We start from the raw sequence: 136,537 nt of genomic DNA on the forward strand, positions 1-136,537 counted from the left end.
GATATGTGCACGTCTATGCTGGGTGTCCTTCCCGATGCATCAGCCTTTATCCGAATGCGTGTGTGCACAGGCAGGCAAGTGGCTCCACTCCTGTGTGTCTACCTGCGGGCAGGGCATGCATACAGAGGGAAACTGAGTCAACTGCCACAGGCCAGGCCCAGCCCCCTTCTCCTCCCCATCCAGACCCAGTGCCCGGGGACCCCACTCCCGTCCTGGCACTCGCCCCACCACCCTCCACCTCCACCAGCTCACCTGGTTCAGGAGTGGACCTTCCATCTGAGTTAGAGGTATCCATCTATCTCTGAGGCTAAAGGTCATGGGCCAAAAGGGCCCCAGCTGGGGGGTGCCCCCCCTCCACGTTCTTGGGAAGATTCCACAGGGACCGTGCTGGGAGGGCACCCTCTTCAGCCCCACCCCGGTCTCTGCTGGGGTCCGGATTCATCTCTCACCCCCCCAGCTCCATCCCCGAGCCCCCACCTCTGAGATGCCCACCTGACCCGTGGGGACCACTGAGGACGGATGGGCCAGGCATCTGAGGGGAGCGGCCCTGGGGGAGGCGAAAGGGACAGTGACCGGTATGGGGAACAGGGTCTCCCCCACCTGACCCCGGCCTTTACCAGCTGGGGGCAGGGGAGTCCGGGCAGGGACTCCTGGGCTCCTGTCCTCCCCCGCCCCTCGCCCGGCGCTGGACAGATGAGGGAGCATCTAGCTTGGCCTCTGGGGACACAGTGTGTGCCCACGTGGCCCTGGCTGATGAGGTTCCCCCATAGACCAGGGGCAGCTCAGGCACGTCCTGCTGTTTCTGGGGGTGGCGCAGGGAGGGAGGAGTTGTCACCCCTGCAGCCACCTGGACTCCCTCCTGTGGTGCCTCCTTCTAGGCCTCACTTTCCCAAGCACACCTGTGGGCTCCACACCCCAGAGCTCCATGGCCAAGCAGCGGGGACTGGGGAAGACAGGGCAGGCTCCACTCAACCTCCAAGTAACAGGTGGAGGAGAGGAGGAGGGGACAGGGGACCGACACCATTCTTAGAGAAAGAGAGAGAGTCATTTCCATACTATCAGCTTCCTGGGACCACCATGACAAATGACTACAAACTTTGTAGCTGAAATGCCACGAATGTATTGCCTTACTATTCTCGAGGCCAGAGGTCCCTCTCGGAGGTCACCAGGCTAAAAAAGGTGTCCACAGGTGACAGTCCTTTCTGGAAGCTCGAGGGAAGGATCTGTTTCCTTACTCATTAAGATTGTTGGCAGATTTCGGCTCCTTATGGTTGTAGGACTCAGGTTCTGTTTCCTTGCGGACCGTCAGCTGAGGGCTGTGCCCAGCTCCTAGAAACACCCGCGTTTCTAGAAGCCCTCAGCTCATAGCCCCTTCCTCGGCTTCAAAGCCCCCACCCAGCAGGCCAAATCCCTGTCACCCTTCACCCTTCTTCTGTGTCACCTCTGTCCCAGCCAGGAAGGCTTCTCTGATTTTAAGGGCCCCCGTGGTTGGATTGAGCCCACCCAGGCGATCCGGGATCACCTCCTCCTCTCAAAACGCCTAATTTGGATCACAAGTACAGACTTCCTTCCGCCGTGAACAGGGAGGGGAGCACACCCAAGGTTCCAGGGATTAGGACGCGCACCGTTTGGGGGCTTTTCGGCTGCCACACACACATGGACACCATACAGGCAGACCGGGGTCCATGGCTAGCTCACAGGGCACCTCCATGCAAATTAGAACAAAGCACCCTGTCATTGCAGGATGCTTCAAAGTCGTCGCCATAGACCCGACCGAGAACGAGGCCCTTGACTGCCCTCTGCTGGAAGGTAGTCAAAATGAATGTCCAAATCCACCCAGTCTCTGAGGTGAAGGGAGCCCCTCAAAGATGGGGGGGAACCCCCTAGTGCAGAGAAAATCTGTGTCCTCGCCCAAAACAGACACACACAGACCAACTCAGATGCACGCCTACTCCCTCACATCCCACAGCGAAACCTGTTGCCATCTCCCACCAAACAGTTTTGTTCTGAGTCATGGGTGCGAGGGTTGAGTCCGGGGCTCAGTGAAGATTTCTCGCAGGGGACGGGGGGAGTCTGTGGACTTTGTGGGCAGCTGACCACAGTCACTAAGGGGCGGCACTGAGCGTTACAGAGGGCTGGTGGACGGGGGGCAACAGGAAGTGGCCACTGGAATGGCATACCACTGGGTACCCTCACAGCTGTAAACCCTCGGACGGGGGCTTGGACCCTGCGTGTAAACATTCACTGCACTAATATTTACTGAGTGTCAGCCCCGTGCCAGGCGCTGTTGTAAGGCAGGTGGGAGACAAGACAGATCAGAGCCCACCTTGCCCGTGGGCCCTTCGTAAGCCAAGGAACAGAGAAATATCCTCAAGACTGCCACGGCAGGCGACAAGAGGCTGGCTGTGACCATCCCACCCATCCCTGGACAGCATGGTCCACTGAGAACAATGCAGGGGTAAAGACTGTATAGAGTTCCCAGGCTGGCCCACAATGGTCTGTTCAACCCTTCAGGCAGGTGAAAGGTGGCAAGGTATGGAATGGGGGAGGGAAAGACGGCAGGAGGCAGGTGGATGAGGAAGAGAACCCCACAACAAAGACGTGCAAATGGCCCCCGACGGAGGAGGTCACTCTCCATAACTGGCCTGGAGGTTATAGTTTCTGCTTATAAGTTCTCCTCTTCGGAGAAGCAGAAACAACCATTAGGGTCAAAACTCTCTAAGTTGTAAGCTGGTAACTCACTACCCAGCCACTCACCAGCAAACGTGTATGGGACACTGAGAGGAAGACAAAACAAACAAACAAACAAAGCCACCACATTTGGCAGCCCCTCCTCCAAGATACGGATCCTGATTCTCTGCTTCCCGAAGCTGGGCTTGACCATGTGACCTGGTTTGGCCAATGAAATCTTAGGAAACACGCCACCAGGGGGCGCCTGAGAGGCGCTTGCGCGCGATGCTTGCACTCTGCTTTTCCTGTAAGCTCTGCAACCACCGCGAGCTCAGCTCAGGTCCTGAGTCAGGACCTGACTTCAGCTCAGGTCATGATCTCACAGTTGGTGAGTTCGAGACCCACAACGGGCTCTCTGCTGTCGGCACGGAGTAGCTTCAGATCCTCTGTCGCCCCTCTCTCTGCCCCTTCTCTGTTCATGCTCTCTCTCTCTCAAAAATGAATAAACGTTTAAAAAAAAATTATTATCTCGATTTTGCAGATGGGGAAACTGAGGAACAGGGAGATTTGACTCTGTTGCTAGTAAGGGGTGGAGCCAGGATTTGCATCCAGTTCTGACTCTGATTAATTGCTCCATTAGCCTGACACCTAGCCCTTCATTAATGATCTGTGTAATTCTGAGCAAGGTGCTACGGTCTTGTGATTATTTCCTCTCATATCAAATGAGAGAAGCAGAGTAAAATCAGAGGTTCTTAAGCGGGTTTGGGCAACCATGACACCATACAACTGTCCAAAAAATTATCTGGGTAAATATATTGGGAGGGAGGGGAGGGTATTGGGGGGGAGGGGGGACAGGCAGCGAGCAAGTCAGGTGGTCTGTAGGTTTGGTGAGATTCCCAAATGAGTCTTGATCCAGAAAAGATTAAGAAATACCAGACGATATGCCATGGAAGGCCCTTGCCAAGGCCAAGTTTCTATTCCAGCTGACCCCAAATGCTGCAATTACAGTTATGCAGAAGCCACACGAGCCTCCCAAGGATAGCCCTGGGTACAATTCAGTCCACATCACAGCAGCCCTGAATTGCAGCCAAGGTCAACATGACCCTGGTCTCAGTTCCAGGCTTGAGCAGAATGCATCTTTCTGACACACCCCACACCCCTGTCTTGGAACCTGACCAGTTCCAGGCTTTTCTCGCCTGTCGTGGAAGGTTGCTCTCCACCCCTGCCCCACCTGAGGTTCCGTTGCTACAGCTTTGAACGCCGAGCCCTGACTAGCCACGCCCTGAGAAAGCAGTTAATATTACAGGAACTGCCAGAAGAATCTACAGCAGATTTCTGTCTGAAGCAACCCTTGCCTCATTTTCCAGAAGTCTGGCTCATCACTGTAACGGTTTCTGAGCTGCATGTCTCCCCAGGGACGCGGTGCTGTCTTTCACAACTGCTCACCGCCAGCTCCCGCCGCCATCGGTTCTGTGCCCGCTCCTATCTCCCTCTGCCTCGACTTTCTGCAGCCAATCCTCATCTTTCTACCTTGACATCAAGCCCACTTGACATCAAAAGCACCTATAGCTGCTCACAGCCATGGCCTCGGGTGTCCTGGGTGAGATTCCTCCTCATACAACAGCCCAGTGCACTTTAAGCTGGTGATAAACTCTGCCGGGTTGTCCAAGAAGCATGCAAAGTGTTCCTCTGGGCAGTGGAATTTTTGTCAAGCCCCATCTTACGGAAGCTTGTCGCGGAGGCTCGGACAATATTAAAAAACCGTCAGGATGGCAGAATCTTAGGGAGAACACAGGGCCACGGGGTCCGTATGCAAAGATCACATGCGGGTGGTCCGGAGAAATCAAGAAAACAGGACTGTTTCCCCTACAGGGTTGGCCCCAGATAGGTGAGTGAGAGCAAGGGTTCAGCGGGCAGGAACTCAGGCCAAGAAGGAACCATGGGAACAGAGGCCCTGGGAATTTGCAGACATCTCGGGGAGGGCACTGGACTTCCCGCAGGTCGTGGGAGAGAGGCAGGCGCCAAATCTCCGAGGCCCGAGTGACCCCAGCTGACATCTGGATAACATCTGTTATACAAAAGAGCCCGTCCAAGCCAGAAAGCAGTAACCCATCAGAGCTTTCAAACACCCAGCAGAGTTGTTGTGTGTGTGTGTTTTTTTAATAGCTTTTAGAGAGATTCTTTCACAACAGCAAACTCACTAACAGGCACCCAGCTCAGCTGCGGTTCAGACACACCCTAGGACACACATGTCCACCACGCATAATAATAACCTAATATTTAATGCACGCTTAGTATGCGCCCGGCACTGTATTATCGCTTTAGACATATTAATTCACATAATTCTTATAAGAAAGTTTTGGGGTAAATGCTGTCATCATCCACATGCAAGCCAGAGGAAGCTGCTTCAACACCCTTCCGTGGGGAAAGGCCAAGCCCCTCCCACAACCCACAAGGCCCTGCAGGACCTGCCCCTGTCCCCTCCCTGCCCTCACCTCCTCCCTTTCTCCCCCTGGCTCATTCTGCTCTAGCCTTCCAGGCCTCCGCCCTGTTCCTCCAACAAGCCAAGCCTGATCCTGCCCCAGGACCTTTGCACAGGCTCTCTGCTCTGCAAGAGAGGCTCTTCCTCCACTGAAGCGACTACACAGCTCACTCCTCACCCCCAAGAACTCTATCCAAATATCACCTTCTCAGGAAGGCTTCTCAATCTAAAACTCCAAGCCTCTCCCCATGTACACACGCACAGCACTCACCACCATCCGGCACACCGTATACTGAATTCATTGTCTTTATTGTTGGCCTGGCCCACCAGAGCAGGGATCTGTGTCTGTTTTGCTCACGGCTATGACCTCCAGGGCCCGGAGTAGTGCCTAGCACACCGCAGGTGCTCAGTAAATATTTGAGAGATGAATGAATCCACAATGAAAAAGGGTATCAAGGCAGGAAGAATCTGGGCCATGGCCCAAGGCCCAGGGTGTCTAAGTAGCAGATGCCAGACTCCAACCCAGGCAGCCCAGCTCCTCAGTCTTATTAGCCCTAAACATGTCCGTCTACACCTCCCACAAACGCACACAACGGCTAGCACACGTGAACTCTCACAAACACACAAAACCCCGTGCAGCCAGGACCAGCCGCGCGGACTTAGCCACAGGCACATCCCTCACTCAGCCCCACACTCAGCCCCCGGGCTCCGGCCCGCACCTCCTCAGGCCCCCAAACCCCAACGCGGTCTAGGCCTTGGTCTTCACCCTGGGGTAACGTGAACTCATCCTCCTCTTGCGTCGGGCTGTTGAGGGCGTCGGCTCGTGGGCCGCTACAGCAATGGAGACGTTCACCTGCGGTCCACCTGGGGTCCGGGCTGATGATGGCCAGGTCCAGTGCCTCGCCCTGGGAACGGAAGGCCAGGGAGAGTTGCTGGTGTGGCCAAGGACGCGACCACGCGAACCCCCTCCCCATCTCCTGGGCCCTCTCAATCGGCAGCGTCCCCTAGGGTGCGTGGTGCAGGCTGTTCAGGACAGTCCCCGCCGTCCCCTTGACCCTACCCTCACCCAGGCCTGCACCGCAGCGCCGCCCCGCGCTTCTCCAGCTCCCAGGTCTGACACAGGTGGCCGCGCACGGTGGCACAGTTCAGGCTGCGGAAGAGCACAACCTCCCCTCCCCGCCCTCCGCCCTCTGCCTCCCATCCCCCTTGAGCCCCAGGGACCCTCAGGCTCCTCCCTCAGCCCGAGCCCCGCCCCCTCCTGGTTTCTGGCGCACCTCCAGCTTCCCGGGGGGGGGGGGGGGGGGGGGGTGACGCAGAGGCAGCGCCCTGGACCCCCACGTCTGGAGCGCACGCTTCCTAGGCCTCCTCCCAGGCCCCGCCTCCACGAGGGGCGCGCCGCTGCCCCCTCTGCCTCCACGGCCCCTCCCCACGCCAGCCCAGGCCCCGCCCTCTGGCCCCGCCCCCACCCCTCCGGCTGCCGACTGCGACGCACGTGGTGGCTCTCTACAGCGTGGCACGGGCTGGCGAAGACGCCGGGTTCCCCCCTCCATCACGGTCCCGGCAGCCCCCATGGGTCTCTTCTGCCCCTCGGCCGCCCCCCCCCGACCCTCCCGGACCCCGCCCCAGCCAAGTCCTGCCCCTCAGCGGGCCTCCCCAGAAGCTGTAAGCCCCCCAGCCCCGCCCGGGGCGCACGCATTGCGCCCACCGCTTGCGCGTGGTGCTGGCACCGGTCGGGTGGCTCCAGAAGAAATCGGCGGGCTGGCGCTGGACGAGGAATCCATGGAAGCGCACGTCGTGCAAGCCCGAGGGCACCTCCTTGGCCCGGCGACTGGAGGGCCCAGCGCATGACAAGGGCGCCCCGGTCTTACCTGCCAGCGCAGGTGCTCCTAGGCCTCCACGCGTGTGAGATGCCACCGAGGAAGAAGAGCAGGTGCGAGGCGCCGCGTCCCCGCCGCCCCCCCGCCCCCCGCACCCACTACGTGCCCCTGAGCCTCACTGGACTCTGAGGAGACAGAGGAGGCTTTGGGGTATGTGAGGCCCTCTGTTTCCCTTCCCAAGAGCCTGCTTTAAGCCGGAGTCAGTTTGGAGAGGAGCCCCAGGCTGCTGGGCTCAGATCCAGGCCCCCCAATCCCCTCTCTGACTTTTCAGAGAGCTTGTAGGGAGCCCGCACTGGTCCCCACTCCCCAGCACCAGGAACCCCTTGTTCCTTGCACAGACATGAGTTGAACTCTGTGTTTTAGACCTGGTGGGGGGAGGGGGAGGGGGGGAGAAGGCGTTCCTAACCTCTGCCCTCTTGAAGCTAACACTTCAAGGGGAGAAACGAGTGTGATGAACAAGTTAGAGCCCAAAAGTGCTGACATCCTGAGGTCTGTGCAATAAAGGAAATAAACAGGAAACAGTGAGAGAGAGACAGGCGGCTGTGGCTGGGATGGTCATCTTCTCTGCAGAGGTGACATTTGAGCTCAGATCTGAAGGGCGGTGGAGCTGGCCATTCAAACAGCTAGAGGAGAGCCCAGCAGTCGGGGGACACGGCAGGTGCATAGGCCCCTGGGGCTGGAACAGGCTTCTTCCATCAGTGGGCTTCGCTCTATGGCCTTCCTTTCTTTCTCTCCATTGATCTTCCCCTCAGCCTTAGAGATTCCCTATCCTGAACACCCTTCCCTTGCCCCACTTCTCCTCCATGATGGCCAAGGTTCTAGAAGGCTTGAGCTAACCTGAATTTCCACGAACGGAGCGCACGGAACGAGACATGCAATTGAGGGTTGCCATGGAAATAGGTCCACATCCACTTGTGGATGTTACGGATACTGTTCAGACTGCATCTGAACAATAGGAAGTTTGTATGGTCCTATTCAAGGGGGAGGTGATCAAAGACCCTTGGATATCTAAAATTCTTTTTCATGTTGTTTATTTTTGAGAGAAGCGGGGGAGAGAGAGAGAGGGAGAGAATATGAGTGGGGGAGGGGCAGAGAGAGGGAGACAGATCCAAAGCAGGCTCCAGGCTCTGAGCTGTCAGCACAGAGCCCGACATGGGGCTCAAACTCACAAACCTCGAGATCATGACCTGAGCTGAATTCAGACGCTTAACCGACTGAGCCACCCGGGCGCCCCTGAATTGTGCACGTTTAATGGGTGAACTGCATGGTATATGAACTGTATCCCAAAGCTGTGTGTGTGTGTGTGTGTGTGTGTGTGTGTGTGTGTGTGTGAGAGAGAGAGAGAGAGAGAGAGAGAGACAGAGAGAGAGAGAGAATGTCAGGACTGCTAGGTATTCATCCAGAGGACATAACTTTTCGCTCACACAGAAACCTGCACATAGATGTTTACAGTGATATATGTATAATTTCCAAAATGTGGAAAGAACTCAAATGTCCCTCAACAGACGGGCCGGTAGAAGGTGGTACATCCACATCCCAGAACACTCCCCAGCAGTAACAGGAAAGAAATACTGGCACACTGACATCGGGGGTCAGTCTGTTGTGCGTTCTGCCGAATGAAAGTTGCCACACTCCAAAGGCTCATACGGTAGGACTCCACTGACACTTTTCTTCTGGAAAAGACAAACTAGTGATTGGGAACACATCAGTGGTTGCCAGAGGCTGGGGAGGGGGGCACACGCCTATCCTGATTGAGGCTGTGTTGGTAGGGCGGTATGCATTTGTCAAATAGCATAGACTTGTACCCTAAAATGGGTAGATTTTACTGGGTGCAAATTACACCTGAATTGTTTTTTAAGGAAAGCAAAAGATCTGCAAGGAAAAGATACACCGTGCGGTAAAAATCAGAGCTGAATAGGAAAGAAGGGGCTATCCGTGCTCCCCAGATCCACTTGTGTCCTCCCATCCCCTCCTCCAGCCTTGAAGACCCTGCTCCCTTGACCGGCAAATGGCTGAGGAACCCCCCCCCCATCCTCACCCCGTTCACCTCCCTGGCCCTCCTGGTTGCTAAGTCCCAAGGGCAGGGGGTGCTGGTCAACGCTCCAACACTCTTCGCTGCTTGAGACCCAACAGCTGTCGCTTGGGTCCTTATGTCACATCACCAGTTTGCCCCTGCATCTCTGATGACTCAGCTCTGTCTCCTACCCAGATTTTCATCCTCCTCCCTGGGCTATCCCTTCTGTGGCGTCACGGGCAGCCAACGTGTGAACCACATCCACCTCCAGGTCTCTTTTGAGAACTCACCTCCTTGGATCTCTACCAGCTATTTCTACTAATATGACCTGGATCCAGTCCCGGCTCTTACTGTGCCTGCGGCTGGACGAACCCCTAGTCTGTTTCCCACGTGTCCTGTGCTCTGGGGTCTCAAGGTACCGCCTGGCAAGTCCTCCCTGGGATGTCCCTTGCTCAAGAACCTACCGTGGGATTAAAGATGTAAACTTGAGGGGCGCCTGGGTGGCTCAGTCGGTTAAGTGTCCAACTTCTGGTCTCGAAGTTCATGGATTCGAGCCCCACGTCAGGTTCTGCGCTGACACTGTGGAGCCTGCTTGGGGTTCTCTCTCTCCCTCTCTCTCCGTCCCTCCTCCACTCATGCTTCCTCTCGCTCTCAAAATAAATAAATAAACTTAAAAAAAAAAAAAAGCAAAGAGAGGGGCACCCATTTGGCTCCGTCGGTGAAGCTTGCAACTCTCGATCTTAGAGTTGTGAGTTCAAGCCCCGCATAGAGCTTACTTTAAATTGATTGATTGATTGATTGATTATTAACATAAATAAAAAAGAATTCTGCCTTTAATTCTCCTGGAACATGATCATTAATGTTAAAAAAAAAAAAAAAAAAAAGGAACATACCAGGCGCTGGCCAAGATGTGGAGAGACCGGAGCCCCGTGCTCGGCTGGTGAGACGGTGAATTAGAGCAGCTGCTGTGGAAAACCGTTCAGCAGCCCTTCAGAGAATCACACCGGAGCCACCATAGGGCCCATGAGTTCCACTGCTGGGTATCCATCTACCCAAAGGGGTTGAAAGCAGGGATCTCTGTACACGACAGGTGAGCGAACAGATACTTGTTCACGACAGCAGCGTTCACACCGGCCAAAAGGTCCATCGACGGATCCACGGACAGACACAGTGTGGTCCGTCCATCCAGCCTTAAAAATTGTCACGTGCTTATCCGTGCTACAACGTGGCTGAGCTTTGGAGACACGTAAAGTAAGAGAAGCCAGACATACAAGGACAGATACTGCACGATTCCTCCCTTACGTGAGGTCCCCAGAGGGGTCCCGTCCACAGAGACAGAGAGTAGTGCGAACCAGGGGTGGGGAGTGAGCGTTTCGGGGGGCACGGAGTCTCAGTTTGGGGAGATGAGTAAGTTCTGGAGATGGATGGGGCGGACGGCCGCACGACATTGTGAATTGCTTAATGCCACCGAGCTGTGCACTTAGGAACGGTTAAAATGTGGGGCACCTGGGGCGCTGGGGCGCTCAGTCAGTTAAGCGTCTGACTCTTGATAGGGGCTCGGGTTATGATCTCATGGTTCGTGAGTTCGAGCCCCTTGTGGGGCTCTGCACTGTCAGGGCGGATTCTCTCTTCCCCTCTGTCTCTGCCCCTCCCTCCCTCTCTCTTTCCCTCTCAAAAGTAAATAAACATTTTTTAAAATGTGGGGAGCCTGCGTGGCTCAGTCCGTTAAGCGTCTGACTCTTGATTTCGGCTCAGGTCTTGATCTCACGGTTCATGGGCTCGAGCCCCACGTCGGGCTCTGTGCTGACAGCACGGAGCCTGCTTGGGATCCTCTCTCTCCTTCTCTCTCTGCCCCTCCCGCAGTCATTCTCATTCTCTCTCCCTCTCTCTCTGCCTCAAAAATAAGTAAGCATTTTTTTTTTTTTAAAGAAAAGAAGGGTTAAAATGGTAAATTTCATGTTACCATTTTACCACAACTGGAAACAAAGCAGGAATCTGTCATTGTTCCCTCTTGCCGGCCTGACTGCAGCTACTGCACTCCTGAGCCGTCGGCTGCAGCCAGCCTGGCCTCCCCACCTCTGTCCTGCTGCGCCCTCCCCACTCCTCTCCTTCCTCCCAAACCCACCAGCCCCGCCCTGCAGACTCGGAGGGGGGCTTAGGCCTGGGGAGAACCAGGGCAGCGGTGGGGGCTCGTCAGGGACACAGGGGAGATAAGAGTGGCTCAGCCGCTCCCCAGGGCAGGCAGCCGAGGCAGGGAACCGTCCTCAGCAGTTTGGGAAGCTTCTCCCCGTGGTACCAGCAGGTGCAGCCAGAGGAGGAAGAGAAGAGAGAGTGGCCGGGGGCCGAGGTCAAGGTGTCCCGGAGACCACGTGTCTCCTCTTTCTCCATTTCGTCCCGGTTTCCCTGTCCCCCATTGGCAATACCAACTGACAGCAGTCGTGATAACAAGCACACAGCAGGAGAGGCCGGCCCAGCTCGCATCTGCCTCCACTTCCCTGGGCCTTGGTGGCCTGTGCCCATCAGGGACACGCGGGGCCGAGGCCTGAAGTGGCCAAGTCCCCAGGGTGCTCACAACCAGAGGCAGCGGGAGAGGCCAGAGTGGGTGGCCAGAGGAGGAGGAAGAGGAAAGATGGGTGGGTCTGACACGCTGGGGCAGGGCTGTGGCAGGAGGGGGCTGGGCAGAGAGGCCCGGCAGCTAGACGGAGGGGAAGCCAGGCTAGCACCACATGTTAGTTTCGGAAGAAGGGGGCCAATCTTCAGCTTCTCACTGTGACCCTGGACTTGGGCCCCAGGGGTGATCAGATGTTTCTCCCCTGAGCTAAACTCTGGGCTTCGTCCCAGGGGACTCCGTGAGCCTTCCCAGAAGACACGCCCCCTCCTTGAGAACCCCCCAGAGAGCGAGGGGAGGGACGTTTTCCAGTCCAGGAACCCCGCCCCCCCAAGCCCCCATCAGCCAGCCCGGGCTGACCCCCATCCAGCCTCATCCTGAGCTCCTAATTTGGCTGCCCAGAGTTTGCTACCCCACTGGGCCACCCCAGAGAGAGCCATGGTCCTGGGAAGAGGAGGAGGAGGAAACCTTTGAGGCTTGGCCAGGAGCCTCGGCCTGAAATTGCACCATTCGAGTTTCCCCTTAGGGTTAAGGCAGCGTTTCCTTTATCTGTTCCAGGAACCCCTAGCACCCCAAAAAGTGCTCCAGAGGGCAAGAAACGTCAAGGGGGCAGATGCATTCCAGAAAGCTGTGCAAAACACATGAACAAATGAAAACCTCTGGGAAGGCCTGCAAGGAACAACCCCATTTAGCTTTGCTTAATCCCTGGTTTGGCCGGGGTTCCACAGAGCATGCCCTGAACATCCAAGGCCCCAATTAAATGCCCACTGTGAGAGCCCAGAGGGGCCAGGGGGCAGTCAGGCTGCAGAGGGAGTGAGTCAGTTTGACTGCAGGGAGGGAGGGGACAAGGGGGACACAAGCCAGGCCTGAGGACCTTGCATGCCACCCTCAGAGACCAGAAATGTCCCCGAGGGCCTGGAAGGGGAACTCAGCCCTCACTGCCACCACCCTGCTCCTTGCTCTCTGACCAAAGCCCCGGTCCTCCACCGAAGACCTCAAACACCCCCCCCAGAGTCATGTCTCCTGCTCCTTCCCCCTGGCCACGACGGGAGCCACTGTGCCCATCAACAGAGCCACAGTGGAGACGTCACGGGCATTGTCGGCCCACAGTGTGGTTACACTATAAAGACCAATGACGGGAGTTAGCCTTTAGTGGACACGACGCTCTGTGGACGGTGATGGGCACGCCCATGCATCATTCCTGACACCAGGAGGGCAGACGGGTGGGGACTGGAATCACAGGTCACCACTTAGCAGTTGTACGGTCCTGGGACAGGGAGTTAAATTCTGCTGTCTTAGAGAGAGACGGTCTCTGCAAAAATTAAAATTAAAATTAAAAAAAGGCGGGGGGGGGAATAAAAGGCTTTTGCGAGTCAGGTAACAGTGGTGGGCTAGGAAGGACCAGGCTCATCCCAGCAGATGCCAGCAGGGACAGAAGACAACCCAGGATCGGGCCAGCCGCTGTCACCCAATCAATTCTGCCCCCCACCCCAGGGGACATTGGGCAATGTCTGGAGACGGTTTTGATTGGCAGGATTGGGGGTGCTGCTGGCATCTGGTGGGTAGAGGCCAGAGACACTGCTAAGCATCCTATAATGCACAGGAAAGCCCCCTACAACCAAGGCCTCTGCAGCTCACAGTGTGAGTAGTGCGAAGGGGGAGAGACCCCGGATCAGTCAGTCATCCCCCAAGCTGGAGTCGTCGGCCTCCTCCTCATCCTCATCACATTCACTCGCTTTCGAGTGCGCTCACAGGGTTTCAAGCCCTGTTCTAAGCGCTTTATACACATTGACCATTTCATTCTCATAACAACCCCTTTATAAGGTGAGCACTATTACTGTCCCTGTGTTCGGAGAGGTTAAGTAATTGTCCTAAGGTCACACAGCTTGTAAATGGCAAAGCCAGGTTCTTTCTTTTTTTTTTTTTAATTTTTTTAATGTTTATTTATTTCTGAGACAGAGAGAGAGACAGAGCATGAGTGGGGGAAGGGGCAGAGAGAGAGGGAGACACAGAATCCGAAGCAGGCTCCGGGCTCCGAGCTGTCAGCACAGAGCCCGACGCGGGGCTCAAACTCACAAACAGTGAGGTCATGACCTGAGCCGAAGTCGGCCGCTCAACCGACTGAGCCACCCAGGCGCCCCGGTAAAGCCAGGTTCTAACGCAGACTGCCTGCGTCCTGACCCTTCTCTCAGCTCACCTCCTGGGTGGGAATGGGGGACCCTGAATCCACTGCGATTATGGTTTCTCTCCCGCCCTCCCCCACCCATAGCTGAATGAGGGCTCGGAGCAAAGGTTAAGATGAGTTATTTATATCAAATTCTGTTTCTCCAATGCCTGAGCGTGGGCGACTCAGCTCCACGCACCTCCCTGAGCGGACGGGCTTGGGGGACGTTTTCTCCAGCCGTGGTGAGCTGAACACTGTCTGTTCTGGCTTCAGAGGTGAACCTGCTTGGCTACGGGGCCACTGGGGTCCGGGCAAACAAGAGCTGGCTGTTCCAGGAGCCAATTCAGAAATCAGAGGGCAGAGGGGCAGAAGACACATGCGACCCCCGCCATCATCGTCCTCCTGTCGCTAATAGTAACTCGTCCACACTGACAGCACTTCCTGTGGCCCAGGTCACGTCCTAAACCCTTTACATCCTTAACGCACTTAATCGTCCCAAGAGTCCTGTGCAACTGATACATTCGCCCCCATTTTGCAGACAGGGACACACGTTCGGAGGGAAAGGCCACCCGCCCTGGGCCAGGCAGTAGGGGGCGTAATTCTGAGCACCTGCTCCTTAACCCAGAGAGTCTCCACCTCCAAACTGTTTGCATTTGGGGCCAGATCATGTCTGTGATGGACAAGGTCCCGGGCACTGTAGGGCGCTTAGCACCCCCTTAGCCTCTACCCGCCAGATGCCTGTATCACCTCCCCCAGGCATGACAACCAAAAATGTCTCCAGACATTGCCAGATGTCCCCTGGGAGGGTTGGGGGGGGGGAGGGGCGGGAGGGACAAAGTGCCCCGGGCTGAAACCTCTGCCTTGACCCCACACTTTGGGATGGGGCAGGGGCTGATCGGCATGGAGAGGTCTGCTTGCTGCGGCCCCCAGAAGAATCTGGAGCCTGAAACCCACGCTAACAGTACGAATCAGTGTTATGGCAATGTGGTTCTGTGGCACCTACTGTGTGCCAAGTCAGGACTTGAACCCAGGTTTCAGAATCTACACTTCAGCACTGAGTGTGCCTGCCTGCCCAGTGGCCCCACCAGGGAGGCACAGGTGAGGCTGGAAGACAAGTGAAAAGGGAAAAGGAGGGGCGCCTGGGTGGCTCAGTCGGTTGAGCCTCCAACGTCGGCTCAGGTCATGATCTCGCGGTCCGGGGGTTCAAGCCCCACGTCGGGCTCTGTGCTGACAGCTCAGAGCCTGGAACCTGCTTCAGATTCTGCGTCTCCCCCTCTCTGACCCTCCCCCGTTCATGCTCTGTCTCTCTCTGTCTCAAAAATAAACATTTAGAAAAAAAAATTTTTTTAAAGGAAAGGGAAAAGGAAGCCTTAGATTGAGGAGTCTTGCACCCGAACAGGTCAGCAAGGTTTTATGAGGCACCTACTGTGTGCTACATGTCCTGGCCAAGAAGAGAGCAACAGAATTGGTCTTGAGCGGTTCCCCTGCCCGCCGAGACTCCACCTGCAACACCTCTCCCAGCCTCTCGTCCAACAGCCGGGAGCTAAGCACCTATTGAGGGCCAGTATTTGCATTCACACTCAACAGATGCACGAAACGAGGCTCAGAGAGGCCAAGCAACTTGCCAGGGACACACAGCAGGAGGCGGGAGGCTCCCGGCTTCATCTCTCCAGTCCCCCGTTAACCTGTTAACCTTCAGACCCTCCTGGGGATCATCGGCATTCTGTTCTTCAGATCCACAGTCCCGTTGACGCATCCCAGTAGTCGCAGGGTCTAAGGGCCAGAGAACACGTTTGCTTTCTAGAAGACGTCTCTCTGCTCCCTAGGGCTCAGGATGCAACCCTGGTGGGGCCCAGCAGAAGCCCAGGGACCAGGCGTCCCTTGGGGTCTTGGTGTCCCCTGGATGCCACCCCTTGGCCCATCCTCTGGAGCAGAAGCCTCACCCCCTGGGACTTCCCCCACATCTGCTTCTCTCTCCAGCTGGACCCCACCCATCCTAGGTGCCCCCGTCCCACCTGGCTCTCCCCAGCGGCTTCCTGACTCCCAGTTGACACTCGGGCCCCCTCTGCCAGACCTGGGCCGCCCTGGAGAAGGCGGGGTGCCATTCCATCTGGGCATGACTTCCCCTGGGGAATGGGAGATGATCCCCAATGCTAAGAGACAGCTTGTTCTAGAAGAAGAACCCATGAAGCCAACTTGGGCTTTGCCGAAGCCACATCCCCAGCCTGAGAGCCCCCTGCTCACTCACCACCCCCATCACATATACACGGACAAAATGTTAGGAGGTCACAACCCACTGGGGTTTCTCACATGAGGGTGAGGGGGGATTTTATTGATCCTCTGCCAGGCACCCCCGAGACCTCTGAGGTGGCCATGGCACCTGAAAGAGCAAAAGGCTGGAGGCCAGCCACTCACCTGGACGCGTCGGGGTGGGGCAGGACAAGAAAGGCGCCACATTTGAAGTCTATGTCACAAAGTGCCGGGCTGGAGGAAAAGTCGCTGGCCGTGTGCTCTGGGAGGGGCACAGGGGGACGGCTGAGGCTCGTCTGGCCCAGCAGCAAAAGGGAAACTGAGGCCAGCCCTCAGACCATCCCTCTGAGATCAAGAGTGATGTTCCCAACAGCAGGCCCCAAAGCTGGGGGGCGGGGGAGGGGGGGAATCGGAGACCCTTCTGTGCCCTGTGCTAGAATGGGGGCCAAGGGGTGGGGGCGGGAGGGAGGAATCCTCAGGGCCCTGGAGAGGGAGGGTGGGAGGCCCGCGTTGCATTTGCTGGGCGGGGGTTGGGTTTTTGTTTTACCTTTTCTCCCCAGTTTTATTGAAATATAATTGATGTACAACACCGTGTAAATTTAAGGCATACGATGTACGGATCCGGTGCACTTAAACGCGACAGTCCTGTTAGCACCCGCAGGCAGTTAGCATTTCTTTGAAGAATATAATACTGCGTTGTTAACTATAGTCACCACGCCGAACGTTAGATCCAAAGAACTGACTCTCTAACTGGATTTGGTGTCCTTTGACCAACATCTCCCCGTCGCCCCCACCCCACAACCCCTGGTAATCACTATTCTTTTTTTTTTTTTTTTTAAGTTCATTTATTTTGAGAGAGAGAGAGAGAGAGAGAGCGCACAGAGCCTGATGCGGGGCTCGAACCCCAGAATCAGGAGATCATGACCTGAGCCGAAATCAAGAGTCAGACGCTCGACCGACTAAGCCACCCAGGTGCCCCTGGTAACCACCATTCTTGTGTCTGCTTCTACGAGTTTGGTTTTTTTAGATTCCACACATAAGCGACCAGACACAGTGTCTTTCCCCCCTCTGCCCTGCCTCGCAGAGTTTGAGCAAATATTCACTCCAGACATGGGAGGAATCCCAGGGAAATACGGCATGGCCCTGAAACTCTCTTCCTCACCTCTCCCACTGCCTGACTCCTACTCATCCCTCCCATCTGCCATTAAACGTGGCTTCCCCCACCGCAGGGCGTCCTCCCTGACCCCCTAAGTGGGAGAGATGGGGGGGATGTCAATTTCACCTGACCTGGGGGAAGCGAGATTCATCTCAATATTTAAGGGGACACCAACTCCACAACTGGGAAAACGTCTAGCGGAGGGGCTAGAGATGGGGGCTCCAGCCCCTGGGAAAGGGGTCCCTCCACCCTCAGCGCAACGATCCCAGGGCCACCCTGCCTTCCCTCTGAATGGCTTATCTTGGTTGTTCTTTTCCGGTTCTACCACCGGGAGCTGAGCAACCCTTGAGCAAGTTACTCAGCCTTTCTGTGCCTCAGTTTTCAAATTTGGGACATGGGGATGATGACAGTGCCTACCTCACTGGGCTGATGTGAACTTAAAACAGGCCTCAAAGCAAGCGCTCCAGCATCGTGTCACAGCCTCATTTCCGATGTCCCCAGTCCCCCCGCACAGCGTCCCGATTCCGGCAGGCCCTCCTGTGGCAGTGCTGAGTACTGCACCCTTCCCGGCGCACTACAGCGCTCTGTATTCTAAAGGTTCTAAGTCAGGAAAAAAAAAAAAAATTGTTTTTTGAGTCAGTCCAAGCTGGTTTAAGTCAAAAGAGAATGTGCTTGGCCCTAGCAGCCTTTGCACTTGCTGTGTTTCCCTCCTAGGACGCCTTCAACCCCCTGAGCCTCCTTCTTAACATTCAAACCGCAAACGTCCATGCCACCTGCACCGGGAGCCTTTGGCTGGCTCCCTGTTTATTCTGATCCTGAGCAGTGCCTGAGTGCCAGACCCTGTTCTAGGCACTGGGGACACTGCTGTGGGCCACACAGACGAAATGCTCTTCCCTCAGAGCTGACATTCTGGTCAAGGAGAGAGAACCAATGACAATGTGTATTCCACAATGTCAGGCAGTGACTCTGGAGTAAACTAAACCAGGGAAGGGAAGAGAAGGTGTGGATGTAATCTTGAAGTGGGGGGGTGGGGGTGGGGGAGGAGCTGGCCTCACTAGCGGTGGGGGGGGGGGGGTGACATTTGAGCCGAAACTTCAAGAACAAGGTGGAGTGGCCACGGCACTATCAGGCAGAAGAGGCAGAATGGTGACCTCAGTGAGGGTGCCATGTTGTTTTTCCTGACCGTGTGTCCCCGGTACCTGGACCACCACCTGGCACAACATGGTGCTCAATGAGTGCTCAAAAGTCTGTTTCCCAGGATTCCCTGCAAAAGCCTGGGCAAGCCCATCCCCCAATCAATCCTTGAGACCAGGACATTGGGGGATGTGGGAGCGGCTTAGGGCCCAGTCACATGCCCTATCCAGACCCCACCCAGAGGGGAGAGGGAGAGACCCCAAGGGACATCTGGGGCTGCAGCTTGGTAGGGAGGAGGAACTAAGGCAAAAGAACCAGTTTCACCGAATCATTAGAAGAGGTTTATAGCTAGTAAGTGGCAGAGCCTGGGAGCTCCTGACTCAAAGCAGCCCTGAAATTCCCAGTGCTGTCTGGTGGCCACCCAGTCCAGACTGGGGACTGTGGCTCGGTGGCTGCAGCAGCCCGTGGGGCTGAAGGTGAGAGCTTTGCAGCATCAGAGCAAAGTGAGGAGGGCCAGGCGGCCACGTCTCTGATGGACAAAGGGGGAAATGGAAGGCAGCTCAGGGTGGGCTCCGGGGGGGGTCCTCCGATAGTGCAGGGGACTGAAGACCGAGACCCAAGCTGGCTTACTGGGACTGGTTCCTCGGCTGGGGGAGTGGGTAGCCAACCCAAGGGTGGCCTGTCCCTCTGGTCTGGCCAGGGGTGAGAATGGGGCAGAGGTGGAGCCAGCGGAGATCTCCAATCTCATAGGAGCTCCAGGAAGAGTCTGGTATTTATGGAGTACCTGCTGTATGCACGAGCCCTGACCTCACATCTCAAATTCAGGACAAAAGAAACAAATGTTGGCTGTTGAATGAATCCCTCTCCCAGCTGCCTGTAAGGTTGCCATTAGCCACCCGGTAGGGATCAGGAAACCAAGACTCAGAGAGGGCCAAGGGCAAGACCAGGCCAGGCCAGGCCAGGGTCTGCCTAGTTCCCTGGGGTCAGGCCTGGAAAATGCCTTGGAACTGAGAGGTTGGGGGTCACTGCCCTGCCGCGCGCCCCCCCCTCCCCCGCCCCACCGGCAGCACTAACCCCTGGCCAGGCACCCAAAGGCCTCTGGGGCAACCGGCCACGCCTTGCTGTGCATTTTCACTCCCGCCCTGACTGTACAGGTCAGCCCCATTCATGTGCTGGTTCCACATTGATGGAGAACTCACCCAGGGGTGAAAGCAACTCACTGGGGCCCTGCTCCCATCAAACTTTCACCCTCCCCGTCTCTGACCTCAGTTTTTTCTTCTGTGAAATGGAACCAGCCAGGCCCAGGGCAGGTCAAGCCCCTAGAGGGGAGCTCCGGGAGGGCAGGGGCGGGCTGACATTTATCCAGCCGCCCCGGGCACCGTGCCTGGCACACGGGTGGTGCCCAATAAATGCTTGTTTGAGCAGGACTAGCCCTCAATAAATAACAGCTGTTGTCGATGCTGGCGGTGCCGGCGACGGAGTGGGCTCTCCCCTCCCCCACCCCTCCACCCGGCTCCCCCCTCCCCTCGGCTCCCCATGCCTTCTCCGTACCCCCCACGCGACGGTGCCTCCTCCTCCATCCCCCACCTCCTCCCGCCTCTTTCCATTCAATCTCCCCTCCCCCCACCCCTTCTCCTCTCTCTCCTTTTCCCCTTACCCCTACCCAATTCTTCCTCCCTCCCCTCCCCCACCCCGCCTCTCTCCCCTCCCCCACCTGCCACCTTACTCTCCCCGCCCCCACCGCAGCCCCTCTCCCCGCCCGCCGTTTCCCACCCCGGCCCCCCCCCCCCCAGCCCCCAAGGCGGGGCCGGTCCGGGCGGGGCCGCCCGAGCTCCCGGGTCCCTGGCTCGGGTCCAGCCCGCGGCCCAGGCCGGGCGGCGGCGGCGGCGGGCGGGGTTCTGGCCTCGCGCGGTTTGGGGGTTTTTTATAACCCTGGCAGGCGGCTCAGGAAGTGCCTTCCCCGCGCCCCCTCCCCCGGCCACGCCGCCGCGCTCGCTCCCTCCCTTCCTGCGCAGGGCGGCGAGACGGCGGCGGAGACGGCGGACGGAGGCCCGGGCGGGCGGGCGGCCGCAGGTAAAGGCGCGGGCGGCGCGGCGGGGAGCGGGCTCCGCGGGCCCCGGCGGGCGCCCGGGGGGAGGGGGCCGGGGCGCGGCGGCGGGGGGGTGGGGGGGTGACCTTGCGCGTCCGCGTCGGGCGGGGACGGCTGCGGGCCCGGGCCGGTTGGACCGTCCAGCCTCGGGGCTTGTGTCGGCGTGCGGCGTCCCAAAGTGTGTGTGACCCCGAGGTCGTGCGGGCGCCTGTATGGGTTTGTTTGCTGGGTGTGTGTGTGTGTGTGTGTGTGGGCATCCACGTATGTGTGAATGCGGTGAGTGTGCATGCGCGTGTCTGCATGAAAATGCCTCGGAGTGTCTGGGTGTGTTTGAGTCTGCGTGTGACCCATCGTAAGGGGTGTTGTGCGTGTGCATAGGTGCGTGTGTAAGCCGTTGTGTGCACGTAGTTTCGTGTCTGCTGTGGATGTAAACGTCCAGTGAGTGTGCGCGTGTCTCCGTGCCGTCTCCGGGTGTGTCTGAGTGTAACAAGTGTGTAAGTGCCCGGATGGGAGTGCACTTGGGGTGAATGTCGTTCTGTGGGACTCTGTGAGTTTGTCCCTTGTCTGGCGTGAGTGCGTGAACGAGTGTGTACGTGTAGGTGTGCGTAGGCCCGAGTGTGCGTTCGTCTCCGGGCTGTCTTGCGTGTGTGAATGAGCGTGTGCGTGAGTGTGCCCATGGGTCCCGGGAGCGTGTGGCTGCGTGTCTTGTGTGTTCGCCTCCGGATGCGGGTTCTGAGGGCGCCGCTGTGTGTGGGGACGGGAGTCCTTTGTGGGTCCGCGTGTCCGGTTGCTGGTCCCCGGCTGCGCAGGTGTGGCCACCCTCGAGTGTGCGCGTCGCTCGCCAGTGTGTGTGTTTGTGTCTGGGTGTGGGAGCGGCACCTCCCACTTCCCTTGCGTCGGTCACCGAGGCCACAGCCGTCTGTCTCGAGCGCCTCCAGCCCCTCGGGCTCAGGGCCTTTAATTAGTGGCTGGGTGAGGGGCACCCGCCGGGGCGCCGGCCCCCTCCTCCCGCAGGCCGCGGGCGGGCCTTTGTCTGCTCTCCCGGCAGGGTCTGCCTCCCGCCCAGCCAGATGTGCAGCGCCCGGAGGAGGCCTCTGCCCGGGCGGCCTCGGCCTTGGCCCCCACGGAGTGGCCGGGTCTGCCCGGCGCGGCCCCCGGAGCTCTGGGTGCGGAGCGGCGGGTCCATCCCGCATCGCTGGGATGGGATGGGATGGAGCCTCCGCTGTCTCCCGGCCGCTTCCGCGCGGCCTTTCCTCCTCCGGCGCTGGCACCGGCCCGCGCTGGCCGCCTCCCTCCTGCCTTCTGGAAGGAGGGGCTGGGAGGAATGGCCAGGCCTGGGCACGCGCCCGTGTGCGTGCGCGCGCACACGGGTACACACACGGCCACACACGGGGTCACATGGGCACACACACCACCGCACACCAAGCCACATACGTACGTACAGTCCACTTACACGGTTACACACACACACACGCGCACACACACACACAGTCATGCACACATCACAGTGTAGATCCCCCGCTGCTGCCCCCAGCCAGGCACAGGCCCTGGAACGCCCTAACCTCTCCGGCACCGGCGTCATTCTCTCCCCCAGACCCACTGACCTGTTCCTGACACCCCCAGTGCCCCCGGGGCAGGTCACACCTCCCTACACCACCCTGCGGGCTGGGCCACTGGCCCGGATGCTCTGCCCTGCCCTGCCCTGGCAGACGCCTGTGAGCCCTCCCCGTCAGACCCCGCCCCTCCACACCCCCCATCCTCACCCATGGGTCCTTCCACACCGTCCCCCATGCCCCAGCAGAGCCAGAAGCTGAGGGAGGCTGTGAGGTCTTTGGGAGGAGGGGCCCAGCCCCAGAGGACAGCCGTGAGGACTTCAGGGATGGGCAGCAGGAGAGACTCAAAGGCACTGCAGCCAAGACCAGAGCCACAGAGCCGCTGCGGGAGAAGATTCCACAGCAGGCGTGGCGGTGCAGGAAAGGAGACGGACAGGATTGGGGGAGGGGGCTTCCAGCCTCACTTGCAATCAAAACGCTGCCACCTTGGCATGATGGGGGCAGGGGGGTGTGGGGGGGTTAAGACAGGAGGAGGTCAGGGCAACTCGACCCAGGAAGGGATTTAATCAGAGCTGGTTAGGGTCTCCAGGATGGACTAGGGGACAGAAAGCAAGAGGAGGTAGGGACAGGGGGGAGGAGGGAGCTTTGGTGGGGGACCAGGACCTGAAGGATGATCACATCCTCCCAGGGGAGGTTCACCAGGGTCAGGGAGAAGGGCAGAGTGTTGTCGGCCCCCCCTGAACTTCCCACCCAGCCCAGCGCCCCCCCCCTCACTGCCCCCTCCCTGTCCAGGCACCGAAGAAGAGGCACTGAGGCCCAGAGAGGCTCACGCACAGGTGTCTGATACCACGCCATCAACCGAAGCCCCCAAAAGGTAAAAACAAACGAACGAACAAGGGGTAATCACCTGCCCAGCCGAAGGGAGCAGGAGGGTCCCAGAGTATCTTGGCGTGAACTCCCCATTGCTGGAGGAGTACAAGCAAAAGCGGGTAATGTCACCTTCTAAGTCTGCATCTTGTTGATAAACCTGGCTCCCTCCCTCGCGTGCTGAACTGCCCTGTTTGGGGACCGACTCTCAGACTTGGCCAGGCTGCAAAGAAAACAAGACAGTGTGTGATTAAGGGGGAAACTGCAGAGAGGAGGAGGAGGAGGAGGGTGGAGGCGGGAGTGGGGAGGAGGGTTTGGCACAGGGTAGTGGCCCCTGGTGGTGTCTGTGTGCAGCAAGCTGGCCCAGGGCCGATGCCAGAGAAACTGAGACCTGCCGGGCAGGCCTAGAGCTTCCAGAAAGAAGAATCTGAAAGGCGAAGGAGCAGAACCAGGGGCCAGGCTGGAAATACAGGGTTAGAAGAGAGGTCACAGGAACAGAGGCCACCTGTAGCAGTACCCAGCCCTGCTGGTGGGGTGGAAAGTGCTACCCATGGCAGGGGATCTAATGGTAGGGCTGAGGTCGGACAGGATTAGTAGGGGGAGCCAAGCACTGGCCTCCGTTTTAATCTGGGCTGAAAATGCCCACTGACCTACACAGCCTTCAAGCGAGTCCCATGCCAGCCTCTCCTCACTGCCCTCCTGCACCCTCCCCTTCGGGCACTCTGCCCAGACACCCCAGCCGGGCTAGCCGTTGTGGTCCTGGGTCCACACCCAGCTCCTCCCTGCCTCAGGGCCTTTGCCCCTGCTATTCCTCCGTCTGGGGCGCCTTCTCCTGTCCCTTCACCGGATGAGTTTCTGCTCATCCTCCACACCCCTGCTTCTGAGCCTCCTCGTTCTTTCTCCTAGAGAACTTGTCACAATCTGAACTCTCCCCATTCGGTCACTCCCAGGAGACCGAGCCCCACGGTGGGCAAGGACAGCCTCCATATCATACGTAGTCCTTACCCAGGGAAGGAATCCTCAGGATTATTGTGGAAATGAAGTGAAATGGTGCAAAAACGTTCAGGCCAATAGCTGGCACCTCATAGATGCTCACAAAGTCGAAATCCCTGTGAATCCTAATAGTACAGGGAGGAAGAGGAGGGTGGGGACAGGGGGACTTCTGAATGAGAAGATGCCTTGGGCATCCTTGGGGCTGGGAGTGAGGGGCCCTGGCACTGGCTACACTGGGCAGTGGGACCAGGCACCCGCCCCCCCGACCCAACTCCTCCCTCCCAGGAGCCCAGTGATGCTGCCCAGGCTGTGAACAGGGGAGGCGGTGCTGTGGGGGCTGCCGGCAGCCGGGGCTGGAGAGAGACATGTGGACACGTGGCCTCTATGGCTCCCGCCTGCCATATCCTCCGCTGGGTCCTCACCCTGGGGCTGGGCCTCACATTCGAAGTCCTACATGCCTTCCGGTCTCAAGGTAGGGGTGGTCCAGGGGCGACAGTGGGGAGGGAAAAAGGAGCTGAGGAAGGGTCAGTGGGGCTGGGATGGCAGTCAATGCGGGGAAGGCCCTGTAGCCAAGCAGCCAAGACACGGGTCATTCCCAAGGCTCACCCCAAGCCTCTGACCCTCGCCCACAGATGAGTTCCTGTCCAGTCTGGAGAGCTATGAGATCGCATTCCCCACTCGAGTGGACCATAATGGGGCACTGCTGGCCTTCTCGCCCCCGCCCCCCCGGAGGCAGCGTCGGGGCACAGGGCCAGCCACAGAGTCCCGCCTCTTCTACAAGGTGGCTGCACCCAGCACCCACTTCCTGCTGAACCTGACCCGCAGCCCCCGCCTTCTAGCAGGGCACGTCTCCGTGGAGTACTGGACACGGGAGGGCCTGGCCTGGCAGAGGGCTGCCCGGCCCCACTGCCTCTACGCCGGCCACTTGCAGGGCCAGGCCGGCAGCTCCCGTGTGGCCATCAGCACCTGTGGGGGCCTGGTGAGCGGAGGGTTCTGGGAAGCAGGGAGAAATGCCCACAAGTTTGGGAGTTCAGAAAAACATTCCTACATAGAGGTCAGAGAAGGAATCACGGTGGATAGTTTGAAAGCATTTTGAGCTCATCAAAAGGATTAGTTATTTTTTTAGGACGCAGCCAAAGCCGAACTTAGAGGAGAATGTATAGCCTTAGGGGTCAAGCTGAAAATTAATAAACTGAACATCCACCTCAAGAAGCTGAAAAACGAGAAGCAACAGAACCCCAGTAAGATAGAAGGAATGAAATCATAAAGACAGAGATAGGGCCCCATGGGTCCTGGGAGCAAAATCTGATCCAAGCCCTCTGCCCACTCCCCAACCCCTAGCATGGCCTCATTGTGGCAGATGAAGAAGAATACTTGATCGAGCCCCTGCAAGTTGGGCCCAAAGGAACCCAGGGCCCAGAGGAGAGTGGCCCCCATGTGGTATACAAGCGCTCCTCTCTGCGTCACCCCCACCTGGACACAGCCTGTGGAGTGAGAGGTACACCTGTCTTTCTGGGGATGGGCAGAGGGGCTGCACATCTTTGCCTTAAGGCAGAGGTAGGTAGGAGTGTCTCTCCCTGCAGAAGGTCAGCAGGTAGCTACATGCGGGGAGAAATGGCAGACAGCCAGACCGCAGGACAGTAGGGCGGTGAAACAGCCCATCTATCACTGCCATAGTCTGATGGTCCAGCAGTGAGTGACACAGGCAGCTGGACAGCCAGACAGGTGCTCAGGTATAAAACCCTCCACCTCCAGGATTCCTGTGCAATCAGTTTAGCGGCCGGGTAGTTGCAGATACCTGAGCCATTGCACAGCAAAAACACCGTTCAGAAGGTCCGATGTACAGCCAGACTTTCAGGAGGGCAGTTCTAGATCAGAGGGTCAGGGAATGGGAAGGTAAGAGAGCTGGATGAGACAGATATCAACCAGGGCAATTGTACAGCTAGAAAAACAGGTTGACATTAAATGAGGTACACCACCTGACAGTCTGGGAGTAGGACGCTGTGGCAGACGTACAACCGCCGTCAGTTGTACAAACAGAAAAGCGGGTGGTTTCACAGCCGGGCGGCCCGTGAGACAGTGGCACTGGATCCGGTTGGGCAGTAAGACCATGGGGCAGTTGGGCTGTGCGATGATGAGAACGTGGCACGGTTGGAAGGTCACAAAGTCCTGCAAGCACACACACACACCCCCACACACACACACACACACGCACACACGTTTGGGCAACAGAATTGTCAGGAAGTCATACGGTCGTGCTGGCTGTTATGGGACAGCTGTTCGACCAGCCAGTTGGGCAGTGGGGCAGCCCCTTCCTTGTAGAACCAGACGTCTGCGCAACGGACGCACTGTAGAGCCAGACCTTGTGCAACCAGAACACCCAGTAGCCGAAGAATGAGGGGTCTGGCGGCCAGTTGGGCAGATGAGCCATCAGACAGGTGGCTGGACAGTAAGGGCAGGCAGCGGATTGACCAGAAGTTGTCCATCCAGACGAGAAACCGTGGAAGGGGCGGCCATGGTGGCTGCGCACCCTGAAGCCGCCACCTGCCAGGCCCCTGGGGAATGAAACAGAGCGTGGCCAGCCAGGCCTGAAGCGCTCGGTCAGCCGAGAGCGCTACGTGGAGACCCTGGTGGTGGCCGACAAGATGATGGTGGCCTACCACGGGCGCCGAGACGTGGAACAGTACGTGCTGGCCATCATGAACATTGTAAGTGCCTCCCCCTCCCTGGGCGTGGGGCCCTGAGACCTGGAGCCAGCCCCTGGGGGGGCAGGAAAAGGGGTCTCACCATTCCACCCACTAGCCCCGACCTGAGGCCAGGGAACCGGAATGGAGGGGGGCGGAGTGGGAAAGGAGGCCCACGCACGTGTGGCGAGGAATGGGGGGAAACAGCCGAGCTCTGCGGCCGGGAGCGTGGACTCGATAGCCTGCGGGCCGGGGCCGAAATCTCAACTCCGCTCCTTTTTAGCTTGGACAAGTTACTTCACTTCTGTGCCTTGGTTTACCCATCTGTAAAATGGGGCTGGTAATAGTACCTACTTCACGAGGCTAAGGTGCTCGCAGTGAATCGATAAACGTATTTAGAACAGCGCTTGGCACGCGGTAGGTGCTGTATAAGCGTCTCCTATACAAAATAAGGACACAGGGCGCCTGGGTGGCTCAGTCGGTTAAGCATCTGACCGGCTCAGGTCACGATCTCACAGTTGGTGAGTCTCAGCCCCACATAGGGTGAGCTCAAGCCGCGCTTTGGGTAAAACACGAGCCCCGCTTCTCTCTCTCCCCCTCTTCTGTCTCTCTCTTTCTCTCTCTCTCTCTCTGCCCCTCACCCACTTGCACCCTCTCTCTCAAAAGTAAAATAAAATAAGGACACGGCTTGCCCATACCTGTCGAGGTTAGCAACACACACACACGGGCCGCACCTGTACGCGTGCGGAACTCTCCTACAAGCACCTGCCTGTAACTCCGTACAGGTGACCTCACTGACCCACACTCAGATATACCCGCTGCCCATACCAGATCTCGGTCGGGCCCCCGGATCTCCCTGAGCCTCCGTTTCCGCCCTTGTAAAATACTGTTATAATGGCATCTACCACAGAGGGTGAGAGGCGGGGGCGGGGGGTGGGGGTGGGGAGAGAAGCCAGACGGAGCATTTGGCACGCGGTAAGAGCCTGACACGTGGCACTGTTGTTTCCCTGAAGCAAAAAGGGAGGAGAGAAGGTTCAGCAGACAGACAGAGGGCCCAGCGTGTTGACGCGACACCGTGTGTGATGCTGCCACGTTTTGCCCTCGCCCTGCCGCCCCCCCCCCCTTGGGCTGTCAAAGTTACCTAAAACCTGCCAGGGTTTCTGGAGGTTTCCATGTGGGACAGGCATGCCCCAGGCTCCAAGATCACTGCGCCGTGTGGCCCACTCACCCCTGGGCACTCCCTCCCCCTCCCTGGCCACTGTCTCCAACGCTTCCTGCCCCCTGCTTGTGGTGATGCTCAGATTGGTACCTTTAGACGGCGGTGGAATGAGGCCAGATGTGCAGGGCTGCTGCGGGGTGGGCAGGGATGAGCTGAATGGGGGTGGGTCAGGAAGAAATGTACTGATGAGCAACCTTGCTGTGTAGGCGGGCTTACCCAGACCCGAATCCCACCTGGGGCACCTGCCAGCTCTCTGCGTGTCAGTCTGCCCCTCTGTAAAACGGGAAGGAGCACAGTACCTACCCGTGCGAAGACGTACCCGGGAGGCTTAGCCTGACGCCCGGCTCACAGTGACAAAAGACAGCTACCGTCACTGTCTTGCCTTTTGTCTTCTGCTCTGAGCCCCTCTTAAGACTCGGTCTCTCTTGTTTCTTGGAGGTCAGGTTGCCAAACTTTTCCAGGACTCGAGTCTGGGAAACATCGTTAATATCCTGGTGACACGCCTCATCCTGCTCACGGAGGACCAGGTGCGCGGGCCCCGCACCCCCCCCACCCCTGCACACCAGCGCTGCCTGCCCTCCCAGCGCGGCTGGCGCCCATGCACCTCACTCTGTCTGCCCGCAGCCCACCCTGGAGATCACCCACCACGCCGGGAAGTCCCTGGACAGCTTCTGTAAGTGGCAGAAATCCATCGTGAACCGCAGCGGCCATGGCAACGCCATTCCGGAGAACGGTGTGGCCAACCATGACACAGCGGTGCTCATCACGCGGTGAGGGGGGCGGGGAGGGCTCCAGGACGTGGGCCGGGGGAGCAAGCGGTCCCGGGGACCGTCCAGGTCCAAGCAGGGGGCACGCCTGCCGGGAGATGGGAGAGGCTGGGAAGCTTCGGCCACTCCAGTGGGGCGCCAGGGGTGGGGAGGGGCTGCTGGGAGCCTGAGAGCAGGTGGGGGGAGGCGCAGGGCCAGTGGGCCAGGTGGGCACAGGTGCACCCATTCACTCGCCGTCTCATTCCTGCGGTCAGCCAGTCGCTCGTGCACCCCTGGCATCCCCAAGGTCGGCTGGGGGCAGAGCACAAGGCTCGGGGCGAGAGGCAGGCAGAAGTGAGCCGCCCCAGATGGTCATGGTGGCACCAGCAGGGCTCAGGGAGGCAGCCCAGCCCCTCACCGCCCCGCTCTCCCTCCACAGCCACGACATCTGCATCTACAAGAACAAACCGTGTGGCACGCTAGGTACTTATGCCCCCTGGGCTTGCAGGCGCCTGTGAAGGCAGGGGACCCGCTGACCCCGGCCCCGGTGGGGGGAGGGGGGAGGGGGCAGCCGGCAGGGTGGCCGGGCCTGTCACCGCAGCCTGAGCCCAGCCCCGCCCCGCGTGCCCATTGCGCAGGCCTGGCACCCGTGGGCGGGATGTGCGAGCGGGAGAGGAGCTGCAGTATCAACGAGGACATTGGCCTGGCCACGGCCTTCACCATCGCCCACGAGATCGGACACACGTGAGGCCGGGGGACGCGGCAGGGGGAGCACGGGGACTGCGGGGCGGGCTCCCGGGGCGCCCGCAGAGCCGACCCTGCTCTCCCCAGGTTTGGCATGAACCACGATGGCGTGGGGAACAGCTGCGGGGCCCGTGGCCAGGACCCAGCAAAGCTCATGGCCGCCCACATCACCATGAAGACCAACCCTTTCGTGTGGTCGTCCTGCAGCCGCGACTACATCACCAGCTTTCTGGAGTGAGGACGTGCCCGCCCGCCTGTCCATACTCAGGCTCGCGGGGGCGGGGGAAGGGTCTGGAAACCAGAGTGCCTGGGGGGGGGGGGGGGGGGGCGTTCCCTGCAGGGCTGCTCCCTGGGACCCGTGCCCCCAGCTGGGTGGGTTCCCTGAGCTCTTCGGCTGCAGCCCCCTAACATGACAGCTGCTTTCTTCTCACCACAGCTCAGGCCTGGGGCTGTGCCTGAACAACCGGCCCCCCAGACAGGACTTCGTGTACCCGACCGTAGCACCCGGCCAGGCCTACGATGCGGATGAACAGTGCCGCTTCCAACATGGAGTCAAATCGCGTCAGTGTAAATACGGGGTAGAGAGAGCCTTCCTGCTTTCCTTCCTGGGAGGGGAGGGGCCGCAGGGGGTGGGAGAGCCGGGAAGGGGGTGAGCCCCCTTGGGGGCTGGGGGAGAAGAGGTGCACGGGTGTGCGAAGGTCACATGCTCTCCAGCAATGACTGGGGTGGAGAATGGGATCTCCTGGTCCTCCAGACCCCCTGATTTTGGGGGGGCGGGGCCAGGGAGAGCCTGGGCATTACCTTCTGTCCAGCATATCAGGCCACCTGTGGCTTTAGCAGAACTAACGTCCCAAGCCCCCTCACTGGGCCATTTTTAACCAGACATCCAAACTGGGTGGAAATAGTTCCCTGGGGATGGACCATCTTCCCCACTTGGCAAAGAACCAGACAGAGCCTTCCAAGGACACCACCCTGTCTGCACTCCCCACATCCCCCCGCAGCAACTGGTTCACACGATCACCTGGCCCTGACCCTTGGCTGGACGAGCCTGAGCCTCCTGACCAACCCCCTCACTCTTTGTGAGGTTTAGATCGACTTCCAGAGCCCCGTCCTGTCATGGGCGAGCCAGCTGGGGGTCCCGCTCCCAGCTGCCCCCAAGAAACTGGAGGCCTGCTGGCTTCCTCAAGACTCCAGAGGTGAGAGTTGACATGGCCAAGCTAAGGCCATGTTCACTCAACACAAGAACAGGCAGCTGGTAAAGTGACTCTTGCCCACCCCCACCCCCACCCCCAACTTGGCTGTTAAGGACAGCAACCTTAATGAATTTCTAAAGAATCTGGAAGCTACCCTAGGGCATCTGCCTATCCCAGGTGTCCTAACAATGATGACAATGCCTGCCGCTTACTGAGCACTCGCTATGTGCTAAGCGTGTGATACGTATCATCTCATTGAAACTCTTGACGATCCCACGTGACAGATGAAGGGACTGAGGAGTAGGGAGGGTGCCTTGCCCAAAGTCACAGTTCGAGAACACGTCAGAGCCAGGATTCGAATCCAGGTCTCTCTGTGACTCCAAATGTCACAAGGAGGTAGGGGAGGGGAGGAGGTGCCAGAATATGGAGTGTGGATGGGTGCTGCCTGTATGTTGAATTGATTCTTCCTTTTATTTTTCCAAGGATCATCTTCCCGGCGCCCCTGGCAAAGGGGGAAAGTATTGACTACATGTAACTTGGCTAACGTGTAAAGGGCTGGGCCTCGAGCCTAGTCTAGAGATAGCTGTGGTCCTTGTTACACAACATCAGGGAATTTATGCAATCCCTTTCATATCTACCCTGCCACATGCCTCTCCCTTTTAGGTAGGCAAGGCCTCTGTTGTAGATGAGGAAACTGAGGCCCAAAGAGGGGCATGTGCTGCAAGTCGGGGCCGATCGGCTGTCTCCCAGAGTGCCCTCCCACCCCTAACCCCGCTCATGCATGTGCACCACAGCGCCTCCTTGTGGACAGGAGGAAAAGCAGGACTGGAACAGCCAGCTCTCTTTAAGAGGTGTCCCGAGGGGCCCTGGGGCATGTGATCTTTTTTTACAAATGGCCAGGAGGACGCAAGCCAAGTGAAGCCAGAAATCCAGGATGAGTTTTTAGCTGAGATGTGTGCCCTGAAGGGGCAGAAGGCAGGGACTCTGGAGGACGTTTGAGGGAGCAGATTTGAGAAAAACCTTCTGAACTTCTCATATGTGTGCAGGTGTCTCTCAGAGGCTGACCCAGACAAGGGACCCTGCTGTAGCCATTGATTGGTCCAATCCCAAACCTTCAAAACTTGAAAGTATTCGGTTCAGAGAGGAAATGACACATAATTAGTAAAAAGGAGACCAAAGGATCTCCACTTCTTGGGTGTTGGGAGGGAAGACCCTGGGAGGTGGGGCAGGACATAGGCTAGAGGGTCAGAGATTTGGCCACACTTGAACCCGTTGGGGTTTGTCCAAGGATATTAACCTAAAGTGTCAGAGTGACTTCCTGGGACTGGCCCAGCCCCAGCAGGACTCAGACAAGAAGGTGGGCAGATTTTTCAGTGAGGGAGGTACAGGAATGTCCCACCCAGATCCAGCCTGGCCTTTCCCCCTGCCCGCTCCCCCCCACCCCCCCCCCCCCGGCCTCCCACAGATTAAAAGCTTTGGGAGCTTCCCCAGGGTGGGTGGGGGCAACGAGGAGGACCACCAGCTGGAAAAACTCAGAAACGAGGCCTTTGACCTGAGCCGTCTCCCAGGCCTGAGTTTTCAGAATTGCTGTTTTCCCAGGGGCTGCTTCATCAACAGGTCCCAAGTTTCCTTCTGGAAACTCGGGAGGCACCAGGGTGAATGGATCACAGACCGGTCCATCAAAGGTCTGGGTTAGAACCCAGGCTGCCCCTCAGGGGCTGTGTGATCCCTAGCAAGTGACTTTACCTGTCTGAGCCTTGGTTTTCTCAGTGAAACAGGGGTAATAATGCGTAAGGGAGTTGATGGCACACACGGACGTTGGATAAGTGCGGCTCACGAGGCAGAGAGGAGGTCTCAGGCCATGCCCCACAGGAGGATTCAAGAAGGCTCCTTGAGACCCAGCAAAGGAGCGCCGGGGCCCCACTGCTAGGCGGCAGAGAGCGGGTCGCCGCCTGGCGGGCGGGCTGCCAGAGGGAGGAGGGCGGGGGGCGAGCCTGAGCGGGCGCCTTGGCCCGCAGGAGGTCTGCAGCGAGCTGTGGTGTCTGAGCAAGAGCAACCGGTGCATCACCAACAGCATTCCAGCCGCCGAGGGCACGCTGTGCCAGACGCACACCATCGACAAGGGGGTGAGCGCGGCCGAGGCCGCCCGCCGGCCCCGCCCCCTGCCCCGAGCCACGCCCGCCGCGCCGCAGTTCCAGTTTTCCTTCGCTCTGGCCCCGCCCACTGCCCGCAGGCCCCGCCCCGTCTCCCGCCGCTTGGGTCCCAAGCTAGTTTCACCTCCTGATGGTGGCCGTCTGCGTAGGCGACGCCCCTGCGCTGCCTGCGTCGGGGTCCTCAGACTTGCACCCTCCCCCTTCCGTCCCCGCCCAGGGGTGCTGAGACCCCCGGCTGGGGGGAGGGGTGGGGGAGGAAGGAGCGCCGGGATCCCGGGAGCCGGACTCACCCCCTCCGCCTCCCCCTCCTCTCCTCAGTGGTGCTACAAGAGAGTGTGCGTCCCCTTCGGGTCGCGGCCCGAGGGCGTGGACGGGGCTTGGGGCCCGTGGACCCCGTGGGGCGACTGCAGCCGGACGTGCGGCGGCGGCGTGTCCTCCTCCAGCCGTCACTGCGACAGCCCCAGGTCAGACCTTAGGACCTTTCGGAAAGGGAGATTGGGGCGGGCCCCGCCGTCTGTCTCCCCCCCGCCCGGTATCTCCCCTGTGCCCCTCCCCCTTCCAGGCCAACGATCGGGGGCAAGTACTGCCTGGGTGAGAGACGGCGGCACCGCTCCTGCAACACCGACGTGAGTTTCCCCAGGACCCCAGGCCGGGTATCCGCGGCCCTTCTTATGTTTGGAAAAGGGGCACGAATCAGCTTCGGACGAGCCTCAGCCGGGCACCTGCCGTCTCTTCGGGACCCTGCGGCGGCTAGCCGCGCCCTGTCCTGCCCTCCCTACACCTGCCCCTGGGCCCCGGCGCCCACCCGGCCCAGCACGCCCTGCAAGCGTCTAGCTCCTTCCATTTCTCAGCAGATGAGTCTCCCACCTTGAAGTTGCTTGACCCCCACAACCTCCACCAGCTATGGCGAGCCTCGCCCCCTCCCTTCAAAGCCCAAATTCCCCAAGCCAACCCACCCCTGTCACCAAACCCAGTGGCCACGCTGGGGTCCTCTGCTTGCACACCCTTCTAACCAGGTACCTCGGCCCCGGTCCAAAACTCCTGCCTTGCCCGCACCACCCGTGCCCTGTACCCCCAGCTTCTCGGGCTACACCTTCTGTCTCCTTTTCTCCACTGCTGCCCCTTTATTAAACGCTGGGGGGTCCCCATGGCTGGTTGGGGCTCCTGGCTGTAAATGAGGCTTATATGTACACACCCAGTAAGCACAGGACTCACTGCAGGGGCGGTGGGGGGAGAGGAGGGCTCAGAGGTCAGGGAAAGCTTTGCAGTGAGGGGTGGGTGGCCTTCCCAGCTCCACCTGGAGGGGCTCATGTCTCCAGGGAGTCCACATGCGCACGCACACACACACACACACACACACACACACACACACACACACCTCATAAAGAGTGCCCCTTGCTCCTTTCTAGGCCTGCTCTCTCAAGAAAGGCCTCATGGTCTGAAACCAGAAACCCAGCCATCATCCCCAGCTGGCCCCACGCTCTAATGAGTCACCTGCTCCATCTCAGACGTCCCCGTCCCTCCGGCTCCAGGCCTAGCCCAGGCCACTGACCAGTCTCACCTGGCCCTCCACAGCCTCCTCCCTGGCCTCTCTGCCTTCAGCCTCACCCCTCCAACCCATCCCTGCTCTGAGCATCAGGCCTCTGGCCTTGAGCCTGTGCCCTACCTGCATCCCCCCCTACAGCTGGCCTCCCTCCCTCTCTCCTCTCTCGCCCCCAGGACTGTCCCCCAGGCTCTCAGGACTTCAGGGAAATGCAGTGCTCTGAATTTGACAGTGTCCCCTTCCGTGGAAAATTCTACACATGGAAGACATACCGAGGAGGTGAGTGAGGACCTCAGGAGGCCGTGGGGAAGTGGAGGACAGCAGCAGGTGGATACAACATTGGGGCGGGGGGGGGGGGGCTGCCCAGAGCACCCCCTTCACCCAAGGGGCCCCAGAGCCCAGGATGTGGCTCAGCAGTTCCTCAGCTGGACGCAGGGAACCCCGACTGTCTGCCCAACCTGCCCGTCCTTGTCGGGTCTGGGGTCTGCCTTATGCCTCGCCGCCCCCAGGGAGCAAGCGGGGTGTCCCCCGTGGAGCTCCCCCAGGGAGCAAGCAGGTCAGGCCCTCGGGGTCTGACGGGGCTGTGCCCCCCCAGGGGGCGTGAAGGCCTGCTCACTCACGTGCCTGGCTGAAGGCTTCAACTTCTACACCGAGAGGGCGGCAGCCGTGGTGGACGGGACGCCCTGCCGCCCAGACACGGTGGACATTTGCGTCAGCGGCGAGTGCAAGGTGGAGGGGACTCCCAGAGGTGGAGAGAGGGCAAGGGAACGGAGGGGTGGAGGCAGGGAGGCAGGGCTCGCTGACACTCCCACCCCCCGCCCCACCCCCCTCCCCAGCACGTGGGCTGTGACCGGGTCCTGGGCTCCGACCTGAGGGAGGACAAGTGCAGGGTGTGTGGTGGTGACGGCAGTGCCTGTGAAACCATTGAGGGGGTCTTCAGCCCAGCTTCGCCTGCAGCCGGTGAGAGATCTCCGTTCCCTCTCCTTCTCCCCACTTGGCGACGGAGGGGGGCCAGGGGGGCAGCACAGGCCCGTCACAGCAGCCAGGGGCCCCGTGGGGACCCCAAAAAGTCCCGGGGGCAGAGCAATGCCTCAGATTAGGGTCGGGGACCAGCTTGGGCTCTGGTGCCTAAGCCTTGGCAGTTAACGTGAGGAGAAGGTCGGCGACCTAAACCTTTCTCCTCCCCCCACCCTGGGGGCCTGGCACCGGGTCTGGGGCAGCGGGGGGGTTGACCCCTCTCCATGGTCTGAGCCAGGGGGCTGAGGGACACCATGCTAGGGGAAAAGGCTAACTAGGGGAGGGACATCTGCAGGCTGTGGTGAACTTGACTATGCTTCCCCACGTTGGGCAGAAGAGAGACCCCAGGGAGGAGGTGGGGGGATGGGAGCAGGGACTTCTGGAAGCAAACACACAGTGAGGCCCAAGTGTAGGGTCCAGGGGACAGGGAGGGGCCCGGGACGTAGGTGGTGGCGCCCACTGCGAACCTAACTCCAGCTTTTAAAATCGCTGCTTCGCCATGTGGGTCGGGGCCTCCAAGGTGCCCCCTTCCCTGTGCCCACAGCCAGCCCTGCTGCATGCTTGAGGGGGAGGGGGTGGACCAGGCCACTGTGGTGGTCAGAGAGGCAGGAAAGTCTGGGTTCAAACCCCAGCCCAGCCAGTTCCTAGCGGTCAAACCTGGGTGCGTTGCCTAGCTTCTCCGAGCCTCTCAGTCTCGTCATCTGTAAAATGGGTGTGACAACACATCCGATTCACAGGCCCGGAGCCAGGGATGCTGTGGAAGGTCCCTGTGAGCACTTAGCGCAGTAGTGGTTAGCTGTTGTCATCAGGGGCCAGGAACGGGGGAGGTAGGCAGGTGTGGGGGAAGGGCCAAGTGGGCGACCTCTCAGCTCCACCCTGCAGGGTATGAGGAAGTCGTCTGGATCCCCAAAGGCTCCGTCCACATCTTCATCCAGGACCTGAACCTTTCCCTCAGTCACCTGGGTGAGCCGGAGGTGGAGGGACGTGGACTGGGGGGTCAGGAGGGGGTCAGCGTGGCTGGGGGTCTGACCCCTGTGCTGTCCCCCTAGCCCTGAAGGGAGACCAGGAGTCCCTGCTGCTGGAGGGGCTGCCCGGGACCCCCCAGCCGCACCGCCTGCCCCTGGCTGGGACCACCTTTCAGCTGCGACAGGGGCCAGATCAGACACAGAGCCTGGAAGCCCTGGGACCTATAAATGCGTCTCTCATCGTCATGGTAACGACAGTGGGAGCGAGGTGCAGGAAGACCTTGGCCTCCCTGTGGGGACTAGAGCTTGGCTTCCACGTGATGGCCCCCTCCCCCGCCTCAGGTGCTGGCCCGGACAGAGCTGGCTGCCCTCCGCTACCGTTTCAACGCGCCCATCGCCCGAGATGCACTGCCCCCCTACTCCTGGCACTATGCACCCTGGACCAAGTGCTCCGCCCAGTGTGCCGGCGGTGAGGTCGGGGTGGGCTCAGGGGCGGGCCCGGGTCACCTGGGCTGACCTTCTGGTCGTGGCAGGGCTGAGCGGGTCTCTCGCCCACCCCCAGGCAGCCAGGTGCAGGCCGTGGAGTGCCGCAATCAGCTGGACAGCTCGGCCGTGGCCCCCCACCACTGCAGCGCCCACAGCAAACTGCCCAAGAGGCAGCGCGCCTGCAACACAGAGCCCTGCCCACCCGAGTGAGTGCCTGCCAGGGCGCAGGGCGACAAGAGCGGGGCGGGCAGTGCTCCTCAGAGCAGAGGAGCGTGTGCTCTCAGGACTGGAGGGGGGTGGGGGTGGGGTCGGACCCCTGATGCCCCTTAGCCGGGTCCAGGTGATCACGTCCGCCGGGGTGCTGCACGTCCCCAGGCGCAGCGCGGGTACAGGGCGACGATCCCCCCAGCGCGGGATAATGTTGCAAGCAGCAGGCACCCCCCCCCCCCCCCACCGCCCCACCGCGGGCCAGTTTCCACAAAGATGCCGGTTATGGGGGAGGAGGGGGATAGGCCGGCACCCCGCCCTCGGGGAGCCCCGCCCCGCACACTCTCTCAGACCCGCCCCTCCCCACAGCTGGGTGGTGGGGAACTGGTCGCGCTGCAGCCGCAGCTGTGATGCGGGCGTGCGCAGCCGCTCCGTCGTGTGCCAGCGCCGCGTGTCGGCCGCCGAGGAGAAGGCGCTGGACGACAGCGCGTGCCCGCAGCCGCGCCCGCCAGTGCTGGAGGCCTGCCAGGGCCCCGCTTGCCCGCCGGAGTGGGCGGCCCTGGACTGGTCAGAGGTCAGCCGCCCCTTCCCGCTAGCTGCGCAGCGGGGGGTAGGGACCGGGGGGCCCACATCGGGGTGCCCACCGAGGCACCGCTGCGCGGTCACGAGCCCCTCCTGCTGGGCCCAGAGCGCCCCCTCCAGACCGGCCCGAGGTTAGCCGGACCCCTCCTCGCCTCCCTCCGCACGACCATCCTCCCCACCCCGGTGCGTGCGGGGACTGGAGCGCCCGTGAGCACGAAACCCCCTCTCCAACTGCAGTGCACCCCCAGCTGCGGGCCAGGCCTCCGCCACCGCGTCGTCCTTTGCAAGAGCTCGGACCACCGCGCCACGCTGCCCCCCGGGCACTGCCCGCCCGCGGCCAAGCCGCCGGCCACCATGCGCTGCAACTTGCGCCGCTGCCCCCCAGCTCGCTGGGTGGCGGGCGAGTGGGGCGAGGTAGGTCGGCGCCCTGGGGGGCGGGGGCGGGGGCCGCCCGGGGGCCCGGCCTGCCCAGGCTCAGCGGCGACTCCCCGCAGTGCTCCGCACAGTGCGGCCTCGGGCAGCAACAGAGGGCGGTGCGCTGCTCCAGCCACACGGGGCAGCCGTCACGCGAGTGCGCCGAGGCCCTGCGGCCCCCCGCCACGCAGCAGTGCGAAGCCAAGTGCGACAGCGCGCCCCCCGGGGACGGCCCCGAAGGTATGTGGGGCGGGAGGCCGAGGGGCGGCGGGAGGGCCCGGTGCGGAGGAAGCCACAGGAGAGCGTAGGGGTCCTGACCTTTGGCCCGGAGCTTCTGCAGCCACCGAAGTGCCTTTCTCTGTCCCCTCCAGGCCGTCCTGCACCACCCCTCCCTGCAAACATGTACGAACTGCCACTGCGTGCCTAGCTTTTTAGGCACCTGATCCTTCTGGGCCCCCAGACTCGGGCCATTCCCCCCAGCCCACCTGCATGGCCTTCACCCTGTTCATCTCCACTTGTCCCATTAGCTGCTTGATTTTTTTTTAAGTCAGAATTTCTCAACCTCGGGCACGATTGATGTTTGGGGCCAGATAATTCGAGGGGGCGCCCTATGCATTGTAGGATATTCAGCAACGTTCCTGACTTGTATCTGCGGGATGCCAAGAGCGCTCCCGCACCCGCCGCCGCCGTCCCCCCATCCCCACTCCCTGTAGTGACAACCAGAAATGTCTCCAGATTCGGCCAAATGTCCTCTGGGGGCAAACTAGCATTCCCTTGAGAACCACTGCTTTAAATACGTCCGTTTGTTTTTTTTTTGTTTTTTTTTTTTTTTTGTTTTGTTTTTCTACCTAAGTATTTTCCATACAGAGCAATAGATCACTTCCTCTGGGCACTAGAACCAAACTGGATTGAGCTTCCTTCTCTGTGCCTTGGTTTTCTAATCTGTCAAGGGGATCAATACTAGATTCACTTGGGGGGGGGGGGGGCTGCGTGAGGGAGATGGAATAAAACAAGCCACGCGAAGCCCTTTGTTAAGCACCAGGCCCTACCATACATCACTGCCCAAGTGGGAGCCCGCATCATTGTCCCGATCAGACGGCGGATTGCCGTGAACACAAAATACACAAATACCCAGAAAGGAAGTGACTCCTCTGGAGTTCAAAATCCTCAGTCTGTCACAAAGGAAAACGTGGAAGGATGGCAGCCCCGGTTGGACCAAAAGGATAACTGAAAGGGAATACTCCCAGACCCGGCGCACTCTCTCAAAATCCTCCAAAAGCCTGATCGCATATTTAGAAGCCCCGCCTTGAGTTTCATAGTTATAAGCTCCCTCCGAGAGGGGTCGAAACTGAGGCACCGGGAAGCCAGGAAGCCCTGTGCGGGCTGCGGACGCGCCCCTCAGGGAAGGGGCGCTGAGATCTGATCCCTCCCTTCCCCCCTTCCCCCCTCCCCACCCCGACCCCGTTCTCCCGCCCCCTCCAGAGTGCAAGGATGTGAACAAGGTCGCCTACTGCCCCCTGGTGCTCAAATTTCAGTTCTGCAGCAGAGCCTACTTCCGCCAGATGTGCTGCAAAACCTGCCAGGGCCGCTAGGGGGCGCGCGGGCCCCGGAGCCACAGCTGGGCGCCGGCTGGAGGGGACCATGCCTGCAGCTGGCCAGCCTGAAGGAGCCCGAGGGGGCGGGAGCTGGGTGAGACGAAGCCGGAAGTTATTTATTGGGAACCCCTGCAGGGCCCCTGGCTGGGGGGTGGAGAGGGGCTGGCCACCCCCAGGGCCCCTCCTCATCCCCTCTCCCAGTTCATAGTGAGACCCCCTCCAGGGTGGGTTTGAGGAGGGAACAACTGTTCGCCCTAGCTCCCTTTTCACCCACCCCTAGGGAGCCCCCAATACTGCCCCCCCTTTGACCGGAATATGTACTGTGAAGAGTGGGGGTGGGGAGGGGGTCTGCCGGTGTCCTGCCCCCAGCACTGCCCTATCCCTCCACTCTGAGCTGGGGGGAGGGGGGGGGTCTATGTCTGCCATGGGGGAGGGGGATTAGCAGCGCCTCCCTGACACCCTCCCCCTGACCAGACCAGCTACAGGGGTGAGGCAGAGCTGGCAAGATCCACCCCAACCTCTGTCCTGCCTGCCCCAGGGGGACCCCGACATCCAGGCGCCCCCATCATGGTGCTACAGGCCCTGCCCTGGGGCCCACACACCCCTCGCCAGGAAGCCCTCCATCAATAAAGTTCTGTCTTGTGTAGATTTCCGAGCGTCAATATGTCTGTTCACATTCCGTCCCCGCCACCGAATGGATGCGGCCGCGGCCCCTCGCAGGTGGCCCCCATCAGTCCAAAGGGGCCTTTTACCAGCACAGACCAGAGTCCAGTGATTTTACAGCTTCTCAAGAAGGCGCTCAGAGCTACCCGGTCAGGCACCTGCCATCCCGGCCACCACGTCCCCAGGCCCGGGGCTCGCTCCCGCCCAGCCGCACGCGGCCTCCCCGGCCTCCCCGAAGTTCCTCAATCTCCCGCCGGCTTCCCATCTCCGGGCCTTTGCTAGACCTGCTTCCTCCGCCAGGTGGTCCCTCCCCTTCCCTTTTCAGCCGGTTGACTCCGACTCACCCTCCGGCGTCGGCCCAAGCGTCACCTCCTTGCAGAACCCCCCCTCTGAAGCCTCCAGCAAGGAGAAGGTCCACCTGCCTGCTTGTCCGCAGGTGCGTGGAGGCACCGCTGAGATTACCCAGCGCCCCCCGCCTGTGCGAGCGATTCCGGGAGAAACTCGCTCCTCCCCAGCTGTGGCCACTAGGGGACGCTGCGGCTTGCCGGCCTCGAAGCACGATGCTGTGTTACCGCCAGGAGCGCAGGCTCCCAGGGTCGCCTGCCTCGGCCTCGACCTCCTCCTCCTCCTGGCCGACCTCCTCCTCCTCCTGGCCGGGAGGCGCCGACCTCTCCGAACTGCCATGTCCTAAATGTCAAGGGGAGACCAGGAGGTGAGCCAACACCTGATGGAACCCTGTGTGTGCCAGGCCCTGGGGGAGAGCCAGCACCCCCCATTTTATAAGAAAGTGGGGCGCCCCTGAAGTAGCAGGTTGTTAAATCTGGCACCACCCGATGGGTTGTTAAATCCAGAGCTGACATCCAAAGCCTGGGAGCCTAAGAGCTGCCCGTGGCTCCTGGTACTCCTGCACTCCTCGTGACACACGTGGCCCTCCAAGGCCTTTCTGGAGGAAGGAGCGGCAGGGGCGGCCCTGGAAGCGGGAGTTTGCTCAGAGGTGCCCAAACAGACACACCTCTGAAGTGGTTCTAAAGAGGCCGGAGCCTCCCGATAGGTCCCTGATGCCCCCCTGGAAGAACAGTCAGTCCTGCAGCCAGCTGACCTGAGTGCTGTCAGCCGCAGCTCCTGTCCCCGCAGTTGGAGAAGGGGCCTTCTGGGGCCCGCCAGCTGCGGCCACCCTTGACCTCTCCCTCCAGGCTGAGCCCCAAACAGCCCTGCCTCTGCTGCTGGAGCTTTCTCCCCGCCCTGGGGCCCAGCGTCCCTCCTCCCCTGTAGCAGAGGCCCCTCCCGCCAAAGGAAGTGGGAGGGGGGGCTGTTGTAAGAGGAACTAGGCTAGGAGTCCGGTACAGGAGCAGGAGCAGGGCCATGCCCGAGCCGCCCCCCAGAACGCCCTGAGCCTGGACCCCCGCCACGACCCATTCGGGCGCTCCCCAGGGGTGGCACACCTTCACCATGGTAAGTCCTTCAAGGCCGGGTCTTCGAGTGCAGGGGTGGGGAGCAACCACCCAGGTGGAGGTGCCCCAGGGCCACCATCAGAAGGTGGGGCCAGGGGGAGGGGCACAGAGGACCTTTTGGGGGGTCCCTCTCTGCAGCTCAGATGCCCCAGCATCCTTCACCAGGGTCCAAGTTCACATCGGGTGGTGCCAGGATGCCAGAATGGTGATAGGGGACCAAGGAGGGAGCAGTAACAAAGGACAGAGGATGACCCTGAGGGACCACACAGTATCTGCAGGGGACAAGGACATACCCCTTTGTCAGGGCTTAGAGAGCCAGTTTCCAGCTCATCTTGGTCCCTCATCTTCCTGTGTGGCCTTGGGCAAGCCACTTCCCCTCTCTGGGCCTCAGTTCCCACACATGTCATATTTGGAAGTCAGTGGTGATAGGGAAGGTGTTCCGGGAAACTCCGAACTTCAGAGGGTCTGCGGGCTCGGCCACTCTGAGTCCACAGCTGCGGCCAGAAGCTGTGTCCAGTGGGCAATGGGGGGCAGTGATGGTGTCGTGGCAGTGTGCCTGCATGTCTGGCTGTAGCGATCACAGAAACAGGAGGCGGGGAGGCCCGGCAGGGCCACACCACTCCCAGAAGCCTTCCAAGCAAGTATGGCAGGGGACACCCTGCCGCCAGCCGCGTCACCACCTGGTGAGGCTGAGGTCTGGCGATGACTGCGGTGACAGGGTTCAGGAGACCGTCACTATCGTGGGTCTAGACCCAGCAGCCTCCTAACACACACGTAAAGAGAGAGCCCAGGCTGCCTCTAAAATGGGCCCCCACCGCTCCACGCATCTGCAAACCACTTCGACTTTCATTTTTTGTCACTCTGTCAACGACAGCATGTGGCTGGGACAGTCACCGAGCCAGCCGCAGCAGGCACCTGACCAAGGTGGAGGCAGGGTGGTGGACCAGACAGCAGGGACTGCGTTCGTCTGGGAGAGAGCCTCTCCTCGTTTCAGAAAGCCCGTGACAAACCGGGGGTCACTGGCCGAGGACCCCTCTGGGTAGCTCACCCACCAAAGTGGCAGCTTAGAGCCCCGGGCTTGGGATGGGAATTCCTCGAAGAAGGAGCCAAGCCAGGAAGGCTCCGGCGCTCGGATGGGGAGACAGAGATCAAAAGAACACAGGAAATGATTTGCTACTTGAAAGAAATCCACCCCCTCGCAAGGAAGCTGTACAAAATGCTTAGTCAACGGTTTGCTCTCCTGGCGGGTTGCGGGAAGGGAGAAACTCAACCCAAGAGGACCACGGAGGGGAAAACAGAGGGCAGACCCCATCCACGAGGCCAAACTTCCATCCAGGGGTGCCGACTGCTTCCTGGCGGGGGCGATGAGTGCCGGGAAGAGTGTCGAAGGAGTCAACGGAGCAGTGTTCTTCAGGTGCTTCCCCAAGCCATGCACTGTGCCCTCGATGCAGTCCCCGTGGGCGATGCCCATTCATTGCTGTCATTGGTGATGGCAGCCGGGGGAGGCGACTCTCGGTTGCTGTTGAATGATGGGTGGTGGGTGCCCGGGGAGGGGGAGGGGAGTGATGGTGGTCATCGCCCATGGTCGTCGCAAGTTGGCGGTAACTGTGAGTCCCGTGGGTGCGTGTCGGCAGGGGCGATGGTTGCCGCCTGTCAGCCGGTGTTGATCTGTGGTTGGTGGCTGGTCGTCTTCAGGGCTGATCCGTGGAATGACGGTAGTCGGTGGCCACTCTTGCCCCGAGTGGGGTGGTGATGGCAGCACTTTTGGCTGTTGGTCGTCCGTTGCTGATTTTTGACGACCGCCCTGGCGATGGTGGTGTGGGAACGGCGGCCTTAGTGGAAGTTGGTCGTGTGTGGCCGTGGACGGCCAGTGCTGTGAGCGTGGCAGCGGCGGTGGCCGTGGCGGTGGCAACGGTAGGGAACTTGGCGGCGGGACCCGTTCCCTGTTCTGTGTGACGTTGACGGTGGGTGCCATGATTGAGGTTATCGGCACCTTTTGTTTGACTGTGAGGGCAAAGGGGGTGAAGGCAGGAGCAGGTTATTCTCGGGGATGGTGATTCGGTGAGGGTGACGGTGGTTGTTTCTAAAGCGCAGACATAAAGCTGTATGTTATGTGGCTGCTGAGTCCACAGGCAGCAGCCGCGGGGATGGACAGAAGTGGCCAGGGGCCCAAGAGAGAGTTCGGGTGGAAGACTGCAGAAGGACAAGAGTCCCCACCTGTCCCCAGAGGAGAAGGGCCTCCAGCTAGGCCAAATGGACACCGAGAGCCCTCCCCCCAAGGGAAGGGGGACCTCAAGAGCCTTTGGAGGCGAGAATGCTGTTTGCACGGTGCAGGGATGCAGGGCGTGGCCCCAGAACCCCACCGAGTTTGGGGGAGGACAGGACCAATGCTCCAGGGACACACCAGGGGCTGGGGCTGGGGCGCTGTGCTGCATGGCAATGTCATACCTCCTCCCTGCTGGCGACCACAGCTCACAGGACCCCAACGAGGAAGGAAATGGCTGTTTCGTTGTTCTCTCCTGTCTGAGGCTCTTCTCATCACCGCCCAGGAGCAGGGAGGCCAGAGCAGTTAGGGCGAGTTGCAAAAGCTCCCTCATCCAGCCCTTCCTCCTGGCCTTGTGCCCTGAGCCCGGGGGACTGGCCAGCTCGAGCCTGCCCCTGCCGCTGCCAGTGGTGAGAAAGGCTAGTGGGTCTGCTTCACACCCTTGGCCTCGCTGAATCCGTGCAGCTAGCCGCCCCGTGAGGTCAGTGTTCCCATTGTCCAGATGAGACAACGGAGGCAGGGAGATTAGGTGAATTGCCACACGACCCAAAAGTGGCAGGGGATTTCAACCCCGTGACTCCTAAGGTCACGCTTTTAACAGCCCCCTTGACCTGCGATCTCTTGCTCCCCCCTACCTGATGAGGGGCTGTGTGGGTCTGGGGGTGCCTTCCCCCCACGTGCCCCAGGCTGCCCATCCCTCCAGCCTCATTTGGGCCTAGAATGTCCATCCCAAAGAAGCTGGAAGCCGTGCTCCCCAAGCCGTCCACCTTAGACTGGGGGGGAGTCTCTCTGAAGAACCTCCCACCTCCCCCCCAGCCCGGACTCTCTTTCACAAGAGCCCCATCGGGTTGAGTCATACTTAGCTTGTGGTCAACTGTGACCGCAACCTCTTCATTGCACCCCCACCCCCAAAGAAGGGACTTAGAAACACACTTGGTCCACGGAGACTTGGGAGCCACAGGGAGACGGGCACCCGTGACACAGGGCAAGCGACGGTCTCATCCCAGTGGTATTTCACCCATTCATTCACTCACTCAGCAAGCATCTATACTCCTGTATCCTGCGTCAATCACTGATCACTTCCTCTACATGCTCCTGGGGTCGCCAGCTGCCATTTTCGAGGCATCTAGTGTATTTCTTCTCTGCACTGGCTCATTTACTCCCCTCAGACAACCCACGGAGGAAGTTTGTTATGGAACCCATTCTACGGAGGGGAAAACTGAGGCTTGGAGCCGTGAAGTGGGCTCCCCAGGCCTCGCACCCACCTGGTCCCACGCCAAAAGTCTTGACCGTCCTTCCACATGCTGTACTCACCTGAGCAAAACCCTCTCTTCCTCCACTACAAACAACCCACAGATTTGTCACTGCAGGGGGCGGAGGGGGAGGCGGGTAGGAGTGGGTCTGGGGGTTTCCAGTGCCCAGGGCAGGACACAGAGGGGGAAAATGTCAGTGGCTGCAAGAGGCAGAGGACCACTCGGCTGGATGGGGGAAGACGGAAGGGACAGGAAGAGGAAACAAGTCCTTGGGGCCAAGAGAGCCAGACATAGCCAGCATCAGGGCCTCTGACCTCAGAGCAAGGAAATGGTCTCGGGTCTCACTCGGCCCAGCTTGAGGGGCCCAGGAGCCCAGAGACCAGGTTAACCCACTGGGGAAACCCTGGTCGGGACCAACCTTGTCTCTGATCTGGAAACACCGACCCCGGCCGCCTCTGACCCGGACTGGGCTAAGGGTAGCAGACAGCCTCTCCAGTCCTCTTCAAGGTCCTCCCTTCCTGCTGTGTGGCCCCTAGGAGGACAGCTAACCTTTCTGTGCTGTAGTTTCCCCTTCCACAAAGCGGGCCCGGTCATAGTACTGACCTCAGCATGTGCAGGACGGTTCAGTGAGATTGTTCACGGAAAAAGCCTAGCCCACAGTGCGGCACACGGTAAACCCCAGTGGGGTGTTCGCTATTGTTTCCATAGTTACCACCCAAAACCCCACTCCTCAGAGGTCTTCAGAGAGAGGATCCGCTTCCTGTACCCCCCGTACGTCCCCACCCACTCACTTCCCCACCCACTGCTGGCTCAGAGAAAGAGTAGGCCTCCCCCCAGCTCCGCCTGCGGCCCCTGAATGACACCAGTCCGTGAATAATACCCCTTTGCTCCCCGATTTCATCCTCTCTCCTCGCCAACGCACTCGGGTCTCCCCATCTTCAAAACGGGAAACATGCCCGCTGACCCCACGGCTCCCCACAGCCTCTTGCCCTCTTCCCCTTCTCAGCCAGACCGAGAGCCGTCCTCACTCCCCGTCTACACCTCCTGACCTCCCAATCTGACTGATGAATGAGGTCACCAGCACTCTCCAGGGGGCCCCTCTGTCTCCGGCGAGCTTGGGCACTCTTTGGTAGCATGACTCCCTGTTTCTGCCAACTGGCCCTTGTCATCTCGGAGCCTCACCCGCCCCGGCTGCCTCCAACCTCCCAGCTAACGCCCTGCTCAGCCCCTGTCGTAGGCACCCTCTCTGACCCCCGCACAATGCAGCTGGCACAACTCTGTCCTCCCCACTGCCCTGCCCACAGCACCCCGGGGTTCCTAGTGCATCACGGCCAGCACCCCCTTCTTATAACAAACATCATGGCAGGCCCCCCCCCCCCCTTGAAGCCCTGAAATGAAATTCACAGACAGGAGCGCCTGGGTGGCTCAGCCAGTTAGGCGTCCGACTCTTGATTTTGGCTCAGGTCACGATCTCACAGCTCGTGGGTTCGAGCCCCGCATTGGGTTCTGCACTGACCGTGCCGAGCCTGCTTGGGATCCTCTCTCCCCCTCTCTCTCTGCCCCTCCCCTGCTTGTGCTGGCTCTCTGTCAAAATAAATAAATAAAGTTTAACGTTTATTTATTTTTGAGACAGAGAGAGCATGAATGGGGGAGGGGCAGAGAGAGAGGGAGACACAGAATCGGAAGCAGGCTCCAGGCTCTGAGCCATCAGCCCAGAGCCCGACGCGGGGCTCGAACTCACGGACCACGAGATCGTGACCCGGGCTGAAGTCGGACGCTCAACCGACTGAGCCACCCAGGCGCCCCAATAAAGTTTAAAAAGAAAAGAAAAGAAATTCACAGACAGTGAAACACACTGACTCCCATCCTTCCAAAAATAACTCACGTGAGGGACGCCTGGCTGGCTCAGGCAGTAGAGCATGTGACTCTTGATCTCAGCGTCATGAGTTCAAGCCCCACGTTGGGTGTGGAGCCTACTTAATCAAAAGTAAATCATAATAATTAATGCGATCTCCTAGAATGCGAAGTCATTTGCACTCTCTATATGCACATAGAGAGGAAAAGTGCTCAGGCCAGTGGCCCACAGCCGAGCACCCAGAGCCACCAGGGATTCACAGGGGGACCCAGGTCTATCTCAGTGAGCGGACGGCCCCACTCACAGGCTGATGTCAAGGGACGTATCGGCCACACTAACACCACAACGGTTCGAGCCCTGCGTCGGGCTCTGTGCTGACGGCTCAGAGCCTGGAGCCTGCTTGGGATTCTGGGTCTCCCTCTCTCTCTGCCCCTCCCCTGCTCACTCTCTCTCTCTCTCAAAAATAAACATCAAGGTTTTTTTTTCTTACTGCTGACCAAGTCTTAGTGAAATCTGAATGAAATTAAAATCCCCCTTGACACAGGGTAGTTGCATTGCTAGAAGATGCCGAGGCAAAAAAAAAAAATACATCTATTTTCTGTCTATGCATAAGATAGAAATTGGCTCTACATCCCAGTGGTTACTAACAGTTACATCGCGTGAATGAGCGTCTGGTGGGGAGCAGCGGGGGCTCTGATCAGGGCGATTATTTGTGTGCACATTGGTAGCTGCAGCCCGCTTACAATGCCAGCCAGTCTCCATCCCCGGGATAATCAAAAATGCTCCCCAATTCTTTTTTTATTTTTTAAGTTTCATTTATTTTTGAGAGACAGAGACAGTACGCGTGAGCACAGCAGGGGCAGAGAGAGAGGGAGACAGAAGATGTGAAGCAGGCTCTGAGCTGTCAGCACACAGCCCGATACGGGACTCGATCTCACAAACCGTGAGACCATGACCTGAGCCAAAGTCGGACGCTTAACCGACTGAGCCACCCAGGCCGCCCCATTTGCTCCCACAACTCTCAAAGTGTCCCCAAGAGCAACAGGGCCCTACTGAGAACGCTCCAAGCTGCTGCTGATGAAGTCTGAGTTCCTTGGCTTGGCATTCAAGGCCCTTCAGCACCTGGCCCTGGTTGACCTCCCCTCCATTCATCCAAGCGCTGCCTCACTTTTCCACTCGGTTCTTTCAAAAGAGCCCCGAGGCCGAGTTCAGCCCAGCATTTGCCCGAGCCCCTGCCCTCGGGAACTTCCACACCCGAAGATGTGGCCAGTGTGCAGGATGTCCAGAGCGGGGACAGGGCTGTGGTGAGGGACACCCGGGGAGCTGCGGGGATCCTCAGCGTGGCCTGGGGTCAGGGAGGCCTTCTCACAGGACATGTCACCTGAGCCAAGTGTGAAGGCACCCACCAGGCAGGAAGGATGCTCTGAGCAGAGGCGTGGGCATCAGCACAGCTTGGAGGCACTGAGGTTAGGGACCGAAGGAGGTTTACCCGGGGGGGGGGGGGGGGGGGGCGGGGGGGGGCCAGGTCACCAGCACACAGTAGGCGCGCCAGAATCCTTTGTGGACCGGATGGATGGAAGAGTGACGGGAAGCCACAGACAGGTTTTCAGCTGCAGAGCAGAGCAGGGAGAGCAAACGTGCCATATGGAACTCCCACTCTGACCACTGACCTCAGGCTGGAAGCAGCGAGGGGGGTTCAAGCCCAAAGCACCACCCCCCCCACCCCCGCACTCCCTCCTCCGCTCTCAGCTCCTGCTTCTCTGCACCTTGGCCTGGCTACTTCGCCCCCCCGCCTGCTGCGGCTTTTCTCCCAGCTCCTGAGCAAAGCCCTTCTCGAACTCAAGCCCCACCCAAACAGCCCCTGGGGCCCAGGCACTCCTGCGGGTGGTTGCAAGCGCCTGGCCTTTGCTGTCAGGCGGAGCCCACGGTGGAATCCCACACCCCTGGAAACAATGTAGCTGTGTCCTAGTCAAGCCTCAGGCACTTGCCAAGCCTCTGTCCCTAGAGCCCCCTGAGCTGCCGTGAGGGTGGCGGGCTTTGCCCCTGGCCTCCCAGCTTCGGGCCGTCCTAGGTGCTTGGGGAATGTCAGTTCTGCCCCCGGGGCCCGTCCTCACAACCGCGTGCGTCGGAGAGGGGCACCGGGCCCCTCGCGCCACTCCAGTTTTGGCACCCAGAGCAGTTCCTCCGTCACATCAGCCTTGAAAGTGAGCGTGCTGCTGCCATTTTACGGATGGGGCCACTGAGGCTCAGAGCGGTGTTGGATCACCCAGCCGGGATTAGAGCCCAGATCTACCCCCCACCAAGAACTGGGCTCGTTTACTGCCTGTGGCATCCATCGGTGAACCCCGCTCTGGCTGATGGCATGTCCAGGATCTGACCTCGCACTTCCCCTGTGCAGGAACCCCCCAGTGTCCCCAGGAGAGACTGTGGCCCCTCACCCACCTCTGCCCTACAGCGGCCACACGACAGTGACCCTCCTGCTTGATCCCTCCCTGCGTCTCCCCTCTCCCTTCCCTGGAACCTGCCTGGCAAAACACGGGTCCTCTTTGAAGACTTGATTTTGATTCCCAGCATCCTTTGCTCTTGGGGTTCCCCCGCCTCCCCCTGCCAAATCTGGATTTCTTTCTCTGCCCTCGTTCCTTGTTCCTCCATCGGGTCATTCCTGCCAGAGCTGAGAAAGGGCTCAGTCCCAGGCCCTGCCCTCCAAGAGCTCCTGGTCTGGGCATGAGGGGCTTCCTGGAGGAAGGGGGCATCTTATCCAGGCATGAGAGCATCTGCCGGGGAAGCTCCAGGCCGCCATCAGTCACCGGTCTGCCAGACTCCTCCACGGCAGGGGTACGCTGACCCTCGAGTGCATCTGAGACAGCCAGTATGTTTAAGTGTCCAAGGCACCGGATGAGTTCAGTCAGGCTGAAAAGGGAAAACGTTCCAGGCAGGCTTCCTGGAGGAGGGGTCTTTTGGGGGAGCCTCTATCTGAGTCCTCTCCCTGGGGCTGAAAGAAAGTCTCACCTGATTGAAAAAAAAAAAAAAAAAACTGAGGAAGGAAATGAGAAGGGAAAGCTGTGGGGGCGGAGGAGCAGGCTCATGGCTGGGCACAGAGGGCAGAGGTCACGGATGTGACAGGCTAGCGTGCATGACCATGAGAGAGGAGGAGGAGAGTGGGAGGAAGGAGGCCACCTAGGGGTGGAAGGGGTGGGCAGCGGGTCAAATGCCCTGGAGAAGTCAGGGACTCAGCCTGGGCCTGGGCAGGGAGAGGGGGCTGGAGAAGCGAGGGGCAGGAACTCTGAAGAAGTGAGAAGGAGGGCGAGGCCCCCGCCCCCCTGCCCAGCAAGCCTCCCTCCACTCCCGACTTCCCTCCTGCAACAGCTGCCTGGCACCAGGGTCCCCTCCATGACAGTGGGACACCAGGTGGAGGGACCGAGAACAGAGCCCCCCTCCTTGGGGGCAGGAGCCTGCTCTCGACCTCACCCGGCCTCTCCTGGTGTCCCCGAAGTGGGGAAGGACGCAGGCAGGTGGCCACAGTGCAGAGTCAGAAGCTGGTGACGGAGGCCAGCGGGGCGGGCGGGGGGCACGGAGGCGTCACTCCACCCTCCCCACCCCCCTGCCCCCCCCCACCCCCGCCGCGTCCCCTCTGCAGGGGCTCACCCCCGCCTGGCCACCCCCCACCCCAGGGCAGCAAGGAGCGCTTCCACTGGCAGAGCCACAACGTGAAGCAGAGCGGCGTGGACGACATGGTGCTGTTGCCACAGATCACCGAGGACGCCATCGTGGGCAACCTCCGCAAGCGCTTCATGGACGACTACATCTTTGTACCCTGGGCCCCGGGCGGGGGCGGGCAGACGACGGCGACAGGGGCGGGCGGAGGAGGGGTGGGAAGAGTGGCAGGGGGACGGCAGCACAGAGGGGACCGACCGACGACCGACGCCAGGGCAAACGATGGGGGGGGGGGGTGCTGGGAGCGCGCCGGGTCGGGGGAGGGGACACAGGCCGCGACAGCGGGGCTCTGGCCCCCACCACCCCCTCTGCCCTGGGTAGCTCAGCCACAGCGCGTCTCCCCTTTCCGGACCTAGGCCTGTCTTCCCCCGGGTCCCCGAGCACGTCTCCGTAGCCCCATCTCTTCCTCTGAGCAAGGGGGGCTCTGGAGGCCGCAGGGGCTTAGGATTAAGGGACAGGGGCGCAGGGGGGACCAAGCCAGCTCGGCCACTGCACCGCCCTTAACCACACCACACCCCAGACCTACATCGGCTCTGTGCTCATCTCCGTCAACCCCTTCAAGCAGATGCCTTACTTCACCGACCGCGAGATCGACCTCTACCAGGGCGCGGTGAGGCTGGGGCCGGTGGGGGAGGCGCAGCCCCAGGACCCCTGGCCCCCAGCGCCACGCTCAGGCCTGACCTTCTCCCCCAGGCTCAGTACGAGAATCCCCCGCACATCTATGCCCTCACGGACAACATGTACCGGAACATGCTCATTGACTGTGAGAACCAGTGTGTCATCATCAGGTACGGGGGTTGGGGGGGCGGGGGGCGGGGGACGGCGGTGCCCAGGCCCCACAACAGCCTCGCCAGCCCCGAGGAGGTTTGCTCAGAGCTCCTGATCCAAACGGGACCTTGCCGTCCCCCCTTGCCCCTGGTCCCGCTTCACTTTGTCACCAGCTGACCCAGGATATACTTATTTATTCATTATGTTATTGTCTGTCGGCACATTCTAAATGTCAGCTCTGAGACGGCAGGGATGTTCCTCTGTTTTTTCACTATTGCTTCCCCGGAATCTGATATGGTGCCTGGCACACGGTAGGGAACGAACGAATGAATGAATGAATGAGCAGGCACCAGAAAGGGTACTTATTCCCTCCAACCCCCCTCCCTGCTGTCTGCTGATCATTCTCTCCCTCACCCACCCCCCCCCCAGTGGAGAGAGTGGAGCAGGGAAGACGGTGGCCGCCAAATACATCATGGGCTACATCTCCAAGGTCTCCGGCGGGGGCCAGAAGGTCCAGGTGAGGGGAGAATGGAAGGATGGGCAGGGTCTCCCCACGTGCACAGTAATGAACCCCCAGGACCGCCTACCTCGTCCTGACCTCTTCCCACCTCCACCCGCCTCTGCCCACAGCACGTGAAGGATATCATCCTGCAGTCAAACCCACTGCTAGAGGCCTTCGGCAATGCCAAGACCGTGCGCAACAACAACTCCAGCCGCTTTGTGAGTCCGCAGCCCTGCTTTGGAGCAAGGGCTCCCTCCACACACGCGCACACACACACACACACACGCACACGTGTATTCCCAGCAATAGAGGAACTACCTGCTCCTGGATGGGAGACTCACTTCCTGCTTATGGTCCATCTGAAAAAGATTCCCCCGTCAGCTGAACTGCAGTGGCCTTGACTTCCTTGACTTGTCTGAGTAACATTCTTCTATATTTCCTTGGCTGCAATCATGCTACGTCCGTTCCTATTCACATTTCAGTTCCCGATTTATTCTCTCATCCGTTGTTTCTTTTAACAAATCGTTCTTGGGCTTCTTCCTTCCGTCAGGTGTTACGCTGAGCCTAACAGAAGACAGAATAGGTCAATGGATCTGGAGTTATGGTCTGATTCTATCACTATTTAGATTTGTGGGTTGGACCAAAAAAAAAAAAAAACAAAAAACAGTGTAACTTCCTGAAGCTCCTGTTTTCTCATCCATAAAATGGAGATGGTGTTAATATCCATCTCACAGATCTCAATAATTCCTGCATATGAAAATTATTTAATAAATTCCATATGCTAATACAATTTATTTTATCCCCCTAAATATTATTAATTATATTTTTTCTAACATTCTTTTTTTTTTTAATTTTTTTTTTTTATGTTTATTTATTTTTGAGACAGAGAGACAGAGCATGAACGGGGGAGGGTCAGAGAGAGGGAGACACAGAATCCGAAACAGGCTCCAGGCTCTGAGCTGTCAGCACAGAGCCTGACGCGGGGCTCGAACTCACGGACCGCGAGATCATGACCTGAGCCGAAGTCGGACGCTCAACCGACAGAGCCACCCAGGCGCCCCTCTAACATTCTTTTTTAAGATTTTTTAATTTGGGGAGAGGGTGCCTGGGTGGCTCGGTTAAGCGTCTGACTCTAGATTTCGGCCCAGGTCATGATCTCACAGTTTGTGAGTTCGAGCCCTGCAACAGACTCTGTGCTGACAGCTCAGAGCTCACTTGGGTTGTCTCTCTCTGTCCACCCCCCTCATCTCTCTCTCAAAATAAATATTTTTTTAAAAATTGTATGGCTGGGGCACCTGGGTGGCTCAGTCAATTGAGCATCCGACTTCAGCTCAGGTCATGATCTCGCAGTTCACGAGTTCAAGCCCTGAGTCAGGTTCTGTGCTAACAGCTCAGAGCCTGGAGCCTGCTCTGGATTCTGTGTCTCCCCTTCTCCCTACCCCTCCCCTGCTTGTGCTCTCTCTCTCTCTCTCAAAAGTAAATAAACATGAAAACATTTTTTTTAAATAAAAATAAAATAAAATATAAATCTTATGGCTTAGGATTTTTTTAATGAAGATTTTTTTTTTAATTTTAAGTAATCTCTACGTCCAACATGGGGCTCGATCTCACAACCCCAAGATCAAGAGTTGCACACTCTACCAAATGAGCCAGCCAAGCGCCCCTATTTTCTAACATTTTTATCATGTAATTATATTTGAAGTATTTTCCTCAACGTTTAGTATTAAAAATCTCAAATACACAAAAAAATGGGGAGAATTGCATAGCGAACACCTGCTGCCCCCCTCCTAGGTTCTGTTGTTAACATTTTGCTATACTTGCTTTATCATGAGTCCATCCATTCATTTTTTTTTTTTTTTAAGTAAGCTCCACACTCCATGCGGGGCTTGAACTCATGACCTGAGATTAAGAGTCGCATGCTCCACCGACTGAGCCATACAGGCGCCCCGATTTCTTTCATTTTTTTTCTTTGACTTCTTTCAAAGTAAAATTTGCATAGAGCAAAACACATTAAAGCGGATCATGCACAGAGTTTGGAAAAATGCGTGCATCTGTACAACCACAGCCCTATCAACATACAGAACATCACCATCACTCCAGAAAGTTCCCTCCCTTTTTCGGTCAGTCTCTGTTCTCACCTCACCCCAGAAGCAACCACTCCTCTGGGACTTTTTTTTTTTTTTTTTTTAACAAGAGATTAGTTTCGACTGTTCTAGAACTTTATATAACTGGAAATCGCACCGTATGTGTTTTCAAATTACTGATACACACAAAAACATGGCTGAACCTCAAGAACACAATCATGTTTTATTTTGCATATAATATTATGTAACATATATGTTATAGATACATAGGGCTTCTCTGCCCTCCAACCTTTGCCCAGAGTAGAACCCAGAGGTTGGCAGAGGCCAAAGAAGGGGCCGTGGAGCCCTTGCTCTGGGCTCAGGGACAACACGGGAGAGACACCCAGGATCACTGAAACTAGCAACATCCCCCAGGAACATGGAGGGCTCTGTGTTGCGATAGAAGACCTGGGAAACTGGTCAATAAAGTGAGGTACTTCTATGTGCCCGGCACAGGGCTGGATGCCCAGATGTGGACTTGAGTCAGCCGAGAAGGAGCAGCTTAAACAAAGGCGGGAGGGAAGGAGCTGATGCCAAGTCAGTAAGGGGGAGTGGAGAGCAGAGTTGAGGTCACACGGGCAAGAGGGTTCAAGAGGCCAGGCTCCTAAGGCCCATCCTCGACTCCTCCCCCACCGGCACTGCCGGGACCCTGGGGGTCTAACGTGTCTCTCTCGGCTTCAGGGCAAGTACTTTGAGATCCAGTTCAGCCGCGGCGGGGAGCCAGATGGGGGCAAGATCTCCAACTTCCTGCTAGAGAAATCCCGTGTGGTCATGCAGAACGAAAACGAGAGGAACTTCCACATCTACTACCAGGTGCTGGGAAAGGGGCCGCGAGATTGGGGCAGGGGGAGAGCCCAAGGGGAGACGGGGGGGAATGTTGGTGCCCAGGAGCCCGTGACAGTGAGGACTGGGGGGTCACAGGGGCTGTGCAGTCCCACGTCAGATGCATGCGCACTGCTCACCCCCCAGCTGCTGGAAGGAGCCTCCCAGGAGCAGCGGCAGAACCTGGGGCTCATGACCCCCGAGTACTATTACTACCTCCAGTCGGACACCTACAAGGTGGATGGCACCGATGACCGGAGTGACTTCAGTGAGACTCTGGTGAGCAGTGACCACCAACACCAGGAAACCGGGGCCCAGAGAGGGGCAGGGACTTGCCTCACGTCACACAGCAAGCGGGTGAAACAGGCAGGACAGGGATCCCGGTGTCCTGACTCCGTGCTGTGGCCCCAGAAGTCTAACCCAGGAGGGCAGGGCGGAGGTGGGGATCCGTGGCACAGGCCCTGTCCCTGTTGTGCCCGCAGAATGCCATGCAGGTCATTGGGATCCCACCCAACGTCCAGCAGCTGGTCCTACAGCTTGTGGCCGGGATCTTGCACTTGGGAAACATCAGCTTCTGTGAAGACGGGAATTACGCCCGGGTGGAGAGTGTGGACCGTGAGTGTGGGTTCCGGGGACGGTGGGGCGGAGGCGTGAACTGCTTCCTCCTAGTTCGACCCCAGGAGGGTCAGAGCCCACGAGGACAGTATCTGAGTCACTGGGCAAAATGGGGAGTGCCACAAGCATCGCAGGAGGCCCAAGAGCTTAACTGGCTGCCCCCTCCGCCCGGCAGTGCTGGCCTTTCCCGCCTACCTGCTGGGCATCGACAGCGGGCGGCTGCAGGAGAAGCTGACCAGCCGCAAGATGGACAGCCGCTGGGGCGGGCGCAGCGAGTCCATCGATGTGACCCTCAACGTGGAGCAGGCGGCCTACACCCGCGACGCCCTGGCCAAGGGGCTCTACGCCCGGCTCTTCGACTTTCTTGTGGAGGTAAGAGGCGCCGGGGCCAGGCAGGGGGAGAGGCGCTGCCCCAGAGCAACCTGGGCTTGGACCAACCAAGTGGGGAAGGCAGGTTTGACTGTCACCAGCCATCAGAGTCATCAAGCAGGGGCAGGAGCCAATCAGATGGATGACGTGGGCGGAGGCTCCTTCTGGCCGAGCCCAGGAGGGAGGGGGCTGCTGGAACCATCCAGGCCTGCACTGTGGGGGTGGAGACAGGTGGGGGCATCTGAGAGGCACCAGGGGGCTAGCAGAAGGACAAGTGGTGGACTGGATGGGAGCGACAGGAACAGGACGTGTCAAGGCCAGGAATGGTGACAATACCGTAGTAGCCAACATTATATGACACGTAGTCTATGCCAGGTACGGTTCTCAGTGTTCCTACACACCAATTTAATTCCCGTACAAAGCCCTGCAGGGTAGTTGCCATTATTAACCCATTTTAACGATGAGAAAATAGAGGTGCAGAATGGTCAAGGGCCAAAGCCAGTTCGCAAGGTAGGAACCCGGATGTTCTGACACCTGGGTTTCTCATGGGGGGGGGGGGGGTGCCGCACACAGAGCTGGAGAAGGCAGGAGAGGAACAGGCATGAGGGGACATAGCCTGTGAACGTGGCTAGGAGCGCAAGAGAGTGGCACGCTGGCACTCACCTGCTGTCCCCACCCACATTACAGGCCATCAACCGTGCTATGCAGAAGCCCCAGGAGGAATACAGTATTGGTGTGCTTGACATCTACGGCTTCGAGATCTTCCAGGTTCGGCCTCTGCTCCCCACCCCCCTACCCCCCCCCCCCCCCCCCCCGCGCCTTGGCTGGCCCAGTGGTCCCAGGAGCCTCCAGCATCAGGCCCCTGAAGGCAGCACCCTTTGCCTCCCTTGGCAGAAAAATGGCTTCGAGCAGTTCTGCATCAACTTTGTCAACGAGAAGCTGCAGCAAATCTTTATCGAACTCACCCTGAAAGCCGAGCAGGTGGCCAGGGGCCAGGGGACACTGGGGGTGGGGGCGGGGACAGCCAGGTGGCCAGGGGCCAGGGGACACTGGGGGTGGGGGCAGGACCATGAAGGTTGCCGAGGAACCAGGGGACCCTCCCCCCTCCAGCCCCCATTCCCACCTCTCTCTCTGCTGAGCTGTCCAGGCCCCCTCATGAAATCTCCTTTGGAAGAGGTTTTCTGCCTCTTTAACGTTCACAAGGGCTGGGGAACAGCCTCCTCGTCCGTTCCTCCAACGATTATTTACTGAGACCCTGCTGTGTGCCAGACACTGTTTGCAGTGCGGGGAAGACTGCCATGCAGGAGATGAACAAAAATTCCTGCTGTTTTCATCCTGCCCATCCTGCAGAAGCAGAGCCTGAGACAAGGATTCAGGGCAAATATCAGGCGAGGAGAGAGGAAGTGAAAGACTCACTTAAAAAAAAAAGGGGCGGGCAGAATAGGATATGATGATGAGTGGGTTATGCTGCAGGCAATTGGGGCCAATTTCTGCTGAGCCCTGGGGGACACTGTAGCGCAGACCTCAGAGGTGGTCCACCCCAGGAGCCACGGAGCCAGGATATTTATGAACCGGCTCCTGTCTGTCTGTGGCTAAGGGCTGCCAGGGGGAGAAGTTCCAGCCTGCCTCACACAGGGCCACAGACTTTGTAACTGGAGACGGCCCTACGTGGTGAGGTGGGGAGATATGGGAACACCCACCACACCTCCTTCACCCACCTTGTGAAGCATGCGTTCTAGAAACATACACACCCTCTGCCCAGACACCCATCCCCACCCCCGCCCCCTGTGCCTCCCCCAGGAGGAGTACGTACAGGAGGGTATCCGCTGGACCCCCATCCAGTATTTCAACAACAAAATCGTCTGCGACCTCATTGAAAACAAGCTGGTGAGGACTGGGTCAGCTTTGCGGGTCCGGGTCTTGCCGGGCCTGGAGCCGGGCCTGGAAGAGGGGAGGGGGGATTCGGGCCCCCTGCTCCCCGCTAGGGGACAGATGGAGCACAGTGAAATACCCATCAGCCACCTCATCCACTCACTCTGCCCACCTGCTTGCATTTCACTTGTTCACTCAAAGAACCTTCCGCCCCAGGGGCCCTGGGGGGCTCAGTCGGTTAAGCATCTGACTCTTGATTTCAACTCAGGTCATGATGTCACAGTTCATGAGTTTGAGCCCCATGTGCTCTGTGCTGACGGTGTGGAGCCTGCTTGGGATTCTCTCCCCTTCTCTCTCTCTCTCTCTCTCTCAAAATAAATAAACTTTCAAAACAAAACAAAACACCTTCCCCATGGCAACCTGCTCAGAGACAGAGGAAGGGGTCAGGCTGACAGGTCCCCCACCAGGTCATCCCAGTCTGGGGGAAGGGGCGAGGATCCTCGGTGGGTTTCCTCACCTCGCCCTGCCCCCCCCCCCCCCAGCTAGCTTCCACAGCCACTCCCCACCCCCCACTTTTGCTCTTGTATGTGGAAGCCCCGCCTCCTCCACTCCCTCCGCGATCAGGGGAGCCGGATGGGGGCAGGGCCCCGCCAGGCTGAGCCACCCGCCCGCCTCCCCGACCCGCAGAGCCCCCCGGGCATCATGAGCGTCCTGGACGACGTGTGCGCCACCATGCACGCCACGGGCGGCGGCGCCGACCAGACCCTGCTGCAGAAGCTGCAGGCGGCAGTGGGCACCCACGAGCACTTCAACAGCTGGAGCTCGGGCTTCGTCATCCACCACTACGCGGGCAAGGTGCGCGGTGCCCCGCCCCGGGCCAGCCGCAGCCTCCCAGCCCCCTGGGTGAAAGGAGCCTGCAGGGAACCCCGGTCAGAGCTGCAGCACTCCAGCGACCCCCTTCTCCACCCCTCCCACGCACCCCCAGGAACTGGCCTGGGTCCCCCACCCTGTTCCTTCAGCCAGACCTGCAGAAACCCACTGGCCCCCGACCAAGGTCACAGCTCTCCTTACTCCCAGCGCAGCTCCCACTAACAGGGCGGAAACTCCCTCCCACTGACCCCACCTTGTGCACCAGACCCTCCCCCGCAATCTGAGCTGCAAACCCCACTAACCCCTGACCCAGGACACGGCCTTCCAACTCAAACTCTAAGGCCTACGCGGCAAGCCGCTACCCTCCAAAATGGGCTGGAGCCCCCTCCGGACCCCTACCCAAGACTCTAGAAATCCGCTGGCCTCTGACCCTGGCCACGGTCTTCCACCCCGCAATTGACAGGACTACAGACTCTCCCACTGACCTTCGGTGGTCAGCAGACATCCCCAGGGACCCCCTGCCCAGGCTGGAGCCCCCTGCCCCTTATTGTGAACTATAGGTACCCCCCGATCCTGTCAGCCCAGAGCAGGCCCCCACAGGACCCCTGACCACCTGGGCTGTAAGCAGCACCCCTCAGGTCTCAGCCCCGCATTCCCCCCCAACCCTGTCTCCCTCCAGGTCTCCTACGATGTTAACGGCTTCTGCGAGAGGAACCGGGACGTCCTGTTCTCTGACCTCATAGAGCTGATGCAGACCAGTGAGCAGTGAGTGACCTCCGGGGACACATCCTCCTAGGGATTGTGGGGAGGCTGGGGACCACTCTGTCTTCCCCAGAGCTCCCATCACGCCGCAGACTTTGTGAGTGTGGCTGTCCACAGGGACGGTGTTTCTAGTGACTGGTTAGCCCCCCGAGGCCCACAGGAAGAAGTGAGGAAAGCCCTCAGAGCTCCTTATGGCCCATCCAGTGCTCCCCTGCGCCAACCCAATCCACGTGGGGTGTGGACGGTTTCCCCGGTTACACCGTGAGAACACAGCACGCCCTGCATTTTTCCGTGTTAACACATATGGACCCATGGCTCCCATCTCCCTGACCAAAGCTGCATGCCGGCGTCCATTTTTTGCCTTTTTAACCTCAGAAATTTGTCCAGGCTCTGCTGTGTGCCAGGCACGATTTGAACCTGTGGGGACGGAGGACCGGACAGGTCGGAGAACACGGCTGCTCTCACTGAGTCGAGAGCCACGCGAGGAGACAGGTGTTGAACTAGGAAAAAAAAAAAGGCAAATAGAATATAGTGTCGCATGAGAGTCGTAAGACAGTGGTCCGTAAAAGGCTGAAATTATGGCTCCTGAACACCCTTGGAGCTGCCGACAAATGTGGCACCTCAGACCCCACCCCACAGCCACTAAATCAGAATCTGCGTTTCAACGTGACGCCCCTGATGCCTCCTCGAGAGCCACGTGCACATTTGACCTTGAGATCCAATGATCTCGACCGGCACTGTCCCTTGTACCCCACATCCACGTAGAATCCGAGCTGCACGCATCATGACTTTCAAACAGCTGTGTCCAGGTACAACTTGCATGCCATTAAATGCGCTCGCCTCGAGAAGGGATTTTTAGCCAGCGCGTAGGATTGTACAACCATGACCCCTACCCGTCTGGGAACATCTGCATCACACCAGAAAGATCCCTTGTGCCAAACTGCACCCAAACCTTATTCCCAGTATGTGTGCAATTTTAAATTCCCTAGGGCACACTGAAAAAGTAGAAAGGTGGGGGCGCCTGGGTGGCTCAGTCGGTGAAGCGTCTGACTCTTGATTTCGGCTCAGGTCATGATCTCGAGGTTGGTGAGTTCGAGCCCCATGTCGGGCTCTGTGCTGATGGCTCAGAGCCTGGAGCCTGCTTGGGATTCTGTCTCTACTCCTCCCTGGCGCTCTCTCTCTCTCTCTCTCTCTCTCTCAAAATAAATAAACTTAAAATAAATTAATTAAAGTAAAAATCAAATAAATACGGAAAGTAAAAAAGGTGAACAGGTGACATTAAAAAATATTTTCTTAAGCCCCACATACCCCAAATATCATTTCAACATATAATCCATATAAAAATTATCCATGAATGAGTATGAATTAATTATGAATGGATGAACTACATCCTCTTTCCCCATATTGTGGTACTCTGTGAAATCTTTTATGGATTTAACACTCACAGCGCATCATGATTTGGACAGGCCGGGTCTCAAGGGCCTCGAGAACCACAGGTGACCAGGAGCCGCCATATTGGAAAGGACAGAGCGGTTGTTCTCAAAGTAGGGTTCCTGGGCCAGCAGCAGCAGTATCAGCTGGGAACTCACTAGAAATTATCGGGCCCCAGCCCAGATGTGTGAATGAGAAACTCAAGAGGGATGAGGTGGGGCCCAGCCATCCGTGTTTTAACAAGCTCTCCTGGTCATTCCAGTATCCACTGGAGCAAGCATTGAAAAGGAAAACTAAGGTGATAAAGGGCTGGAGATTGTGGTAGGCATCACTCTTTTTTTTCTTTTTTTACCTTCTTTTATTTCCTTTTTTTTAAAGTTATTTATTTATCTTGAGAGAGAGAGTGAGCAGTGGAGGGACAGAGAGAGAGGGAGAGAGAGAATCCCAAGCAGGCTCTGCACCGTCAGCGCTGAGCCCCATGCGGGGCTCGAACGCACGAACCTTGAGATCATGACCTGAGCTGAAGTCAAGAGTCAGACGCTCAACTGGCGCCCCTTACTTTCTTTAACTTTCTAATCGTGATAAAATACACACAATATAAAATTTACCTTTTCACCGTTCGGAACTGAACAGTTCGGTGGCCTTAAGGCACATTCACAACGTCGGGCAACCATCCCTACTCTCTAATTCCAGAGCGTTTTCATCTTCCCAAATATGTACCGATCGAGCAGTCCACTCATCCTGGGCTGTGATGGTCAGGGAAGGTCCCCCGGAGATGAGGGAGAGAATTGTGAATGTGCCAGGGTGTCTAACCAATCCCCTGCTGAGGGGCGATGTGACTGTGCCCATCATGGCGACCACAGGCAGGGTCACAGCAGCAGGCTCCCTTGTCTGTGGCTCTTTGCACACGCACGTGAGCCTGTGCATGTAGGATTGTTCCTGAAAGGGGACCTGCCCCTGTTGCCTGAGATGCCGCATCCCTTGATAGGTGTTCGTACTTAATTTAACTTTGTTCTATTTTACTTGCTACCCGAGCCAAGCGTGGTCACCGAGGCAGAAGGAACAGGTGCAAACAAATCAAACCGAAAGGACAAAAGCAACTCCCTGGTTCTCAGCATTACACCCCCCACACTCAGGGAGAACTACGCTTTGCAGCGCGTCCTCTAGGTCACGGGCGTCTAGGTAGCCTCCCCTCTGGGAGAGGGCACCTCTAATTCTCCTGTGCCCCCTGCCCAGGGCCTTCCTCCGAATGCTGTTTCCTGAGAAGCTGGATGTAGACAAGAAGGGCCGCCCCAGCACCGCCGGCTCCAAGATCAAGGTGGGTCCCGGGCAGGAGAGGAGGAGCTGGGCCCGGGGAGGGCTGGGGACAGTTCTCCACTCATCCCAGCCTCTGTCTCTCCTGCGTCCTGGGGCCTCTGCCCCTCTCTCTGGCACCCTCTGTCCAGCAGGGTCTTCTTCCAACTCTGGGGGGGGGGGTTCTACCAGCTTCCTCGATGTCCCCCTAACTCCCTAAATCCAAACTGAACCGTCCATCATCTTAAAAATTTTTTGGCCTTTTGGCTGTATGCCACTTGGATTGTGGGGGGAAACATGTGAAAGGGACCATCGTAACCATTGCTAAGTGCGTAGCTCAGGGACATCGAGCACACTCACACTGGGCCACCATCCCCTACCATCCGTGCCCAGGACTTTTTCATGTTCCCAAACTGAGACTCTGTCCCCATGGAGCACTGACTCCCCGCCCCCTGACTCCCACATCTTTTCTGTCCTGTGGACGGGACTCCTCCAGGGACCTCCCGTGAGTGGAATCAGGCAGGACGTGTCCTTCTGTGTCTGGCTTACCTCACTCAGCGTAACGTCCTCCAGGTTCGTCCATGTTGTAGCTGGGGTCAGGACAGCCTTCCTTTTTAAGGCTGAAGAATCTTCCGGTGTACGAACGGGCCACATTCTTCCTATCCACTCCTCCGTGGATGGACACTCAGTTGCTTTCACCTTTTACCTAGTGAATAGTGCTACGATCAACTGGGTGTCCCATCCTGAAAACATTTTAATGACCGTGCCTTAAGCACTTAGTACTGGCAGCAAATGCGGGGACGCTTTCCGTGCATGGGACTAATCCCACCCCCATGGGACGGGGGGACCAAGGCTCAGAGAAGCACAGTCACTGGCCCCGATCACACAGCAGAGGACTCTCATGCCGCTCCCTCCAATCCCCCCACCTGGGACGATTTCCTTTCTAGTCTCCTCCAAGGGACTAAAATGCACAGGGCTGGCCTCTCAGGCACACACACACGTGATTCCCTACTCCCGGAGGACCGGCTCCCCGAAGGACAGGCAGAAATGTTCTGTGCACATGTTCTGAGTGCTCAGCTAGCCACCCGCAAATGTTTGCTGAGCACTTGTGATGTGCCAGATTGAGCGTTGAGTGCTGTGAACACGAGAGCTTCTCGTCTGAGGTTGTCAACCCTGGTGCTAATGGAGGTATATGCACAGACCAGGGACACCCGACCCCGTGGTGCACTGGGAGCCAGCCCTCACTTAGTGCGTCTCTGCCTCTTGGGTCTGTATCCAGGGTGGGAGGAGAGAGGGTCCGAGGGTCCCATCGCTCCATCGCCCCCGCCTTCTCCTCCGCCTCAGAAACAAGCCAATGACCTGGTGGCCACGCTAAAAAGATGTACACCCCACTACATCCGCTGCATCAAACCCAACGAGACCAAGAAGCCCCGCGACTGGGAGGAGAGCAGGTGACTACCAGCTGGACCCATCCACACTTCCTGTGCCCCCAGACGGACCCCTCCCTCCAGAACCCGCCCAGGGTCATGGGACTCATCCCAAGACTAACCAGGGCTGACCCCTAGGACCAGTGCAAACCTCCTCAGGGCCCCGGGTTTATACCTACTACTGACCACGACCATCCAGACTGCAGGGATGACCCCAGACTGACTGCAGGATGACCCAGGAACTAGCACAGTCCCCTCAGTCCCCAAACCCTAGGACGCACCCCTAGGATGAACTCTGGAACTGACCACAGAACTGTCACAGACCCCTCCCTCCCCAGAAGCTGGGTCCCCACCCCCACAGGACTGACTCCCAGGCTGACCCCTGGCACTGGCACTGAAGTCCCCCCCCCCACACTGCCCCCGGCGCGAATCCAGACCCACTGGGCCCCACGTCTGCTCCTTCCAGCCCTGCCCAGCAGCACCCACCCACTCCCAGGACCAGGAGTACCCCGCAGGGGACTCAAAGTGCCTTCCCCTTTAGGGTCAAGCACCAGGTGGAGTACCTGGGCCTGAAGGAGAACATCAGAGTACGCCGGGCTGGCTTTGCCTACCGTCGCCAATTCTCCAAGTTCCTGCAGAGGTGAGGTGTCCCCGCCCACCCCTGGCCCTAACTGCCACCCCGCAGAATATCCACCAGCGGGGACGTGGACTCCAAACCCTCCCACGTCCTCTGCCTCCAGGTACGCCATCCTGACCCCGGAGACGTGGCCACAGTGGCGTGGGGATGAACGTCAGGGGGTCCAGCACCTGCTTCGGGCAGTCAACATGGATCCAGACCAGTACCAGATGGGGAGCACCAAGGTCTTTGTCAAGAACCCTGAGTCGGTGAGTGTGAGAGGCAGACAGACTTCTCCGTCTGGAAAGCGGGGGGAGGAGAAGGCCCCCGTGCAGGACTGGGGTGAGGATTAGACAAAACGGGAAGTCTCCTGCCCAGTGTGTGGCACATAGCAGGTGCTCAGAAAAACCGGAATTAGCCAGACGGTCCCCTGGTGGCCAGGAGGCAGGTAGGGACACGAGTGGCCACCTGTGGTGACAAGCCCCTTGTGAGGGAGAAGAACTTTCTATCCTTCTTCTCTTTCTGCTTTCTTCCTTTTTAACTAACTTCTATTTCTTTAACATTTATTTATTTACTTTTGAGAGAGAGAAAGCGAGGGGGGAGGGGCAGAGGGAGAGGGAGAATCCCAAGCAGGCTCTGCACAGTCAGCCCAGAGCCCGATGTGGGGCTCGAACCCACGAACCGTGAGATCATGACCTGAGCCGAAACCAAGAGTCGGACGCTTAACCGGCTGAGCCACCCAGGCGCCCCTTAACTAATTTCTTTCTGTACCTTCTCCTAGCCTGCTTTCTCTGTCCTCTTCCTTCATTGCTTCATGGACACATGGAGTCCCTGGGCTGGAGACTCGTGTCAAAGTGGCGGTTGGCTTATCCCAAGACCTGCCCCAGGCCCCGATCTGTCAAAGAAAACCCTCGTTCTGTATCCTCCAGTGCAGAAATAACCCCTCCAGCACCTTATCGGCCGCTCTCAGCCTTTTCTCAAAAGGTCGGGAGCACCACCTAGTATATGGGGCCTCTGCCTTCAGGGGAGTAACAAAGTGACGACGACAAATCTGTCTTGGGGACCTACCGTATAGCATTGCGACTCTAGATAACACGGCTGTATTAGATACTGGCAGGTAGATCTTCAGGGTTCTCACCACAAAAGAAATGGTAACTATGTTATGCGTGGAGGCGCTAGCTGATCTATAGCGGTCACCATTCTGCAATATGTACATGTATCCAGTCAACTCCTGTACGCCTTAAATTTACACAATGTCACGCGTCAGTTATACCTCAGCAAAGCTGGACAGGGGTAGTTTTTTTAAAAAAAGCAACAATGACAGGGCGCCCAGGTGGCTCAGTCAGGCATCTTGACTTCGGCTCGGGGCATGATCTCGCGGTTCGTGAGTTCGAGCCCCGCGTCGGGTGTAGAGATTACTTAAAGATATAAGTGTAAAGGGGCAGCTGGGTGACTCAGCTGGTTAAGCATCAGAGTCTCGATTTTGGTGCAGGTCACGACCTCACTGTTCGTGCGATGGAGCCCCGCGTTGGGCTCTGCACTGACAGTGCAGAGGCTGCTGGGGATTCTCTCTGTCTCACCCCCTTCCATGTGTTTTCTCTCTCAAAACAAATAAATAAAACAAACAAACAAACAAAAAAAGAAGTAAAATAAAATCTTAAAAAAATTAAAAATAAATAGATAGATAGATAGATACATAGATAGATACATAGATACATAGATAGATAAAAACCTGGGTGGCCCAGTAGGTCGAGCGTCCGACTTCAGCTCAGGTCATCATCTCGCAGTCCGTGAACTTGAGCCCCGCATCGGGCTCTGTGCTGACAGTTCAGAGCCTGGAGCCTGCTTCGGATTCTGTGTCTCCCTCTCTCTCGGGCCCTCCCCTGTCTGCACTCTGTCTCTGTTTCTCTCTCAAAAATAAACAAACATTAAAAAAAAATTTTTTTAAATAATAAGGCAGTGCAAAGAATCCCCTAGGGCCTGCCTGGCCACCTGCTGCTATGTGAGGATTGGATGGCAAATCGGGAGTCGGCCTTCTGGATGTGTTGTGCTGGCTCACTACACTCCCACGCAGATCTTATGTTCCCCTGCCTGGACCAAGCTGGATTATTGGCACGCGGCACTTGATCTCAGGGTCGTGTGTTCAAGCCCCACATTGGGCATAAAACTTACTTTAAAAAAAAGAAAGAAAACAAAAGGAAAAGGAAAAGGAAAAGGAAAGGAGAAAAGAAAAGAAAAGAAAAGAAAAGAAAAGAAAAGAAAAGAAAAGAAAAGAAAAGAAAAGGAAAGGAAAGGAAAGGAAAGAAAAGAAAAGAAAAGAAAAGAAAAGAAAAGAAAAAAGAAAAAAAAGAGAAAGAAGAAAATAGTCTGTTTCGGGAGGTCGGGTTCTCTGTCCCCCAAACTTGTCTGTACCGATCTCTAGAGCTTTCCCTATGGATGTGCTCTGCTCCAAGAAATGAGAACAGTCTGGAATTGCATCCAGAGTAGATCTTTTTACTGACAGAAACTAGCATCACAAACCAAAATTGCCCATGACTGGAACTGATCGGGAACAATTCAAATTGTAGCAGTTGAGAAAGAAAGGGAGGGAGGGTCAGAAAAAGAGGATGGGAGAGACAGAGAAAGAGAATCCATCCCACTGGTTACAGGCAGTTTGCAAAATCTGACTCCGAAAGAAACATGTAAAAATTGACACTGGGAAAAAAAAAAAAAACAAAAAAACAAAACAAAAAAACGGAGTCAACAAGGCTAGCACTGGCTAAGGCTATCTAAGGTAAAATCAAATTCTGACAAAAATTATTTCCATGGCCGGAAACAATGAAATTCACACAGGGAAAAGTTTGGTGGGAAAATGTTGTAAGGAAAAACAAGACTGAAAATTTGCACAGGAAAAAACTGGATACAGTTTTTAAAAAAAAAAAATTTTTTTAATGTTTATTTATTTTTGAGACAGAAAGAGACAGAGCATGAACGGGGGAGGGTCAGGGAGAGGGAGACACAGAATCTGAAACAGGCGCCAGGCTCTGAGCTGTCAGCACAGAGGCGGAGCTCGAACTCACGGACCGTGAGATCGTGACCTGAGCCGAAGTCGGCCGCTTAACCGACTGAGCCACCCAGGCGCCCCTGGATACAGTTTTGTAACTGTTTATAACTATGCTGTATCACAATTGATCAAAGAATTAAGTTACCGTAACGGAGGTGGGGACTCTGTCAGCCAGCCCACATTGGGATGATTCTGATTTGAATTTGGCTCCTTGTACACATGGACTCAAACTATCCTTGGCTGTTTCACACACCTGCTGGCCTTCCCTGCCCGTCACGCTGCGTGTGTTCCTTTCCTGTGGCTGCTGTAGTGAAGTACCACCGACTGGATGGCTTAACCCAACAGAAATTAATTTCCTCACGTTTCTGGAAGCTGGAAATCCAAAATCAATGTGTCCGCGGGGCCACGGTCCCTCTCAAGTCTGCAGGGAAGAGCCTTCCTTGACTCTCCCTAACTTCTGGTGGGTGCCGGCCAACCTTGCCATTCTTGATCACTCCAATCTCTACCTCTGTCATCACACGACCTTCTCCTCTGTGTCTGGGTCCAAATTTCCCTCTTCTTATAAAGAAACCAAATCATACTAGATTGAGGGAGGGCCCACCCACCCCCACCCTCACCCCACTGTAGCATGACTTCATTTTAACTTGATTACGTCTGCAAAGACCCTCTTTCCAGGTAAGGTCACATTCACAGGTTCTGGGTGGACATGAATTTCGGGGAAACACTATTCAACCCAGCACACCAGGATAAGCTCAGATTCCTGTCTCACCCACCTTAAGCACACCCTGATCTGCCCTCTGCATATGAAGGAGACGAATTTCAAACTCTGTGGACAGGAAGATTCCTCTCCCAACAATGAACACAAATCCCCTTCCCTGAGCAGAAATAACGAGGTTGGAGGACACTTGTCTCATCTGCCCTAAACAGCTAAGGGAAGGAGGACTCCTGGCTGACTGCCCCACCCCCGCTTCTGTAAGGCTGGTCTCCCTTTCTTCCTACCTGTCATCCCCTCAGCGAACTGCAAAATGCACCTACTGCCCCCCAGGCAGTAGTTGGACACGCTTTGTACACAGACCCACTGACCCACAGGATATCAGCCTGAGAAACAAAACAATTGGGGCGCCTGGGTGGCTCAGTCTGTTAAGCGTCCAACTTCGGCTCAGGTCATGATCTCACGGTCCGTGAGTTCGAGCCCCGCGTTGGGCTCTGTGCTGACAGCTCAGAGCCTGGAGCCTGTTTCAGATTCTGTGTCTCCCTCTCTCTCTGCCCCTCCGCTGTTCATGCTCTGTCTCTCTCTGTCTCAAAAATAAATAAATGTTAAAAAAAAAAAAAAAAAACAATACAGAAACGCCACTCGATTCCCTGCAGGATGTAAGACTGCAATCGTGGTGGGGTTTTTTTTTCTTCCTGGTGAAGACTCCCCACCTTTCATGAACATTTATAAACACCTACAGCTTTAAAAGTTCTCCAAGGTATGTTTTTTAAAGTGCATTTGAGCCAAGTATCTGCAGGATTATTTTAGTCCCTGCAGGGACCCCTGGGGTTTCACCAACCGTCAACCATCTTGGTCAGCAAAGCAGGCAGCCAGGCTTTAAGCAGTGATGTTGTATCAGTGTATTTGACAAATTCCTCTGGGTGACGTGCTAATTATTTTTCTAAAGAATGCCTAATTTTATTTCCAATAGTTTCCATTTCAGTATTTCCCTGACTGACAATGCTGTCCCTTTTATTGCTAGATTTCCGTTTGAATGACAATGTTCCCGAGCCATCTGTCCTACTGCAATAGGTTGTCCTGTTCTCTGACCAGCACCCCCATTGTTCTTATTACTGTAGATTTATAACTTCATATCCAGTGAGTTCCTCTCCTTGATAAGTTCGCTGCTATTATTCTAAGTGAATAGACATCCTTCACGGCATTTCAACTCTGACTTGCACTAAGATAGTTTATACCCTAAATCCCCTCTGGACAGAGACTCTTAAAAGTCAGAAGTCTGCTTTCTGCAAAAAGCTTCTTTTCCAGGGCTGGCATGTATGGCCGTGCAGGTTGTACACTGAACAACCAGATGGTCTCTGGGTACAGCACAGTGCTGTACATCAGGTTTTCATATTTACACTATTGTGTTGGTCTTCTAAGATGCACATTGGTTCACATTCCTACCGTCTGTGAAACTGGGGTGCACCACACATGGGTGACATGCCATCCCCTTAATTAGCAGAGTCAGAAACTGTGATGTTATGCCATGTCTGGTGAGCCTGCACAGCTAGTCAGAGGCAGAGTTGGGATTTGAAGCCCACAAGACCAGCCCACAGTTTTCCAATTTTGCACGGGGGCTTGTGCCCCATATTGGGAGGGAACCCTGTGTCCGGTCATGTGGAGAAAGAAAAAATGTTTCTGACCATAGCATCTGTGCACGTGTGCAGGTGCCCATAAGCAAGAGCGAGTGGGCGGGGTGGAATCGGGAAAGACCCACCGCCCCTCTTTTGCCCACAGCTCTTCCTTCTGGAGGAGATGCGAGAGCGGAAGTTCGATGGCTTTGCCCGCACCATCCAGAAGGCCTGGCGACGCCATGTGGCAGTCCGGAAGTACGAAGAGATGCGGGAGGAAGGTGAGAGCCTGCGGGTGGGAGGCTCGGGGAGGGGGCAGACCGACTCGGAGGAGCCAGGCCGCAAGCTCTGCCCCCCACCCTGTATCTCCACAGCGTCCAACATCCTGCTGAACAAGAAGGAGCGGAGACGAAACAGCATCAACCGGAACTTCGTCGGGGACTACCTGGGGCTAGAGGAGCGGCCGGAGCTGCGTCGGTTCCTGGGCAAGAGGGAACGCCTGGACTTCGCTGACTCGGTCACCAAGTACGACCGCCGCTTCAAGGTGAGGCACTAGCAGGGGGACGTGTCTGGGGCCCTGGCCTCAGGCTGGCATCCCCACCAGAGGTACACCCTCGCCCGGCCCAGACACACCCGTCCTGAGGTATACATCCACCCTGCCTGGATACACCTGTCCCATCACAGGTACACCTTCATCCGGCCCAGATACACCTGTCCACAGGCATACGCTCACGTAGCGTAGCTACATCTGTCTGTTAAATATGCCCTCATACAGCCCAGACACATCTGCCCATCACACATAGCCGCACCTGGCCAGACACAGCTGTCCACAATTGCACCCTCACCTCACCCAGAAGCCCTGACCATTGGACCACCCTCCCTTATCCTGGACACAGCTATCCCTTAAGTATACCCTCAGACAGTCTAGATGGATCGGTCACGTAGCCATATCTTCATCTGGCCCAGATACACCTGTGCGCGGGTGCACTCTCACCTGGCCTGGGCACCCACGTCCAGCAGGTACACACCCTCACCTATCCTGTACCCGCTCAATGGCCCAGAAACCTCTCTCTAGCCAATGTACCCTTACTTAGCCTCCTATTTCTTACATAACATAACCACTCCTACATCTTCACATGGAGGGAAACCCTCAGCTGGCCTGTCCTTCACCACCCCCCTCCCCGAGGCTGATCCCCTAGAGCCAGGCGGCCCATGTCCAGGGCTCCAGCCACCAGCTCTGGCCCTGCATCCTCACAGCCCATCAAGAGGGACTTGATCCTGACGCCCAAGTGTGTGTATATGATCGGGCGGGAGAAGGTGAAGAAAGGACCAGAGAAGGGCCAGGTGCGTGAGGTCCTGAAGAAGAAGGTGGAGATCCAGGCCCTTCGGGGAGTTTCCCTCAGGTGAGGCCAGGCCCTCGCCTGCCCCACTCACCCTCATCTGCCCCCTTGCCATCCTCAGGTGCCTTCACACTTGTTACCCCATCTGTCACTCCGACCATGCTACCTACCCCTATACCTGTCACCCTCTAGGCCCTACCTGTCACCTGCCCCTGCCCCCACACTCACGATCCCTGTTTGCCAACAGCACCTGTCCCCTCACCTGCCGCTTCTCTCTGACCATCTTCCCCAGCTCCTTGCCATTCCCCGCCCCCCGCCTTTTCCCCGGCCTGCGTCACCCCTCACTTGCCTTCACCCGACCCTCCCCGTCGCGTCTCACAGGTCAGTCCTGCCACCACCACTACCCCTCTCACCGGCCTTTCCTCCCACCCCGCCCCCAGCACGCGGCAGGACGACTTCTTCATCCTCCAAGAAGACGCGGCCGACAGCTTCCTGGAGAGCGTCTTCAAGACCGAATTCGTCAGCCTCCTGAGCAAGCGCTTCGAGGAGGCGACGCGGAGGGTCCTGCCCCTCACCTTCAGCGACACGTACGCCCCCCCCCCCCCCGCCCGCGTCCTCGGGCTGGGCTGAGCACGGCGCCCCCTCTCCCACCGCGCTTGGGGAGTGGGCCTCCCCGCAGCTGCCTCCTCTCCCCACAGACTACAGTTCCGAGTGAAGAAGGAGGGCTGGGGCGGAGGTGGCACCCGCAGTGTCACTTTCTCCCGTGGCTCCGGCGACGTGGCTGTGCTCAAGGCTAGCGGCCGGTCCCTCACGGTCAGCGTGGGTGACGGGCTGCCCAAAAGCTCCAGTGAGTCTGCGCAGAACTGGAGGGCGGAGCCAAAGGGGCGGGACCTGTGGGGGCGGGGCCAGCGAGGGGGACAAATCAAGGCCGTGGGGCCGGGTCGAGAGCAGGTGAGGGCCGTGGAGGGGTGAGTCTGGAGATATTTAATAGGGAGGTCGCAGCCACGGAGAGGGCTGGGTCAGCGAGGTAACCAATGAGTGGGAGAGAAATGTGGAGGAGGCGGGGCCACGGAGGCGATTTCCCCCCCCCACTATGGGCGGGACCAGAGAGCCAGGCCAATGAGAGGTGAGTCCTGGGGGGAGGAGCCAATTACTGGGCAGAGCCAGGGTTCCAGGGTCGGTGCTGATGGGACAGCCAGTGAGTCTGAGGGGGCGGGGCCCGGGGCGGGGCCACAGGGCAGACTGGACTTGTGGGCGGGGCCAAGAGCCTGCTGCGGTCTGGCCACCGTTCAAATTCCCATGTCCTTTCCCCTTTCAGAGCCTACACGGAAGGGAATGGCCCAGGGAAGACCTCGAAGGGCAGCCCAGGCCCCCACCCGGGCAGCCCCTGGGCCTCCCAGAGGTGAGAAGACGTGTCTTCCCTTGTCTTTTGTGTGCTCCACGACTTAAGCCAGACATGCTGTCAGCAGAGTGGGCCACTCTGTTCTCTGCCCAGAACTCTCCATAGCTCCCCATCTTCCACAAAATACAGACTAAGCTTAGTTTGATATTCAAAACCCTTCAGAATCCAACCCTAGCTAACCACCGACCTCTTCTCTCCTCCCATCTTCGACTCCTGTCATGCAAGCTACACCTTATTTGGCCAATTTAACCAATTTGTTCTTATCTCCAAGCCTTTGCTAGGGCTCTTTGCTCCTCTGGTCTCCCTAATTCTCTCTCAGCTTGACCTCCTATTCATCCTCCAAGACCCACCCACAAAAGCCCTCCTACAGAACAGGATGGAGGAAATCTTAACCCCTGAAGGGCCTCCCTCTGGGCCAGCACTTACCATGCTGAGTCGAGCATGTGGCTGGCTGCCTTCTCTCTCAGATGAGGAACTTGGAGCCAAATCCTCCCCAAATCCTCCTACCATCACCCTGATAAATGCCCCCACTCTTGCTCCTGCCACAGGCCTGGACCGCAATGGGGTGCCCCCCTTGGCCAGAAGGGGGGACCTGCCCCTAGAGATCCCATCTGGAGGGGGCTTCCAGCAGCCTCCCCGGGGCCCTCCGTCGTCAGCCCTGAGGGCCAGCAGACGCCCCCGGGCACGGCCCCCCTCGGAGCACAACACAGAATTCCTTAACGTGCCTGACCAGGGTGTGGCAGGGTAGGTGAGGACAGAGGGCAGCCCCAGGATGTGCACAGGGGGCAGGGGAGTGTCTGGACTCTGATGGGCGCTCCCTGTGCCCACAGCATGCAGAGGAAGCGCAGTGTGGGGCAGCGACCTGTGCCGGGCGTGGGCCGACCCAAGCCCCAGCCTCGGACGCATGGCCCACGGTGCCGGGCCCTGTACCAGTACGTGGGCCAAGATGTGGACGAGCTGAGCTTCAACGTGAACGAGGTCATCGAGATCCTCATGGAAGGTGTGTGTGTGAAAACCCCCATTCCTGCTCTCCTGCAACCCCCCCATTCTCCCGAGGAGAACAGAAGCAACCAGACCCATCTGGAGATATTCTCTTCCGGGCCAGTGGCTGCATACGCCCGAAGGCCTTGGGTCTGGAGGTTCCCTCCTAAGCCACTCTGGGGACCTGGCCTCACAGCAGCACACCCAGTCCCTGGGCCTCATTTTTCTCTCCTGTCAAGCACAGGGCTAATAGCAGAACCTACCTCAAGAGACCCCTCGTGAGTAAAAAATGGGTCATGCCCAGATGACCCAGGCCACCTCCTACCTTAGTCCCCCGGGCTGCCCCCAGAGGGGCTTGGGACTCAACAGCACCCCCCTGCGGGTAAATGGGGAGCCCCAACGGGGTTATTAACTGGTCCATCATGGGGAGTGTGGGGAGGCGCCTGTAGGAAGAGACGATGAGGGAAGAGCACAAGAGAATGGTCTAGAATGTGACAGAGTGTGAAGCAGTGGCAGGAAAACCATGTGTCCATCCCTCCCTCCCTTCCATCTGTGGACAGTTCTCTTCAGCGTCTGCCTTCTGCCACGCCAGTGGAGATGAGTAAGACAGGCGCGGAGCCAGCATGAAAGCTGTCTCCCGGGCAAGCGGGGTGCCGCCTCACACTCCCCTCGCACCCACAGATTCCTCCGGCTGGTGGAAAGGCCGGCTGCATGGCCAGGAGGGCCTCTTCCCAGGAAACTACGTGGAGAAGATCTGAGAGACGGCCCCGGATTCTGCCTCCTGCCTGACTGCCTGCCAGGCCCTGCTGGCAGGGGCCTCGTTTTCCTTGGCCGCATTGGCCAGAAGGTCCAGTCCTGTGGCGTCCGGCCCAGCCCAGGCTCTGGGTCACCACTGGGGCTGGGGCTCACCCCTGCAGCCACCGCAGGGCCCTGGCCTCCCCCAGGTCACATGCATTGCCTCCTGGGTCAAACAGGGCTAACATCGGAATCTACCTCCCAGCTGCCTTGTGCATATACGTGAGTTGTGTCCCGTGGGCCAAGTGCCAAGCACAGTTGGGGGCACACCTTGACAGGTGAGATCCGCCCCCCTCTTTCTCTCACCACTGAGGCAATAAACATTGGCCAGGTGAAAGCGTGGATTAATTTACTGAGCGTTAACAAGAACTACCATCTCACAACCCCATGAGGAAGGTGCCCCAAATATACCCCAATTGCAGGTGAAAAAAAATGGAGGCTGGGAGAAGTTTCATCATGTGCCCAAGATTCCACGGAGCCAAGCCTTGAACTCATGTATGCCCCCACCTGGCCTCTCCCAAAGCTGGAGTTTGCTCACTCACTGGCTCACCCACTGTTGGCCATGTGCATCCCTGCTTTCCTGCAGAAAGTGGTCTGGTGGGTCCTGTCAGCTTTGAATCTGCAGCCCCCAGGCCCATCTGGGACCTGCCTGGACCCTGAGGAGGGAGGCAGGTCCCACACAACCCCTCACAATGCACCCTGGGCCACCCCCGGCCCCTGCCCCCCACCCCATGTCTTTGCCTTCTTAGCTCTCACTCACTTGGGGTCAGGACTGGTTCTGATATCCAATGGCCCTGGCTTTCTGTACTTATTGTTATGAATTTAGGGGATCAGCCTGGCTACTGGTCTCCCCAGATGTTTCCAAATCAGTGATGGAGTCTGAGCCTTTCAGAACTCTCTGCAGATACAGCTGGAAACTGCTGGGGGTCCTGCCATGGTCTGAGCGTAAGGATCCTGACTTTCCAGATGGACACCCACTCTGTGCTCAGCCCTCAAAGAGCAGCCAGTCCAGGAGAGACAGAGCCAGACTCCTGGTGTCAGGACTGGGCCAGAGAAGGGCCAGGGGCAGGGGGAGGGAATGCAGAGAAGGAGCGGGCATTGCTGGAGGAGCCAAGAGATGGAAGAAAAGGGTTGGCGTGAGCAGATCTTGAAGGCAAACACCACATACACCGATCTCCACTGTGACAGAAGTCCGGGCAGAGGACACCTACCCATGGGAGATGAGGTATCAGTGAAAGACTGTCCAGCAGAACCTTCTGCAGGTCTGAACCCTCTCTCTTCTGTACCTATCATGGGAAGCTGAGTGGGCTGGAAACAAACAAACAAAAAAATCACAAGGTTGCAACCGGTCCTCACCAACTCTTTTATTAGCCAACAATTATACAAAAGCATTTAACCGGTCGCTTGAATGTCCCTGGTTTCCTCTATCTCTGGCGTTTGCCCCTCCACTGCCCAACCACCACTGTGTAGCTCTCTATGACACTTAAATGCTAGGACAGGCTGGGGAGGAACTGCATAAGCCACCAACCTCATCAGCTGGGCATTTCCTGGAGAGGACTCGGGGCTTCCGCCTCCCTTCTCTGTCCCTGAACTCACCATGCAGGTTGCCTGCCCCTTGATATTTTGGGGTACAGCCCTGGGGCCCCACTGCCACGGCAGTCAGCCCATTTGCAGGAAGTAGCACATTCTGGGCCTCACATCTAGGTTACAGCATCTTCAGACTGCAAACCTCAGAATCACCTTGGCCCTGCCCACTCCACAGCCCCACATCCTGTTGACTTCTAGAATTTCTTAAGCCTGGCCCCTCCTCTCCCTTCCTTGGGTGGCCTGTCCTTCTGAGGCCTCACCCCACCCTTCCCCAGATTGCACCAACCCCCCTCCACACACAAAGACACCTCCACCCAGCACCAAATGATCTGTTTGGGTTTTGTGTTGTTTATTTATTTATTTTGAGAGAGGGAGAGAGAGAGACAGAGAGAGAGCAACCAGGGGAAGGGCAGAGAGAGAGAGCGAGAGGGAGAGAGAGAGAATCCCAAGCAGGCTCCATACCCAGTGTAGAGCCCGACACGGGTCTTGATCTCACGAACCATGAGATCATGACCTGAGCCAAAATCAAAAGTTGGATGCTTAACCAACTGAGCCACCCAGGTGCCCCAAATGATCTGTTTTTTGTTTTTGTTTTTGTTTTTTTTTATGAGTTTTTAACTGTATTAATGACAAATTAAAAAAACATTTTTTTAAATTCAAACAGCACGTGTGAAAAGTCTGTCTCACCCTCACTTGAAAATCTGTTCCCCTCCCCAGTTTTTAATGTCTCCTTCCAATAGTATTTCTGCATATAAAGGCACATAGGTACATCTTATGTACACAGATGAAAATACACTGCACATAAAGTCCATACTTGCCCAGAACTCAAGAGACACCTCTTGAATATTACACAATGTATTATAGAGATCTGAGATCAAAGATCCACTTTACCATCCCCCCAATTGCCCACTCTCCAAACACCCAGGAATCAAATGGTGGACCTCCCCCTGCTAAAAATTCATCAATGGTGAGAACAGAAACCACACTCCTCGCTCTCTCTCCATGGTTCACAAGGCGCTGTGTGACCTTCCCTGCACCAAGTTCACTTTCTGACCTCCATACCCTGCCTCCACTCTGTTTCAGCAGTAAGCTGATCTCCTCACTAATCCTTGAAAAAGACAAGCTTGTCTTTCTCCACCTCAGGACATTTGCACCCACTATCCACTTCCCAGAGTCCCCTGACCTTCCATTTGTTCACTCCTTCCTGACCATCAGATAACAGCTCAAAAGTCAACTCCCAGAGAGGTTTCTCTTCCGTGTGTGTTTTTTTTTTTTCTTTGTAGCACTTAATATAATCTAAGATGGTTTTTTGTATTTGTTGATTCATTGTCTGTCTCCCTATTTTAAAATGTGAGCAGGCCCCTGAGGCACAGTCCCTTGCCCTGAGGGACTTTGTTGGTTCTCGGGTACCCAATGCCTAGCACACAGTTGGCGCTCAAGGAATGCAGGATGGATAGGTGACTCATTCCACCCAGGGCTCTCCATCCTAAAGCTACACCTGTCCTGAGGTCAGGTTTCTTGCCCTTGGCTTGTTTCTTGCCCTTGGCTATCTCAAGGGGCCCATTTCAACTTCAGAAGTAAGTTCATTGACAATCTTGACGATCATTGGCAATTTCCCTCTAAAGAGGCAGCCCAATCATCACGACCTCTTCAAACAGAAGAACGGCTGTGTGCCCCCTTTCGAGAGCTGGTGACGGGAAGGGAGGGGATAAAGATACCCATTTTGCAAAGGAGAACAGAGGTTCCGAATGATTTTAAGCCAGGATCCCTGGGCACAGACTTTTAAAGGGGAACTCTTTGATAGGCCCGGGCTTGCAAACCCGTAGCGAGCGCCGCCTATACGGCTCTCCAGGAGGACCCAGATCCCAGGCTCCGCCCCCTCGGGGGGCGTCTTGCGCAGGGCCTGCCCCGCTCTCGCGAGAGCTGGCAGGCGGAAAATGGCGCCGACGTGAGCGCGAGCCCGCGGCCGTCCAGGGAGTCGCCACAGCCTCAGCCGGAGCCGCCGGAGTCGCAGGAACAAGAGGCTGAGCCGGGTCGAGGATGGTGAGCGCGGCGCCGGGGGTTCGGGCGCGACGAACCGGCGGGTACTGGCGGGGCGCGGCCCTGTCGCATGCGCACCGTCCGGTCGACCCCGCCCCCACATCCGGGCACTCTCCCGCCGCTGGCTGTCACTTGGGGAAGCACCCCACCCCTGCTTCCTGGCCTGGCTTCGACTGGGCCACGCCTACAGCGCTTGGGCTCCGCCCCTGGTCCTTTTACATCCGGGTCTTAGCACCCCCAGGTTCGACTGCACAGCTGGAGCCGGGAGGGTGTATATTTCCGTCCTCACACGATCCACTGGACCACTCCTGGCCCCTCCAGCATGTTCCTAGCGGCGCCCTATTCAGAGCCCCGTCTGTATAATCTTCGTCCCGCCCGCTCCCTGTAGGCCACGCCTCTGCTGTGTAAGGGACATCCCACCGGCCCTAGTTGGGGTCGAGGGACTTCTTTCACATGAGTAATTGTTGACATACCCCTTTCTGCGATTGGGTCACCTTCCAGTTCCCTCTCAGAGGGTGGAACGCAAGAGGCTCAATCCACTCTTTCCCTCCTGCCCTCCCTTGATGATGATTCCCTAGGATGGGGGCTGACCATCCAGGTGATGTCTCCAGGGCATTCGCTACTTCACAAATGTCCAGCGGTCTTGGCGGGGCGGGAGGGGTGACCCTGGCTGATCCAGGCCAACGTGGGCCCAGAGGGGTTCTCCCTGCTTTTTCCTTCCACTAGGAGGAGGAACCCTCGGGGCCCAGCCCGGACATGCCGGCCACTGCAGAGTCCAGCTTCAGTGAGACTGACAAGGAGGTGTTGTCCCCAGTCGCGGCTGCCGCAGCCCCCCCCTCTTCCATGGGGGAGGACCCAGGCCCTGACCGGGCAGCCACACCCCCAGTGTGGGACCGCGGAGGGCCTGGAGGGTCCCAGCAGGGTGCTCCTTCAGCCCCAGACAGTGGCCAGCCTGGCCCTGGATCTGGCCTTGGCCCAACCAGCACAGTCTCGGGGACCAGCGAGGACCTGAGGCCTCCCAGACGACGCCAACAACCAGGTGATCTGTGATGGAACCTTCTGCGGGGGGTGGGGGGGGGAGGGGAGGGGGGGGGGATTACAGGCCTTGGAATAATGGAGAGGAGTACAGAGTATCTCCAGACTTGGGGCTCATCTAGAGGGAATCACCATTGAGCACCAAGTGCGCCCCAGGCTGTGGCTACAGTGATGAGCCATGCCAGCTCAGCCCCTGCCCTCCGGTAGTTCAGTCTGGTGGGGGAAGCAGAGGGTAAAGGCCTTGATAGGAAACCAGTAGCGTCATTCCAGCCTCTCTGGGGCAGAACTCCGGACAGCGTGGATGGGGGAAGGGTGAGTGACACCCCCTCCACTTCTGTGCATCCTTCAGGGAAGCAGATACCCTGCTCCAGCCCTGGATGCTGTCTCAGTTTCCCCAGTGTTCGAGACCTGGCACAGCATCTGCGTACCCACTGCCCACCCACACAGTCCCTGGAAGGTAGGGCCAGAGCAGGTGGTGGGGAGGCAGTTGGGGTGGAAGGCAGGTGGAAGGCAGGCAGAGCCTCCAGGCCAGCCTTGGCCACCGGTCTCCACTCCTGTGTCCTTCATCCGTGCCCCGCCAGGCAAGCTCTTCCGCTGTTCCGCCCTGAGCTGCACCGAGACCTTCCCCACCATGCAGGAACTGGTGGCACATGGCAAGCTGCACTACAAACCCAATCGCTACTTCAAGTGAGACCCTGACCATCTCGACTTCCACCTGTGCTCCGTGACCAGGCCCCAGGCAGCTTCTCCCACCCCTGGTTTGATTGCCACCACCTGGGGTCCAGGCCTTTGTCCCTTTCTAGTCAAGGGGGTTGGTCCCGGCAGTGGGCGCAGCCTCGAGCAAGGCCTGCCCTTGCCTGCGCTAAAGGGACTGGTTGCTGGAGCGAGTCGCAGAGACGCGGGGGCCCGAGCTCGGAAAGGGGCGGAGCATACGTGCTGTGTCTCCGCCCAGTCCCTCCTTCCCTGCCTGGAGGAAAACCGGCCACCTAAGTCAAAATTGAGACCTCCTATCTCGTTTTCCCAGGGCAAGGACTCGGAGGGGTCTGGAAGGGTCGCGGCCACACTGGGGGGCGCTTAGAGCAAGCTTCTCCCCCGCAAGTGGGGGATACGTGATTTGGGCTTTATGCTCCCTTCCTTACTTCCCGGCCTCGCGCGGCGGCCCCCCAAGTAGTATCGGATAGGCCCTACCCTTGTCCCCCAGGGACCCAGCCCAGCCTTGTGCCTGCCCCCAGGTGTGAGAACTGCCTCCTGCGCTTCCGCACGCACCGCTCGCTCTTCAAGCATCTGCATGTTTGCGCCGAGCATGCGCAGAGCCCAGCCCCGCCGCCACCCCCCGCCCTCGACAAGGAGCCCCCGGCGCCCGAACGTCCCCAGGAGTCAGACGCTGCGTCCGCGCCGGGCCTGCCGTTCCCGCTGCTCGAGCCCTTCACGACCCCCGCCCCTGCCCCCACCGGGCCCTTCCTGCCCTACTTGAACCCCGCGCCCTTTGGCCTAACCCCCCCGCGCCTGCGCCCCTTCCTGGCTGCGGCGCCCGGGCCGCCCGCCTCCAGCGCCGCAGTCTGGAAAAAGAGCCAAGGTGAGTGTGGGAACAGGGCCGCCTGAAGGGTGAACTGAGCTCGCGCGGACTTCTGACCTTGACCCGCCCGTTTACCTCAGGTGCCGGCGGCAGCCCGCGAAGACCCCAGGGCGGCTCCGACGCACCCTCAGGTGCGTGCAGGTGACCACCAGGGACGGGTGGAGGGGAATTTCTGCCCTGCGCCCTGCCAGGCCCAGGGGATGCTGGGAGGCAGCGTTGCCCACCCCTTCCCAGGTGGCCACAACTGCTACCCACGAAATACAAGATTTTGCCTTAAAAATTATTGGCCCCCGAGCCTTCGTCTGCGCCGGCGTTTCCGTGTAAAACCCGCGCCCGGTTCACGAGTCCTTCCCCCTGCGGTGGCTCCAAGGGGTAGGAGCGGGGGATTCGGATACAAGTTTAGTGTCCCCAGTTACGGAGGGGTGGGACGCGATCCGGGGAAGTGGATCGGCCAGACCAAACCCGCCCGTGCACGGGAGCCGATGGGGAGGCGGGGAAAGATCTGACCCGCACTCGTCCTCGTCCGCCATCCTTGGGGGTGGAAGGGTCTTCCGGGACTGACGGGGGCCCCGCCTGCCCGCAGGGCACGCGGCCCCGAGCCGCATCGTGTGGGAGCACACGCGCGGCCGCTACTCGTGCATGCAGTGCGCCTTCTCCACGGCCTCGCGGCCCGCCATGACACTGCACCTGGAGGACCACCGCCCCATCGCCCCCGCGGCCCCGGCGCCCGGGCAGCCGCGCCCCGACGCGCCGCCGGGTAAGGCCGAGGAGCGCGCGGGTGGGGAGGGCGGGGGCCCCGAGGCGAGGGGCGGGGCCGAGGCTCAGGCGCCCCCTCCTCTGCCCCACCCAGACCCGGCCCCGCTTGCACCCAAGGTGTCTCCGCTGCTGGCAGAGGGGGAGTGTCCGGTTTTCTCGCCGTTCTGAATCCGGCCGCGGGCGGGGGGCGGGGGGGAGGGGGGCTCAACTGTGGGTGTGGGTAGTTTTGTCGTTTTCGCGGGGCCTAAGATGGAGAGGGTGGGGGGACAATAAAGGAGACGCGATGAGCCAGCCTGTGCTGTGTCTGGGTCCCTTGCCCCTCCCAGTGCACAGTCTGGCAGCCCTGGGATGCTCATACCTTGGGAGGGGACAAGCTTCCCCTCAACCTCACCTCAACACCGGGACCCGGGTCAGTGCTACCCTATCCAGCAGCAGTTAGGACTGCCAGTGTCCTGTCTTGTCCCACCATTTCCAGAAACCAGATGGGATGGAAATCCCACGTTTATTTAAAAGTCCCAGGAATCAGTGGGGTAGGACAGGCTGGGAGGCAGGGCCTGGCCCAGCTGGAGCCACTTGCCAATCCTGAGGCCGGTGTGGACTCACAGGTGACAGGGCCCCCAGGGCTGGGCACTCAGGCAGGCTAGGCTCAGGTTTTGTCTTGGTCAGTGTCCTGGGGACCCTCCTCTTTGGCTCCCTGCTTTCACCTCTCCCCCTAGGCCAGCTCTGAAGAGGAAGGTGGGTCAGAGCCAGCCCCAGGGGGCCTGGCTCCTCCCTCTTCACCGCTTCCCTTTCAGTCTTCCAACCACAGGGATTTTCCCTTCCTTCCAGGGAAGTCAGTCCTGGGTCCGCGTTCAAACTCTGGGGCCACACTGCTGTCCCAGCCCTGTAGTCACCAAAACCCAGCGGGCCGAGCCTCCTGAATGTGAAAGCCTTCTGCGTTGTTGACAGCCACCCTTCAGAGGCTAGTTTTCCCTCCTGCATCTTGCCTCCCTCCCGGCTCCACGGTCCCCTAGCCCAGGCCTCAACCCTTTCCCTTCCTCAGGCACCTGAAGCAACAACTCTCCTGCCCTCCCCAACCCCCCAACAATCTGATCACCTCTGGAAACGGGGGTTTCTTCTGATGCCCACCCGGTACCCTTCCGTGGCTCCCCGCGGCTCTCTGGATGGAGACCGTGTTCTCCTAATAGCCCACAAGGCCCATCTTGAACCTCCCCATGCCCTCCCTCACCACCCTCCTCTTCCCCCTTATCCTCTCCTCCCGGGGAGCATAGCCCTTCCGTGAACAAGACGGCCCCAGCCTCCTTGCAGGTGAACAGCCCCAAACTCCAGAGAGGCCCTTCATCCTCTCCTGAAGGCAGGTGTGGGGGGTGGTCTGAGTGCCCTTAGGATCGGCCCACCTGCACCCAGGGGCCCGCCTGCCCACCTACCTGCCTGCCTTTGTGGCCACCCGAGATGTCACGGTGGGCTTCAGGGCTGTGATGCCCTTAATGGGGTTGTAGCTGAGACTCAGCTGGCTTAGGCCAGGTGTCTGTCCACCAGCACCTCCAGGCCCAGGCTGAGGCAGGTATCACCGAGCGCCAGCTGTGGGGCCAGGTGGGCCATCGGGGGATCCTGGGGCTCCAGGCCCCCTCAGAGCTCGCCTCTTCTCTGCCATGAGCCTTGGAACCAGGACTCTGACCCTGGAGAAGATTCAACCTCCCCTTTTAGTTTGTTAGTCCTTAAGATGGGTGTCACGATGCTTGCTCACTCCCTGGAATCCTTGTGAAGATTCAGAGGGACCAGGTGAGGGGGGACACTTGGGAAATGTTTCTGAGTGATTCACGTCCCTCTGCCCACCAATTCCATGCGTCCAAACTGATTCCACAGATGGTCCCCCTCCCCCAACCACAAAATGCCTGACAGCTGAGTCCTCGTGGGGCCCGGGCTCCGCCCAGCAGAGGGCGCCCAGGAGTGTCCATCTGAAGGGACAGGGAAGGACAGCAAGCGCGTCCCTGCAGGCGTCCACTTGGCCTGGCTGCCCCCGCCGCGGGGACAGGTTGGTATTGGTAAGAGACTGCGGGTCACGTGGAAACACTGAGCCTCTGCAGGCGGCTTATGTCAGCCGTGAGGCCGGCCAGGTACCCGCCCACCGCCCGGCAGTTGTCAACCATGCTCCGTCACCAGACTGAGAGGGGAAATGAAGGCTCCTGGGCACGCGTCCCGGACCCCTGCCTCTGACACGGATCCGAACACCCCCATCCCGGGCTCCTGGCTCCTCCGAGCGCCCCGTGGCCCCAGGATGGGCCGCCCACGTGCTCAGTCCTCTTCCACTGCGTGCACAGGGACCACGTGCGGCTCAGCCTGGCCTCCACCGCCGTGTCCATCCCCTACTCCACCCCCACCTCCGGCCAGGGCAGCCAGGTACACGGCTGAACGTGCCCACTCCGCCCCCGTCCCTGCCCCCCTGCCGTGTGCTCGGAACCGGTACCCTTCCCTAAACCAGGGCTCCAGACGCTGGTCCCAGCAGACACCTCCCCACCCCCACAACTCCCCAAGGCGGACTGAGGCCCGCGTGTTCACTTCGGGGGTTGGTCCCCGCAGCTCCATTTGTGGACCCGCCTGTCCAAGTTCATGGCTTCGCCGTGCAGACCAGCCTACGGCCACCGGAAAGGCTCCAAACACCAAGGGTAGTTGGGGGAATGCCCATAAGGGGGGCTGTGGGAAAATAGGGCTCTCCAGGGTGGAGCCCTCCCAACTGCAAAATCCAGAGTCCCCACGGAGTGGCTGGTCCTGGAGCCTGGGGAGTCACCAGATTGTCACCGGTGTCCAGTCCTTTGGCTTTGCCCTGGATTGGGCACCTACTGTGTGTTTCTGGCCAATAATCGCTTTTTCTTTCATTCATTCGTTTCCCTCTCTCACCAAACACTGGGAGTGTCGGTCACCCGGAGACCCAGGGAGGACCCACATCTCATCACCCCTGATCCCCCAGGACTCCTGAGGGGACCCACATCTGGGAATGTGACCTAGGGTGCATGTCTGCCCGTGCAGTGGTGAGGATGGGCGGGCACAGAGGCTCCAGAATCCTCAAGCTGTGCATCTTAGGCACGAACGGAGTCATTTCCGACCGTGCGGCCGGTGGCCTCCACGGCAGGGCGGCCACTGAACGGCTCCAGCTGGGAATGCAGCCCCCTCAAGACAAACCTCCCGTGTCCTCCTACACCCTCGCTACTCTGGGACATCACCTAGGGTGTCTAGGAATCTGAGGCTCCACCACAGACCCGGGGCAGAACCTGCACTTTAACGGGGTCTCAGGGTGACCCGTGGGCACATTAGAATCCCCCTCGGAGTGTTTAAGAAACCCCCAGGCGCAGGCCAATTAAGTCAGAATCTCCAGGAGCTTCCTTCCATCTTTCTGTAAAAGCCATTCCCGTGTATTGACAAACAGAATCAGGGCTCTGCACTCTCCCGGGAGGGATCTTCTCCCCTGGTCTGCGCGCCTGACCCTAACAAGCGCTGGCTTTGCCCCTCCCTTCACCCCCTCTTCACTGGTCTCCCCGCTGTCTCCATGTTCTTCCCACCCTCTTCTGGACACCTAGGGTGTCCGGGCTGGGCCCCCTGTCCACCACGGCGTCCATGGCCCATGTGACAGACAGCTGCCCCTACAATAGGGAAGTCCTGCTCAGAGCTGAGAATCCGTGGGGAAGTGTGGAAATGAGGCAGGCGGATGAGGCAACAAGAGCCGGCAGAAGGACCTCCCTCACCACGCTCCCCCAACTCCTCGGTCTCCCGGCCCAGAGCTGACCATGCCCCTTACCCACAGAGAACTCGCCCTCCCGAGGAGTCCTCCCTGGAGACCAGAAGTCAGCCAGCCCCCGGAACTACAGAGAGTCAAGAAACTAGTGACCGTGTTGGGCATGTGCTGACGGCCGATGCCCAAAGCATGGAGAGACAGCAGCGGGCAGGACGGGAACTCAAATGCCAGACAGGATCTGGGGGCAGGCAGGGGCTGTCTCCGCCTCCTTTCCTTCCTCCTCTGTCCTCCCCACCCCGCCATCAGCCCCCACCCCCGTGGGGCCCGTGGAGCAGAAGCCACAGTCACTTCCTGAAGGCAGCGGCCCAGCTCAGGTCCCACTCGCCCTGTGGCCCATCACCCGCCTGTAGCCATGGTGAGTGAACCCCCATCCCTAGAAGAGACCCCCCCGCCCCCCGCCACTGGCCACAGGCAAGGGGTGCTGTGGTTGGAGACTGGAGGGCATATTCCAAGAGGTGAGTGGTAGAGGGGCTAGGAAAGCCACCCAGGTAAACAGCAATGACCATCTCAGAGGCCCAGAGGCGGGAAGCAGCCGGGACTCACTGCTGGGACAGCCGGGGCTCCAAGGGGCCTACGGCCCAGGCTGAGGTTTCGACTTTAACAGGAGGAACACGTCAGCATGAAAAGCAGCCTGGTAACAGGAGACCAGCGTGAACACAGGGGCTTCCTACGGGTGACAAAGTGGGTCACGTACCCACTGCCCACCCTGCACCCCAGCAGTCACCCAAGTTATGACCCGCTGATCCTGATTTCTCTGGTCCTGTGGGTCACCCAGGGAATCCTTGGCCCCACCCTCTCCCGGAGGGGGGCTTTAATAGAGGTACTTCAGGCCCCGGGGCGGGAGTCACTACCTTTCCTCGTTCTCGGGATAGGGAAAGTGAGGCACAGACAAGAGAGCAAAGTCCACACGGTTCTGCCCTGCCCCCACCCCCACTCCCCAATCTCCTAGGCCCCGGGTGAAGCCAGGATTGGGGGCCTGCAGCAGGGCCACCTCTGGTCAGAGCCGGCCTGGCCTGTCCGCCTGTGTCTGTGACAGAGGGTACAGGGCCGGTCAGACTAGGTGTGCCAAGGTGCACGTGCCTGTGCTGCCGCTTGGGCCTGCCTGCCGGTCAACTGTGAGTGCCCTGACCGTCAGCAAAGGGTGTGTGGGACTGTGACCCTCAGCCCACATCTGCCGCCGGGCCTCTGTGTCTCTGTGTCTCTTTCTTCACGAGGCTTGTGACAGACTGGACGTGGCTGAATATGCCTTTGTGTATATTTATTTCTGCTGAGCCCCCACAGTGTGCCAGGCACTGGAAGGAGAGCAACGAATGAGCCAAGTCCCTGACCTGCCACGGGGTCTGGGGAGGGTAGAGCGAACAAAAAAACAGAACAGTCAGGGCACATTTATGAAACAGTGTCAAATAAACTCTGTGATACTTTGCAGCAAGTACTAAAAGTAAAATGCAGGTCAGGGGGACGGGGAGGACCGGGAGGGGAGGGGGAATCGATTTTTTTAAAATATGGGTGGTCTAGGAGGAAGGCCTCTCTAATAAGGAAATATCAGAGATGTGGTGCCCGGGGGGCTCAGTCGGCTGAGCATCCAACCTCGTCTGGTTCGTGAGTTTGAGCCGCGCATCGGGCTCTCTGCTGTCAGCACACAGCCTGCTTCAGATCCTCTGTCCCTCTCTCTCTCTGCCTTTCTCTCTCAAAAATAAACATTTTTTTAAAAAAGAAGAGAAATTATCAAGAGCAGAGACCTGGAGGTGGAAGAGGCGAGAAGCAGGCCATGGGGAGAAGTGTCACGGGCAAGGGGGCAGGACAAAGCCCCAAGACACTGGGGGACGGGAGGGGGGAGGGCGAGGGGGACGAGGAGGTGGCCAGGCGAGGAAGGATCCAGGTAGGAGAGGCCAATGGATGGTTCAGGGCCTTCATGAGGTCTTTGGCTTTTACCATGGGGAAATAAAGGAACATTGCTGGATTTTGAGCAGAGGGGATTCCTCTGGTTGCTGTGGGGGCAGGGCCTGGCCAGAGATGAGACTGGGGGGCGGTGGGGGGTGGGGGGGGGGCAGGAGACCCAGGAGGAGGGCCTGGGTTCCTCCCGCCCGCATGACAGTGGTATAGGCAGTGACAAGTGGCTGCATTCTGGATGTATTCTGAAATGAAAACAGAAGGTACTAGGAACAGGGTATCTCAAGGACACCTGCAAGGCACCACCAACTGAGGGGGGACCGGGGGAGCAGCAGGCTGTGAGGGAGCAGCAGGGGCCTGGGTCCTGATGGGGGTGCGCCTGGGGGCACATATGCAGTGCCTAAGTGGTCAGGGCTCCGGGGAGCCTGGAGACAAATGTGGGAGTCCTCAGCCAACACTGGAGAGAGCCAAGGACACAGTCAGGGGAAGAGACGTCGGCAGAGAGTCCCCGCCTGACTCTGGCTCCATGTTCCTTAGGGGAGCCATCAGGACTTCCGGAGCCTTCAAGCAAAGTTCCAGGCCTCTCAGCTCGAGACCAGTGAACTCCCCAAAAAACCCCTGAAGCCTGAGTTCCACAAACCCCTAAAGAAGCTTCCAACAGCTGAGCTAAGCGAGCACCCCAAAAAGCCCCCGCAGCCCGAGTTCAATGCAGTGCCCAGGAAGCCTTCGCAGCCCAGTTTCGCTGATCTGCCCAGGAAGCCCTCCAAACCCGAGTTCAGTGAACCCTCCAAGAAGTTCCCGCAGCTCGGGGCCCCTCAAAAGGCCTTGCCCCCCCCAGAGCCCAAATCCAGCGCCTTCCCCAAAAAGCTACAGCAGCCTGAGCCCAACGAGGCCACCCCAGACCCCTCACAGCCCAACTTCAGTACCCTCCCCAAGAAGCCCCCGCAGCCTCAGGTCGGTGGGCACCCCAGAAAGCCCTCACAGCCTCAGGTCGGTGAGCTTCCTAAGAAGTGCCTGCCGCAGCCTGAGTTCAGTGAGGTCCCTCAGACACCTCCTTGGAAGGTGGAGACTAGTGGGCCCCACCCCCACCCCTCAAAGCCTGACGTCAGTACCCTCCCCAAGAAGCCCCCACAGCCTGAGTTCGGTGGGCACCCCAGAAAGCCCCTGCAGCCTCAGGTCGGTGAGCTCCCTAAGAAGTGCCTGCCGCAGCCTGAGTTCAGTGAGGTCCCTCAGACACCCCCCTGGAAGGCTGAGTCCAGTGAGCCCCACCCCCACCCATCACAGCCTGACTTCAGTACATTTCCCAAGAAGATCCCAGCCCCTCAGCTGAGTGACCTCCCCAAGAAGCTCCTGCACCCTGATTTTGGAGACCTCACCAGGAGGGCCTCAGAGCCGGAAGTCAGTGTGGTTCCCAAGAGGCCACGGCAGTCCGAATTCAAAGCACCTTCCAAGAAGCCCCTGCAGCCCGAGCCGGGGGGCCTCCCCAGGGTGGCCTCAGAGCCTGAGTTTGGCCTACTCCCCAGCAAGTTCCTGCAGCCTGAGTGCCAGGGGCCCCCCCGCAAGTTCTCACAGCCCGAGCCCAGTGCTCTGCCCAAGAAGCGCCCGCATGCCGAGTTCTTTGGTGATCTTCCCAGAAAGCCCCCTCTCCCTGGCTCTGTTTCGGAGAGCTCGCTCCCCACTGCTGTCGCGGGCCCCGGCCCCAGGCTCCCGCTCAGTCTCACTCACAGCGGACGGTCGAGGCTGGGCCTCAAGCAGGGCCACCCGCCCCGGCGGAGGCCTCTGCCCCCTGCCAGCAGCCTGGGACCCCCTCCAGCCAAGCCCCCGCTGCCCCCAGGCCCCAGGGACGTTCAGAGCTTCCGGAGAGCCGCAGCTGCAGCCACAGGTGGGTCCACAGGTGGGTCGCGGCAGCCCAGGCAGAAAGCCGGGGAGAGGCTCCCGCCAGGGCCCGCCTCCCTCCCGCTCTCCTCCCCCCACAGCTCTGAGGAGGGCTCGTTCCGCTGCTGCCATCCACTTCCAGGAGCAACAGACGAAAGACATCCCGCAGTGAGTGTGGGGGGCAAGCGGCCCCGGCACAGGCCCGAGGCCGCAAGAGGCCCTCATCTCAGTATCTCTGCAGGGACCAGGATGAGATCTACGAGCTGTATGACGACGTGGGGCCCACAGACCACTCCGGCCCCAGCGGCGAGGGCAGAGGTTTGTGGGTGGTGGGGCCGAGCCCTCAGCCAGACCCTCCGCCCAGGCACCTGACCATCCATCGCCAGGGCATATTCTGCCGCGCTGCTGGCTGAAGCCAAGTGACCACCCGTCTCCCTGCCAACACTGAGGGAGAAAGCAGAGCAGGAAAGGCCCTGCGGAAAGGTCGGACCAGCCTCTGGTGGGCGGAGCAGCCAGTGGGTACGGTGTTGGCCAGGAGTGCGGCCCGGGGCGGTGGCAGAAGGGGCGAAAGAGCCGTGGAAGACTGCGAACGAGGACTTGGTGGTGTGTGAGCCACCAGGCGGGTGAGAGCGAGCCCACGACGCGGATGAGGCCCGCGTTTCGAGCCCAACGCCTGGGTGCAGAGCCAAGGCACCCTGAGCTGGGGACAAGGGGTCAGGTTCCACACAGACCTGTTGTGTCGGAGGTGCTTGCGGGACTCGGGCCTAAACTCGGGCACGGGCTGGAGACGGACACACCTGAGCCTGTGGTCCTCGATACTCTGTGCTCCGGGGTCCCAAAGGCCCCCTTTTCTCCCTTCTCCCCAGTCTCTGCTCCGAGAGAGCAGGAGGACGGCGGAGCCGACCCAACGTGTCCAGCCCACTGCAGGGTCAATGCCTTCACCAATTTCGAGTGGGGGGAAAAAAAGCGGCTTCCGTGCAGGCACCCTACGTGCACGTCACTGACCCTGCACGACCTCCCACCCACCCCCAAGGCCACATCATGCCCGTTTTACAGATGTGGAAGCCTGACCCCACTAACTTGCCCCAGCTCGTTGTCAGTACAGAGGAGCCCAGGTCCTGTGGTCCTGGTTCCCCCGCCCCACCTTTCGAAGGGCTTCCTACAGGGCAACGTTTTATTAGGGGTGCCTTTGGGACGCGCCCGCTTCCTCCCCACCAGCCCCCGCACCAGGTCTGCTGCCTGCACTCCTCCTTCCCGAGCCCCTCCTGCTTCTCCTGGGCTTTCCTCAGGGGCTGCTTGCAACACCCCTCTGTTAGCAGAGCTTCCTGGCAGGGCCCCTCCTGCTTCCGCTCCAGTGAGCCTCCCGTGGCTGGGGTTTGGGGGCCGCTCTTCGGGACAGGGACATGGGGAGAGAGGGGGTGACTCTGGTAACTGTCCAGCAGTCTTGCAGGCATGGCCCGCCCCCGTCCCCAGCCCCAAACCGGCCAGGCACATCCCCACCTCTGCTCACCATCCCTGCCAGTGGACAACTGTCTCTCCCCATTCCGGGTCAGTCGTTCTTTGCGATTCCAATCAAATACACTTCCCAAATCTTTCCCTTCTCAGACACTGTCGGGGGGCGGGGGGGGGGGGGGGGCGACTCACTGTTAGTACCGGTTGTTCCAAAGGCTACTTGGCCTTTCCAAGTCTAGCCTCCCACTCTGCCTCACTCTGGAGCGGTGGCGGCCCTCCTCCAGAGGCTCCTCGCACAGCAGGGGGCTTCCCTGGAAGGCGCTGGGGCCAGACCTAGGTGGTCCCAGGACCTGAAGGGGCCATCCTCAGAGCCCGCCTTACTTGTGTGGCCTGATTTGGGTCCCACCGCCAGGGAGCTTGGGCTACAGGTGTGCCAGGAGGGTAGGGGCCCCGGAGTGCCTCCGGGAGGAGTGGGAGCAGCGGGAGGGAGTGTCCTGGGTAAGACTATGGATGGCACCATCCGAGCACCGGGCCAAGGAGGCTGGAGTCTGAAGTGAAAAGGCGGGGGCTTCAGGTTCTGGATCCTTCACTCAACTGGTACTCACGAGGCTCTCGCTGTAAGCCAAACCCTCAGTCAGCAGGCTCCTGCCTGGAAGGCTGGTAGTTTGCCAGGAAGTCAACCCTGACCTGGAAGACTCACAGTATACAGTCTCAGCAGCAGCCAGGCCAGTCCAAGAACCCCACCCCACCAGCCCCTTCGCAGATGCCCACTTCATTTGCTCAAGGATATGCTTTCACCTTATGTTTGACCCAAATCCCATGACAATTCCCAGAAGCCAGCCTACCCTAGGAGACAGACATGAAATAGCCTCAAAAGCCCACAGACAAATCCTCCCTCTACCATTCACCAGCTGGATGACCCGGGGGCAGACCGCTTTACCCCTCTCTGAGCCCTGATTTCCCTCCTCAGCAAGCTGGGAATGACTGTATTCTCCGCTACGAGGAAGGTTGTCATGAGGGTTGGAAGGAGTTACTGTGGTGAACGATTTCAGCCTTGCCGATCATGCAGTAACAGTTACGAAAATGAAAGGCGATGCACTAGAACTCACAGCCCAGGAGAAAGGCCTGGGGAGAAGATGGGGCCGGTGGGCAGGGTGAGGGTTGGGAGGGGACTGACGTCCTGAGAACTGACACAGGGAAGGCTCCGTTCCCAATCAAGCCACCAGGGTTGAAAGGGAGGCCTAGCCCAAGAGTCCCTACCCTAACTCAGTGTTCTCCCCGCTCCCAGATGGGGTGCCATCTACCCAGCAACCCCCCAGGCCGCCACAAGACCCAGAGCTCAGGTACCACAGGGCAAAGGGTGTGTGTAGAACGGGGTGGGGCCGAGGTCTGGGAGGTCAGGAAGGGGACGGGGGTGGGGTGGGGGGCACATCTTGCTCAGGACCCTCCAATTCCTCAGGAAGGAGAAGGCCCCCCAGCCCCAGCAGTTGCCACCTGCAGACCTTAAGTCTCTGAAGCAGATCCGGAAGGCAGAGAAAGCCGAGAGGGAGTTCCGGAAGAAGTTCAAGGTGTGAACACCACAACTCTGTGAACAGGAGCCCTGGGAGATCTGGCACAGCCCTAGGTGACCAAAGCCCTGGGGTGATAGCACAAAACAAAAGCTCTAACTTCTCCCTCCCCAGTTTGAGGGAGAGATAGTGATTCAGACGAGGATGATGATCGATCCCAACGCCAAGACGCGTCGCGGGGGTGGCAAGTACCTGGGGATCCGGCGTGGGGAGATCCTAGAGGTGATCGAGTTCACCAACAAGGATGAGATGCTGTGCCGGGACACCAAGGGCAAATGTAAGTCAGGCCAGAAAGTCCTAGGGAAACGGGCCGCCACCAGAGCCGGGAGCTCACCTATTCCACTCTTTTTGCAGATGGCTACGTGCCCAGAACAGCTCTACTGCCCCTGTGAGTACTGACTGGCCCTGGCTGGGGGTGGGGGGTAGGGGGCTGGTCAACGGGCCGAGGTGACCCTTACTGACCGAGCTGTACTTTCCGCCAGGGAAACGGAGGTGTATGACGACGTTGGCTTCTAGGGTATGTAGGTGCTCTAGGTGGGCTGGAAGGGATCACGGTGCCTGGAAGGAGGTAACCCCTCCCACACCCCGTTTCCCCAGGGGCTGCTATCTTCTTGGGGGGTGGGGGGGGGCAATGGAAGTCACCCTCCCTTCCTTGGCAGACCCTCTGGAGAGCCATCCATTCCCCAGGGGACAGTAAGGCCCACAGGTGTGGGTACCCAGGACAACCTGCCCGCCCAGCCACCTGCTAACCCAGGAGCCTTGGATCCCAGCTTGGCAGTCACAGAACCATCCAGGCTCGTGCCTGACTGCATACATGAACCACATAAAGCTCCTATTTAAAGCGATCCCTGCTTCTTGTCTTTTCTTTCTGCCCTGACTGGCACCCAATGGAGACATGATCTCCTTGGGGGTCTGTGAAGTCAACCCTGTACCCCCACCGTCTCACCCATCAGGGATAAACACCAGGAGAAGTGTGACGAGGAGGTGACAGCAAGGGTAGGACGCCACATCCAAACACAACAAGCAGTGGCTGCAGCTCCACGCGGGCTGCCAACAGCTGTCTAGCCCAAGTGGACCTATGTGTGAGGTCACATCCTGGTGGACGGGGGAGGGGTGACCCAGTTCTGACAGAGCCCAGGTATCACGCTCCGCCTGAGCTGCTACAGGACTAAACATGCTCAGAAACTCACACCCTGCCTGGTCTGTGGTAGCTAAGAAACGCTGCCTTGGACTGAACGTATACACCCCCCCAAACACACAAACATTTCCACGTTGAAAGCCTAATGCCCAATGTGATGGTATCTGGGGGGGTGAGTGGAATTGGTGTCTTTATAAAAGAGGAATGAGAAGCCCTCTGTCCCTTCCCACCATGTTGAGATTATAGCTTACAAAGTGTCGTCTATGAACCACGATCAGGTACCCTCACCAGACATGGAATCTGTTGGGTGTTTTGATCTTGGACTTCCCAGTCTCCAGGACTGCGGGAAATAAACGTCTGTGTTTAAGCCGCCCAGTTTATGGTACCTTTGTTATAGCGCCCGAAGTAGACTACGACAAAAGCCAAACTGGAAATGAGCCTGACACGATGTCTACGCCCCAAAGAGTAACTGTAAGCAAGGAGGGGGGATGGCGGCTTTCAGAACCACTAACATCCAAGTGCATGCCAGCACTGGAGAATCCAAGTCCGCTCAGTTTCCAGAGAGTTCTCCTGAAGTGGCTGAGGCCCATGTCCTCCCCCCATCGGCGTCCACACACACAGCAAGGATGGGGATGCGACCCCCAGCGGCCAGAGCTCCAAGGGTAGAAGGAAGACTGGTTCTAGCTCCCCAAACCTCAGGTGGAGGCCCCACAACACACACGCAAAAAAAGCAAGCGTCTTTTCAGGAACTGGTATTTATTATCAAAGTCATATTCGATGTCAACAAGATGCCACAACTACAAAAAAAATTGCGCACATTGCAATCTCAATGCAAACAGTCAAATGGAACCCCAGTCATTAAAAAAGTAATTCAAATTACCCCAAAAAGCAACTGAATTTTTTAAACATCTTTATACATCCAGCCAACAAATTAAAATGGTTAACAAGAAAAAATACAAATTCAGAGGTCTGGTATCGATGTTTAAAAAAGGCAACTGCTTAAGCATTTCTATCAATTCGAACATCAATCTCTCGGCCACTCAGCTTCATCCCATTCATCATCCGGCAGGCTCTCTCAGCCACCTCTGGCGACTCAAACTTAACCACACCGCACCCCTTGGACTTCCCGTTCTCCATCTTGATGTCGGCATACAGCACGTGGCCTGGGCACAGGGAGGGAAGAAGAGACCACAACTCATCAGGCAAACCCAGAGCTCAGCCTCAGTCTGGGCTCCACTCAGTCCAGATCACCTGTTGGATTTCGGTGGACAGAGTCAAAAGGGAGAGCGGCCCTGGCACATGAAAGCTCAGAACGCAGCAGCCGGAACCCAGAGACGATGGCCCTCAAGCCACGTTGCCATTCTTCTGCCAAAGGACAATAATCGGACCGGCCCGCGACAAGACCTCCTGGCAGCTTCACACGCGCATACCCTTACGCTCGAGAAAGTTAAGAGGGGGGCCGTGTGCAGCCAACTTTATAGGTGAATTTTGCAGAGGCTTGGGCTTCAGGACCCCACGCCACATGTGCAAGGCCATCATGATACAATGGACACTCTGTACTGTTCAGATAGAAGCTGCATCCTAATTAGGAAGTGGGTTGCACATATTTATTCAAGCACTGATTAAGCATCCAGGTATGTGTCAAGCACCATGAAACAAGTCTGTAAGGGGGAAGAGCAAAGGACAGGACCATGCAGCCTGTGCTAAGGGACCCACGTTTCTAGAGCCATTAACTCAGCCTGAGGGAAGGTCAACATCTCCAGGGCTTCTCAGCAGAAAGTTCTGAAAGACCTTCACCAGAAGGAAGGCTCTTGCCATCCCAGCTCGAAAATAAAGCACTTCTGAAAAATGGCACTTGCAACTCAGGGTTCAGGAACAGGAAGGAGAAAGGAGATGAAAGAGGAGGGACTAAGTTGCCAAGGGGCTGGTGAGTTTCTCTTTTGGCAGCCGGGTACCTCCGGGCCTCTCAGGCCGGAGAGCAGCATGATCCAATCTGACTTTTCAGACTGCCTACTGTACAATGTGGAAACTGAGGAGTGGGGAGAGGGCACGAGGGCGTGCTATGGCTCAACAGCTGCCCCAAGAGAAGAACCAGGAGAAGCAGCAAAGTGGTGCAATCTGAGCCAACACTGAAACAGGAAATGAGTAAAGACGCTGAGGAAGCCTTGACCCAGCAAACCGCCCAGACTCCTGGCTTAGGCCTGGGGCTCCCACTTGACAGGGTTAAAAAACCAGACAGAGGTGATGTGAGTGAGGAGCAGGGGTTCACCCGGTGACAACTTCACTTCCTTTTGGCCACAAAGCGAACCAAATGGTGGCCTGGTGTGCCGGGAAACCAGAGCCCCTAGGCCTCATTCTCTCTCTCTCTCTCTCTCTCTCTCTCTCTCTCTCTCTCTCTCTCTCTCACACACACACACACACACACACACACACACACACACACACACACACACACACTCACCCCTGGGAACTCCTGGGCAAGTGCTCTCTGAGGCATGAACCAACAGTGCTGTGGTAGAAAGCAACCTCAGATCAGTATTTGTTTTATTCAGCTTTGTCACTTAGAAGCCATGTGACTTTGGGAACGTGACTGCCTGACTCATCTGTAAAATGGGGACATCACCTCCTTTCAAAAACCATAGAAGAATGAGGTTGAAATGAGAACACAGGTGAGAAGTGTCTGACACATAAAAGGAAACCCAACAGCTGGCTTGACTATCTGCACAGGCAGAAAAATGGCAAGTCCCATCAGTCGCGAGTCACGGCAAGTGGCAGTGAAGACCAGGATGGGAGCTTTGCTTCACCCCTCAAATGCATCACTAACAAGCTAAGACTGCGGAGGCCACACAACACACGGAAGCACCTAGAAAGCCTTTTCTCAAACACTTACCACATTCGTTGAATTTGTCTTTTAGCATCTTCCATGTAAAATCAAATGGGAGCTAAAGGGAAAAGGAGAAACTGATGAGTGACACAACCAAATCCTAACACCCTAACGCATAAACCTCAGGGTCTCTTGGGGGCGGGGGGAGTGGTTCTTGCTGCACCAAGAAACATCTCAAACTGAGATGATCAGCAGAGAACAAAACAAGCCTGCCTGGAATGAGGTTCTAAACCAGCACACCAAGTACACTTCCTTGTTCAACGTGCAGAAAATGCAGTCGCCTACGGTGAGCGGCCCACAGACCACTCGACAGTAGCTGAAGGTGGCCAATCTGGTAGAAAGAGAATTTAGATACAGCCCTTTATCCCTCGGTCTGCCACGCCCAGGTACAGCGGCCCTTCAAGCCAAGGGAATCAAGCAGCTAGGGCTCCCGAGCTCACGGTCGGTTCCACCCAGCAGTCCGAGAAGCCCCGGCTCCTGCTGCACACATACCGCGTGCTCTTACGTTCTGCCCTGATCCTACCAGCACCAAACTCTGGGGACGGTGGCAAGGTGGCCTTCTGTGCTGCTACTCTGCTCCCCTCCTGGGGGCACCCCCCTGACTTCGACCCGCCCCCTCCCCCTCTGTGCGTACCACCACCAAGAACCTGCCCAAGAGCCACTTACATTTCTCACAAATATCTGGCAGGCCTTCCTGGCCACCCCAGGAGCATGGCCTCCAGCTCCGCCAAAGGAACCTGCGAAGCTTCCTCCAAAGTTGCCTCGCTCCATCTCGATGGCGCGGTCAAAGCTGGCACCGCCACCGCCGCCCATGGCCAGGCCCATGCGCTCAATGCCAGCGCCCAGGGCCGGACCCATGGCGGGACCCATGCGCTCCAGGCTGTTGGCGCCCATGCGCTCCAGGCCCATGCGCTCGAGACTGTTGGCGCCCATGCGCTCCAGGCCCATGCGCTCCAGGTTGTTGGCGCCCATGCGCTCCAGGCCGGTGGCCATGCGATCCATCACAGGGCCCATGCGCTCCAGGCCAGCCCCCATGCCTGCGGGCACCATGCGCTCCATGCTGAGGCCCATGCGCTCGATGGCAGGGCCCATCCGCTCCACACCAGAGCCCATGCGCTCAATGGTCTGGCCCACGCGGTCGATGGGCGCGGCCATGCGCTCGAGGCCAAAGCCCATGCCGGCACCCATGCGCTCCACTCCGGAGCCGATGCGCTCCATGGTCTGGCCCATGCGCTCGATGCTGGAGGCCATGTGGTCGAGGCCCAGTGGGCCCATACGCTCGATGCCCGAGCCCATGCGCTCAACTGAGCCCATGCGGTCCATGACCAGGCCCATGCGCTCAATTTCGGAGCCCACTCGATCCATGCCATGGCCCAGGCCTGCGCCCATGCGCTCCATGCCGGCACCCCCAATGCGGTCAATGCCAGGGCCCATCCTCTCGATCCCAGGCACGCTGCCTCCACCTCCACCTGAAACGAGGACACAAAACACAGGCAGATATCAGGGACTTGCACGCTACGTGCACGCACCACGCCAGAAAGGTGACCTGGGTACAGAGACCGGGGCACTCCACAAACTCAACCACAGTTCAGGAATTAAGTCCCACGACAATTTATCATGAGACACCCCTCAAATGTGGACAACTGTTAAGGCAGGGTAGCGAGGACACCATTCTTCCTATTTCTGTGCCACAGCTGAAATGTCCATAATAAAATTTAAAAAGGGACAAAAATCCACCCTGGAGCACCTGTGTCAAAAAATGTTCTCCACGTTACCTCGGAAGTTCTAGAACTCGTAAACTAGCTCTGTGAGCCACGGTGGTCAATTTCAGAGAAGCTGAGCTCTTCCCACCACCAGACACTGAGAAATGCTCTCAAGGGAGGAAGCTCCAAAACGCCCCCTCAGTCAGCCAGTGTAATGGATTTACTTGAATTGTATGGGACAATTCAAATCCCTCACAACCTTTATCCTCTCCCAGCTCATCCCTCTCTCAGATGCATGCTGGTGGCCAGTCTGGCTGAATTTCCTTAGCACCTCTAGGCATAAAGAAGCTAGTAAACGGCCACATAATTACTAAGAGATAAAGAAAACAAACACCAGTATAGATCCTCTATGTCTAGACGAACAGACACCCACTTCCGGGGAACCTTACTCTGTGAGGAAAACCACTGAATGACTTATGTGTAACTACTCTGCTGGCTTTCAAGGAAAGAAGTCGATGGCACTGCAGAGTGGATTCTACAAACAGCCTGAGGTCAGTTCTCAGTGCCATGGTTCAGCTGGACACATGCTGGCAGGTCCCTGCCAGCAGGACCCTGTGACGGCCGATAACTCTGGACAAGGAGGGTCTGGCTCCACCACCAAGGCCACTGCCCACCACTTTTCCACATGCAGAGCCTAAGGATCCCCCCTCACCTCACCACCACCAGCACCACCTGCCTGTGATGAAGGGCAGCTGAGCCCACAGCCAGCCCATTACTGATCCGAGCAGCCCGGTGCGACATGTAAATCAAGAGGAAACTCAGTTTCTGTAAGTGAGTCTCTAACGGACAGAGTGACCTCACGTCACTCCACTTCTCCATGCCCGTTTCCTTAGTAACAGTTAATAACAGCACACCGAGTGGCAAAACATAAACACGGTTTTACAAATACTGACTTCCAAAGCAGAAATTTCTTAGGAACTATTTTTTTTTTTAAAAGTAAGATAACTAGAAAGGGTAGGCAGCATGCTCAAGAGGATCAGAAATCAGGCTGACTCCCCGGATGCCAACAGTAGCAGAGAACTAGGAAAAAACGGTGCCCACGTGGAGTTCTAGAATCAGCACACCACAGAAATAACCAGCAAGTGGAGTAACCAAGGAAATGTCAAAACACTCAGAGCCATGGGCGGGGGAAATCAAGCTGAAAAAGTACATTTAGTTTTAACTACCCATTAAAAAAAAGCACATTAATGGAAGCATATATTCCAAAATGTTTACAATACTCATCACAGGGCAGTGAAATTGCAGAGATTTACTTTCTTTATAATTTTTTGAATCTTAGTAAGAGTACATATAAATACTTTAGTAATTATTTGTTAGGTATGGAAGTAGTATAGTAGGCTTTTATAATTAAGTATTTACTTTTAGGAATTTGTAATTTTATAGTATTTAAAACAAACCCCCAAATTACACGGACATTATAACGACAATGGCCAATGCTTACATAGCACTTAGTAGGCACACTTTTCTATGCATTAATTCATTTACTCTGCACAACAACCCTATGAGGTAGGTACCAGTATATTCCCATTTTACAGTATGCAAAACAGAGGTTCAGTAACTTGCCAAATGTCACACAGCTAGGAAGAGACAGAGCTGGTTCCCACCCAGGCAGTCTATTTTAGAGCCCGTGCTTTTCACCACTACACTCTACTATCCCCGTTAATAACAGCCTATTCTAAAAATCAAAACATCAAAACTAAGCGTTTCCTACCTCCTCCCTGCTTTGCAATGATCTCTCCTCTCTTCAGTGCATTACTTAGGATTTCTAAGGAAATCAGGAAGAAAAAAAAATTAGCCAAATTTCTCTATGGTAACAGAAACTTGTTTATTACAGATTCCAGAGTAAGAATATTACTAATTTAAAAATAAAACAAGGGACAGGGGAAGGGGTTAAGAAATACACACACAGAGACAAGATCATTTTACTGGAAAACTGTTAAGTCCTTGATGATGGGTCATGATATTAGGATCCCATGTAGCTCCAGAGTCTGAGGCCCAGTTGGCAACACCATCTGGGAATGCATCCAGCAGAGCTAAGGAAGACCAGGGTGCACCAATGAACTGAAACTGAGGAAGTCAGAGCAAGAATGGGGCCAGCAGCAGTTTTCTAAAGCAGTCCAGACCCTCAGCGCTCCCACTGAAGCCTGCGCTCATCCTCCCAGATCCAACCAACACCTCATGGTTGTCCTTTAGAGCAAACTAAAGCTGTAGTTACTTACACTCGCTGCCCAAACCCTGAAACGCAGCCGCAACTGCCCGCAGCACTGAAGCGTCACCTCATTAAGTCGTGCAGGGACTCCAGCAAGCTGAGCCCACCAGCCCCACCTGGAAGGAGCTGGGGGTGATGCTGACTAAAGTGACACAGCTTCAGGAAAATAAAACCCCCAACACATCCAAAACTCATCCAACACCTCGTCCAAAGGAGAAAACACTGTCGCCTGCTTGCCAACAATTCATCCGAACCTCTTTAAAGTCTGTCTGCGCATCTCATTTTAGGCCCATGACCGCAGAGAGTAACCCTGAGCCCACAGCTGTTTCTGGTGCTACCTGCTAAAGGAAGGACACAGGCAAGCACACACCTCCAGCCTGCAAGAAACAACACACCTCCAGCCTGCAAGCACAGGGCTCACTTATTCTTCCGTGACACCTGTGATCCTGCTCAGCATACCCAGGCCTAGGTTCACCTTCCTAAAACGGCACTTAGATCAAACTAGTCCTGCACACATCCTTCACAATCAGCCCACCACTGTTAAAGAGAAAGGAAAAATTCTTTTCATGGGCAAAGACCTCCCTGTCCTATAACTTGAACCTGTTCTCTCCACCCCAGGTAGACCCTCACCTCCAAACCTCTGCATCTGATGCTGTCAGCCCTCTTTATCTGCCAGCACACCCTCTACCTACTACCTATGCTGAACCCTCTCAGACACCCAGCCCCTCCAGCTTAAACCACATCTCCTGCACTCATCTTTTTGTATTCCTGCTTGGATCCCATGCTCTCTGAACAGAGCACTTCTATCAACCACCGAGAGCAGTGCTTTTTCAAATCTTAACACAGAGAGAAAATGATCACCTTTGGGTGGTGTTCACATGGCTGCCAAGGGCCAAGGAACCAACATTTCCACTGGCACCCTCACTAGGCCTCTTCTACCAGAGGGGCCTCTGGTGCTGCCCTGAGCCACTGGGCATCACCTCCACAGCTGCCATCACCTCCTTCGAGATCAAGAAACACACAACTATCTCCCTGTACCACCAAGTACAGTGGCCTGCAGAAACCAGGGCAAAGATCTACTGCCTTGATAGAAGGGACAATGAATGGGGAGGCCCTACAGAAAATACCACCAAAATGATTCCACTTGCGGGGGGGGGGGGGGGGGGGATCAAGAACTGAATATTAAAAAAAAAAAAAAAAAAAAATCATAGTCTGAAAACCCAACTTAAACTTATTTGGTACAAAGACACTTTTACTAAAGTGGGTCTGACCACAAGGAGCAACAGAAATTCCAGAACAAAGCCCTCTGCTCCTGCCCCTGTCACTGTGCAAGGCCTCAGCACAGAGAGACAAGGGAGGGATGGCAAAGTAGCAGGAGACAGCAAGGCCTACAAGGTGACACTTCTATTCAGGTCAGGACAGAAGACTCTCCTGCTGCCACGAGAAGTAACGACCTCACCAGATCCACCTCCCGCACCTCTGCGAGAAACGAGGTGAAGGCTGCCAGCCTCATCACGGAGGTGACAGGCACCACAGAGGGGCAAAGGATTAAAGGCTCAGGGCAGGAACAAGTGCCTGTGGGAGCAAAGCCATGTGCCATCTTGTTCTTCTCACCTCACTATCCACAAATCGCTACTTGCAGCCAAAGGACTGTAAGTTTTCACATGTTTTTTAAACTACCCAGCCATTTTTGGGGCACCTGGGTGGCTCAGTCGGTTAAGTGTCCAACTTCAGCTCAGGTCATGACCTCGTGGTTGGGGAGTTCAAGCCCTGCATCGGGCTCTGTGCCGACAGCTCAGAGCCTGGAGCCTGTTTCAGATTCTGTGTCTCCCTCTCTCTCTCTCTCTCAAAAATAAATGTCAAAAAAAAAAAAATTTTTTTTTAATAAAAAAATAAATAAAAACAAAACACCCGGCCATTCCATGACACAAAAAGCAAAGCCAGTCAGACAGTAAGAAACTTTTAACTGACCTAGTCGCATACAGATAATGAATTCATCCCCCAAGTTCTACAAATTTGAAATAATCTAGAATAAAGTTATAGACAGTCATATCAAACATACAAAAAAAAAAGTAAATCGTCACTACCCGCCTGGTAAGACACAAGAAAGTCAGTCCTTCCAGCTACTTCACATGCGGGGAGGGAAAAAGACATAGAAGTCTCCCCAGACTCAGAGTAAAAGGAAAACAGTTTCTAATAGTTCCTGGTTTCCATGGAGAACACAAACACAAAGAGGACGGGAGTCCCAGAGATAATCCACAGAAGAATCTTGTCTTACTGATGAACTGGATGATGAATCTTTCTACAGCCTTCATAAATTCTAAGAATACAACTAACACAAACAAGACAAAAAGGAGCCTAAAACCTCACACCTAACTCAATGGGTCCCCTAAAGACAGAGGCTGAGCCCTCTGCGGCAGCCACCTAGCAGCCTCACATCTGCACAGAATGAGAAGCAGGTAAAGACGGGGGAGGAGCGCGGACCGATGCTCCAACTCTGCTTGGACAGAAACAAACTTAACAGCGCAGAAATGGACAATCTCTTTGCGTCATACTAACAAAGAACTAAGCTGACAGATTCTCAGAAACATCTAAACTCAAAACAGCAGGGAAGGGAGAGACACTCCGGGCAATGCAACCAAAACTGAAACGAAAGTTTCTCTGCACTTAGGCCCAATACTCCAGGCTTTCCAGCACCAGAACACTTCTCTAGTTCCCTGAGGCCTCTTGTAAAGGCGTCAGCAATCACACCACACCGTCCGCTAACCAGAGCACCATGGCGCCCTGGACAAGGGGACTCACACCCCGCTCGGCAGGGCCTCAGGAGCCACTACCACCGCACTAGATAGCCAGTGTGGTGTAAATGCAGCAGCTCTAACTCCCTCGGCAAGCAAACACCTTATACCGATGCAGCCAAAGAAGCCATTTGAAAAGACTATCAAGGAAACTGGTGCTATTGATACGAATAAAAAATTTAAGGACCAAAAGCTTTTACCTAAGTCCAGAAAACAATGTTTTAAAAGACGATGGAAAGATAGCAGACTCTGCTTAAGAAAGAACCTCTGAGTTGAGCATGAGCCCCGCTCACGTGGGGCCTTCTTACCCACGCCTCTGCCATGGGGCTGTCCAGAGCTTCGCAACATTCCCATCTTGTTTCTGGCAAAGTCTCTCTCAAATCCTCCACCCAAGCCACGCTTCATCTCTGTGGAAGAAATCGTTACCCTAGGCCTTTCCAGGAATCCCTCTGTGCTTCAGACATGAATAAAACAAATTACAGGCACACAGCAGCCAGCACCAAGTCAGCACGCTTACTTTTTCTAGGAGAAACTACCACTCATCCCTTATTCCTTACAAAGGTCCTCTCACCTCAAGTGAGTCCCTGCAAACCACCTACCTTCAATCCACCAAAGACTAACTGATGACTTTCATTAGTCACACGGTGGCTACACCAAGCCACTACAGCAATGGGCTGCATCCACGCTGTATCACAGGAAGCAGCAGCTCCAGCTCTCGGTTACTTCCCAAGCACCCCGCCCCACCCACAGCGTTCCGGGGGGCGCCAGCAGTCCGCGGAATCCGCCCAACAGCCTGCACACCTCTATCACCCCCCACCATCATGGATGGCCCTTTTACAAAGAAACTAAGGCTCAAATGACTTGCTAACCTGACCAAGGCCACCTGCCTGCTATGGGATGAGGCAAAGGCTGGAACCTATAAACCCAATGCAAAAACCCAAACTCTCCTAACACAACCACATCCAAGGAGAATCCAGAAACATCCCTGCAGTATAACATGCTTTCTCCAGGATCAACTGTAGTGGTCTCCTCTACACAAGGACACTGGTAACTTCATTACTTTTTTCTACATTCACAGCAAGAGTTACGTTTTGCAATGCCTTAAAAAAAAAAAAAAAAAAAAAAAAAAACAAAAACAGGGGCACCTGGGTGGCTCAGTCGGTTAAGCGTTCGACTTCGGCTCAGATCATAATCTCACAGTTCATGAGTTTAAGCCCCACTTCAGGCTCTGTGCTGACAGCTCAGAGCCTGGAGCCTGCTTCGGATTCTGTGTCTCCCTCTCTCTCTGTCCTTCCCCCACTCACTCTCTCTCAAAAAAGGAATAAATGTTAAAAAAAAAAAAATTTTTTTTTAATTTAAAATAAAACAAAGGTCTTGGGGCTCCTGGGTGGCTCAGTCAGTTAAGCATCCAACTCCAGGTTTCAGCTCAGGTCATGATCCCACAGTTCGTGAGATCGAGCCCTGCATCCAGCTCTGTGCTGACAGCATGGTGCCTGCTTGGGATTCTCCTTCTCTCTGTTTCTCAAATAGATAAACGTTAAAAATTAAAAACAAAACAAAACAAAACAAAAAACAAACCTAATTACTCTTGCTCCTTAGAAATCAGGCAAACAATCGCCTTCAATTGTGCAACTGCCAAAATTGGTTATATGCAGCTCAAGCCCTTATACTTTCAATGAAATAAGTCTACTGAAGATGTGGAAGCAGGCTAGCATTATGAATTAGAAATGCCTCATTTAGCAATGGCAGACGTGCTATTCATAGTGTGAATAGACCCAACTGAAGGTCATAGGTTGGTGGCATGCCATCTGCTGAAAAGGTAACTAACTTGTGTGAGCTTGCATGTGGCAGGCATAGCAGAAGTCCCACACTGGCACCGTAACAGACAGAGCTCTGCTGCACTCCTTTAATCCCTATCATAAGGGCATGAAGAGGGGCGCCTGGGTGGCTCAGTCGGTTAAGCATCCGACTTCGGCTCAGGTCATGATCTCACGGTCCGTGAGTTCGAGCCCCATGTCGGGCTCTCTGCTGACAGCTCAGAGCCTGGAGCCTGTTTCAGATTCTGTGTCTCCCTCTCTCTCTGGCCCTACCCTGTTCATGCTCTGTCTCTCTCTATCTCAAAAATAAATAAGTATTAAAAAAAAAAAAAAAAAAAAAAAAAAAAAAAAAAAAGGGCATGAAGACGGCAGCACTCTGCCCCCTGGAGGTAAGGAAGTCATGTGCAGGCAGTAATATGACAGCCTCAGAAGTCATCTTCCCAACTGTCAGCAGTCTCTGCAGTTCAGGGAACTCCCTGTGAATTCCAATGTAATCCCCCCAAAATGGAAGTGTTTTCATCGTCAAATATTGCATCAAAGCATTGTTTGGGATTTGGTTTTTTAATCTGTAATTCCTAAGCATCCATTCTATTAGGACTTGACGTCTACTTTGACTGATAAGAAATCAGAATCTCAGGGCCAGTCTGATATCAGCACCTGTGACCACAACAGATGGATTATAGTCGCCAATTAAATATTAAACCCAAAACATCTTTATCAATTTCCCTCTGTGATTACGCTGACTCACTCAAATCCCAGAACACAGCTCAAGTGGGAGAAGTCCCTGTTCTCTGCTGTCGAGGATGACATGGAAGGGTGAGAACATCTAAGAGCACTGCATCACAACACATCCTCCACTGCTGCTCCCCACGAGAATCTGCACTCGGAACCCTTTGATCACCAGGCTCAGAACTGTGGCTGCTGCCTTCCACCTGCCAGGTTACCAAGGACTTTGCCCACACAGCTCGGCACAGCCCCAGCTCACTTCCATCCGTCCGCCTCTAAGTCACATCACTCCACTCCTCAGAGCAACAATGTTACCTCCTTCCTGAAGACTCATCTGTTTTGAGCAAACACTAATTTACCAAGCCAGACTCCTCCAACTCTTTTTATTAAAATTCCCATACACGTTATGAACTATAGGCTGGCTTGAAAGCACCCTGCAAACTCAGGCCTCTGTCCCTTCATTCCTGACTACTGGTGAGGACTTCCCTACATCTTTTTACCGTTATCTAGAACAAGACAACCCCATGGAGGAGGACAGTTTATTCATGAGAAGTATCTTTCTTTCCAGTTTGATAGTTAGTAAGGTCCATCCTAGTAAGACTCTCAGTTGCTCCAATTCGAACTTCACATTAAATGATACTGCAGGTCAGAAAAGAAACATTTACATGCAAATCTTCAATGGCCTTCCTCCTCAGGGAAGTTTATGTGTATAAGGGAAGCCTCATCCCCACAGGTGGGGGTAAAAGAGTCCACCAACCCCTAGAGAATTTCAGAAAGACAGACTGTGGGGCTTCTCAAGGCACACTCTGCAGGCCCACTGAGGAGGGGCTGACGCCCACGCGGAAGGCAGTTCTGAAGGGCAGGATCCGCCAGATACCGGGACCCATCTCCCAATATCACTAGCCATGTGACCTTAGGCAAGTCACTCTCCGGGCCTCAGTTTCTGATGAAATGGTGATAAAAGTACCTACAAATCATGTGGTTCTTGCAAGGACTGAACAAAACACACGGTTACAATGATAATTAAAACCACTGAATTTCTGTTAAGGGGTCGAAAGGGACAGAAGATCTGAAATACACCAAAATTCTCACTATGGAAATGCTGAGCTAAGTCACTGTCTCTGCTCACAACTCCAAGTTCTCAGAGCAGATGAACTTGATCAAAAACTCCAAAGAAACTAAAACTAATCCCTCACACTTGAAGATGATTTTAAAGTGTGCAAAACATAACCATAAATGTGTCTACAGGATGCCTGCTAGTGCTGGAGGCAATAAAAAAGCTCTAGAATTTTCTGGGTTAATTACTGGGGAGACTCAGAACACAGTTCAGTGGCTGAGGGGATTAACACTTACCTACCAGCAAGTCTAGCTTCTGAAATACAAACTTATGATTTCAAATAAGGCAATTCAAAGACACTGGATTCATCAAGAAAAGTGGAAGGGGCAAATCTTATTCATTAAAAATGGGTGTGCTGCCTCACAGTCGCCCAGGAGACAACCACCAGCAGAGGGCAGGTGCACGCAGGAAGGAAACCCAAGTCTTACCATTTATTCTGCCCATGTTCATCCCAGAGCCAAATCGACCCATGTTTTCCATACCGCCACCAAAAGGTCCCTCCATTCCTGCAAGAGATATCCACATTTGAGCACCATCCCAATGAGACCGCTTACACTCATCAGGAAAAGAAAGATGTTTTCATGAGTTTCACTTTGGGTGTTTTCTGCCAGGAACTTCCTTACCAAGTGTAAGGACTTTGGGGGAAAAAATGCTAGTGCCCTTGCCTGGAAATCACCATCTTCAAAACGCTAATCTGATCCACCCCCTCAACAGACAAGTAAAAAGAGGCCCAGAGAGATGGAGTGATTTGCCCAAGGTCACAGAGCTAGTTAGTGAGAAAGCCAGACCAAAAGCCAAGATACCCACTAGGAAAGACTGACAGGTAAAATTAATTTCTGGACTCAAACGTTTAGAAAACCGAAAGTGAGAATTCATGCAAGGCTTAAGGAAAAAGAAAGAGGAAAGGTGAGAGAAAACCATACCCAAAAGTGATTACATTTGTACTTCATTTTAAATCTCTTACCTCCCATTTTATTTATGCCAAATCCTATGCCTTCCATTCCCATTCCTTAAAAAGAAAAAGTCAATGCAAACTAAAATTATGTCAAAGTAGTAAGTAACGTTTGAACTTAAAAAGTACAGGAAATTCCAAACCATCAAATGAACAAAAAATATCCCTGATTAGGAGTATATTTTAGTTGTCAAGGAAAAGGGGGAAAGCGGTCCTACCATCTCCCCTGTCACACTATCACATTCCAAGAAACGTTAGTCCTTAACAAAATAATCACGTGACTCAAAATTCTGTAGGGTCCACATACAGTTTTAACAACTACCCAAATCAGACCACGTTAAACATGATATATAACTAACCAGGTACAAAGTGGAGAGCACTTTTTTATAAGCTTATTTTAGGGAACATAAGTAGATTTAAAAACCCCTTTCAAAGATAAAATTCTCTAAATAAAAAGCAGTTCCTAAAAACACCAGACTTTCTTCTTAGGTGCTAGGGGAGTGGCCATCAGACTGGCAGGGCCAGCTGGGGTGATGGCTGAGGGTGCTGAGGTCAGCCCAGAGTTTAATCTGGGAGGGAGACAAGGGATATGCAGAACTGACAGAAGTGGAGTGAAGGGGCATCCAGGCTGCAATTCAAAGGATTTCAAGAAAGACAGCCGTTAAGTCTGTGGTCAAAAAAATGAAATCGTTCTTAATAGTATATGAACACCTCACTGCACAGAATGAAAATGCTGAACAGCAAAATTTAAAGTATATTCTCCACAAAGTTTTTATTCATTAGCTATTTATCATCTTGAACAAAGACAACACTCAACACTATGTCTTTGTGGCCTGTGACAGCTATGCTGTCATGCAATGAGGCCCTCCTGTGCTTTTTTGTATCCGCCAATGCCCCCACCCCTACAAGCCACTATCACCATCAGGCAAGAGCCTAAGGGTGTCTGGGTAACAGACTGCGGCAGTGCTGTAGTCCCAGGTCAGGAGATCTACAGTGTGTCACTAACTGATAATGTGACCTTGAGCAAGACCAACTCTCTGGCCTGCCTCCTTTTATCGAATAGCGTAACTACCTCAGCTCAGAAGGTCATGCAAGGACAAAATGCAGAAGTATAACTTTAGAAAAGAGGATTCAATTCAGTAAAAACACAAAATACTGCTTTTATCAAAATGAATGAGAGAGGAGTAAGGAAGAAATTCTGCCCCAATTAAATCTTTATTCCATTTGAAGTACTCAACATCCAATTATCCCAATAATTTGAAAAACTAACTTCCCCAGAAATCTCCAAAGCACACTGTAGTTCTCACCTGCGGGTCCTATGTTTCCCATGCCAATGCCTTTATTCAGGTGATTGGCATCGATCGGCTGTCCTCCTGGGCCCAACCCCATGCCAATACCACCAAGCCCATCTGAAAGGAAAAGAGAAAGTCGGAAGTGTAGATTCCACTTAGAAAACCATGACCTTCCAAAGCAAAAAGAGTCTTTGTTTATACTGCGTTGTAAATGTCACACTCCATTCCAATCCACCCACCTCCAAGAGCAAACCCAGGGCTTTTGGGAGCTATCCCTTTCGAGGCGTAACTTTTCATATGCAATTGCAGATTAGAGTTTGTGCTATGTATAAAACAAAAGCAATTGAAAATTACAGAGAATTATGAACTCAAATGTAAGAATCACAGACACTTATTCATTTCCCCAAATCTCAAACTGAGAAATGTTTAATTACAACAGGCAATTAAGGGGACACCTGGGTGGCTCAGTCAGTTAAGCGTCTGACTTTTAGCTCAGGTCATAATCCCACGGTTTTTGAGTCTGAGCCCCAAATCAGGCTCTCTGCTGTCAGCATGGAGCCCGCTTCAGACCCTCTGTCTCCCCTTCTCTCTGTCCCTCCCCCTCTCATGCTCTCTCTCAAAAATAAACATTTTTTAAAAGGTTAAAAAGGAGGGGCGCCTGGGTGGCTCAGCCGGTTAAGCATCCGACTCTTGGTTTCAGCTCAGGTCTTGGTCTCAACGTTTCATGGGTTCGAGCCCTGCATCAGGCTCCGTGCTGACAGTGCAGAGCCTGCTTGGGATTCTCTCCCTCCCTCTCTGCCTGTCCCCTGCTTGCTCTCTCCCAAAATGAATAAATTTAAACAAACAAACAAATAAATAAGGCAATTAAGGACATCAGGTGGCCAGCAGTGCAAATGTGCCCAATCACCACCTCACAACCTGGTAGCCCAAAGGACTTTCCCCAAGAAAAAACAATGGAATAAACCAGCCAGTTAATACACTGGGCATACACTATTCTGACTCTACAGGTGGTTGTAGCAACAATGAAACTACTGTTCTCTTCTGCCCAGAAAGCTTCCTAACCTGTGGATCAATACCCAGTCCACTCTCAACTCCATGCCCACACACACAAGCAGGGATGTAAGAATACAGACTGGTCTCAAAAGAGCCAACAAGACCAGACAGTGCAAGACACTTGCGGTGCTCTGAGTGACCTTGGCCTGACGCTTAAACCAAGACCAGGTTTTAAATGGTAACCAAGTTCATTAAAAGTAATAATAATACCTTAAAAAGAACCTTGATACCAGTTCCCAGATATTTAATCTGTTTTAACAGACTAGTGTTTTTAAACTGCATAGAAACAGCAAGCGAGAGATCACCAAGGTTACTTACTCCCTAAGGGACTGAAGATTTTGAAGTCAACCCTCTGAAATGTGTTGGGAGACCAAGAGTCATGGATAATGGGCTCCCTGGGGCCCAATGTGTGCCAGCCAAGGCTCTCAAACAGCCCTCATCCCACTTCCTCTAGGCACAAACGTCAGTAAGAGCCATCACTGTGATCCTGAGTGATCATGGAAAGTGACCACATTGATTAGGGCAAGGATATGTGGTACTTCTCTAAAAAATTTTAAATTTTCAACTAAGCCATCTATTCTTGAAGCCTCTGACCTCCCCTCGAAATCTGCCTCATTTATGCTTCCAATAATGTTAAACCACAAAGGCACTCCTGTTAGTGTTCTTGTCTAGGCTCTCATTCAATCCATCTGATGCTGGGCCTTAGGCCTGAGTCCCCACTCCAGACCAGAGACACTCCCTGGCCCTCCAAACAGACACCCACCCCAACTGCCTCATCTGCTAGGAAGTTCTCCCAACATAGCACAAGCAAGCCCCTCCCCTCCCACTGTCACCTAACTCCCATGCTTCCTACGGACTCCCCAGCCCTTCTTGCTGCTGGAGGCCAGCACTCTCACTGCTGCCTATGCCCAGGCTCCGCACAGCCCTGTGGGCTTGTCAGAAAGAGGGCCTAAGGCTTCACTAATATGCACCACTTCCATCTTTGAGGTGACTGGTCACCTAGTCTTCCCTGTCACGGGACAGACTTTCACCTGGATGTTTCACGTGACCCCATATAAAAATATGGATCACCGTACTTCACATAAGATGCCCCCACTCAAAGTGTACAGTTCAGTGATTTTTCGTACATACAACTATCACCATCATCTAATTCCAAAACACTGTCATCACCCCAAAAACAACTCTCCACTTACCCCTCTCCCCTGGCAACCACTAATCTACTTTCTGTAGGTGGATTTGTCTTTTTTTGGACATTTCCTACAGATGGAATCAAGGTGCATCCACGCCGTGGCAGGTATCCGTACTTGGTTCCTTTTTATGGCTGAGTAATACTCCATCATATAAATTTACCACTTCTATCCATTTATCAACTGAAATCACGGTGCTAGGAACACCCACATCAACGTTTATGGAGACACAGTTTTCAGTTCTTCGACGTACACCTAAGAGTAGAACCACGCTGAGCCACACTGTGCTAACCAATCTCTTCTGATCCCACGGGCAACCTGATTTTAATTCCTTTCCAGTTTCTGGTTCTTCCTTCCACAGGACACTTTCAAAACACCCAACTACATCTTAGAGGATGTAGTCTGCCTCACCACAGAGTAATCCTAACCACCCTTCCTAAGTTGTGAATCTCTCTGCTCGTATTGCACCCTGAAGAATCTACAGGGGGAAAAAAAAATTACCACAAACCCCTTTTTGAACCTTTCCCTCAAGAATGATCAAGAGCACTGCAGAATCACATGGCGCAAGCTCAAGGGTAAGTGTAGTTCTCCGGTCAGTACTGATCAAATTCAAAAACTAAGCCATACTGAGACACTTACGGGGAAGTTGCTGTGGACGCTCAGGAGGGAAAAAATCTCCCTTTGGTAAGGCCCTCTCATCCTGAAAGAGAAAGTGAGTACATCTCAGTATGAAAGCACAGCTTACAACAACAACAGATGGAAACAACTCCCAATGACAGAGAACTAGCTAAATTATGATCCACCCATGCCACGAAATAACATACAAGTACAAAAAGAAATACACAGAGTACTTGCACCCTTATGTAAAAAGAAGGACAAAAATATGCATCCACGTTACTAGGGGGGACGAAAGGGACCTGGGCACAAAGTAAGGGAAAGACTCTCACCCTGTATCTTCATGCTTTTTAAGCCATGTAAAGCAATAATCTATTCAAAAAACTAAACTGAATGCTTAAAGTAGCTAAAATATCCCTTTACAGTTCCCTTTATTTTCTTCTTGAATCTGAGCCCTCACCAGATTGCCCTCAGCATATTCTAGTCATGCTTGTATTAATTCACTATTATCCTGGCACAGCCAAAGCAGGGATAATGTTTATAATGAAGCGCTTCAACAGAACCTGAAAGGCTGTGTGAATCAAAGACTTAATTACATTCACAACAGATAAAATGCTAAACATTATAATGAGATACCCTGAAGAGTAGAACCCCATGTACATAACCGTTCTTTGAACTTGATCACTTGCTTGAGCAGGATACTCAACTGATCTCCTGACCATGTCAGTTAACAGGCAACTGTGCAAAAGGGAAATATATCTGAAGAGCTGTGTTTCTGCCATAGATTTGCTCAACATACTGCAACTTTTTTAACTTAGACTGATCCATAAATATAGTATAATAGCTATGTACACTCTTAATATTCCCATGTTACTGCTAGACTTATTTGAATATATTATGGAGAAAGAGATCCTATTAACTTACCATTTTCACGTGCATTGGTCTATCAAATAGCAGTTGACCATTAAACATAGCTGATATTACAATTAAGGCTATTTCTCGCAATTCTAAAAACATGCACAGGAGAGAAACACAGAAGAAAAAAATGCTCCAACTGCTACCAGCCCCTCTAAGTAGTGAATTTATGAGCAATTTTGGTTCTTCATTAAACTTTTAAAATCTTTGTTTCTACATGAACCATAAAAGCAACAATAAATAAAGCTCAAGGGACAGGGAAGGAAGTGTCAGCTTACTCCTTAGGTGTAGAGCTCCACTCATAGAACCCCACACTTCTCACTAAACCGTCCTCTTAGGTACTGGCGTCAGTTTTTTGTATGAGTCCAATGGGCCAAGTACCATATATTTTTTCAAGTACCATGTCTTCTGGGTAAGACACACAGTAAAAGTCTTGTCCAAGTTTAATGACTGTGTTCATGTGTGGCATTCTCCGCTGTGACTACAAAGATAAAACTCCAGGGTAACCAGCTTAGGATCAGAGAGAGAAGTATTTCTAGAATGATGTCAATCCATTGGAGAAATACAGCCAAGGACTTATACGTGAAATAACAACCGAATTTCTCTCCAGTGGCGTATTCTTTAGACTTCTCCCTTCAAACCAGACTCTAAAAAGAGAACACTGGAAAAGACCACTCACGGGCATGTGCCTATTTTCTATTTATGTAGTACTGAATCAATTCCATCACAGACAACTTTTACATTCCACAGTAATGCAATCCCTATGGTCATTTAGGAAATACACACACAGTTACCACTTCCTCCCCAAAAACCTGTGTTATTCATGCAATATTTAAGGCCAAACTGTTCACCAAGAGTTGAATTCTGATAAAAGGATACATATAGCTTGCACAGCTTCAATGGACTGTTCAAAAGTAACAGTGCCTATTCCACGACTTTTTCCATCTTTATCCTCAAGAATGTCTGCTCGGACCACCACACCAGCCATACTAAAAACTTCCTTCAGCTTCTTCCAGCCAACTTTATAATCCAGCTAATCAAGAGAAAGGAGAGAAAAATCTCAATGTAGACATCTCAAGAAAAAACATTTTGAACCCGTAACATATTGAACACAATATGCTCTGGTTGGAAACAAACATTTAAAAATAACGTCACAGGGGTGCCTGGGTGGCTCAGTCAGTTAACCGTCCAACTTCAGCTCAGGTCATGATCTCACAGTTTGTGAGTTCGGGGCCCCACATCAGGCTCTGTGCTGACAGCTTAGAGCCTGGAGCCTGCTTCAAATTCTGTGTCTCCCTCTCTCTCCACTCCTCCCCCGCTCATGCTCTGTCTCCCTCTCTCCTTCGAAAATAAATAAAAACATTTAAAAAAAATTTTTTTTATTTTATTATTTTATTTTAAATAATGTCACAGGAGCGCCTGGATGGCTCAGTCAGTTGAGGGTCGACTCTTGATATCAGCTCAGGTCATGATCCCCACGGTCATGGGATCGAGCCCCTTTGCTGAGCATGGAGCCTGTTTGAGATTCTCTGTCCTTCTGCCCCTCTCCCCTGCTCGTGCTCGCTCGCTCTCTCTCTCTCTCTCTCAAAAATAAATAAATACAATAAATAAATAAATAAATAAAGTCACAAGGACTTATCCCACCACAGTAGAATTTTTCAGATACGATTATGAAGCCTGGCCTTAACTGTTAGTCACGGTCTCTTTTCTCCAGAAGAACAGGTTAAGTCACCTCATGCCTTTCAAATTAATGCTTACTCTGAACCAAAAAAAAAAAACAAAAAAACAAAAACAAACAAAAAAAACACCTTTTTTGTTCCCCAGCTAAAGTTTACCATCATCCTTCCCAATGCATTTTTCTTTAAAAATATTTCCCTTTGCAAATGGCAAAGGCATTATCTTTCATCCCAAACACAAGAGGAGGGATGGAACGTCAGCTTGGTTCATATACTTTTTTGGCCTACACCCGCAGGGAATGCAGACTCAGCTGCCACTTTTATAACCAGCAAAAGCCAGTGAACATGACCCCAGTGGGACCATGGTCAAGCCTGTGTGACTGATCACTACAGGGTCACTGTGGGACAAAGCCCAACTTCAAAGATGTTTGTTTTTTAAACAGAAGAAGACGACAGCAGAACCCTCTTTTCAATTGTTCTTCTCAAATATCAGAACTACTTTTATAACATATTAACAAAACTATCATAAAGCTCTGACTGTTCTACCTTAGACAATGTTTCCGTTTACTTACATTTGCTACAAATACCGTGCTTCCAAGTCTTCCAGCCTGTAATGCATGGATAATCTCATTTGGGATGTTAGGATTATTTAGGATACTGGGTGGGATATTAATCATTCCTGGGCCACCTGGTCCCATACCCATCCCACCAGTCGTAGCCATCACCTTTTGCATTGCTCTCCTGGCATGTTCACCATCAGGATCCTAAAACAAGCACAAAAGTGTTACATTTAACTGACCCAGTGACAACTAAGACCATGATCTCACAAAAAGTGATATTCCCAAAACTCCAGAGATTGAGAGGTTGTTTGGAAAAGTATTTCTTGAAATCTATAACAAGAAATTCAAACGAACTCAACCATCAGGTTAGAAGAATTCCAGCCAAAGGAACGAGGCCAAAAGGAAAGGTGTCAAATTTAGCTATCAGTTGAACTGAGTGGCAGATGACAAGATTAGTTGATAGAACACAGAACACTTCCAGACTGAAATAAGATCTTCACAGGCTTGGTATAGTTGAATCTCACTAATTTTCAACGGGGTTCTGTTAACCCCATCAGTGATTTTTCCAAAAGTTTGAAAACGCAGTTCTAGATCACCGAGGTACTCCATCCTTCATGTTATGCAGGCGTCTGACTCGTGTAAGGTCTGGACAGGTGTATGAAACTCTGGCATTGACACTAGTCTTGAACTCTTTGCCCTTTCATGTGTCTCTTCAGCCCAAAGAAACCTTAGCCCCTACTGTGCTCTACTCTCTGAGCTCTGAATATATTAATCTTCCTCTAAGAAGGAAAGGTAAAAACAAGGGAGGGATTTAATCATAAAAACTTCCCGCTTTCTCAAGGGAGAGAAGGTATCTGCTTTGGATTAAATACCAAAGTGGATTTGAGTAATGATAAACTCGCTTTAAAAAAGAAAAAAGGTGGGCTAAGAAATCGGGTTCAGGCTGGGTAAAACTTTAGGTGTAGAATCCCTTAACACACACACACACACACACCCACAAACACATACACCAACCAGGGGCTCAGTCCAAGTGCCCCTGATCAATAAAACAAGGTAGGCTGGTCTAAGACAAATCACAGACATCGGGAAGACAGCAGTTGCTCAGGACGTGCTCCATCATTATTCCAAGTTCCTACAGGAGTTGACTGCTGAAGCCTGTGACTGGCCCTCTTCATTAAAAACAACAGGTTGGTCTGCTCCGTAAAATGCAGTCAAGGATTATTTTTGTCTTTTCCTAACTCCAAATGGGGACAACTCGACAATTATAAATGATATCCACATTGTTTCAAGAGCTTACTTCTTTGACTTTCAGTGGTCTTCCACTCAGACTATGCTTGTTTAGAACTTCCGCAGCCTTTTTCATGCTTTCTTCCATCTTGAATTCAACAACGCTATGAAGAGCCAAAAGGAGATGAGTGAAACCGGTCCTACAATTGAGAAGGCTCAATTGCCAATAAGTAACTAGACAATACTTACGCACATCCCTTTGGAGGAAGCCACAGACCAGTCAGAAGAGCAAGGAAAGAGGGGAAAAAAAAGAAAAACATAGTAAATACCAATGACAATTATATAAATTAAAAATACGATTTATATAACAAGGTTAGTTTTTATATCAACCCTTCTAAGGGGAAGCTCACAGGAATGACTCGCCTAGCCTTCCTTATTAAAAGCTGGGCTCCTTGTTACCTCCTCTGCCTGCACATTACCAGCATTGCACTATAGCTGCTGAAGTTGTAATAAGCAGACCTAAATTCAGGTTCTCCAAGAAATCACACAAACTTTAGATCTGCTTCTCTCTGTACTCAAATCAATTCCTTATCATACTCCTCCTAAATCCATCCCTTCCGTAAATTAAAGCTCATCCTTTTGATTGTTCTAAGCCATTCTATTGCACGACAAAATAATTTAATTTTCTCTTTAAACTAGGCCAATTTTAAACATTCAGGTTTTAATAATTGTTTTACAATTTACTGGCACAAAGGCAACTTTTCGGAATCTTTGGTTCACACAACTTTCAAATTCAGCAAACGACCAAGAGTAACATTTTCTAGACAAGAACACACGTTTTACATTAATATACCACCGCTAAAATTCCATGCATAATTCACACACAGCCAATTCCTCTGTTAACAAAGAGACAATGCTGCTATTGGTCCCCAGTTATCCAAATTGGGCATCCAAACAGAATACCAAAAAGCTCTTTGGCCAGCCATTTGGAAAAGCGGGACTCCCGTTTGCAAATCCCCTCCCACCCCACTCAAATGTTTGGCAAAAATCAAACATAGCTACTGTAACATGAGCACTCACTGCCTTCCTGATTTCATTCGATTCCACGCCACCATACAGTTACATTTTTCAAGTAGTAAATCCACAGAAGAAATTCTCTCAGACACTTACCCTTGACTTTCCTTCAGCGTCCATTAAGAGCTCCACGTATGTTACCTCACCAACTACAAATCAGTTTCCAGACGACACATAAACCAAGGGAGAAAAGCCAAGAAAACAATGGGAATTTAGAACAATCGTCAGCAACCTTGTATGGAGCCTCTGCCTTATAAGAAAGCCCAGAAACACTCCATATTCTCTAAACCACCAAACTAGGCATTACAGGTGTGCAGTAAAAGTAGGTGAGACTCGTTAACAATTATGTCCTTGATTTTCCTCCCACCACAAACAAGCTATTTCCACAGATTTCCGTATCAATTTCCCTGTCTGAAATACTCATTCATGACTAGAGGCAATCCAAATCTATAGGAAAGAAGTCTGCGTGATTCACTTTTTTGGGGAAAGGAGGAAAACAGTTTTGCACGTACACTCTTACTGGTGAAAGCAGGGAAACAGCACACGGGCCGCAATGCCACTGAACTGAGCTCAACTGCTAAATCCAAGGATGTGCACGCACACATGCCCAAAGGGGCGGCTACAGGAGTGCACAAAGCCCTGCATTCAAGAGGCCCACGTGCATAGTTTAATGCTGCTATCACAAAATTCTCAGTTTTTTAACGAGGCACCTCGCGTTTTCATTTTGCACGGGGCCCCACAAAATCTGTAGCTGGTCCTGCGCACAGCACGAGGCTCCACAGGTCAGAAGGAGGAAGTTCGAGTATCCGATGGCAAAACCAGAGCAGCATCTGGATTCTCTTCGGTGAGTTAAGGCAGGCTTTTATTCCTCCTGCTTTTTCAACCTTCCCATTGAAAGACAAAGATAAATGTGAATTCAGAGCTCAGTCTGCAACTAACAGTTAAGACACAGGATTCTAATCTACACAAAGGTGGGGAAGGGGTTAAAAATGAAGCATTTCAAAAGGTTCCACAGATTTTCCTCAAGGTTTGGATTGCCAATTCATGACCACCATGACCAGATGTTAGAACCCATCAAGACGACAACCACCAAAATGGCTGCTGAACTTGAAGATGGCACAAAAAGAACAGAAATTTAAAGTGTTAACTTGGAGAAAAATCTCTAAGCGGGCTCTCCAAAGTCAAGCAAGTGGTTTTGTACTCAGGAATATCCTTTTTGAAAAAGGATTATCTTTACGATAGTAAAGCCTTCTCCAATTCAGTGTTCAAGTTTGGTTTAACAGTACAAGGGTAAACGTAAGCCTCTTAATGGCCTTGACAAGTCCTGCCTATTCTAATTCATTTGTCCAAAGGAAATTAAAATTATAAGGAATTTAAAATACATCAAGGAATGATGTGAATGTAAAGTAGGAAAAAATTACTTCTAAAAATTAACAATTTGAAGGGAGTATTTATGAGCAATATACTTGCATGGCCATTGACAACAAGAAGGCCAAGTGTTCAAAGTCACCTCCCCTTGTCTTTTTTTGGTACGTTACAGAACCAGACCAGCACTGTGCACAAAACAGGAAGGAGAATGAGTGCAAAGAAACGAGTGGAAATAGGGGCTGGTGTAATTTAACTTTTGGAGTATGTACTCCTGTGGGGCAAACTGAAAATGATCAGCCAAGGGACAGTCATACAAATTGGCTTTATTTCACCCTTACAAAAGGAAAGCAATTCCAAAAAAGTTGTGGCCATTCCTGAGGCCATGTTTTTAAACAGCCATTCATTTCAACAGCAGCAGCCATTTGAGGACCAACAGCCTTTATCTCCACTTTGATAAAAATGCCAAGTAATGTCAAGACAGTGAAGAGACCTCAAATTTATTTTCTACAAGCGGGGACTACCACGTAGTGACCTTAAAACTAAATAATCACAATCTCTAACTCAAGACAACTATGTTGTCAGAATTCAAATACTGTTGCGTTTGATAAGTATCTAGTCCGTGTCCATAAAGACACTTTATCAAAACTGTCATTGCACCCTAGAAACCAAGTCCAAACCAAACTTTTTTCCAAAAAGCCAGGTTCAGAAATTAGGGCTTTGCCCACTTAACATTCTAGTGATGGCACACATCCAACTTCAATCCTTAGCACCAAAACTTTGTTTAAAATGTCCTTTCTTATTTTTCCCCCCAAATGGTATAGTTGTTCAGTAAAAACAAAAAAGTTACATTAAAAAAACCCTCCACCCTGTCCGTTTAGCCACAGATTAGGAAGTCATCGTGGCTCTAGCACGAGTAGTGCTGTTCCTGAGGACCGTTAAGAATAACCGTGTCCCTCGTCAATTGCCAATCTCTACCCTGAGAGACTGCCTTGATTCAGAGATGTAAGCAAATCAGTATACAAGATACGCAACAGGTGCTAGTTCGTACTTCCCTAGAGGAAGATATAATGAGGACCACCTCTCTTTTCAGTTCTACAGGATTAAAACAAAAACCTGTTCAGTCCGAACAACTAGCAACAAAACTCTGAAGGTAAAATCTGCCAACCATGCACAGTCTGCTCGCAGCCAATGAAACTACGTTTAAGAAAGCAAATCCACCACAGCAGAGGAGCTAGGACTGAGAGGCAGAGGTAACAAATTGGCAGTAAGTAGCAAGTCTCTCTGAAATGGAACTCGCAGGTACTGATGAAAAATACAGTTGTTCCTCTCCCTTCCTGAACATGGATGGAATCCATGGAATCTCAAGAGGAGGTGCTAGGAAATCCTTCTGAGCTTTAAACATCAAAACATCTATATGAAAAAACTAAGACTTCGAAAAATCTGACAAAGGTTATCACCTACCTTTAGTTTAAAATGCTCCAAGTCACCTTTAACCAACATTTACATGGATTATTAAAAGCATTGCCTCAAGAATAAAACACATCATGAGGATCAGCAGAATGAACACGCAACCCAAAATGAAGTCAGGAAGTCCCTAGGAGCTACTGTGATTTAACACTCCCGCTCATATTTTTATCACCAAGAGTATTTGTTTCTGTATTCTCATTTACTCTGAAACTGACCCCCCCCCCAAAAAGATGACGTATGGAGGCCAAAACTTCACTGAAGAGAATTCACATGTGAAAAGGCCTATAATTTAAAAGATGGGGTTGGAGGGGGAAGGCTCAAAAGTAGGGTATGTTATCAAATGCATTCCCCTCAAACACATTTCAAGTCTCAGCTGGCTGCTCTCATAGAGGGGTGCACGGAACAAATGAGTATTTTAACTTGTATCTTTAATACATAGACAACATGAAACGTGGCAAAATAATTATTCTACACGATGTCTACTTAATTTAATGGACAAACTGGATACTTATGGAGCCCGTTCTTGCTACTTTCATAGCAAAAGCTGAAGAGCACTACTTCTCTAACTAAACCAAAACCTACCAAGTAAGCTGAGGCAGGCTACACTGTCCAGGTTCAACCCAAGTACCCCCAGATATAGATGTTTTAGCATAATTCTTTAAAAAATGCAGGCTGAATTTACAAAAGAGGAAAACACAAAGGAACAAAAGGACTGGATATGGATTTTTACTTAAATTGAAAATAAAGTTTGGCTCCATAAATCCACAACACAGGTTGTCTTCAAGGGCCAAGGGAGACTTTCTTCTGGACTACACTTGCCCTCTGGGCCTCAGTTTTCTGTCAGCTGGAATCTGAAATTTACTTAGAGTGATGCATTAAATGAGGACAGGATTAAGTGCTTAAAGAAATCCTTGCTTACACAGGTCAACCTGACTGCTGATAAACTTGGGATTGATTGAGAGTAAACTCCATCATGGACTTTCCTTTATTCCTCCAACTGTGCTGTTTACTCAGGGCAGGTCCAACTCAGGCCTGTCTGGTTACAACCGCCCCACCTCGATGTGCCAACTACCTGGTCAGGCCAGGAGAACAAGAACAAGCAGCCCAATAACCAATAAGGAGCTTTTATTCATCCACACAGGACTTCCCAGTAACGCAGCACAGCACCAAGTGTAAATTCCCCAGAGCGCCGTTTTTCACCCAGTCCTTAAGGTCAAACACCTGCAACGTGATTCCAATCTGTCAAGGGGTGAAAACTGGGTGACTGGGACCTGGCGTGACAATCGCCAATTCAAATTTCCTATTACCCTGACTCTCAATTTGGTTTCAACCCAGCAACTCTTTGGTGTCCACAGCAGCCATTTATTTGTTCCATGTAATATCTCCGTTAAAAATAAACATGGTCAAGAGAAAGGACAATAGAAACCTTTCCTTTGTTCCATCAGGACACTTAGAACAGGAAGAGGAAAGTTCAGCGTTCAATTCTATGGGCTGTGAAAACTGTTGAAGCCACATCCCTGACCAATATAGGGGGAGGGGGATGGGGATGGGTGGGTAGTGAGCAGAAAAGGCAGCCCGACTCAGGACAAAACAAGCTTTCCATGCATTTTCTCTTTAAACTCAGTGATGCTGATTGCATGATAGTGTTACCAAACAGCTGGGCACCAAACAAGCTTTGTGACCCCATCCAGGGGAAAAGGCAAAGTGACCAATTCACAGAATACACGTGTCATTAATAGGATGTCCTAGAATGTTGCCAAAGGCTAAAACTTAAGACGGACAACATACGCCCGGTGGCCATGTAAGGGGGTAAAGATCAGGAATCACGGAGGGGTACAAGAGGCAATCTCAGGCATGATTAGCCTTAGAAAAGCTCTGGTCATGCCACTTTAAAGCTAGTTTAGTTCTGAGAGGCGGCAATCAGACAGTGTTGCAGTGACAGGACATTTCCCAGACCTTTCAGTTGAAGACAACTAATGAAGCTTATTCCACTGGTTTCCTGAAACAGCAAAACTCTTAAAAGGCAGACCAATAAAAAGTGTCTGGGTTATAACAAGCCAGGTCTCTGCAGCTGGTCCACTCTGGAGATTACCTTGAGACTGACGCTTTTAGGGTGCTAACTGTCCCTAGCTGCGGCAACAGGCCTTCAAAAAATAAAAACTTACTTGCAACAGGTTTCAAGTAAATACTACAGATTTCCAATAAGCACCTACACGTTTTCAGCATACCAAGAAACGAATAAAACTGTAATTTTAAATCTCATAATAAAAATAAAAACATTTTTAAGGAGGCCTATGTACGTGAACAGTAAACTTCAGACTTCCCATGCTGAACAGAAGCATTACCATAAAAAATTACCTTTCTCTTATGAATTCCCTTTACCCACAATACAATACTGCAAATAACTGAAACAGAAAAATAATTAATTTAACCTATACAGGGGAGCTCTAAACAAGAACATTTTAAGATTTGTTTAAAATAACTGATTTACTGCACACCTGTAATTCTAAGTTACACCACCAAAAAAATACACTGAAAGGGCTGAGCCAGGGCATTCATAGCAGTATGCCAGGGGAATATGAGAACCAGTTTGGAAGTATCCGAATAAACCACCAGGCTGGCCCCACACTTAATACAGTGCAAAATAGGAAATTGAGGTGAACTGCTTCTACATCCAGAAACGTCATGGCTGCTGCTGCTACCAGCTTTAAGGCTTCCAAAACTGAATTACTGAATGGTAAAGCAGTAAAAATGTCACCTACTTTATCCATCATGTCCCAAAACTGGTTCACACACTCCTAAAAATAAAAAATAATTTGGCCTGCCATCTCTTACAAAATTCTAACAATTGCGTTTTCAAAGCCACATTCCTGGTTCTTGGAACTACTATACCTTATTATCAATGGAAGTAGCAATTCAGCGGTTCAACCAAATCACAAAAACACAAATTTGGGAGTTATTCCAAAAACTAATTCGAATGAGACCCAACTGTACTGTACAGAAATTCTAAGCTTGTATTGAAGCAGCAGTCCCAAAAACCAAGAACACTGCATCTGGGATGCCACAGGACACGCCCTTCAGACAAAAAGAAGAAACTTCACTCTTGCCCTAGGAGCATTGGCAGGAATGATTTGGCTGATCGAGGCAGGAAAACAAATCTCACACCGAAACATTTTTCCCTCCGTGTTATCTGGAGAACTACTACACGGGAGCAGCCTACATGACTGTACAGAGAAGTTCACGGGGCCCAGTGCTTCTGGCACGTCATGGATGGGACAAGGACGGCAGTGGGCCAGTCATAATTTCGAAACCCGATGCTGGGAGCACCAGTACACATACCAAAATGGCCTAGCCAAGTGGCATCTCTGCCACTGAAATGTTAATCATTGGACAATTCAAACTTGCATCTCTTTTCGTTATGAATGCTCCAGAAAACCAGTAACTTTCAGTCCTTCAAAAAGACTCCATTTAAGGGTAATTTGATTCTAGTTTCCCTTGGGGGAGACCTCAAGGCATCAGACAAATTGTTCTCTATCAATAGTTTCGTCTAAACCAGGGCTGAGCAATCTCTTCAGCCCTGAGTGCCACCAGCAGGGCCAAGAATCAGGAAAGAAAGAAGACAAAAGCAGAACGAGAATGTGAAAAGGAAGAGGATCCGTATGGTGTGCACAGGGGGTGAGGCAGAGGACCACAGGGACAGCCGGCCTCCTAGGACCTCCTGGTGGCAGCAGAGCTTCGGCTGCTCCCCCTGCCCTGGCCCGGGACACCGGGCCGCTACTGGCGTTTGCCGGCAAGAACGGCACTGCCCGGCAGATGCCTTCTTTTGAGCTGTCCAATTGCCAACCTAACCCGTGTTTCTTCCCAGGGTGGAAAAAGCCCAAGTTTAAATACAAGCTCATGTTGTAGAATTTAGAAGCTGAGCAGCGCAAGTTCCAACTACCAAATTTTGATCCCAGGAAGACATCCACAAAATTTAAACAAACTACCTTCCCTCCAGAATTAAAAAGCTAAAAAAAAATTTTTAAAGGAAAACCTCTCCCACCTAATATGAAGAAATCAAAAAATTTCCTTAACACAAAGAGGTTCCCCTCAAGCTTAATCAAAGTCCTATTAACCATATTAAGCCAGTAAAATCATTTGTAGGCCAAAGGACCATACAAACCACCCTGTTTGACACACAGGTGCATGACCACACAAAAAAGTAGGGTGGGTAAAGCGGCTTAACTCTCAAGCCTGGACAGAACACAATGCTCTACCCAGATCAACTTCCACTGACGAAAAATAACCAAGGAATTAGCCACAGAAAAGATGACGCGTCGACCTTCTTACCCTACTCGACCACCAGTACCATTACCTTTTTCTTTAACCAGGTCTTTAAGTGACTGCCATTTCACATCAAAAGGTATGTTTGTAATGAAGGCTCTGTATCTTTTAGTTGGATTGGCATATGGCTCAAAGCGATTGCCTCCTCTTTTTATGTTTTTCTCCTTCCTCTTCTCATTCTGAGTAGGTCGCTCTCCTTCACTGAATTCGAAGGGAAAAAAAAGGGTCCATATGTTAGCACAACATGAAAGACAGTATTCGATTTGCCAGATTTAGAATTCCACATAGTTACATCCATCACAAGACTAATCTTGACTTTGTTCTGAGACATTCAAACTTCAGTGCTCCTAGAGCAGAAAGGTACAGTAGCACACTCCTTAAAACCCACATACCAAGAAGCCATTCCCAATAAACTGTGCTCTCCTCTGCCTTCACACATTCCTAGGGGATATAATAGAAATAGGAGCCAGGAGCCAACTCCCTGCCCAAGGTGTTTTCATTTCATGCCAGAAACAGGAAAAAAGAAGGGAAGATTTGCAAGATTTCATGGAACAGAAATGAGCTGGTGCACATAGGCCCAATCAACTTTAACTTCACAAATAAAACTACCTTTTTATTTTGGGGGGGGGGGGGGGAATGTTTTTTAAGCTGGAATATAAAATGGTACAGCCACTACAGAAAAGCTTGGCAGTCACTCAAAAAGTTAAAACACATAATTACCATATGACCCAACAATTCTACTCCTGGGTACAGATCCAAAAGAAGTGACAGGAAGGAGGAAATACTTGTACACCAAATAGCGTTATTCATAATAGCCAAGAGGTGGAAACAACCCAAGGATCCACCAACAGATGAATGGAATAAAGAAATGTGGTACAGCCATAAAGAGATTCTTCAGCCATAAAAAGGCACGGAATGCTGATACATGCTGCAACACAGATGAAGTTTGAAAACATTATACTACGCAAAATAAGTCAGACATAGAGGAAGACAGAATAGAGGTTTCCAGAAGCTGGAGGGAGTTGGGAAAGGGGTTACTGTTTAATGGATGAGAGTTTCTGTTTGGGATGAGAAAGAAAGTTCTGAAAATGGACAGTGGTATATGCTCAACATTGTACTTAATTCCCCTGAACTATACACTTAACATGGTTAAAACGGCACATTTTACGTACATTTTACCACAATTTTTTTTTTAACAGTAAAGAAGTCATTCTCTATACAACCCTAGGAAAACCAAAGTCTGAGCAACCCAGGTAGGTAAAAAACAATATGCAGCCAACGATCCCACCTTCAGCAAAGGGTGAATGTTCTTCTGGCGTGGCTTTTCCTATAATACTCTCTACCTTTCTGTGTCAGGAGTCTCCATGCCATAACACCTCGTTTCTAAGCTCTACAGATACAAATTCAGCTTAGATTAGAAGGTTTCACAAGCAAACCTCCAAAGCACAGAATCAGACATTAGGCTGGAAACTTAGGCGACAGCACAGAGAAACAGGCCAGTGTGTGCGGCCAGGGCAGGGCCCACACATAGGCCAAGTGAAGCTACTCCATGAGCTGCCTGCCCACTCTTGTTCAGCCCCCTGTGACTACAGGCAGACACCGGTAAGAGGTGATCAGGAACAAATGGGGATCCAACAGACACAGGAAGTTCTCTTGCTTCCTACACTGGGTCCTGCACTTTCTGCTTACAGAGCCCTATGCTTTCCCCCAGTGAAAATGCAGAAAACTCCCAAACCACAGATTTTAGCAGACTTTGTGATCCATGACTAAAACGGAAAAACAAAAAGCCAAGATTGTCTATTACTGATTTACAAACCCACCTTCGTTTAATTAAAGGGCTGACCTTTACTCTAGGATACGTCTTCCTTGCATGGGAAAAGTAATGTTCAAATACCAGATGATAGCTTAGAGAAGTATTTACTTGGGGGGGGAATTTTTTTTTTTAAATGTTTATTTATTTTTGAGACAGAGAGAAACAGCGCATGAACGGGGGAGGGTCAGAGAGAGAGGGAGACACAGAATCAGAAGCAGGCTCCAGGCTCTGAGCTGTTGGCACAGAGCCTGATGCGGGGCTCGAACTCGCGGACCATGAGATCATGACCTGAGCCGAAGTCCGACGATTAACCGACCGAGCCACCCAGACACCCCCCAAAAAAATTTTTAAGTAATCTATATGCCCCCCATGAGGCTTTAACTCATGACCCTGAGATCAAGAGTCACATGCCGTACCAAATGAGCCACCCAGCCACCCCCCTTGGAAAATTTTAATGTTATCAACTTAGCAACTTTTTTATAAACCCCAGAGTTTCTTCTGCTGGTCCCTCATATCCAAACACAAGGGTGCCAAGTGGTAACCCAGTGAAAGTATCCTCCTAGGCAAAAGTAAGGAAAGCAGCTTCCTCCATGATTTTAACGACACCAACATGCAATAAATAGACTTCCTTCACAGAGGCTGGCAGATGTGGAGGGGTATGGCCACTCTAGTCTCTAAATTCCTAGAATTCTACGGTCTACCCAGGTTCACACGAGATCCTTCTCAGGCTGACTGCACACCACAAGCAGATCTCAAAGGAATCCCTCAACCACCAGAGACCACCTGTCTGTGCCACACGAAAGTCCCCACACCAAAGTCTGCCGAAGAGCGCGTTTGCCAAAGTGTCTCTTGCTCCTGGCAGATAGGAGGAAAGTGTTAGTAAAAGTCAATAAAATGTAGATCAACCTACCTTCGTGGACCTACAGGGAGGGTCTGTGCATAAAAAAGTATTTCAATATCTAGTTTCTTTTAAAACCTAAACACTCTATGATTTATGTTAAAAAACATCATCCTGACACAAAGTCCATGACACGGTAATAGCTGCATCTGTGTTTTCACAGACCTGCTCAGTTCATCTACTAGTTACAAAATGTATCAACAACTAATTACAGCCAAAGCAGGTAACAAAGTGTCTAGCCTACATTCTGCAGATCATTATGGCTGAGAATAAACTAGCTACCCAATCTAACCACAGAAGCTGGGTATTTGGTTTGGGGTTAATCCCTATCACATGGCTCACCATCAAGCAAGCAGCTCATATGGATTATGCCCAAGATGTGAGCACAGCACTCTGTACCCCAATCCTTCTCTGGCTCATCATTTTCACGGAGAAGTTTCATCCTAAGTAAAAGGGGTCAGAACTATCATCACTTCCAGCTTCCCAAAAAACTGACCTTTTCGTAAACCCAAAGATCACTACCAATTCTTCTTTTTAAAAAATGTTTTCATAATCTCTACATCCAACATGAGGCTTGCACTCACGACCCCGAGATCAAAAGTCACCTGTTCTACGGACTGAAACAGCCAGGTGCCTGCCCCTTTGTAAACTTTTCTTTTGTCTCAAGTAATATCTACACGACCAACCCCTCTTGACAGAATTGCAGACCACCCTCAAAGAAATCCCACTCAAAATACACATTCAACTATGGAGAATGTGAGGGTTTTAAGAGTGGTATCCTCGGGGTGCCTGGGTGGTTCACTCGGTTCAGCATCCCAACTCGTGATTTTGGTTCAGGTCACGATCTCGTGGTTCATGAGTTCAAGCCTGCATCACACTCTGTGCTGACAGTGCAGAGCCCAAGTGGGATTCTCTTTCTCCCTGTTCCTCCCTCGACTGTGCTCTCAAAATAAACTTAAAAAAAAAGTGGTATCCTGAATGCCCAATTTGATTTTCTCACTTATCTTCAGGATAAAATTGGGGGAATATCCTTCTATAGCCCTAAGATATTTATAACATTTCATTCCGAAAACCTTTTAGAAGTAAGTTTTTAGGGGCACCTGGGTGGCTCAGTCCGTTAAGCGGCCAACTTCGTCCCAGGTCATGATCTCGCAGTTGAGGAGTTTGAGCCCAGCATCAGGACAGCTTCAGAGTCGCTGTCTCCCTCTCTCTTTGCCCTTACCCAACTCACACTATCTCTCTCTCAAAAAATAAACGTTAAAAAAAATTAAAGAAAAAAAAGTAAATGTTTATAAGTGGATTATATTTTGAAATTGATAAACTGCTTACTCCCAGATACCCCAAATTTAGATTACAGACCTTAAAAATATTAAACACACACCTACCATATGACCCAATCATTCACAGCTACTTATCCAAGAGAAAATAAAGCATATATTCATACAAAAACTTGTACCTAAATGTTCACAGCAACATTTGTAATACCCTGAAACTGGAAATCTGTCTACTAAACAGGTAAATGAAAAACCAAATTGTAGTAGAACCATAAGCTGAAATACTACTCAGCAACAAAAAGTAAAAAACTATACACAACAAAAGGGAATCTCAACACAATCCTACTCGAACCAGACCAAAACAAGGAGTGTAACATAGGATCCCATCATATAAAAGTTTGTATTTGAGAAAATCTAATCTGGCAAACTAATCCACACCAAGGTTTCTCAGCCTCAGCACTACGGGCATCCCCGCCAGAAGCTTTGCTGTGTGGGACTGCCGCATGCATCCCTGACCTCTACCCAAGAGGTTCCAGTAGCAACCCCATCCCTCAGTCTTACAGTGAAAAACAAAGATGTCTCCAAGACACTTCTAAATGTACCCCGGAGAGGAAAAAAGTCAAGAGACTTTGTTGAGAACCACTGATGCATACTGAAGGAAAGCAGATCTAGGGCTGGGGGTAGGGGGAGAGAACTCCGAAGATTACAGAGGAGAGAAAAAACTTGTGGGTGTCATAGACATATTTACTACACCGATTCAGTGAGGGATTCATAATACTGACACCAAGCTGCACGTTTCCAATACGTGCGCTTATTGTGCCAACAACGCCAATACAGTTTCTGAGGTTTATTTTTATTTACTTTGAGAGAGAGCACGTGTGCACAAATGGGAAGGGCAGTGAGAGAGGGAAAGAGAGAATCCCAAGCAGGCTCCGCACAGAGCCCATTTCGAGGCTCGATCCCACAAGCTGTGAGATCATGACCTGAGCCGAAATCAAGAGTCAAACAAGAGTCAGACGCTTAACTGGGCCACCCACGCACCTCAGCAATACAGATTTTTTATAAAGTTTCTACTTCTGCTTGTGGAATTTCAAACTAACTCTAATAACTTGATTTGTAACTCCAATATAAAGTAGATTTTAATTTTTTTAATGTTTATTTACTTTTGAGAGAGAGAGAGAGAGACACAGACAGAGTCAGAGTGCAAGCAGGGGAGGGGCACAGAGAGAGGGAGACACAGAATCCGAAACAGGCTCCAGGCTCCGAGCTGTCAGCACAGAGCCCGACGCAGGGCTCGAACCCACGAACCACAAGATCATGACCTGAGCTGAAGTCGGACACTTAACCCACTGAGCCACCCAGGTGCCCCAACATAGACTTTAAAGTAATCTTTCAGAGAGACTGAAGCCACAATAAGAGATATACCTAGACCAGCTAAACGTCTTACCAATATTCTGCTTGCTAACTGGCTCTCAACTCCCAAATGAACATTGTCTACTCTGGCACCCGATCACTCACCCTAAGTTCTAAACAGATGCACCATAAAATTTTTTTCTAACATTCCATCAATCTATTTCATGATACAACAAAAACCAAGTGTAAGATACCTGTTAAATACCTTCCAAGTCATTAAGATGAAGTATGTTTCCTATGGCTTATGGAATTGTTTCACTGACTGCATTCTTTGAGCTAATCATTTTTCATGTCACTGCCCCACTGTGCTAGAATTATACTGTACCTAAAGACCACAACTAAAAAGACAGTGCCTGCTCCACAAAAAACTGCTACATTTGCTGAATCCCTACCCTCTCTTTCTCTTACGCCTCCTCCACGGCATTCAATGCTCTCATTGCTTTTAGTTTTTCAACAAAGAGTGTAGTTTGAATGGCAACCCCAACACCCTGAAAACCTGATCATATCTCCTGAGGGAAAGATTCCCTCCTCCCCCAATCCCTGCTCACATTAGGTCCTCAGCTCCTCTAATGTATTTACTGTTCACAGAACTACTCATGACTCTAGCTCTCTACCTGGCTGGTTTTTTTAGCAGCAAAACCAGCATAACCTGTACCCAAGGTAGCTCACGGGGATGCTGTGAGAATCAACAAACAATCGAACAAAAAGCAGCTTGGTAGATGTTAAGCACAATATGCAAAGGAGCAGGACAGGTAACTAAGCATCACAGATCCAGGTCTGAACCCCAACGTCACCATCTCCTTGCTAGGCTTCAGTTCCTTACTAGCCACACTTACAGGTCTGAAGGAGACGCAGCACACAGTAACAGTGGCACTGACAGATTTCTGTAACAATCTTGACTGGGATGGATTCAGTCCTAGCCTTCTGCTGTTACATAGTGATTAAAAGTCCACCAGGGCGGTGGCTGAGGCCACCTAGGCACAGCCGCTACAGTCTACGGGAGGAGCAATTCAGCTTTCAACTCTGACTGTAAAACATGGTAATGGAAGAGCCCATCTGAGAATCCCAAAAAGAAACAACCTAATCTTTACAGAGGATCTCTTTGCCCAGCCATGAATAAAATCAAAGAAAAAAAGTAAAAGCAAGGAGCTGGCAGCATGCATTCAAATCACCTGGGGCCCCCATTCTAAAGTTGAGCTCACAATGTAATGTGCCTCAAAAATCCTTTTTATCAAGTATACACTTTTTAAAGTACAGCAAACACTCAAATCATTGCAAAGCAGAGAATTTGGTTTAAATAAAACACTTCCAATGACTATGTTTAGAGAGGTTACCGGGGTAGCACTGTGGAAGCAACAAGGCCCTTGGAATCAAGATGGCCACCCTAGTCTCTGGGTCAATTTCCTTAATGAGTTTTCTCAATTGTTTAAAAAAAAAAAAAAAAAAAAAAAAAAGAATCTTTTTCTCAGTTCTACAACAGAGTTAACGTTACCTCCCTGGGAAGCTATACTAAATACAGTTTCTTATTTTTGAAATGACCAGTCCATCTCTCAATTTTCTGATTCAGCCACAAGATTAATCTAGAAAAAGAATAGGTTAAGTCACTGATTTTAAATATATGGTGCAACCTTTACTTAACTGGGGGCGGGACACCTAAACCCACATGTAGTCCTCTAAAATGAATGCTTTTTCCCCAACAAAACATACTAAATATACTCTAACTCTGAATCTTGATTGCCTTTAGATGAAAATTTCTCATCAAAATAAAACAAGTCCTCCCACACCCAGGAGAAAAGGAACTGGAAAACAAGCTTTCCTATCCGGGGTCCTCAATCAAGCTTGCTTGCTCATTGCTTTTTTGCTGTCCAGCACACTCCACTCCTGCCTCAGACAGGCCTCAGACAGGTCAGAAGAACCGCTTCACTCAATTCCCATCCCTAAAAAGGCTTTCAAGATAAAAATCTGGATTCCTTAGCCTGGAATTCATTGCCCACCAGCTGGCCCCCAGTATTTTAGCATAAAATGCTAAAGCAGCTTCAGTTCCTTACAAATAGCAAAGCAAACACCTAAAATCCCTAGTCTTTAGACACTCTCCTCCCAGCCCCTCCCCATTCATCTTCTCTCATCCACCTCCAACAGCTCCCTGGGGGCAGGTTAAGGTTGGAGGGAGGGAGGGTGGACCCTCCAAGCTCCCAGCCGGATAATTCCTTTTACTTCTCACAATGTAATTACCCTACTACAGAAATGTAAATTGCCTCCTCTTCTGGGCAAAGACTTTATTCCAAAGAGCTCGGTTTCCTAAGCTTCCTCACACCAAAAAAAAAAAAAAAAAAAAAAAAAAAAAGTTTTCCACCAGCCACACGAAACCGATCTAAATGTTGCTAATTAATAGATCCTCTATTAAGCAGTCCTAAACTCTGGATTCTTTCCAACAAGGGGTATTTTCTCTCTAAAAGCCTTCAGGTTCTTCCTAATAGTCCACATCTTAAATGAATCAATCACAAAATGACCACTTGAAAATGCACAGGAAAATGGGAAATTTGAAAACTGTCCCCCAGCTGCTATAATTTATAATTTATCCAACTTCTCACCTAACATGGTTCCAGCAACACTCTGCCCTGTGATAAATGCTTTAAAAGATAAAATACGGGAAAAATATGTATCTTAAATGCCCCCAACTATGGCCCTCAAAAATCCTACAAAGCTCCCTAAATAGATGATGAAAAAAGTCCGAGTGAACATCTCTCTTTCCAGCTTTCAACAGTAAAGCATTGCAAAAACTTCCAGGATGCCTTTTCTGTTGTGATTTCTCAGGACCAGTAACCACGGTATTTTGTTCCTCTCCACCTAAGAAGAGAAAGTTTAACAAAGCTAGTGTTTACTGAATGCTCATTAACAAAGCAATTTCACCACATTCACGATCAAACTCTAGTTACGCATATTAAAAATTTCTGGGAAGGCAAATTCACAAAGAGAAAAGTATATAAAAGTAACCAGAACCTGGGGAAAGGGAGAGAACAGGTTACTGTATAACGGCTCCAGTTTGGGAAGATGAACGTTCTGCACACGGACAAGGGACGATAGCTGCACAACATGGTGAAAGCGCTTAATGCCACTGAATCGCACATTCAAAAATGGCTAAAACCGTAAATTTTATGTTATGCACGTTACCACCTTTTTTTTTTTTTTTTTAACTTGTGTTAAAATCAAATGTGTGCCTAGACTTCCCCCCTCCTGGCCGGACAGCTGGTGGTCACGGCCACAACGTCTTTCAGGTGACTGTAATCAGAACGGGTGGGTTTCCGGGGGGACACAGGGTAACACCTCGAAGCTTTAATTAAACTTGAAAAACCAAGGGCCCCGCACACAGCCCCACGCTGGATTGAAAAGGTGACAAAGTCTGCAAGTGGTGAGCCCGCCTAGTGACGGAAAATCTTCCCCTGGAACACGGAAGAAGTTTCTTTCTTTTCCGCCACTCTTTCTTGTTTCTAAGGGCGAACACCGAGCAGCAAGGGCCGAACTCTCTACAAATACGTACTGCGCACCTGGGGAGGAGCGAAGGACGCGCCGAGGGACTCGGGCCGGAGCCACAGCGCAGGGCTAGCGCGGTTCTGGCCGAGGCACTTCCCGCGGGGCGGGGGAAGGGGAAAAGGAAGAGGAGGCGCCCCGAACCGGCCTCGCGGTCCCGGCCGAATGAAATCTACCCGCCGCGGCTGCCGTTTACCGAGGCTCACCGCGCGCGAAACCCTGCGCGCGCACTCCCTCCCCTCCCCCCACTTCACGGATCGGGAAACTGAGACCACGGACGGTGGGGGAGGGGGGTTGTGAAACCACTCAACCCAAGGTCACCCGACAGGCGAGCGGGCCGCGGACTCTGCGACTCCCCGGGCCGCGCCATCATCCCCGTGCGCAGGGCCCCGGCCGCAGGCCTCGGCGTCGGGCCCGGCCTAGAGGGACCCGCGGAGCGGAGGACCGAGGCCTGCGAGGAGGGCGCGACCCTTGAGGCGTCCACGGGGTCGCCGGGCTTCACTCCTCACGGCCTCGGCCGCCCCCACCCTCGGAAGGCCCGGCGGGGAAGGCCCGGGCCGAGGCCGCGCCGGTGGGAGGCCGCCAACAGACCTAACGGAGCCGCCGCCGGCCGCCGCGAAGATGACCGGCCCGGGACAAGGAGCCGTGGAATACTCACCCCTTCGGGCCCGGGGCCCCGTTGCCACTTGGCACGCCGGGCGTGCCGCTCTCCTCCTCCATTTTAGGTTCCGTCGCCGCCACCTCGGCCGCCGCTTCGACCCCTGCCGCCATTTTCTCCGCGTCTGGGCTTTGTGTGAGGGTACGGGCTGCGCGGCGCTGCGCCTGCGCGCTCACGTGACTCGGCGCGACCAGTAACGCCTGCGCGCGCAGGGACCGGCTCCCGCCTCGTCCCCTCCCGCCGCGGGCCACGCCCCTGCCCCGGGCCACGCCCCCGCCGCGCGCAAGCGCACACCGGCAGCTGTTATTCATTCATTACGGCGACGAATTTGCTTTAGGCACCTATTGGATACTCCACCAGCTCTCCAAGTCTAGCAGGAGAGTATCTCCCCACCTCCCCACCTGGACCTACTCATTCCCAGCTTTCTGTAATCAGAGCTGGCGCAGAGGCAGCGAGAAAGTTCTGTTTCCTAGAATATAGAGGAATTAGCTAGGCTAGGAGGGCAGGATACTGGTCAGGCCAGGCAGAACTGCTGTGCAAAATGCTGTCTCCCTAAGCAAGTAACATCCTGCACCAAGAATATCTGTGGCCTTTGTCTGGCCTGTCTCCCTACCACATTGGGAGCTCCTGGGTGCAGAGCTCGTGGCCTATGTTCCTCTCACTGAACCCATTAACCAAAAACCAAAACATGTAGCTGAGGACTTAGCATGTGCTCACAGATGTTTCTTTCTTTTTTTTTTTTTTTTTTAATTTTTGAGTTTATTTATTTATTTTGAGAGAGAAAGAGAGAGGGAGGCACAGAGAGAGAAGCCCAAGCAGGCTCTGTGCTGTCAGCTCGGAGCCCGACGAGGGGCTAGATCCCATTGGACAGAGAGATCATGACAAGCCCAAATCAAGAATCAGATGCTCAACCGACTGAACCACCCAGGGGCCCGAATCACGGATGTTTCTTGAGTGAATGAAAAAGCAAGAATCCAAACATGATGGAAGAAATTAGTCACAGGCCAGGAGAGTCCCTTAACTGGGGCCCCTTTCTGCCTACCCCTGGATTCCTTTGTCCTGAAGCCTTGACTCTGTCCAGAAACAGGTTTTCTTTTTTTTTTTTTTTAATTTTTTTTTTTTAACGTTTATTTATTTTTGAGACAGAGAGAGACAGAGCATGAACAGGGGAGGGGCAGAGAGAGAGGGAGACACAGAATCGGAAGCAGGCTCCAGGCTCTGAGCGGTCAGCACAGAGCCCGACGCGGGGCTCGAACTCACGGACCTCGAGATCGTGACCTGAGCCGAAGTCGGCCGCTCAACCGACTGAGCCACCCAGGCGCCCCCAGAAACAGGTTTTCAAGGGCTGTTACAGGATGTGTCATGAGGAAACCACATTGGCTTGGGAAGAGGCCAGAGCCCGGGAGAGTATTTAGAGGCCTCAGGCTCCCTTTCCCCACAGCACCTCCCTCCCCAGTGTCTCTGGAACTTTGAAGTGCTTCGCTGGATCTCGCAGAAGTTTCCATCCAACCATCAAGCTCTCTCTGGGCTTACAAAGGGAAAGTTCTCTTTACCCCTTCTCTACACGTCATCAAGCTCTGGGGGAATATCTCATCTGCCACACCCTCCTAGCTGCTTAAATCTTCCTGGTGATTCTGACCCAGGCTGAGAATTCCAGGCCCAGAGAAGAAATCCAGTAGCCAGCCCAGCCTGACAGAGGGTAGGCCCCACTCCCACATAGTTCCCAAACTCCTGTGTCTCACAGAATTTCCTCCTATCACCCATCTTCAAGGACCTCCTCCTCCCACACCCCCTCTGCTCTACTAAAATCTCCTGGGCACACCCCCTTCTTCTGTGGCCCCACTGGAATCTAAGCTTTACCATTCTCTCCCTAGACTGTAGGGGGCAGAAGGAGCCTCACAAACCTCTGAATCCCCTTGTTCAGTGCAGCTCAGACAGGGTGGAGGAGACCATAAGAGTCTAAGAGAAAGAGGGAGCAAAGTCCGAATCAAATGCAAAGCAACAGGGACAAGAAGCCACCTGGCTCTCCACTCCCTTCTCCTGCGGTGTGACTGGAAATCAGGGATAAGCCAGGCCCTGGTTGAAGAGACAAATTCTTCCAGGCCAAGCTCCTACGGGCTGGGGGCTGGATGACTTAACCCAACACTGCCCCCAGGAATTTTGCAGTCTCCTGAACTATTATCTTCTTCACACTTTCCTTTGGCACACATTCTTTTCCTTTAAAGAAAGAGGCTTTGGGGGGCGCCTGGGTGGCTCAGTTGGTCAAGCGTCCAACTCTTGACTTCAGCGCAGGTCATGATCTCATGGATCCTGGGATCGAGCCCCGTTTCAGGCTCTGTGCTGTTAGAGGCTCTGCTTGGGACACTCTCTCTCCCACTCTCTCTGCCTGTCCACTGCACGCACGTGTGCAAGTACACGCTATCAAAATAAGCATTAAAAACAATATATGCTTTTAAATTCTACTTTACATCACAGCACATACTGAAAACTTGCTAAAATAGCTTATTGTGAAAAATAAGAGGATGATGCTGTTAAAGTAGAAATTCAGTCATGCTCACTGCCAACAGCTCTGAGCCTAAGACTTGCTCTCTCTTTTGCAAGGGTTAAGGGTCATTAAAGACCACCTAGCACCAAACTACATACTTCTCCTCACTTTATATAAAAGTGTTAGAAGAGGGGTGCCTGGGGTGTCTGAGTGGCTCAGTCGGTTAAGTGTCTGACTTCGGCTCGGGTTGTGATCTCACAGTCTGTGAGTTCGAGCCTCGCGTCAGGCGCTGTGCTGACATCTCGGAGCCTGAAGCCTGCTTCGGATTCTATGTCTCCCTCTGTCTCTGCCCCTCTCCTGCTCATGCTCTGTCTCTCTCTGTCTCAAAAATAAATACAAATATTAAAAAAGAAGAAGAAGAAGAAGAGAGGTGCCTGGGTGGCTCAGTCAGTTAAGCGTCTGACTCTTGATTTTAGCTCAGGTCATGATCTCACGGTTCGTGTGTTCGAGCCCCTCATGGGGCTCGTGCAGACGGTGAGGAGCCTGCATGGAATTCTCTCTCTCCACCCCACCCCCCCCCCCAAAATAAACAAGTAAACTTAGAAAAAAAAAGTGTTAGAAGAGATTTGCAATGGAAACGACTTTCTCTTTTCGTGATGGCACATCCTGGGGCTTCTGCACTACCTTCAGGAGAAGCACTCCAAAGTTGCCCTGAGAGAGCGGGTGCCAGACCTGTGTAGAGTAAAAAGCTGCAGAGGGCCCTGAGCACTGGCCGAGCTGA

General features: G+C 54.4%; 5 protein-coding genes and 3 long non-coding RNA genes across 33 annotated transcripts; 4 read left to right on the forward strand and 4 right to left on the reverse strand.

The window, feature by feature from the left end:
• Nucleotides 1–5,444: 5,444 nt before the first annotated feature.
• Nucleotides 5,445–7,158, reverse strand: LOC144612751 (uncharacterized). The gene is made up of 2 exons (XR_013554343.2): nt 7,021–7,158; nt 5,445–6,057 (listed from the first exon to the last, which is right to left on the reverse strand). It is a non-coding gene; the product is annotated as an uncharacterized LOC144612751 (long non-coding RNA).
• Nucleotides 7,159–13,640: 6,482 nt separating this feature from the next.
• On the reverse strand, nt 13,641–41,394 carry LOC132678093 (uncharacterized). 2 transcript variants are annotated; one of them, XR_014136219.1, is made up of 5 exons: nt 40,413–41,394; nt 17,639–17,821; nt 16,231–16,327; nt 15,831–15,985; nt 13,641–15,588 (listed from the first exon to the last, which is right to left on the reverse strand). It is a non-coding gene; the product is annotated as an uncharacterized LOC132678093 (long non-coding RNA). The 2 variants fall into 2 exon arrangements; XR_014136218.1 differs by lacking the exon at nt 15,831–15,985.
• ADAMTS10 (ADAM metallopeptidase with thrombospondin type 1 motif 10) lies at nt 20,228–40,053 on the forward strand. 6 transcript variants are annotated; one of them, XM_060630028.3, is made up of 26 exons: nt 20,228–20,428; nt 22,790–22,871; nt 24,143–24,329; nt 24,490–24,836; nt 25,199–25,355; nt 26,348–26,565; nt 28,204–28,287; nt 28,385–28,530; nt 28,946–28,989; nt 29,145–29,250; nt 29,338–29,484; nt 29,687–29,828; nt 32,462–32,569; nt 32,915–33,060; nt 33,159–33,222; nt 34,316–34,418; nt 34,735–34,868; nt 34,976–35,099; nt 36,039–36,119; nt 36,206–36,369; nt 36,464–36,595; nt 36,684–36,813; nt 37,184–37,388; nt 37,634–37,810; nt 37,891–38,050; nt 39,346–40,053. In XM_060630028.3, exons 3-26 carry the CDS (start codon nt 24,242–24,244, stop codon nt 39,400–39,402), a joined length of 3,264 nt encoding a protein of 1,087 aa, XP_060486011.1. In that variant the 5' UTR covers nt 20,228–20,428; nt 22,790–22,871; nt 24,143–24,241; the 3' UTR covers nt 39,403–40,053. The 6 variants fall into 6 exon arrangements, with proteins under 6 accessions (XP_060486011.1, XP_060486013.1, XP_060486014.1 ...); XM_060630030.3 differs by having other exon boundaries at nt 20,229–20,428; nt 36,464–36,590; nt 36,688–36,813; XM_060630031.3 differs by having other exon boundaries at nt 20,230–20,428; nt 39,293–39,420.
• On the forward strand, nt 41,395–74,297 carry MYO1F (myosin IF). Of its 4 annotated transcripts, none has more exons than XM_078443500.2 (28): nt 41,395–41,520; nt 50,562–50,699; nt 51,125–51,214; nt 51,298–51,392; nt 51,802–51,889; nt 52,003–52,092; nt 54,679–54,810; nt 54,967–55,098; nt 55,302–55,434; nt 55,610–55,806; nt 56,491–56,571; nt 56,698–56,784; nt 57,604–57,690; nt 58,363–58,530; nt 59,225–59,310; nt 61,975–62,056; nt 63,376–63,482; nt 64,000–64,098; nt 64,199–64,343; nt 69,609–69,723; nt 69,817–69,986; nt 70,700–70,845; nt 71,223–71,369; nt 71,481–71,629; nt 72,101–72,184; nt 72,733–72,928; nt 73,015–73,184; nt 73,847–74,297. In XM_078443500.2, exons 1-28 carry the CDS (start codon nt 41,518–41,520, stop codon nt 73,921–73,923), a joined length of 3,294 nt encoding a protein of 1,097 aa, XP_078299626.2. In that variant the 5' UTR covers nt 41,395–41,517; the 3' UTR covers nt 73,924–74,297. The 4 variants fall into 4 exon arrangements, 3 of the variants coding, with proteins under 3 accessions (XP_078299626.2, XP_078299625.2, XP_078299624.2); XM_078443499.2 differs by lacking the exons at nt 41,395–41,520; nt 73,847–74,297 and adding exons at nt 48,404–49,725; nt 73,410–73,824; XM_078443498.2 differs by lacking the exon at nt 41,395–41,520 and adding an exon at nt 48,406–49,725.
• Nucleotides 43,327–67,465, reverse strand: LOC144612755 (uncharacterized). Of its 3 annotated transcripts, XR_013554340.2 has the most exons (8): nt 67,371–67,465; nt 65,807–65,984; nt 65,575–65,675; nt 65,348–65,448; nt 62,581–62,737; nt 52,216–52,438; nt 49,698–49,899; nt 43,327–43,523 (listed from the first exon to the last, which is right to left on the reverse strand). It is a non-coding gene; the product is annotated as an uncharacterized LOC144612755 (long non-coding RNA). The 3 variants fall into 3 exon arrangements; XR_013554338.2 differs by lacking the exons at nt 65,348–65,448; nt 65,575–65,675; XR_013554339.2 differs by lacking the exons at nt 65,348–65,448; nt 65,575–65,675 and having other exon boundaries at nt 52,193–52,438.
• A 3,145-nt stretch (nt 74,298–77,442) lies between the features above and the next one.
• On the forward strand, nt 77,443–81,246 carry ZNF414 (zinc finger protein 414). 4 transcript variants are annotated; one of them, XM_078443511.2, is made up of 8 exons: nt 77,443–77,590; nt 78,314–78,626; nt 78,972–79,079; nt 79,204–79,309; nt 79,855–80,198; nt 80,279–80,339; nt 80,782–80,955; nt 81,049–81,246. In XM_078443511.2, the coding sequence occupies exons 1-8, from the start codon at nt 77,588–77,590 to the stop codon at nt 81,176–81,178; spliced, it is 1,239 nt and encodes a 412-aa protein (XP_078299637.2). In that variant the 5' UTR covers nt 77,443–77,587; the 3' UTR covers nt 81,179–81,246. The 4 variants fall into 4 exon arrangements, with proteins under 4 accessions (XP_078299637.2, XP_078299639.2, XP_078299636.2 ...); XM_078443513.2 differs by having other exon boundaries at nt 80,279–80,329; XM_078443510.2 differs by having other exon boundaries at nt 80,279–80,329; nt 80,782–81,246.
• Nucleotides 81,247–84,645: 3,399 nt separating this feature from the next.
• On the forward strand, nt 84,646–92,374 carry PRAM1 (PML-RARA regulated adaptor molecule 1). Of its 4 annotated transcripts, none has more exons than XR_009609483.3 (10): nt 84,646–85,099; nt 87,172–88,516; nt 88,611–88,677; nt 88,751–88,827; nt 91,250–91,304; nt 91,421–91,529; nt 91,644–91,806; nt 91,884–91,917; nt 92,012–92,097; nt 92,189–92,374. XR_009609483.3 is itself a non-coding variant. In XM_060630053.3 (10 exons), exons 1-9 carry the CDS (start codon nt 85,097–85,099, stop codon nt 92,043–92,045), a joined length of 1,887 nt encoding a protein of 628 aa, XP_060486036.3. In that variant the 5' UTR covers nt 84,646–85,096; the 3' UTR covers nt 92,046; nt 92,189–92,374. The 4 variants fall into 4 exon arrangements, 3 of the variants coding, with proteins under 3 accessions (XP_060486036.3, XP_060486037.3, XP_078299635.2); XM_060630053.3 differs by having other exon boundaries at nt 92,012–92,046; XM_060630054.3 differs by having other exon boundaries at nt 87,172–87,588; nt 87,625–88,516; nt 92,012–92,374.
• Nucleotides 92,375–93,404: 1,030 nt separating this feature from the next.
• HNRNPM (heterogeneous nuclear ribonucleoprotein M) lies at nt 93,405–133,431 on the reverse strand. Of its 9 annotated transcripts, XM_060630052.3 has the most exons (17): nt 133,272–133,431; nt 123,719–123,888; nt 116,626–116,678; nt 115,705–115,712; nt 115,526–115,619; nt 114,394–114,432; nt 114,241–114,276; nt 112,872–113,025; nt 112,002–112,051; nt 111,102–111,162; nt 108,238–108,339; nt 106,943–106,987; nt 106,407–106,484; nt 99,026–99,079; nt 96,218–97,020; nt 95,558–95,609; nt 93,405–93,830 (listed from the first exon to the last, which is right to left on the reverse strand). In XM_060630052.3, exons 1-17 carry the CDS (start codon nt 133,382–133,384, stop codon nt 93,667–93,669), a joined length of 2,076 nt encoding a protein of 691 aa, XP_060486035.1. In that variant the 5' UTR covers nt 133,385–133,431; the 3' UTR covers nt 93,405–93,666. The 9 variants fall into 9 exon arrangements, with proteins under 9 accessions (XP_060486035.1, XP_060486034.1, XP_078299630.1 ...); XM_060630051.3 differs by having other exon boundaries at nt 114,241–114,432; XM_078443504.2 differs by lacking the exons at nt 115,705–115,712; nt 116,626–116,678; nt 123,719–123,888; nt 133,272–133,431 and adding an exon at nt 102,627–102,725 and having other exon boundaries at nt 115,526–115,647.
• Between the last annotated feature and the right edge of the window lie 3,106 nt (nt 133,432–136,537).

This window comes from Panthera onca, chromosome A2 (assembly GCF_046562875.1).
Source record: "Panthera onca isolate mPanOnc1 chromosome A2, mPanOnc1 haplotype 2, whole genome shotgun sequence".
NCBI lineage: Eukaryota > Metazoa > Chordata > Mammalia > Carnivora > Felidae > Panthera > Panthera onca.

What these genes read in the sequence shown, in the direction of transcription:
- ADAMTS10 (XM_060630025.3), top strand. Translation starts at nt 24,242, where the DNA reads ATGGCTCCCGCCTGCCATATCCTCCGCTGGGTCCTCACCCTGGGGCTG. An exon ending in ACATGCCTTCCGGTCTCAAG is followed by an intron (nt 24,330 to 24,489) that starts GTAGGGGTGGTC and finishes CCTCGCCCACAG; the next exon opens with ATGAGTTCCTGTCCAGTCTG. An exon ending in CAAACCGTGTGGCACGCTAG is followed by an intron (nt 28,990 to 29,144) that starts GTACTTATGCCC and finishes CCCATTGCGCAG; the next exon opens with GCCTGGCACCCGTGGGCGGG.
- PRAM1 (XM_060630053.3), top strand. An exon ending in AGCCGCAGCTGCAGCCACAG is followed by an intron (nt 88,517 to 88,610) that starts GTGGGTCCACAG and finishes CTCCCCCCACAG; the next exon opens with CTCTGAGGAGGGCTCGTTCC. An exon ending in CCGGGACACCAAGGGCAAAT is followed by an intron (nt 91,807 to 91,883) that starts GTAAGTCAGGCC and finishes CTCTTTTTGCAG; the next exon opens with ATGGCTACGTGCCCAGAACA.
- MYO1F (XM_078443498.2), top strand. Translation starts at nt 49,615, where the DNA reads ATGAGGGGCTTCCTGGAGGAAGGGGGCATCTTATCCAGGCATGAGAGC. An exon ending in CTGATGCAGACCAGTGAGCA is followed by an intron (nt 59,311 to 61,974) that starts GTGAGTGACCTC and finishes CCCCCTGCCCAG; the next exon opens with GGCCTTCCTCCGAATGCTGT. An exon ending in CATCGAGATCCTCATGGAAG is followed by an intron (nt 73,185 to 73,846) that starts GTGTGTGTGTGA and finishes TCGCACCCACAG; the next exon opens with ATTCCTCCGGCTGGTGGAAA.
- ZNF414 (XM_078443510.2), top strand. An exon ending in ACCCACACAGTCCCTGGAAG is followed by an intron (nt 79,080 to 79,203) that starts GTAGGGCCAGAG and finishes GTGCCCCGCCAG; the next exon opens with GCAAGCTCTTCCGCTGTTCC. An exon ending in AAACCCAATCGCTACTTCAA is followed by an intron (nt 79,310 to 79,854) that starts GTGAGACCCTGA and finishes GCCTGCCCCCAG; the next exon opens with GTGTGAGAACTGCCTCCTGC.
- HNRNPM (XM_060630051.3), bottom strand. Translation starts at nt 133,384, where the DNA reads ATGGCGGCAGGGGTCGAAGCGGCGGCCGAGGTGGCGGCGACGGAACCT. An exon ending in GACCAATGCACGTGAAAATG is followed by an intron (nt 111,163 to 112,001) that starts GTAAGTTAATAG and finishes TTTCTCTTTCAG; the next exon opens with GATGAGAGGGCCTTACCAAA. An exon ending in GCGTCCACAGCAACTTCCCC is followed by an intron (nt 108,340 to 111,101) that starts GTAAGTGTCTCA and finishes TTTTCCTTTCAG; the next exon opens with ATGGGCTTGGTGGTATTGGC.